Source organism: Talpa europaea (assembly GCF_964194135.1).
Source record: "Talpa europaea genome assembly, chromosome: 8".
NCBI classification, from domain to species: domain Eukaryota; kingdom Metazoa; phylum Chordata; class Mammalia; order Eulipotyphla; family Talpidae; genus Talpa; species Talpa europaea.
Genome location: NC_140075.1, coordinates 68,463,098 through 68,607,276, shown reverse-complemented (window position 1 = coordinate 68,607,276; position 144,179 = coordinate 68,463,098). Strand labels below are relative to the sequence as shown.

Here is a 144,179-nt window from a genome sequence, read left to right as displayed (position 1 = left end):
TTTCCCCACTCGCAAACACTGTCTGGTATGCAATAGAGACCTGATAAATGTTTCCTGAATTGCACTGCTCAGAGATCTGTTCCAGTCCACTGGGCTTGCTAGTGTTCTCTGTTACAACATACATAATATTAATATTAGCTGTTATTTACTTAATACTTATCATGTGTCAGGTACTATGCTAAGCTCTTACCAGTAATACTACATTCAATCCTCAAAAGAATATTTTAAGAGAATTTTTCAATTCTTTACATTTGCAAATCAGGAAACTGAGACTTGAAGAGGTTAAATATATACTTATACATATATATTGTACACACACATACACACACATACATGTGGTAAGTAGCAGAGTTGAGAGATATATATGTACACATATAAATATTTCTAGGATTTTGTTTTCTATTCTGCTCTGTCTCATACATCAGTATTTTCGGTGTACATTATTTCTACCCCAAGTCTATTATTAGCTAATAACAGACTCTAGAACAAGTTCTCAAATATCTCTAAGTCCTAGTCTCTTTACATACAGAATTAGAAATTAGATCAGATCAACTCTTTCATCTCCTCCAGGTCTAAGAACTGTATGCATCAATGAATTCCCTAAACTTTCTGGTATTTGATTCAGCAACACCATCTGCTTCTGCATTTCTACATATTTCATTCTGCATTTGCATCAAAACATTAAACAGTTTCAGTCTCCCTTAGCCTTTTTCTTGAAATCACCTGACTTGACTTGAAATATGAAAAGTGAAGTGAATAGAGTCACTTCATAAAAGCCACAGAAGAGAAATTGCTTCCTCAAACATGTCTGTATACTTCCCTACAGAGTTAATAATATTGGTTTAAGTACTATTTAGGAGAAAAGAGTCCCTAATGAGAGCATTTTTGAGGAGTTATGGAAGAATTCAAGTATGGGCTGTTTAATATTGATAGCAGCCCTTGTACATATTTAGGGAGGATTAAAAATTGATCCCTAACATTGTTGTTATTTATGAATTTTAATAATGGTAGACTTTGGAAATATAGAGTATAATGGAAGGAGGAAAAAGAACTTGGTTCAGAACATTTTTTTTATTAATGAAATAGCATAGGGCAGTACAAGGAATCATTAAACTCTCTGTGTCTCTTAAACTCTCTTAAACTGTCTCTGTCTCAGTTTGCCGATCTTCTGAAGTAGTGGGTTTGGACCAAATAATGTCTCAGGTTGCTTCCAGATCAAACCCAAAGGGCATGAAAACCAGGCAAGAAATTGCTTGTAAAATGAAGCAACAATTTGAAAATCTATCCTTATCCTGAAGCAAGGAAAATAGTTTTTGTACCTTGAAGGTCACAGATCCAAATGAATTAATGCAGATTTAAGCTTATTTTTAATAAGTTACAGTAGCAGTGAGAGCTTTAAGATTTGAAATCTTAACTGAGAGTTTTAAGATTCTAAATCTAAGCAGGCAGCTGATTCTCAAGCTTCACTACTGAAGAAGCCACAAAGAGGTTTTGATATATTTTCTCCACTGGCAATGCAAAGATGAAGCAGAAAGCCAGCAGGGAAGAAATCAGGATACTAAGGTGAGCACAGCAGCTGATTCTAAAGAATTCCAGAGATTAGAGAGAGGAAAATACAAAATGTAGGATTCACTCAGTTCATAAATATATTACCTGTGTTGTAGGATTTTCTTAAAATGAGATCATCATCGAAAATATAGGAACCAACTCTATGTTCTTTTCAACTATTCTCAACAATAGTACTATTGCAGATCATTCTGCCTCTCAGGTTTCATCTCCCAAACTAAATACGCTCCATTTTAATATTAAACGCAGTGTCTAAGTTCTTCTTTCTGGCCATTTTCTCACCGAGATTAGGTAGCTGATTTCCAGATTTTGTTTTTCCCAAGCTTGATATTTACCACCTCCCTGTGTAACCCAACACCAAGCATCCATATGCTAATGAAGATCCTAGATTGAGGCAGGGTGGGTGCCTGGTGGGATAACCACATATGAGAAAGTAATTATTAATCAGTGTTTTTACACCTGAAACAAGCTTAATAACCTTAAAAATAGAAGAACTTATTCTATGAAATGTCTAAAATGTCCTCTTAAAATGGAGAAACGATTTGAAGAAGTATTCATCTCTTCCTCCATGTCTGGAGCAATATATTACACAGAAAAACGAACCAGAATAGTGCGAGACCTCACTGAATATTTAAATAGCAGGTTCTGGGTTAGGAAGTAGCTTAGCAAGAAGAAAGGTAGGTGTAATGAAGGCATAGTGTCACTGGATTTTGCCTCTCTCCCCAGAGAGAAGACTGCTCACACAGAGTCCCTTTGGCCTGCCCAGGACCAAGGAGCATGAGGATGAAAATCCAAGATAAGATTCCCTGGGTCAGGAGATTTATCCAAAAACTATTATCTGAACAGATGAGCTACTGAAACTCCAGATAATCAGCTTCCTAAAGTTCTAGGGACAGGATTCCCCATAGTAATTTGGAGTCCCCAAAAAGAGATGGGGTCTTCCTGAAAGCAGCTTGTGCCAAAGATATCACTAAACAAAAAGAAAATAAAACTGAGAACTTCTGGGCCTCCCCAGGGGTGCAGCGGGTTGAGCGCAGCACTGTGAAGCTGTCTGCAGCCTCCGCAGCGCCAGTTCGATTCTCAGGTGGCCAGGGAGAATCCCACACGGGGAGGCAGACCTCTATGATCTCGCCTGCTGCTCCCTTCAGCAATTCTTTCGGTCTGTCTGCCTGTTCTGCTCCTCTGTCTCTGGTGAATCCTCTCACCCTCCCGCAACTCCGGCCTGTACCCCAGCTCTTGTATAAATAAAAAATAAATCTTAAAAAAAACCTGAGAGGGCCTCTCCTGGTAGCGCAGCGGTTGAGCGCTGGGCTGCGAAGCTGCCCGCAGCCTCTGCAGTGCCGGTTGAATACCCAGCTGCCGGGCGAGGGACCCACATGGTACGACAGACCTCTCCTGCCGCCTGCTGCTCCCCTCAGCAGTGTATTTTGGTCCATCTGCCTTTTCTGCTCCCCGCTCTGGCTCTGGTGAATTCTCTCACCCTCCCGCGCTTCTGACTGTACCCAGTGCTTGTATAAATAAATAAATAAATCTTTTAAAAAAAAAACAAACTGAGAACTTCTGTCCCAGTAGGCTGATATTTTGACTTTTTCACTTAATTCTAGAGTGGAAACTCTAGGGAGGCTTTGAGGAGAAAAGAAATCTGACCTGTCTCATTAAAAGAGCAAAATGAGGGCCTCCCTGGTGGCGCAGCGATTGAGCGCTGGGTTGCGAAGCTGCCTGCAGCCTCTGCAGCACCAGTTCGATCCCCGGCTGCTCCCCGGCCACCGGAGGAGGGTCCCACATGGCGCACAGACTTCTCCTGCCGCCCGCTGCTCCCCTCAGCAGTGTACTTCGGTCCTTCTGCCTGCTCTGCTCCCCGCTCTGGCTCTGGTGAATTCTCTCACCCTCCCGCGCTTCTGAGTGTACCCAGGGCTTGTATAAATAATTTTGCACCCAACACTAATGATAAAGGACTGATCACAAAAATCTGCAAAGAGCTGATGAGACTCAACAACAACAAAGAAAATAATCCAGTCAAAAAATGGGCAGAAGAGCTAAAAAGAAACTTCTCTGAAGAGGAAATACAAATGGCCAACAGGCATATGAAAAAATGTTCAACATCACTTGTCATCAGGGAAATGCAAATCAAAACTACCATGAGATACCATCTTACACCAGTGAGAATGGCACATATTAAAAAAGCTAGCAACAACAAATGTTGGCGAGGGTGTGGAGAAAAAGGAACTCTTCTGCACTGTTGGTGGGAGTGCAAACTGGTCCAACCACTGTGGAAAGCTGTATGGAGATTTCTGGACCTACTAAACATAGAGCTTCCATATGATCCAGCAATTCCACTCCTAGGTATTTACCCAAAGGACACAGAAACATCAATTCCAAAGAACACCTGCACCCCTATGTTTATAGCAGCACTGTTTACAATAGCTAAGCTTTGGAAACAACCCAAATGCCCAAAAATAGATGACTGGATCAAGAAGATGTGGTACATATATACCATGGAATATTACTCAGCATTCAAAAAAGATAAACACATGCAATTTGCAGCAACATGGATGGCGCTGGAAGGGATCATGCTCAGCGAAATAAGCCAAAAAGAAAAAGAAAAATACCGGATGGTCTCACTCATAGCAGGAATCTAGAAAACTTAAATAAGGGACCAGGAAAATGAATAACTATAAGAAAGTGAAAATCAAAATCAACAAAAAACTATGAACCAGAGACACTTTTAGGGGGGCGGGGGTGGGAGGGGAGGGATTGGGGTCAGAATGGGGGGGCTGCAATTGTATGGGGAATATAACAATAAAATTTATAAAAAAAAAAAAAAAAAAAAAAAAAAGATGGGCCTCTCCGGTGGCGCAGCGGTTGAGCGCTGGGTTGCGAAGCTGCGCGCGGCCTCGGCGGCGCCGGTTCGATCCCCGGCTGCTCCCCGGCCACCGGAAGAGGGTCCCACATGGCGCACAGACCTCTCCTGCCGCCCGCTGCTCCCCTCAGCAGTGTGCCTCGGTCCTTCTGCCTGCTCTGCTCCCCGCTCTGGCTCTGGTGAATTCTCTCACCCTCCCCACGCTTCTGACTGTACCCAGTGCATGTATAAACAAAAAAACCAAACAAACCAGCAAACAAATAAATAAAGCATGCCTCTATAAAAAAAAAAAATAAGTTCTTAAAAAAAAAAAAAGAGCAAAATGAGACTATTACTGGTTTACTATAATAAGTTGAGCAAAATAATAGGTAAAAAATTATTGAGCACTTAATATGTGATGTTAAGGAAACAGTAATTTATATACATAAACTCATTTAGTTTTCATAGCAACTAATTGGGCTTTAGAAGATGAAAAAGACTCAGGAGTCCAAACTCAGGGTTAAAACGTGGTAGAATTAAAACCCGTTTCTACAGAATTCCAGAACCTGAACTCTGCCCCACTAATACATATTCAATAAATTTATATTATTTATGTGCAATAAACCAAGGTTCCTAGAAAACTATATAATATTCAGAATCATTACCAATGTTCATTTTGCTCAAGTGCTACATTATTTTCAGTTTCCTTCTAGAGCTCAGTCACACATTTTTTAAAAACTCTTCCCTATATAATTCAGGTATTAAGTGTTTCATTGCACATACACAAAGAAACCATACGTACTTACACACAAACACGTGCACATGGCACAGACATACTAACACTATACATATATACACTACATAAATAAACAAATCCAGACCACAGATACCAAACACCTTATATAGAGACCACCCACAAAGACACACAGAAGTACACTACAAGGATACGTAACTCACACACACACATGCAGAGCTCCACACATACCCCATTGATACAAACACACACCACAGAGATCATATAACCACTTAAGTACACCACAGTTATACAGAACATTTACTCTCTCTTTCTTACACACACGTTTACTCTCTCTCTCACATACACACACAAATAGACAAACTCAGTCCATATACACACAGTCTCAGAAATTCTTAAAGGATTTTGTTTCTCCTTGGCTATTCATGCCCCAATATCTATCCAATTTCTACTATATTCATCATCTCATTTACATCTCACATCCTTGCTGCTGGGTTCTGCTTTCTACCCCAAATAGGAAACACAAGCTTTTTTCCTTTGATTCCCCAGAGCAACCAACCACACAAGACATTTGTGATTAATGAGAAGAGACTTTATACCATGTCAAAGCGTAGCAAATGGATTAAAACAGAATATTAGACATTCCTTATTTTAAAACCCCTGTGTCATTTCTGCTCTCTTCAAACCTCCTAATCTCCTGCTATGTGTTTCCTATTCCTGGTCCTTACCCCTCCTCCCTTCTCTCAGGGTTCCAGGACCTTCACACAGTACCTTTTTCAGGATCCCACTGTCCTACTCATTATTGCCTTTCCATTCCATGTCCTTGGACTTCACTTTTTCTTTCCAAAACAGATTACTAAGATATTTTCCTGAAGAGAGAACCACTTTCTACTTCAGAGAAAAAATTTGCAACTCCCTTAGAAGGCAAAAGTAACTTGCAACAGTTGTCTTCATACTTATTATTTTTGTCTTGTCTATGTTCTCAAAATGTTTACTCAGTGAAAAAAAAATACATCATTCATAATTTTCACTGCTTTGTCCAATTTATCAAAAACCAATTTGTTGTTATGATTCTGTTACAATAACTATTTTCCAAAACATTTGGAGGTTTATATTTTCAATATTATAGGAACCATTTTTCAAGAAATGGGATATTTTGGATAATCGAATATTCTTATTCATGGAGCTTCAACAAAACATTACAGATGAATTACCACTCTTCAAAGCGGTAACATAAAACACCAGTAGGTTTCACCACCTGCCATAATGCAGACATTGTGGAGATGTTAATGAGTCAGAAATTTAAAACTCATGAGCATCATTTTCTCTGTTTAAATGTTTGCCTTTGTGAGGGCAGAAGGACATGATATTGATGATAAGCTTCTGGCATATAACAAATATTGGATAAACATCAGTTCCCTGACTTCTTTACCTCTTTGCCTTCTCCAATTAAAAAAAAAAAAAAAAAAACAAAACTACTGCTCTATACAATACAGTTTCCTCTTTTATTGATAATTCTAAAGGTATTTAACAATCTACTGTGCCCTAGGCCTTCCATAGGAATATCAGTTCTTACTGTGTTCTTGAGTGCTACAATACTAGATAATAGCATTTACTGTATATAACTAGTTCATGGGAGAAATATAATTATAATACCCCATGATTACTTCACTAATTTGTATCAGTTGTTATTTTTGTTATTCAATTTCACTAACAACCATTAAGACCAAGTCTTATACAAGTAAATTGATCTGACACTGCCTTTTTTTTTTTTTTTTTTTAACATTAAAAAGGGCAAAATTTTATTTATGCTTCTAGAAAACAAAAAATATTTTTATTTATTTATTTATTTATTTATTTATTTTTTTATAAATTTTATTGTTATATTCCCCATACAATTGCAGCCCCCCATTCTGACCCCAATCCCTCCCCTCCCGCCCCCGCCCCCCTAAAAGTGTCTCTGGTTCATAGTTTTTGTTGATTTTGATTTTCACTTTCTTATAGTTATTCATTTTCCTGGTCCCTTATTTAAGTTTTCTAGATTCCTGCTATGAGTGAGACCATCCGGTATTTTTCTTTTTCTTTTTGGCTTATTTCGCTGAGCATGATCCCTTCCAGCGCCATCCATGTTGCAGCAAATTGCATGTGTTTATCTTTTTTGAATGCTGAGTAATATTCCATGGTATATATGTACCACATCTTCTTGATCCAGTCATCTATTTTTGGGCATTTGGGTTGTTTCCAAAGCTTAGCTATTGTAAACAGTGCTGCTATAAACATAGGGGTGCAGGTGTTCTTTGGAATTGATGTTTCTGTGTCCTTTGGGTAAATACCTAGGAGTGGAATTGCTGGGTCATATGGAAGCTCTATGTTTAGTAGGTCCAGAAATCTCCACACAGCTTTCCACAGTGGTTGGACCAGTTTGCACTCCCACCAACAGTGCAGAAGAGTTCCTTTTTCTCCACACCCTCGCCAACATTTGTTGTTGCTAGTTTTTTTAATATGTGCCATTCTCACTGGTGTAAGATGGTATCTCATGGTAGTTTTGATTTGCATTTCCCTGATGACAAGTGATGTTGAACATTTTTTCATATGCCTGTTGGCCATTTGCATTTCCTCTTCAGAGAAGTTTCTTTTAAGCTCTTCTGCCCATTTTTTGACTGGATTATTTTCTTTGTTGTTGTTGAGACTCATCAGCTCTTTGCAGATTTTTGTGATCAGTCCTTTATCATTAGTGTTGGGTGCAAAAATGTTCTCCCAGTTGGTGGGGTTTCTCTTTGTTTTTGTTATTGTCTCTTTTGCTGTGCAAAAGCTCTTTAATTTGATATAGTCCCAGCTGTTTATCTTTGCCTTCACTATCACAGCTTTGGGTGATGTGACACTGCCTTTTTTTATGGTGAAAAATAATATATTCAGAATTAGCCGGCTGTACTTAGTTTATATCTCAATTTGTTGGTAACACCCAAAGCACCATAGTCAGGAGTCAGTGGAGCATATGCCTGCTTCTCCATCAGGTCTGGTCAGGATGTTGACCTTGGCCACATAAGTGCCACAGAGCTTCCTCACAGCCTGTGTGGTCTGGTACTCATTGGCCTTGAGATCCACCATGAAAACACGTGCGTTGTTGTTTTCTTTCTTCTTCGCGGCTGACTCGGCGGTCAGGGAGAACTTCAAGACGGCGTTCTGGTCAAGCTTGCTTCTGCTGGAAGCGCTCTTCTGAGGATATTTGGGTTCCCTTCAAAGTTGCAGTGTCTGGAGCCCCTGGAAGGTGGGTAATGTGAGGTTTCTTCTTTTCTTTCCCCGATGGCTATGGATGCCTTCAGCACTGCTTTCTTGGCCTCCAATGTTTTTGCTTTGGCTTCAGCTTAAGGAGGGGCAAGGGCTTCCTTCTTTACTTTCTACGTTAGCTTCCCAAAAGGGGTTTCCCCTACATTACTTTTTTCAGAAAGTTGTACACATCAAGAAGGGTCAGACTTCCCCTTGATATCTAAAGAAAAGCTCTTAAGCTACCTAAATTAACAAAATCAAAATATCCCAAACTTTATTTCTATTTAGTATTAATATTATTTTATATATAATCTTTCTATTTTTGATGCTCAAATTAATCTGATTTAATTCCTCGTACAAAACAGAAGTGAGACTGGGGGGGGGGGGAATACGCTTTGTGTGATTATATAAATATTGTTTGCCATTTAAAAATATTGTCATTTTAAACAACAAATACAAAATATATATAGATATAAAAGCTACATATTAATACAGATATATATAGCTAATAAAATTACAGGGGTGTTACCTGTATGTTCTTTTGTTTATATATTTGCAATCTATTTTTAAAAATGTATGTATAGAGCCTCCCTGGTGGTACAAGGGGTTAAGTCAGCACCGTGAAGCTATCGCCAGCCACTGCAGCAAGAGGTCCATCCCAGCCAGGTAGCTGACCCACAAGATACAGCAGATCTCTCCTGCCTCGCCCACTGCTCCTGTCAGCAGTGCATTTCAATCAGCCTGCTAGTCTGCTCCCCACTCTTGTCTCTGGTGAATCCTCTCACCCCGTCTGCACCCCAGTTCTTGTATGCATAAATGAATAAAATAAATCTTAAAAATTAAAATATATGTATATATTTTATATATGTAAAGAGACTGTGAGATATTTAGCCATGCAGATTACATGACCAAACCAAAGCATTATGTAGGAACACTTCTTGGTAATGATTAACTCTACCCTGAAATGATGGGCAAAAGTTATAATGTGTATTAGCTAATATTAGCTAATTTTGCTAATTAGCTAATTAGCTAATATTTGCTAATATTAGCAAATCTCCAAAGGTTAGCCATATTGATTTTTCTTTTCTTTTTTTTTAATTTATTTATTTATGCATACAATAGCTGGGGTACAGGCCAGAGATGCGGGAGGTGAGAGGATTCACCAGAGACAGAGTGGGGAACAGAACAGGCAGACTGGCTGAAATAGACTGCTGAGGGGAGCAGCGGGCAAGACAGGAGAGGTCTGCTGCATCATGTGGGTTGCTCTCTGGCCGGCCGGGGATCGAACTCGTGCTGCAGAAGCTAAGGATTGCTTCATAGTGCAGTGCTTAACCCCTTGCGCCACCAGGGAGGCCCCTGATTTGTTTTTCTAATACATATTTTATTCACGATATTCCAGTGCTGTAATTATGTGGTCCTTTTAAAACAAAACATTAATTGCAAAACAAAGCGTATTTTTTTTAATATTTTGTAAATAAGACTTTAGGAAAAAAATTTTAATATTGTTATTTTGACTGTTACAATGCAAAAATTTCTATATTTAACGTTTTCTTTTTTGTTGTTGTTTTCAGTTTCTCACTCCACAGGAAATTATGGATCTGATCAATTCCACTGATAACTTGCTCCATGTCTCTACTTTACAAAGAAACAATACTCACTTTTCAATTCCTGCCTCAAAAATTATCACTGCCCTTTTTTGTTCATGTCATGTATACTGGGTGCTATCACCAATGGTCTCTACCTGTGGGTGCTAAAATTCAAAATGAAAAAGACAGTACGCTCTTATTTTTTCATCTCATTCTTTTGTATTTTATTTCCACATTGACTTTGCCATTTTTGGCCATCTTCTTTCTTAAAAACAATCACTGGATCTTTGGCATGCTCATGTGCAAGGTCATTAACAGCACTTTATCTATGGGGATGTTCTACTCTGTTTTCTTTCTCTCGACCATCAGTGTGGATCGGTATCTTCTCACCCTTCATCCCGTGTGGTCACAGTTGCATCGGACCCCACGCTGCGCTTCCAGCATTATCCTGGGAGTCTGGGTCTCTGCCATTGCCCTTAGCATGCCCTGTATGGTTTTCAGGGAGACACGTTATGATCTTAAAGGAACAGTGACCTGCCAGAATAACTATGCTGTGTCTAGTAACTGGGAAAGCAAAAAGATGCAAATATTAAGCAAACAAATTCATGTAGCCTGTTTTATCTGCCGCTTCTTGCTAAGCTTCCTTCTGCCTTTCCTCATCATCACCTTTTGTTACAAAAGGGTAGCCAACAAGATGAAAGAGAAGGGCCTGTTTAAATCCAACAAGCCCTTCAGAGTCATGATGACTGCCATTATCTCTTTCTTTGTGTGTTGGATGCCCTACCATGTGTACCAGAGTTTAATTATCACTGAGAACCAATCGATACTTTTAGAGTTGCTTATGATACTTACAGTAATAACCACTTTTTTCAATACTATTTTTTCTCCCACACTCTATCTGTTTACTGGGGAGAAGTTCAAAATGGTCTTCAAGAAGCCCATTCTTACACCGTTTGAATCTACATTCAATGAAGAGTCCTCTAAAGAAAGGACAAAAAACCTGAATTCAAAATCCTAAATTTAGATTCTGGATTGCAGAGCAAACATGAACTCTTGGTCAATTAACATCTCCAAAGATTTATCGTCTGCTTTTGTATACTATATTCCCAACTTAGATATCTAGGCTTACTATAGTAAGCTCCATTAATATTAAAAGGACTGTAATCAATAGGTGATACTGCAGATATAATTTTTTCCTCTTTTTCATTGCAATAAAACACAATATAACATAACGTTTGCCATTTTCACCATTGTAAATTTCAGTGGCATTAACTACATTCACAAGGTTGTGTGACAGTCACCACCTCATAGTTCATCCCAAGGGGAAACCCTGTAGCCATGAAGCAATAATTCCTCATTTTCACCTTCCCTATCTCCTTATGCCCTCCAATACCTGTCTCTATGAATTTGTTTATTGGAGGTATTCCCTATAAACAGAATGATAAAATATTTCTACTTTTGTATTTGGTTTGTTTTACTTAGCATAATGTTTTTGATGTTGATCTATGTTGCAGCATGCATCATAATTCAATTTTCAGAGCTAAATAATACTTCATTGTATATATATGTCCAACATTTTGCTTATTCTCTCTTCTGCTGAAGAAAATTTGGCTTGTTTCCTCCTTTTGACTACTGTGAATAAAACTATAATGAACACAGTGTGCAGTATCTAAGCTGTGGTTTTCAATTATTTTGAATTACTGTCATATGGTAGTTCTGTGTTTAACTTTTGGAGAAACTAGCAAACTTTTCCACAGTGACTAGAACATGTCACATACCCACCAGCGCTGTATAAAAGTTCCAGTTTCTCCACACACATATCCTCACAAACATTTATTACTTTTGGCCTTTAAGTATGAATGGGAAATGTGTGCAAATGTGATTTACAAGTTTTGACTTTTTTAAAAGATTTATTTATTAATGCATACAAGAACTGGGATACAGGCCAGAGGTGCAGAGGGTGAGTGGATTCACCAGAGACAGAGTGGAAAACAGAACAGGTGGATTGGCTGAAATACACTGCTGAGGGGAGCAGTGATCAAGACAGGAGATGTCTGCTGTGCCATGTGGGTCAGCTCCCTGGCTGGGGATTGAACTCATGCTGCAGTGGCTGTGGATAGCTTCACAGTGCTACAACTTAACCCCTTGTGCCACCAGGGAAGCCGACCCCCTACAACCTTTGATTTTTGAGGCTATCAGAATTTCAATCCATTGATCTGAATTTTCTGTCACAGAATCTTCTAGAAAACTTAGGTGCTATTAACTTAATTTATATGGACAAAATTTAACATGGAGATGACAAGGCACTCATCTTGTCATCTCCATGGTAAGGTATTGCTTTAGTGTTAAATATAAAGATATCATAAATGTCTCTATTCAATATCTAGAGATTAAATTTTCTCAGAAATATGGGATAAAGACAGTTATAAATATTTAAGAATAGGTCTAGGTGATGTGCTACTATATTTAACTTTAAAATAGCAATAACAATGTCAATTTGTCTTCAACTTTTCAAGTTTTATTTCAGGTGTTTGCAATATATTACAGCACCTAAGTTAGTAAAACCCACATAGTATCACTGATCTATCACCTTTTATTTAGTTAGTTAGTTCTACCAGTAAATAGGTAGCGATCAGTAGTGTTCTGCCTATAGAGTTTAATTGATACAGAATGAAGAGATTTAGGTCACAGTGCACACAATCCTTAAATACTCCAGTTAACTTTGCATAAAGCTTTCCAGTCACAGGCATTTATTCTACTCAGAAAGTCCCAAATTGGATATTAATTACAAGCAGTTACAGAAAGGAAGGGAAATTAACTTTCATTACTAACTTTTGGGGGAAGAAAAGTATTAGTAGCTCTATGACCTAGAAATTCTAATTGACTTGGCCTCCATGCTTTTCTAAGCAATGGAAACTTGGTCTCTTACTGCTAATATGAAGGACAAAAATCTTCAGGTAGATGAAAGCTTTCATAGTTGGCCCCTATTTCAAGCTTTTGGAGCCTGAACAGATCTCCTAGAGAGGAAGAAGACATATTGAAGACCAAGCTGTGACTCTGAGTTTTGCTGCAACACAAGGGCTAGGTGCTTCTTCCTAGTCACATCTCAGGCCCTGACAAGTCCATTGAGGTTTATGATACAGGACTTAAGAACATTATTGGATGGAATATATAACTCCTTGAAACAAGAATCCTATCTTGGAAACCTAGAAGCTGTAAAGACAGCCTTTTGTCTGCCTCCTCCTTGTTACAATAACAAACAAGGAGTTCTTAGGGGTTTTTTTATGTGGTTTCTTCCATCTTTCTGTAGATTGTAAACTCCCTAAGACAGAAGGAAGCCTTCAATCATGCTATTTCTTTTCTATATTATAAACAACTGCTATCCCATAAAAGATACTTAACAGAAACACAACATGGATAATCACAGTATGTGACTTGAAAAATGACTAGGTATAAAATGACTGAGTGTATACGTTGTGACCTAAATTTCTTCATGTGTATCAATTAAACTTTATAGATAGAATATCTATTGACTATTATCTATTCATTGGTAGAATTGACCATATTTTTATTTCACAAAGATTGACATCACGAAAAGGGCGGAGCAACATGGTGGCGAGGAGACGCTGCGAGTAAGATCTCCCATTAAAAAAGTTAATAGGGAGGAAAAGCGGCAGGTCCCAGTGAGAACTGGGACACGGAAGATAAACGGGTGACTCCAGCAAACTACCCGAAGAAGAAAGTTGCCATAAAAGAGGACTAGAAGGGAGGGAAGTGCAGAACCCTGTTCTCCTCCCCCACCCACAGAGTCGGCACTCTCCGACCGGCAGAGGAGGAAAAAAACAAACCAAAACGACCAACAAGAACAAATTACACAGCAAGCGGGACTGTGAGTGGAAAGGAACTATTGCAGCCACCACACCCTGTGAACGGGAGCAGCGGAGAACCCTGCAGGATACGTGCGGAGGTGAGCTCCGGGCTCCATTAAACAGAGACCCCGCCCCCCAGGAGAAGGCCAGGACCAGCACACAGCCCCGGGCCCCCCGGTAAGCTTGCCCAGAAAAGCAGTGCACTGGAAAACCAAACGCAGATAGGGATCGCACGGAAAAGCGGCGTGCTGGAAAAGCAAACGCGGATCGGGATCGGGATAGCGCGGAAAAGCAGCGCGGTTGAAAAGCAAACGCGGATTGGGATCGCGGCTGCCCAGGTCCCCGCGCCTGCGACCTAGGCATGCAGGGAGACACGCGCGAAGACCCTCACTGAGGTGAAAGTCCCTCACTGAATATCCAGGAACCAGGCACCCAGGCACGGGAGCGGGGTGCAAAAGACGCCATTCTGTGCACACTGAACTGGGCTACAGCCCGCGACCTGGACCTGAGGGCTTTGGAACTGAGATCCGGAGCACAAAATTTGGGGCATGGGTTCTCCACGACGGTGGGGCACAAGGCAGACACAGCACCCCAAATCCGTTGAGGTTTACCCTACCATTTCCGCTCTGTTTCCTGTCCCACGGGGTGAAAAAAAAAAAAAACAGCTCACCAAGGGCTCTAGGAGAGATCTCTGGCACCACCTAGCGACTTGAAACCAGCAGAGGTTCCTGGAGGAGCCAGTGGCCAGCTGGAAAGTTAGCCCACGCCGGGCCCTGCCGACCAGTAGTCTGAGCCCACAGGGGGAGCGAGTACCCAAAACCAGGGCAGACCAGGCACGCAGAAGAGTGTGCCTGAGACTGGACACGCAGGGAGTGTGTCCCGCATCGCCATTTTAGAACAGGGACATTTCTTCAGTAAAGACTGCCTGCAGAAGACTCCCTCAGGAGCCAGAGGTGAGCCGGGGAAGTTCGCCCACACCAGAACACCTCTGGCCTGCAGTCCAAGCCCAGAGGGGGAGAGGGAACCCACCGCCGGGGCAGACCAGGAGCACAGGGGAGTGTGTCCCCACATTGGCATTTTAGAACAGGGACCTTTCTTCAGTAAAGATTGCTTGAAACTGAAAGATGGCTCCTGGAGGAGCCAGAGGGGAGCAGAGAAGCTCACCCAAGATGCCGGCCAGTCCCAGCAACACAGTGTCCCAACGCATATGGCAAATTAGAAAACAGACAGTAGGGAGTAGAAGAACCACACGCAACATAGCAACTCCTCAGGGAAGAAGCACACCACAAAAAGAAAACCAGCCCCCAGATTGCAACGACAGTAACTTGGAAGAACTTCTGAGCCTTCCAGAAAGAGAATTGAAAATTGCCATGATTAAAAAAATGACAGAACTCAAAGGAAAACAATGATAAGGGAAAAATAATCAACGATCAGAAGAATGAAATTGAGTCCCTAAAGAGGGAAGTAAAAGAAATGCAGGAGATCAAAGAATTAATGGAAGAACTAAAGAATTCTGGGAAAAGCAATGAAAGCAGAATAGATGAAATGGAAGAACGAATAAGTTCTCTTGAAGACACAGAAATAAAAAGAACCAAAACAGAAAAGGAAAGAGAAGTACGAAGGAAAAATAATGAAGAAAGACTTCGGGAACTATCGGACACCATGAGGAAAGGAAATATAAGAGTTATAGGAATACCAGAAGGAGAGGAGAGAGATGTAGGAACAGAGAAAATATTCCAGGAGATAATTGAAGAGAACTTCCCAAATGTGAAGAAGGAGCTGAAAATTGATATACAAGAAGCAAGAAGAACACCAAACTTCCATGACGAAAGGAAAAATACAGCAAGCCATAATAGTGAAGCTCCCAAGAATCCAGGACAAGGAAAAAATAATGAAGCTGACAAGAGGGAAGAAACAAATAACATTCAAAGGAAAACCAATCAGGCTGACATCAGACTTCTCTGAAGAAACACTACGGGCAAGGAGAGAGTGGAAGGACATAGTCAACAGACTCCAAGAAAACAGATGTCAACCAAGAATACTCTATCCCGCAAAGCTTTCCTTCCTCTATGAAGAAAGAATAAGGACCTTCCCAGACAAACAAACTATGGAACTTCATTACCAATAAACCCCCACTCCAAAAAATACTACAAGGAATCCTAAAGCCAGAACCTCAGAGGGACGAATAACAACGAAAGAAGGCAAGGAAAAAAAAAAGATTAAAAGAATAAATAAAATCAAAGGAAAGACAAACACAATGGCAAATACAGATGCTAACATATCAATATTAACCCTAAATGTAAATGGACTAAACTCTTCAATAAAAAGACACAGAGATGCAGCCTGGATTAAGAAACAAAACCCAACCTTTTGCTGTCTCCAGGAAACACATTTAGCTACAAAAGATAAAAATAGACTCAAAGTTAAAGGATGGAAAACAATCCTACAAGCAAATAGACCAAAAAAGAAAGCAGGAACAGCTATACTTATATCAGATAAAACAGATTTCAAACTCAAAAAAATAAAAAGGGATCCCAACGGTCACTACATTATGATCAAAGGGACAATACTTCAAGAAGAAATAATACTCATTAACATATACTCACCAAACGAAAGAGCACCAAAATATATCAGGCAACTGTTGCATCTCTGAAAACAGACATCAGAGAAAACACATACGTAGTGGGAGACTTCAACACACCACTATCAACAATGGATAGATCACCAAGACAAAAAATAAGTAAAGAAACTAAAGCTCTAAATAAGGACCTAGAGCATTTGGGCTTAACAGACATCTATAGAACACTAAACCCCCAAAAAACGGAGTACACATTTTTCTCAAGCGCACACGGATCATTCTCCAGGATCGATCACATACTGGGGCACAAGACAAACATCAACAGATACACCAAGATTGAAATCATACCAACCATCTTTTCTGACCATGAAGGCATCAAGCTAGAAATAAACCATAAAAAGAAGGCAAGGTACTCTCCTACCTCATGGAGACTAAAAACCACACTACTGGAAGACCACTGGACTAATGAGGAGATCAAAAAGGAAATTAAAAAATTCTTTGAGAAATAGAAGAAGACACAAAGAAATGGAGAGACATCCCCTGCTCATGGATTGGAAGAATAAACATTATTAAAATGGCCATCCTTCCAAAAGCAATATACAGATTCAATGCTATTCCAATCAAAATTTCAATGTCATTCTTCAAAGCAATAGAACAATTATTGATGAAATTCATATGGAATCACAAAAAACCCCGAATAGCCAAAGCTCTCCTGAAAAAAAAAGAAGGGAATGGAGGCATCAGACTCCCAGACTTCAAACTATACTACAAAGCCATAATCATCAAAACTGCATGGTATTGGAACAAGAACAGACATACAGACCAATGGAATCGAATAGAAAATCCAGAAATAAACCCACAGATTTATGGTCAACTAATCTTTGACAAAGGAGCAAAGAATATGCATTGGAGCAAAGAAAGTTTGTTCAATAAATGGTGCTGGGAAAACTGGGTCGCTACATGCAAAAGAATGAAGCTTGACCACCACCTCACACCATACACAAAAATCAACTCAAAATGGATTAAAGAACTAGACATAAGACCTGAAACCATAAAATATATAGAAGGAAATATAGGCGAAACACTACGTGATTTGCACATCAAAGACATCTTTACAGACACATCACCCAAAGCAGTGATAGTGAAGGCAAAGATAAACAGCTGGGACTACATCAAATTAAAGAGCTTTTGCACAGCAAAAGAGACAATAACAAAAACAAAGAGAAACCCCACTGACTGGGAGAACATTTTTGCACCCAACACTAATGATAAAGGACTGATCACAAAAATCTGCAAAGAGCTGATGAGACTCAACAACAACAAAGAAAATAACCCAGTCAAAAAATGGGCAGAAGAGCTAAAAAGAAACTTTTCTGAAGAGGAAATGCAAATGGCCAACAGGCATATGAAAAAATGTTCAACATCACTTGTAATCAGGGAAATGCAAATCAAAACTACCATGAGATACCATCTTACATCAGTGAGAATGGCACATATTAAAAAAAGTAGCAACAACAAATGTTGGCGAGGTTGTGGAGAAAAAGGAACTCTCCTGCACTGTTGGTGGGAGTGCAAACTGGTCCAACCACTGTGGAGAGCTGTGTGGAGATTTCTGGACCTACTAAACATAGAGCTTCCATATGATCCAGCAATTCCACTCCTAGGTATTTACCCAAAGGACACAGAAACATCAATTCCAAAGAGCACCTGCACCCCTATGTTTATAGCAGCACTGTTTACAATAGCTAAGCTTTGGAAACAGCCCAAATGCCCAAAAATAGATGACAGGATCAAGAAGATGTGGTACATATATACCATGGAATATTACTCAGCATTCAAAAAAGATAAACCCATGCAATTTGCAGCAACATGGATGGCGCTGGAAGGGATCATGCTCAGTGAAATAAGCCAAAAAGAAAAAGAAAAATAGGGCCTCCCCGGTGGCGCAGCGGTTGAGCGCTGGGTTGCGAAGCTGCCCGCGGCGTCTGCCGCGCCAGTTCGATCCCCGGCTGCTCCCCGGCCACTGGAGGAGCATCCCACATGGTGCGCAGACCTCTCCTGCCGCCCGCTGCTTCCCTCAGCAGTGTACTTCGGTCCTTCTGCCTGCTCTGCTCCCCGCTCTGGCTCTGGTGAGATCTCTCACCCTCCCGCGCTTCTGACTGTACCCAGTGCTTGTATAAATAAATAAATAAATCTTTAAAAAAAAAAAAAAAAGAAAAGAAAAATACCGGATGGTCTCACTCATAGCAGGAATCTAGAAAACTTAAATAAGGGACCAGGAAAATGAATAACTATAAGAAAGTGAAAATCAAAATCAACAAAAAACTATGAACCAGAGACACTTTTTGGGGGGTGGGGGGCGGGAGGGGAGGGATTGGGGTCAGAATGGGGGGGTTGCAATTGTATGGGGAATATAAAAATAAAATTTATTATAAAAAAATAAAATTAAATTAATAAAAGATTAAAAAAAAAAAAGTGGCCGGTGTTCGAGGAGGAAAAGGTTACTTCTGTAGTCCCAAAGAATCTTCCACAAATTACTTATAAATTGAAAATGGTAACTTTTAATAGTAGAGATGTCTTCACCAGTGACCAGAGTCAACACCAAAAATGTCAGGACAGACTGATATCACTCAATGAGGAATTGGGAACTACACTACATCACTTCTTGCTGCTCTTGCCAAAAATGAACACGGTAAATCTAATCAGATGGAAACATCAGACAAAGCCATATTGCAGGGCATTCTACAAAGTGTCCCCTACTCTTCAAAAATGCCAAGGTCAAGGCACAGACAGGCAGAGAAAGTGTTTCAGATTAAGGAGACTAAAGATATGACAACTAATTGCAACATGAATTACAATCTGGACTAGGACAGGCTGGCTATAGATTGGAACAACTGACAAAATTCAAAGTTCCTGATTTTGATTACTGTATTCTAAGTACATAGGAGAATTTCCTTAGATATTCTAGAGTATTTCTAAACATTGAAGTACTTGGGGGCAAAGGGACACAAATATTTCAAGTTTCAAATAATGACGGGAAAATGTGGGGTGCGGTGGGGAGAGAATGAGGATGCAATGCAAATGGGCCATGAGCATTTCTTGTATTATTCTGGCAATTTTTCTATAAGTTTAGAAATAAATCAAAATTTTAAATTAAAAAAAAAAAAGATTGACATCACACCTATGCCCAGAACATAATTCTAACTTCCTCACTTAATCCTACAGCAATTCTGTGACTATACCACACTATGATCCTTATTTACAGACTATGAAATTGAAACACATGCCCAAGACCATATAATAAGCAGTTGGAAGAGCCATATTATAAGACCAGGCAGTCTGGTGCTATAACTCAGGCTCTTCACCACTATCGTCACTGTCGGAGATCACTGTCAGGAGTAGCCCAGACCTACACAATCTTAGAGAAACTAGAAGTCACCTTTTTGGCTGCAAAATCAAACAGAAGTGCCAACAAAATGTCAGCATCCACATATAAAGTGAAAAAAATGACTTTTAATTTGTAATTAGGAGATTTAAGTAACTTTGTCTTTAATTTAGTGTTATATTCGGGACCCATTATCCAAATTTTCTGGGCTTCAATAAAACATTTCATAAGTGTAAGGTATCATTATGAAAACACTAATTCAAAAAATATGTACACCTTTATGTTTATTATAGCACTATTATAAACATATTTTATATAGTACTATGTTTATTATAGCACTGTGTATACACACACACACACACACACACACGCACAACTACTACCCAGCCATAAAAAAGAGATGGAGTCTTGCCATATGTTTTTGTTTTGTTTTGTTTTAAAGATTTATTTATGCATACAGAACTGGGGTGTAAGCCAGAGGTGTGGGGGGTGAGAGGACTCACCAGAGAGAGTGGGAAGCAGAACAGGGAGGTCCTCTGAAATACACTGCTGAGGGGAGCAGCAGCGGGTGACACAGGAGAGGTCTGCTCTGCCATGGGGGTTAGCTCCCTGGATAGCCAGAGATCAAACTGCTGCTGTAGTGGCTGGTGATAGCTTGATAGCACTGTCTTTAACCCCTGTACCACCAGGGAGGCCCAAGTGTTGCCATTTGTGACAACACAGATGGATCTTGAGGTAATTATACTCTGTAGGAGAAAGACAAATGCTTTATGATTTCACCCATTTGTGGAATGTGAAAAACAAAGCAAATGAATCAATAAAACAAAAATAAACCTTTAGGCTCTGGTGTTTACCAGAAAGGAATTGGGGCTGAAGGGTTGAGGGGATACTGGAAAAGAGGGCTTACTGGTTGGTGGCGCATGATGACCAAGCAATTTGGTAGTGCAGGTGGTGTGAAAAATTCAGTTGCTGAGATGAAAAACTGCACACCTGAAACCTGTAGTGCTGTAAACAATACCACTTCAATAAAAAGTAAATTTAAGATATTATTAAGGGGGTTTTTTAAAGAAGATGCTTTAAATTTTAAAATAGGTTATAAACATAAGAAAAGTCTCCCAAAATGTTATTTTTAACTTCCCATAGCTAAATTTTATAAAAGCTACTTGTTATAGCTGTATTGATTTTTATCAGCCTCCCCATTACTGAAATATCCAGGACCCAAGAGTTACATATACAAAGAATTAGTGAATTTGCTATTTGGAATCGGTATGTGGAGACAGCATTTCCAAACTCTTAGCATTCAATTATGTAATCATGTTTCATTACATCAAATTCAAATGGTCTCAAGAACAGAGTACAGAGTGATTACAGTCATGTTCCAAACACCAGCTCAAGTTCTTTTCTCCAGAAATGGCTTTTTGTTTTAATGCTGAGATGCTAACATATGTAAAATGGAAATGATATAAAATAGTGAATAAGTCACAATCCCTGTCCCTAAGGAACTTATGTCTAGTATAGTTGTTCTGAATTTGGCTCCAAATTATAATCATCTAGGACATTTTTTTTATACCAGTCTCTTGGCACTTACCAAAGTCAGTTATACGCAAAATCTTTTGGAGCAGGAACCAGGAATTTGTATATTTTAAAGTTTTCAGATTGACTCTAAAATCCAACAAGATAAGAAAGCCCCTGTTTAGCAGAAACGAAAAAGGAGTAAAAAGGTAATTATTGTGGGCTTCCCTGGTGGTGCAAGGGTTTAAGATGCTACCTATGAAGCTGGCTACAGCCACTGTAGCATGAGTTAGGTCCTCGGCCAGCCAGGGAGCTACCTACATGGCACAGCAGACCTCTCCTGACTCACCCACTGCTACCCTCAGCAGAGTATTTCAGTCAATCTGCCTGTTCTGTTCCCCACTCTGTCTCTGGTGAATCCTTTCAACCCCCACAACTTTGGCCTGTACCCCAATTCTTGTATGTATAAATAAATAAATCTTTTTTTAAAAAAACAAAGTAGGGCCTCCCTGGTGGCGCAGCGGTTGAGCGCTGGGTTGAGAAGCTGCTCGCGGCCTCTGCGGCGCCGGTTCGATCCCCGGCTGCTACGGCCACCAGAGAAGGGTCCCACATGGTGCGCAGACTTCTCCTGCCGCCCGTTGCTCCCCTCAGCAGTGTGCTTCGGTCCTTCTGCCTGCTCTGCATCCCGCTCTGGCTCTGGTGAATTCTCTCACCCTCCCACGCTTCTGACTATACCCAGTACATGTATAAACAAACAAACAAACAAACAAATAAATAAATAAAGCATGCCTCTATTAAAAAAAAAAAAAAACAAAGTAGTCATTATAGTGCAAGAGAGTAAGTGCTATGTTTAGGGTAACATGGAAAAACCCACAAACCAGTCTCCAACAGTCAGAGAAGATTTTCCAGATGAACCCTGCTGAATAGTATTAAACATATAAAGAAGAAAGACAATACAACAAAAGGAAAGATACCATAAAAGTCTGAGAAGGGAAAAGAGCACAGAGCTACACAGCAGCACTATCTAAACTTAAATATGTGTATAAATCACCCAGTAATCATGCTAAAATCCTGCTTCTAATTCAGTCAGTCTAGAGTAGGCCTGAGATTCCATATTTCTAATAGGATCCCAGGGGATCTATTGCTGATGGGCCAGAGTAAGAAAAGAGTATGATTGGAGCAGAGGTGTGAGAAGTAGGCAAAGTCAAAATGATCTAGAAAGGTCAGCCAGAACTAGATATCCCAAAGGCCCATATTAAGGCGTTTGGACTCCATCCTAGACCTTATCCTGAGAGTTTTAGGGAGTCACTGAAGGGTCTTAAGTCAAAAAGTAATAGAATTAGACTTGTATTTTTAAAAGATGACTCTGGCTGCCATGGTGGAGAGATCCAAATTTGAGGTGAGTGATCAAATGGACAGTGTTGCAGGAATCCAGGTAACATATGATGTGTCCTGAACTAAGAAAGTGGCAGTGGGGATAGGGAAAACTAAAGATCTTGTCTAGTATATTCTTCTGGTTGAGGTGTCAAGGAAGAGAGGAAAGTTGAGGATGACTCCTGTATCGATTAGCACTTTTGATTACCAACAATAGACTTCATCTGGCCAGTTTAACTAAGAGTTGATTTATTAAAGGATTTTAAGGAGCTCACAGAATTACAGGAATGACTAGAGAAACATTCACAGCTAAACTCCCAGGACTAGTACAAACCACAAAACTATCCATTTCAGGATCCATCATTGATGTTCTCTATTTCAGTATATAATACCAACTATTACTACTGCTGCCACTGAGCCCAAATTTCCAACAACTTGATTTTACTGCAACTGCTACTCCACCAATACCACTTCTGTATCTTGAACTCTCCTGTGCCTGAAAGCTCTGCCAATACCAACATCAAGAAAATGGAGGTCTTATGTGGAGCCTGCTTATTCACATGGCTCACCTCCAAATTCCATCTTAACATGAGGGTATCTAATTGGCATGCCTGCATCCTAGCCGAGAAGGAGGCAGGGAAGCTAAGTTCTGATTTTTTCATGGGCAGAAAAGGAATCATCATAATGTAGGAATTTTCCGAAGTAAAATGTGGATGATGGATAGAATGTGACATTTCTGTCTTGGGAGACAGATGGTGATGCCATCTACAGAAATAGGGAACACTAGAAAAAGAAAAAAAGGTCAGCTGAAGATAATGAGTTGTCTTGGACATAATAACTTTCAGGTGCCTGAATAACAGCCAGGTAGGATATTGGTGTTTGGATAAAGGAGCTCTGAAGCTCAAGATGTTAGAAACTTACAGACATGTACATAAATTCCTACTTCATACAGACTCTGCTAAAGTGTCATATGTCCATGAGGCCTCCCAACCATCCTATCCAGTTCTGTTTTAAATTAGTAATTGTTTCTCTTCATACCCCTTACCCCACCTGATGTTAGATTACATTTATTTGTGCATTATTTGCCTTTTTCCATTCTCTATGAGTGTGGTTTTGTTTACTGCTATATCCACATTGCTTAGAAAAGTATTTGGCACAACATAGTCACCCAATACCTAAATATTGAATGGATGAATGAATGAATGGTAACTGAAAAGAGCGGAGAGATAGCCTCAGGCAAGTGTGCACAGTGAGAAAACTGAGGACCAAAGCTGAGCCTTAGGGAAAACACCTTCAGAGGTAAGCAGAGGAGGTGGTCCCACGTAGAAAACTTTAGAAGAGAGAGAAGGAAAACCATGTCGCCTGTCAGGGAAGGCAACTTTTCAAGACGTAGGGCATGTGGAATGGCTAAAGAAGAGGAATGAAATATGCCCATTGAATTTAACCTCAAAAGCTTGTCAGAAGAGTGATTACCTTCAGGAAGAGAAGTATAATTGTATTGTGCTGAGAAATGACTGGAAGGTGAGAATCCAGAAGCTCTGAGAGTAGCAACTCTTTTAAACTTAGAAATTGAAGGAATAATTTCCCCTCCTTCTTTTTCCATAAAAAGTAACTCACACATTGTACCAATTAGAGATTAATTTGTGTTAAGGGACTGCTATTAAAATGCAAATATACCTTTTAAAAAGGTTAAGTTTCATTCACAAGTTAATGGAAATTAATCAGCTCCATGCCAGCAGAGTGCAGCTAAACACAGGACTCAGGAGTTTTAGACTTGATTGCAACCTAGTGGAAGGAAACGTAGTATTGAAAGTCAAACCAGGAGCAAATTTTGGAAACCCCTTAGGCATAACATGTATGGGAAATGCTATAAAGAGAAAAGAAACTGAGAGGTATTCTGAAGAATCAGTGGTTTCTAAGAATAAAATCTCCTAGATGTGGTATGGCTCTGAAAATCTGGTTTATGCCAAATTGTTTGAGCCACACTCCCCTCCAGCTGAGGCCAGTCACCCCAGCTTGGTTTAGTTTAGGCTTTCTAGGCATGGCTCCCCTTATAAGTCCTCTTCCCTATTGGGAGGGAAAGATCACATTGGTGGTAAAGTTGCCTGAATAAGACCACCTTAAGATTCTTAGAACTGTTCTCAACATACAATTCTGTGGCATTGTAAAGGCAGGACAGGACACAGTGCAGGTTTTCTGATCCCATGCAGACCGGGTAAAGGAGGAGTCAGAGTCCTCAGTAGTTTTGCAGGTCTTTTATTGGGGTTCACCAGGCATATGGCAGGCAGGGGTGCTGGCTGGGGGGCTGGGAGGCTGGCGGGCCTCCCAGCCCCCAGCAAGTCTTCACTCTATCTGGGCTCTCTGGCGTTTGTTCTGCTGCTTCTCGGCTTCTCTTTCGGCTTCTGCTTGGGCTTCTACTGCTGCTCCTGCTGCTGCTAGCGTCCCCGGTGTGACGCCGCCCTTAAAAGCACAGTCTTAGTTCAGCTGAATCCCATCTACCTATGCCCACACCCTACTCCAGGTGCCCGCCATCAGGCATGCATTCAGGACAAGGATCCATCATCTATCCTGATGGCAGAAGGGCAGAAAAGCCTGATATTTTCTTTACCCTACAGGCATGCTGAGTATTTTGAGTTAAGAGCTTTGAAATCCCTTGAGGCTGAGAAGCTTCTGTTCTTGCTAAATCCTTAACCTTTCTCTAATCAAGGAAGAGATGGTCCAGTCCTAAGCTTCTGCCATTTTCCAAATCAGAGACTCAATCATTGTTCCCCCTTTTATGACCTAGAAAAATGTCATTTAGGGGCACCTTTTCTAGTTGTAGGTTATTAACAAGCATGTTGTAAACCCCAAATGAAGAGTGTTCAATTGCTTGCACAAGGGAACCAGCCCTAAGGACAAGACTCTGAAGAGAGTCTGAGACCAGATTTTAAGCAATCTTTGAAGATCTTATTGAAAGGTTGTAGGGTAAGGTAAAAAATCAGGCTTTTCAGGGCCTCCCTGGTGGCGCGGCGGTTGAGCGCTGGGTTGCGAAGCTGCCCGCAGCCTCTGCGGTGCTGGTTCGATCCCCGGCTGCTCCCCAGCCACCTGAGGAGGGTCCCACATGGTGCGCAGACCTCTCCTGCCGCCTGCTGCTCCCCTCAGCAGTGTACTTCGGTCCTTCTCCCCGCTCTGGCTCTGGTGAATTCTCTCACCCTCCTGCGTTTCTGACTGTACCCAGTGCTTGTATAAATAAAAAATATAAATAAATAAATAAATCTTTAAAAAAAAAAAAAATCAGGCTTTTCTGCCCTCCCGCCATCAGGATAGATGAGGGAACCCTGTGATCCTGAATGCATGCCTGATGGCGGGCACCTGCTTTTTCAGGTTCTATTCCAGAAAACACAAGGAGTGACTGCTTGGTGGCTAACAAGAAATGACTCCTTTTGCTTAAAAGTTAACTGTTGCTTTTATTCTTTCAGTTGCTGTACAAAATACCCCAGGATTGACTTCTAATAAAAAGTCTTCAACACTGAAAACCCTAAGGTGATAAACAAGGTCATGTAACTCTTGTAATTAATAAAACTTTTCCTTCCTATTTCCAAAGTCTTAGGCTTGCAGGATGACAACTGGAAATTTTTCTGCCAGCAACACTCCACATTTTTTTGGACTTTGACATTTTTTTTCTGAGCCTATGGAGTAAAACTGCAGTTACATAACATATTCTACGAGGCATAACTAAAAAAACTGTCTTTGTCTATATGTTGTATGTCTGTATGTCCTTGTGTCTGTCTTGGCCTAGAGAGGTTGAAAAATTGGTATACGTGGTGCCCATAGACGTTGAACAAAAAAAAAGAGTCTCCAGTTATGAAAAAAACAAAAAATTATTGTTTGTCAACATTGTGCTACTGAACTAAGCCGGTGCCTTCATACAGATTAAATATTGTTGTTTCTGTTAATTTTCTGATATTTATGGCAAAGCTTCCCAAAAATCTAAATTCAAGTACAAATTTGGTAACCTGTCATTTGACTGATGCAAGGAAATTTTGTGGAACCTCAGTAGAGCTCCTGAGACACTCCACGAAGTTTCTCCTTTTCCTCCTGGGAAGGCATTACATGAATTTGTTCTATTTGGCTTTTACCTAATGAAGTAAAACTGAAAGGGAAGCATTGTCACTTGGGAAAATGGTAAAACTTTGGTATGTACAAAATGTTAACAGTAGTTTTCTAAAATGTGTATGAAAAAAAAAAAAAACCTCTCAGTATCTGGTATGTATGTAAATTGTCAATGGTGCTTGTCACCTTGTAATATTGTATAATTCAATTGTTTCACACCTACAGAAATTGTTTCCGGAAATATAGGGAGAAAAGGTCTCAACAGATTCCTATTGATGGAACTGTTGAGTGTAAAAAACTTTCCTACAAAGGACTGAATAGACCTGGAAATACACCTGACATTTACTAAGGTTTCTTTGACATAATACTGGAAATTTTTTTATGCATTCTGTCCTGAATCCACGAAGTTTTTGTTTTGTTTTGTTTTGTTTTGTTTTGAGTAACCAGGATCTGCAGAAAGGTTGCAATTTTTTTTTTCCAGCAAAGCTAACTTGTCACATTTTCTCTCCCCTTGATACCAATACGGCATACAAATAGTGGTAGTAATTTTGCTACTTATCTTAGAGTCTGTTTTTGCATAACTTACATAGGGATTTTTGCCTGTTTTAACAAAAAATTGGACGTGAGTTTGATTGTGTGGCTTTGTGTGGAGTTCTTCCAAAAAGTTAAAAAAGAGCTGAACCAAAAAGAGGAAAACCTGTTTGCCTTGTTTGTAGGGTTCCAGAGACCTCCAAAGAAGGTGAGGAAGCTTGCCTCCATTGGCAGGACTGGACAACCCGGCCAACGAAAAAGCCCTGGTACCCTCGAGAAGAGGAAGCCCAGGTGGAGTCTGATGAGACCAACTTTGTACCTGAAGCCTACATCGACCGGATGCCAATGGTTCGCTCTGATCCTGTATGGAGTATTCCAACGAAGCCAGCTAAAAATTGCTGCTTAGTTATTCTGCCCTGTGATTTTATGCAAAAAATAAAAAAAAAAGGTTTAAAAGTAGATTTAATTTGCAAACTTTTGCTATGCTGTTAAAGTTTGGGATCAAGGTTGAGAGAATTCATTTTTGCATAACTTGAACCATTTTAACATTTTTTCCCTGTGATTTTGATATATTTGCTGTCTTGTTTTAGCCAATGCTCCAATTTTTTTTCTTTTGGCTTGGATAATGGACTATTTTTAAGTAATGAAACTGTCATACTGGACATTCATGGACAATGCTGCTGACTAATTGTTGCTTCTCTTACATTGTAACCCTGAAAAAAAGACTGTCTCCTAAGATTACACCATGAGATCTGTGCCACCATAGATATGGTGGAATAAAAATTAAAAGGGGGGATTGTAACAGGGTGGTCCCCAGGAAAGGAGGAGGTTCCCTGCCCCACCCAAGGGAGGGTGGAGCTGAGCAGGAAGAGGAGAAGCTGCAGAAGAGACTGAGGAAGGAAGCAGGATGGAGCCAGAAGGAGACCTGGAGGAGGCGCATGGAGCCTAGAGACACGTGAAGAAACTGCGCTTGTCTTTTGGTCGTGGACTAGGTGACACAGATGTCGGTGAGACCTGTGGGGAGGCTTTTATCTTGATGTTGATTTTGCTCTTTTCCTTCCGGGCTTGTCTGGGTGTTTGTGACCCTTTTCTGTGGGTCCCCACTGGAAGATGCTTTAGACTTGTAGCAGGCTTTGGGGCCTTGTTCTGGGCCAATCCCATTTGGATGGACTTTTACCCACGAGGGGACGGGTAACTCTGGATGCTTCATTTAGAAACTAGACTCTTTGCCTTTCCTGTATTGTTTCCTAGTTTTATTAAAGTTCCTTCCCATTAAAGTCTCCTATGTTTTGTGTTGATGCGGTGGATGGCAGAACCCATGTAGAATAGGCAGGTTTGTGGGGTTTGGGCTGCCCCTCTCCCTGTCCTATAACAGGTACACCTGTGCTAAGACTGTGCTTTTAAGGGTGGTGTCAAGGGGACGCCAGTAGAAGCCGAAGCAGAAAGAGAAGCCGAGATCACCAGAGAGCCCAGATAGAGTGAGGATTAGCTGGGGGCTGGGAGGCCTGCCAACCTCCTGGCCCCCTGGCACCCCTGCCTGCCATGTGCCTGGTGAACCCCAATAAAAGACCTGCAAAAAACTCACTGCGGACTCTGACTCCTCCTTTACCCGGTCTGCATGGGATCAGAAAACCTGAACTGGTCCAGTCCTGTCTTTACAAAGGTCCATGCAGGAGGCCGAAATGCAAAAACCCACCAGGAAGCCCACCTGGGAACAGGAATGCGGAAGCCTGCCTAGAGGTATCAGACAATGAATCTCCCCAAGCCTACAAATCTTTTCTTAGACAAAGAAACTCCCCCGCGCCCCTACAAACTTTTTCCCACCATACGAGCCCAGTCTCCCACCTGACCTCTCCTCACCCTATAAAAGCCTGCCTCCCCCTGACAACGTGCGAGGCTTCACTGACCCCCATCTTGGGTCCGTGAGGTATGCCTGGGGCGCAATAAATTTTCCCTGCCTTTGAGAAATTTAGCCTGGCTCTCCTTTTCTTTACCGCGCCGAACCTTTCACTTATCTCTTCTCCAGAGGAGAGAGTACATGTGTCTGATATTTCATAATTCCAGAGGTTACATAATGATCTGGGCTGCTCGTAAACCCATGCTGTGTCCCCCAATGCTAATGGGCACACAGCATGAGCAGAACAATTTATAAGTAACAACAAAATGGGCATAAACAGAATAATCATAGAAAAATGCAGTCTCCCCAGTATCCATAAAGTCTTCCTGATCCCAGAGTCTTATGGCAGCCAGGTGAGTGGTGACTGGTTTGACTAGTTCCTACTCCCATCATTCCACATCCCAAATTGCAAATGCCCTTTCCATCTAAGATCCTCTTCTTCTCAGGGTAAGGATGAGGTAACCTCTTCTTGTCTGTCATGTAAAGTCTGCCTCCTCTCCTTGATGCCTCAGTTCCCTACACACAGGATAAATATCCTTCATCTGATCCATCACTTTTTAGAATTTATCCAACCACAGAGAACACAGATGGGGCTGGGGAAATTTCCCCTAGGCCCGACAGTGGAAAGAGAAGGCCAAACCCCACTGTACAGAGGAATGTAACCTGTCTGCACATGCCCAGTTGTAGCCCAACCCAGAACAAGCTACGATATTGTTCTCCTCCCCACCTCATGGACTTACCCTTAAATATCTCCTCTTAATTCTCCTGGAGGAGCCAAGCTAAATTCCCCTTCCTAGCACTGCTTCCCTCATGTGCAAGCCTTGCCTGGTTCAACTACACCTAGTGCTCTCCATTGAGCTCTTTCTTTAGAGGGGAAAGGACACACTCTTTGAGGTCAGTAACATCCTGGGTTATTATTCTACCCCCCACGTGACTCCCCTACACCCAGCCTTTTTTTTTTTAAGATTTATTTATTTATGCATACAAGGGCTGGGGTGTAGGCCAGAGGTGGTGGGGGGGGTGGTGAGAGGATTCATGAGAGACAGAGTGGGGAGCAGAACAGGCAGATTGACTGAAATATACTGCTGAGGAGAGCAGGGGGAGAGACAGGAGAGGTCTGCTGTGCCATGTGGGTCAGCTCTCTGGCCAGGGATTGAACTCGTGCTGCAGTGGCTGCTGATAGTTTCACAGTGCTGAGATTTAATACCTTGCACCACCAGGGAGGCCCTACACCCAGCCTTTTTTAAAGAGTGTTTTTGTAAATGAAGTTTCTCAAGTTGCCCTATATTGTGTGTGTTATTTGATTGCTGATGAAACCCTGACTGGTGTTGTCAGTGTGACAAAAATAATTTATATTTTTCTCTTTGACTATAAATAATATTCAATATCTTTTCAAGATAACGTATTTGTTTATGGCACTTATTCATGGATTTCAAAAAACTATACAAGAAATAATTCCCATGACATTTCTTGGTATAAATGTAAGACAGGATAATTTTTAAAAGAGAATAAAATCACAAGTCTCACACAAATATAAAATCCACATGTGTCAAAGATTTTTCATTAATATTTAACTCAATAAGGAAGGAACCAGTAATATATCACAAGCAGTTCAAAAGAAAGTTCAAATCCCCTGTACTGAAGAGCTCCAAATACCTTGCAGATTTTCCCCACCCCTTGAGAATGGGCTGTGTTTATTGATTTGCTTCCAAAGAGTAAATTAGGGAAGAAGAAGGGAGGTCTAACTTTACAATGGAGAAACTTTGCAAACACTACTTAGCAAGGTGATCAAGGTTAAATCATCAGTAAATAAGACATGTTGACAGCATATACCTTTGATATGCTATAATAAGAAAGACTCTTCACTTCTGTGATCTTCCTCCAAAAACCTATATCCCCTACCTAATCATGAGAAAAAATATAACATCAAATTCCAATAGAACAAGTGCCTCAATTTACATGACTGAAAACTGTTATGTCATCATAAACAAGGAAAGTCAGAGGGTGTGACAATTTAAGGAAACCTAATGACTAAATGTAGCATGACATTCTGGATGGGATACAGGGGAAAAGGATCTAGAGAAAAACTAATAAAATATTAAGTATGGAGTTTAATGAATGAGGTTATATACATACTGGAATACTACTCAGCTATGAAAAATGAGTAATTGCCATTTTAGAAATTATGAATGGGATTGGAGTAGATAATGCTAAGCAAAACAAGTCAGAAAGAAGATGACAAATAACATTGATTTCAGTTACATGTGGAAGAGAGAGAAACGTAACAAAGGATCAGACAAAAAGCAAACCAATAACTTAACCTAGAAATCTGACTATAGAATTGAAGCTAGCAAAGTGGGAGAGGAGAAGGTGGAGAGCAAAGTTTGGAGTTGCCCAAAGGACTATGATGGAGGACTATGGTTGTTTTGGTGAGTATGCTATAGTAATAGATTCTGAAGGAGTGTTATCCTACACCTCTGAATCATATACAATGTTGTAAACCAATGTTACTGCCAAAAAAAAAAAATTTAAAAAGTGCCAGAGCTGCTTCCTTAGCTGTGACAAATATACCATAGTAATTTGAGATGTCAACATTAGGGGAATTGGGTGAAAGGTAAATGAGAAAACTGCACTATTTTTGTAACTTTTCTAAAAATCTAAATCTATTCTAAATTTTAAAAGTTGATTTTTTCCAAAAAGAAAGAACTCAAGGGGCTACACATTTATGGTCTATTAGGAATGTTGGAGTGAATTTACAAATGGATGCAAAACTGGGGGTGGGGAAGGAATGTTTAGTATCCACAGAATAATGATCATTTGCATTCCATTGGACACAATTTTACATTTTATGAACAGGAATGATTTGCTTACTACCAATGTTCAAAAAGTTAACCTTTCGCTACAGAGTTGTAATTTAGTCAAAGTCAAATGCTATAGAGTTCTATAGGCCCAGGTAATCCCCAGAGCCTCCAGCTATCCATTAAAAGACATCTAGAAATCTCTTTTACCCACTTCAAAATCTTTCACATTTTTTCCTACAAAAGAAGCATATGTCAAAATTATATATGTATTTCCCCCTTACAGCAGGCTGGGCTGACTTGACAAAACTGCTAACAGACGTGTACAAAGATTCAAAAGGTTAAGCAATGCTTAGCTATCACAACACTATGAACTGAGAAATAACCCAAAGATCAAGATAATTATCAGCCCACTCTAGGGATTTTATAGACTGCCCCCCCAAAAAAAAAATTGCCTAGAGTTAAAAGCACTTGTTCTATTGTTACCTAGGCAACACAGCAGCAAATGATAGAGTAATAAGATAAGAATTTAAAAAAGCAAATTGAACAAAAGATCGATATCAACTTCTAAACTCTATCCCACCCCTACCTGGTTGTACAAACTATGTGTTTTGAAGTTAGACTAAACTCTAAGGTGGATACTATCATTTTCCCAGGCTCTGTATGTCTGTATAGAGGGCCTTCAACTTGATCACCTCTCTAAGCTTGAAAAAAGTAAATCTCTGAGTTTGAAGTAGAGGGCTAGATTTCTTCCAGATTTCCCTAAATGACATCTACATCTTCTGACTCTACTTCTACGGACTAACACACCCCTGCATACAACCTACAGAAAGAGCCTTATTTTAGAGCTGAATCTTAGGAAATGCTCTGTTTATTTCAAGAACTATGAAATAGATTACAGTGCTCTTTTGTACCCCTTTTTCTTTACTAAGGAAAGGAAGCTCAGTATTAACTATAAGGGATCTTTAGAAGTAGTTTGCAGAGTTTTCATGTTTATGAAACACTTCTGCATGTTAGTTTGGGCAGTCAATTTGAATGAATTAAGTAACTTAAAACACCCCTAAATAAATTATTGTGCCATCTCATAGGGTGTAGAATAGATTCACAATTAACCCGCTAACTATACGGTCCCCTTTCAGCTATGTAGCTGTGTAAGAACTATTCCTGTCCAGAAAATTATTTCTCATATACTCACAAGGCGAAGTTGTCTTATGTTCCAGTGAACTACCACCGTGTTCTGGAGCCAATATAATTCTGTGTTTTACCTTTTACCTCTCATTTAAAGCAAATTATACAACCTGGTCCATCTCAGCATTACATACCATGGATATAGTTGTTTTATAACAAAATTTAAAGTTATATATTTGTGAAAACTTTTTTTTTTAAAGATTTATTTATTTATACAAGCACTGGGTACAGTCAGAAGCGCGGGAGGGTAAGAGAATTCACCAGAGCCAGAGCGGGGAGCAGAGCAGGCAGAGGGACCGAAGTACACTGCTGAGGGGAGGTCTGCGCGCCATGTGGCACCCTCCTCCGGTGGCCGGGGAGCAGCCCGGGATTGAACTGGCACTGCAGAGGCTGCGGGCAGCTTCGCAACCCAGCGCTCAACCGCTGCGCCACCGGGGAGGCCCTATATTTGTGAAAACTTTGCTACATACTGCATCATCTCAGCAGTCCAGTCAAAAATCATCATCCTATTTCCTTGTTTATTTCCCTCATTGCAACTTATTGACACAATTCTATTTTCTTTACTCCTAAAGCCTTATTTTCATTCACATTTTGTAATTGCACTACATGTGTGTCTTGCATGTGTGTTTTGCTTCTTAAATTCTGCGTGGAAAGAGACTAGATGACCAAAAAAGTAAAATAGGAAACACTTTCTCTTTACTGCTTACTCTCTCCTGCCATCTGAAGGTAGAAAGCAAGGTTAAATGAGTGGCAACCTATTACTATTCACATTGATGTCCAGAAGATCCTCATTTAACAGAAACGCCAAAGTAATTGGTGAGTTTTGAAAGGCTAACCATTACCAACCAGATTCCATCTATTCACAGAAGTGTTTCCCAATTTTAAAATTAGAGATCTGTGGGAACCATACACCCTACTTTCAAGAGACTTTCCTGCCTCCTGGACCCATGTACAAATAGACATCACAGTCCTTTCTTATTCTGGGTCAAAACTGAGGGCCTCTATGCTAAAATTCCTCCTAGTCCTGTAAAACTTGAGTCTTGGGGTTAAAGAGAAAAGAGACTCAATAGTTATAATAGCACAAAGGTGCAGACATTAAGCAATGCTACTCAGCTGTGCTTTGCAGACAGTATCAACAAATGTAGGAAACTCTGCAATGCAGGAATCAAACATAATGTGAAATTTTGGGTTTTTTTGTTATTGTTGTTTAACAAAAATGTGTAAGGCAGGCTGCAAAATAACCAGCGAACAAACTGCTTCAATTTTGTGTAGAAAGGAAGCTGATTACGCATGGATTATTTTCTTCAACCACACTACTTTGTATGGATAGCAACACTATCAGTGATGTCATCTTCTAAAACAACAGACACGAATGTTTAGGCATATTGTACCAACTGAGCCCAAATCAATGACCTGGGTAATGCAATCAGGGTAACACTATTATTCCTCTTCTAAACCTTCCAAGCCCATAGAAAAATAATGCTAATCGGATGCAAGTTCAAGGAATACATTATGTGGGAAAGAAAATCAATCCCTTGTTTAATTTTATTTACATTCTAATACAGTATGCCCTACAGGAAACTTCACATCACAGAATTTGATATCATGTGCATCAGAATGTCATTTCAATTCTGTGTTAGTAGCTCGTTAAAAAAAAATATTAACAATCACACACTTTCTCAGGTAAGAATATGCCTAGCGAGAGTGTTTTGTAAAGGACTGATTTCCAAAAGCGTGTTTCACATGGCATACCAACACATTTCCCTAACTGCTAAATCCAAATAATTTATAATGGTCCTGGGTAGAAGAGGCACGGTTGTTTCATTAATTGGGGTTAAAAAAAATGCTGGATGATTTATAGCTTTTCCATCTCCATTTGTGTTGTGATTCAATCTTTACCTATCTTGTTCATTCTTTACCTATCTTGACAATGGGCATAACATGAACTTAAAGTGTTCTCAAAGTCTGGATACAAGAGCCACGTAGGGAAGAGATCCAAAGCGTTGGGGATTTTTGTTTTGTTTTTGTTTTTGTTTTTCACTCGTTTAAAACTATGCACTAAAAACCTAAAGCATCGGGTAGCTTCTGCCTAAAGGCAGCTTGCAGATGACGTTACATCCGGGACATCAGAGAGCCAATCAGAGGCCCCGCCCCTTAGGGGCGGGACCACAGGCGGTCTTGGCGACCGGACGCCGCGTCCAGCTTGTCTTCCCAGCGCGCCGGGGGCGGGGCCTGCGCAGTCGGATCCCGCGCTGGCTCCAGCTATGGCTGAAAGCGGCCGGACACTTCAGGCGCGGGCGCTCCTGCAGCAGTGCCTGCACGCCCGGCTGCAAGTACGCCCCGCCGAGCGGGACGCAGAGGCACAGTGGGTGGAGGTAACGTCGGTCCCGCAGCTCCTGTTATCCTGGGAGGTGCACGGTTATTATTTCCGAGTTGTCTCGATAAGGTGTACCCCCGCGTGCCCCGAGTGGATGGCGTGGTGTCTGGCAAGTGTGTGCAGCGAGGGACCGAGGCCCCGTTCACACTTGATTTTCAGGAGCTTCTACATTGTCTCAAACTTCTCGGTTCCACAGAGGAAAGGCCTTGCCACGCCCTTCCCTTTGCTGGGGCGACTGGGGTCCTGGCCTGGTCTGATTGGATCTTGTAGGGTACATTTGTTGCCAGTGTTCAAGGTCTGTTTTGACTTGTGCACCGGATCCCTTCTGATTCCCTCTTAATGTTGACTGAGAGGCTAGGTCTTAGCAGTGAAATGAGATTTCCCAAGATACCATTCTTTTTTCAAGAGACTTTAAGAACTTTGTTTCCCACTAGAAAAAAAAAGACTCCAGCTTGTATAATAACGTTTCATTGTTAGCGAATACATTTCCTCCAATTTAAAACACACCAATGATTTCTTTTTACTTGTGTATTTTGAAGACAGCCTGCCCCCAGGCTGTGCGAAAATAAATATTAATAAAATGTCCTTTAAGGCCCCTGGCTTATTTTTGAAGTAAGTTGAATTTTTTTTTTTTAATTAGTTCAAAATTAAGACTTGAGGTAACGTGGGAGAGTCTCATTCACTTATCTTATTTGTCAAAATCGGTCCCAATATAGCATCCTTTAATATAATCCTAATCATTATTTTCAGTACCACCTCGAAATTAAGATATGTGCATGAGTGTTCTTAAATCAGAATCAGTTAACTTCTGCTAATTTGGAAATATTTATAAACATAAAAATTCCTATTTTTCCTCTCCCATTTTCTTTCTCAGAATTTCATGTTCTTTTATAATCTTTCTGGGGTCTTGGTTTTTCTTCCATTTTTAAAAATTTTATTTTTTATATATTTACCATCCTATCTAAAGAATTGCCAATTTTTATGGTTGCCTTATGAAACTATAAATCATAAACTATTAATCATTTAGAGTTCTTGCTTGCTGCTTTATCTTTTTATATTCTTCATGCCATATTTCCTTCTGCAAAATTGCAGATATTTTATTGCAGCCTTCCCAAAACTATCATCTTGTGTTTATAAACTTTAAAAGCTATTTTAAAGCTTTCTCTTCCACTCCCACACATGACTTAATTAATATATGGAGCTGACAAGTAATTAGATGGTGAAAAAGTAAGTTCTTTCCTAAGCATACTATTCCCTATCATTAAAAGTTCTAAGATTTTTTAAAAAATTGTTTCAATTGTCAGAAGATTTGAAAACTACTTTGTGTGTTCTTAGTTTCATTCATCTAGATCTTTGCTGTCACAAACGTTTTTCTTTGTGGGAAGGGAACTTTTTAAAGCTACAGTGAGAATATTTAAAATGTTTTATACCAAAAGAAGCTACTAGGGAAGTGATTCTGACTTGAAGAGGGGAATTTGTAGCTCACAACTTAAAATTTATTATTGGAATAAGCCGAAAGAAAATACCTTAATGAGGAGGTAGTCTGCTTATTGGAAAGAATAGGTATCTGTTTCTGCAAATAATTAGATATTTAATTCTGACACATTGGGAGTGTCCACATAGGAGTATGCTTGAGATACTGGCTCACGCCGAAACAACCCCAGTGGAGAGATCTGTGACCATGGTACAGCTCTCTGTATCATTCAGCCTGCTAACTTACTATGGTTGTACATTAGAGTCCCTTACTTGTCCCAGAAGCACAATTGTACTTTTAAAAAATTAATTCTTTTCCAGGTAAATCAGGTATGAGTGAAGAGTTGCATTTATACTGACTTAGAATACTATTAATGTTACACATGTTGTCTGTTATATACAGTTGAATATGAAAGCAACAGATTAGTTGAGTCCCTGTCATGTGCAAAACTGTATGTAAAGTGCTTTGGGAGTTTTACATGCTCATTTAATAAACATTTATATAGCTTTTACTATGAGCCAGGCACTGTTTTAAACACTTTACAAGTATTAACTCATATAACCTTCATAATAACCCATGGACTTAACAAGATTAATATCCAAAATCAAAAATTTAATGATTCAAAAAGTTATTCACAAAATCAGAACTCTAATGATCACTTAGCAAAATCAAATTTATCAAATGTCCCTTTTCCACGGTGTATCTATCCGACAAGTACTAATAAACATCTAAGTCATAGAAAATAAATAAGCTTTCATTCCTGATAATGAATGTAGAACTTAGTATCATAAATGCAATTTCTAAGGCCTAGTCACTATATTTATTTAAAGCATTAACAACTAACAAAAAAATAATTGAACAGTTTCCTGGAGTTTATTGACAGTCTTACTTTCATTATCTACAAGTAAATGAATTAGGAGAAATAGTGATGACATCATGATGTATTAATCACACTGTTGTTGATAATGTCAGCCATATGTAGTAAATGTGAATTCATTTGGAGTCGAATAAATGTGGCCTCACAAACTGTTTCTAAGTCTGTTAGCCGTATAGGGAAGGAAGCTAGTTCATCGTTTTAATGATTATGATTAGAAGTAAATGTTTAAAGGTACAACTTGTGGTCTTCACTGCTGTTAGCTATATATTAAACTTCATTTTTTATAGAAATTATATCTGAGGTAATTGAAAAAGATTTTATTTTCTCACATAATCAATTAAGAAATCAAATCTGTTGTAAGAAACTAAGTTTTCTTCCTTTGCTTTTAAACCTCTGTGACAGTTGTGAAATAGTATTTATTTAGCTCTGTATCTATATAGAAGTTCTGAGTTTACTGTGGTGATTTATTACAGATTCAGAGAGGATTAGTGATCTACGTGTGCTTTTTCAAGGGAGCTGACAAAGAACTTCTTCCCAAAATGGGTAGGTGTTTGATGCTGTTTCTTTGTAAGAGTAAGACTGAGTAACAATAGATTGATGAACCAAAAGGGCAAAAAACACAATTTTAACTACACTGGTATGTCAGTTCTAAATTACTTTATACTATTGTTAGTTTTAGCTATTTACCTATTCCAGAGTTTAAGGTAAGCAAGTATGATGTACATTCATTCACACACGCATACGCACAAACACATTCTACACTGAGTTTTCGTCAAGGATACACAAACTTGTTGGAAGTAAGGTAGCCACATAGGGAGAAACAGATGCTACATTTCTTAATATAGTCTCTCTTATCTCCTGGAGTCCCTAAGAGGGGCATATAGGTGACACTGTAGTTATAGATATGGAATCAACTCTGGACAACTCAGACTTATGTAATTATTATTATGAAAGAATTTACATTTACCATTTATGCACTGGTTTGTAGGAAATGTATATAAACATAATCAGATTCTGCTGATTCTTGAACCAAGCTCAATATCATCATAATCATACCTCCTCCAGGGGCAAAGAAAGCAGAGTTAATGTGTGTCTCTGAACAGTAACATACCTGCCTGCAACTTCCAAGGATCCTAAATAGTTCATACCCCTATGTATTCCTTGTGATAATTACATGGGTTCAGACATACCAAATCAAGTAATACATTGTCTCCAGACAGTATTTGATAAAATAATTATCCCCCACACCTCCAAAGCCTTAAATAAAAGGATCAGCTTAGACAAAAAAAAAAAAAAAAAAAGAACTGAAGTTCCTAGAGGGAATTTTATATTGAGATATCCAACATGATTGGCAACTTTGTCAGAGAATGAAAACTAGATTTTTGAAGGGATTGTAATAAGGTAAGGGTAGAAAGCCAGTAACTAATAATTTGAAATCTAAATCCAGATGATAATAGGGATCTTTGAAGGGTTTAAGGTGAAAATGAAATGAGGACTTCTTTTAATGAGTATGATTTGCCAGGTCCTGATGCTTGAATATTGGACATCCTGTCCATTTTCCTGAGTTCATATTATTCCTTGAATTAAATCATTATTGACTATAAAATTTATGGTAGACAATGATGTAAAAAATATATAAATAAATATTTTAAAGTATGGTAAACATCTTTAAAAACAGGAGGAGAATTTTTGTCATTGTGACTTAAAATTGATTTTCTAAAGTTAATTTATGTCTTTTTAAATAAATGTTTATTATAATAAGATCAAATGAACCAACCAAATCCAAGCTGCATTTTGCTTTACAGTGATTAAATTCTATGTGGTCCATATATGTGTAAATGAGTTCACTTTAAATACATGCATAAGATTGTGGTGAAATGAAAACATCAAGAAGGTCCTTTTAGTAGTCTAACAAAAAAACTTTATATATCATGTATCTCAATGAAGAATTGTGACTCTAAAAACCACATTCTGCTGGTGTGAAGTATAAGCAAAATAAGTTCATCAGTTATTGACAGTGTTAGCTTATACTTCCCTCTATTCCAGATGGCAAAGTAAGCCAGAGTGATGAGATTCTCTTAAATCCCAGCTGATAATAAATACATAGATTGAAATTTCCCAATCAAATCATTGTACATAACCTTGGGAGTATGAAAACCAGTTATGTTCATTAAAGCCTAAAATAGCATGGCTGACATAGAAATGTGCAGAATTTTTCTCAATTCAGTTTAATTGAACTGAATTCCAGGGACCTGTCAAAGCTTCACTTCCCATATAGATCATTAGAGATACTTGATTGATAATCTGTCTTAGGATCTTTGAGTTTCCAACATGCCATTAATTCATTGTCTCATTTTAATTCTACTTACTGATATTTGTATTTGTATTCATGTCCTTCTATATACTTATATTTATATTCCAACAGCATTAATTGAATTCTCAGTTATAACCAGTAGAGGGTGGTGTGTGGAAGTATAATAAATTGTACTTACTTCTCTGGCTTGTTACTCCAAAATTGCCTCTTCATTCTGTCATTAACCAGAAGCCCATATAGCTGGATAGTGATTTCCTTTAGATAGATGTGCTCTAGAAAGTTAGTTTCCTTAGATGCAAGCAATAAGTACCACTGGCTTTATAGCAGAGTTCTGTTTGTAATAAAGAAGATTAGAGGTATTTTAAAATAGATGTTAGTTAAGTGAAAATTGATAGTGCTAATGTATAGCTTAGGAATTGAGTGTTCACCTTGGCTGGTTTTTACCAGGTTAATTCCCTGAATCCTTTTTAATATTTATAGTAGACCCTCTAATATTGAAACCATTGACTATCCCACCAGAAAGCATGCCTTTTCAAGTCTAATTATTGGACAGGAGAGAGGTATATAAGTTTCTTTTATAATTTGTTCTCTTAGGACCTTTCTTTGTAAGCCGCAGTTACTTATACCCTCAGTGTAGGAAGTGAGACCCTAAGGCTATTTATATTAAGCACATTTTTTTTGGTTTATTGTTTTGAAAATGGTTAATGTTATGAGTTTTCTAAGTTTAGATTTTTATCATAGATTTTATGGTGATTTTGACACTTACTAGCAATAAATATAATTTCATAAATGCCATAAAAATAATAATACCATATTTTCTTGTATTTTATGAAGAACATGCCACCAGCTATATTTTTTTGGTTGGTTTTTTTTTTTTTCAGTTGTAACAATGTCTGGCGATTCTTGTTTTCATTTCTACCTTTCTCCTATGCATTATATTTGAAAAATAATTATTCTTTGTTAATAGTGCCTTTGAGGTTATGAAACTGCAAAATTACTTGGTTTGTAATGGTATTGAACTTAGAACCTTTGTCTTAACTTAGAACTCTAGGCAACAAAGTTTAAAATCCAATAAGATTTTTATTTATTGTTCTTATGAAGCAGAATTTGGTGTGAAGAGGATTTATTATGGTCTTTCTCCAGTGGGATTTACTTATGAAATATAATGAGGAACAAGAGATTAAAATTTCATTTCTCTCTTTGGGGCAATAATATTTCGAGGCTTCAGTATTCAGTTAATTCTTCAGTCCCTTCTAGATAAACTGTTAGTTGATTTTAACTGCCAAGTCAGATTTAAAGTATCATGCCATTTCCTGCATGAAATTTACCTTGTTTTTCATGCTTATGTTATTTAACTTAATAAATCAGTTATAAAAATTTAAATAGAGTCTTTGGGTTAGAAGCATGAGCCAACAAACTGAGTTTTAAACATCAGATTTTAGATCAACTATAAATTGCTGGTATTTTTTGTTTTCACTTCAAATTGTTTTCTCTTTCTTCCCCACCCAGTTAATACCCTGTTAAATGTGAAACTAAGTGAGACAGAAAATGGCAAGAACGTCTCTATATTGGATCTACCTGGCAGCATTCTTATCATCCCTCAAGCCACCCTCGGGGGGAGAGTTAAAGGAAGAAACATGCAGTATCACTCTAACTCTGGAAAAGAAGAAGGGTTAGAACTTTATTCCCAATTTGTGACTCTATGTAAAAAAGAATTAGCTTCTAACAGCAAGTGTGCTGAAGCTGGTGTTGTGGTAGAACATGGCACTTATGGAAACAGGCAGGTGTTAAAGCTGGATACCAATGGACCATACACACACTTAATTGAGTTTTGAAAAATTAAAGTTAGTTTCCACAGTTGTTTTCTAGTATAAAATGATCTGGGCTATAATTACATTTTCTTTTCCTTCACCCTGAAAATATAAACCTACAGCATTTTTAGACAAGAAAACCATGGGTTCCATTTATAACTGTAACCTGCTAATTGGATGGCCTCACTAGCTCACCTAAACTGGATCTGTCACCTTTCATTCTATCTTCTCCTAAACATCTGCTCAAAAATTTGAAAACTGTTTCTGTTCACTTAATGGTCACTTTGGAAATGTTCTCAGAGAGCTGTTTTTAAGTATTTCAAATGAAGAGTTTTGTTCAACCAAGAAAAATAAATATCTTAAACTCTCAAACATATGCAGTATATAATAAAAAATACTACTTGTATTAAAATTAGATAAAACTCAGCACAAACCAATTATAATTTTGTCAGTTTTGTTTTACTATTTTCAGTTTTCCATTTTTTAAATGAAAAATAATGTGATTTATTATTTTAGTAATACCATGAAAATCTAATATAGAAATGGTATTGTGTATTATATTTCCAATGACAAACAAGTGCTTTAAATTATTTTGGAATCTTTAGTTCATATAAGAACAAGGTATAGTATTAAAAGTTTTTATTTAATAAACTGATGAGTTAATATTCTTTTTCTCATTCTTTTTAACCATATCAATTTTATCTCACTTTCTATCATTGTCTTTTAAAAGTTACTGCTTCATGAAATTCGTGTTAGTTCTTAATTTTTTAGGGCGTTCTTTTCCTGTTGAATTAGATTGTTGTGAAAAGAAGAGAAAAGGAAGATTTCTACTGGAATTGTTTGAAAACAAATAGGCTTGTTCATTTCCATATTATCTACATAATGATTTGGAGTCAGTATCATATTTTCTTATTAGTGAATGCCTGAACTGAATGTGTGCTCCTGAAATTAATCTGTTAGAGGGTTAATCCATCATTTAATGTTATTTGGAAATGAGGCTTTTGAGAGGTAATTTGGGTTAGATGAGGTTATGAAAGTGAGACTATCAGAATGGAATTGGTCTTTAAAAGAAGAGACACCAGACAGCTTGCTGTTTCCTCACCAGGACACAGTTAGAAGTGTGTCATTTCCCTGTTGGCCACAAGCCAGGAAAAAGACCATCACCAGAAACCATTCAGACTGGCAACTGGATATCGAACCTCTAGTCTGTAGAACTACACAAAAGTAAATTTCTGAGTTTAAGTCAAGCAGTCTTTGGTATTTTGTTAGGACAGCCTGAACTGACTGATGCAGTGATAAAAGATAGACATCTAATAAGATAGACTTTTCAAAGACAAGAGAAGAAAATATATAGGAAGTCAAAAGAGTAAATGAATCAGTGAAAGGTAATAATTAGTTTTTGCAAAGTCCTCTGACTTGATCTGCAAAGCTATTTTAGGGAGGAAAAACAAAATATATTTCTAATTACCATAAAAATGAAATTAGTTTGGGCCTCCCTGGTGGCGCAGGTGGTTGAGCGCAGTGCTGTGAAGCTGTCCGCAGCCTCTGCAGTGCCGGTTCGATCCCCACCAGCCATGGAGATACCCACATAGCGGGGCGGACCTCTCCTGTCTCGCTTGCTGCTCCCCTTAGCAGAGTATTTCAGTCAGTCTGCCTGTTCTGTTCCCCACTCTGTCTCTGGTGAATCCTCTTACCCTCCCGTACATCTGGCCTGTACCCTGGTTCTTGTATGAATAAATCTTAAAAAAAAAAAAAGAAATTAGTTGGAACAAACATCTTAAGTAACTGCTAAAAATTCCTTTTTGTCTAGTAATTTCTTTAGGTGTGTCTATGTTCCTAAGATACTTGTTTTTTTATCATCACAAAAAATTCTATTTTCTCTATATCCTTCCTGTACTATTCTATTTTGGAACTTAAGAATCAATAACTGCCATGGCAATGAGCCCACTGTCCTTAACTTTTGCTTTATTGATTCACAATATACTTATTGAAATGTAATAAACTATTCATAAACTTGCAAATTCCAGTTTCTTTAAGCTTCTCCAAGGAAGTGTACATGTCTTTCAGAAAGATTATGTTTTACCTATTTAAATCATTTTGATTTTCTGTTCAGGTGAAATGCTGACTCACAGCCCTAGACTGGTGTTTTATAATACAGACAATTTTCAAAATATTTTGCTTGAGACACTTGTGGAGAATAATAATTTCAAGTACATGAAACATTATTAAGCAGAAGGTGACTACCAACTTTGTTTCATTTCCAAGGAAATGAAATAAGAGGGAAAAGACAAAAGAAATAGTAGATAGTTAAATAACTATGCCATGGCTTTCTGAGCTCTTCTGGCCCAATGTGCTCAAAGAACTAAAGAACTTTCAACGAATATATCATTTAATCTTCACAATATGTGAGAATAGTGTGAAAGTAATAATGTGTAGGTAATTTTCCCAAGGTCATACAATAGGGAGGAATAATTTCTATTATCATGACTACTTATAGTGAGAGTTGTTAAAATTGAAACTGATTTTTTTTTAGGATTTATTTATGCATACAAGAACTGGGGTACAGGACAGAGTGTGGGGTGGTGGGGGTGAGAGGGGGTGAGAGGATTCAACAGAGACAGAATAGGGAACAGATTAGGCAGACTGAAATACACTGCAGAGGAGAGCAGCTGGTGAGACAGGAGAGGTCTGCTGTGCCACGTGGGTAGTTCCCTGGCAGGCCAGGGATCAAACTCATGCTGCAGAGGCTTTGAATAGCTTCATGGTGCAGTGCTTATTAACACCTTGAGCCACTGGGGAGGTCCAAATTGCAATTGATCTTGATAAAGGCATAGCATCTCCCAATGTGAATCACTTGAGAAAGAAGAGCCAAAAATTGGTTTTCTTTTTCTTTTTTTTTTAAAGATTTATCCATCCATGCTCACAAGAACTAGGGTACAGGCCAGAGGTTGGGGGGAGGGATGAGAGAACCCACCAGAGACAGAGCGGGGAACAGAACAGGCAGATCCATTAATATACACTGCTGAGGGGAGCAGCGGGCAAGCCAGGAGAGGTCTGCTGCACCATGTGGGCAGCTCCCCAGCCGGGGATTGAACCTGTTGGGTCTCTACCCCCTTGCGCCACCGGGAAGGCCCTTTTTTTTTTCTTACTGAATCAGGTGGGAGTAGGGTTGTACCTAATTTAGGTGATTTCTGCTTCTATTTTTGTAAGGTTCTAGATTGTTTCATTAGGATATTTCTAAATACTATGTTATCTATACATTTAGAATTTTAAAGCATTCAATTATAGAAAATACTATGTTTGAGGGCCTCCCTGTTGGCACAAGGAGTTAAGCACAGCACTGTGAAACTGTCTGCAGCCTCTGCAGCACAAGTTCAATCCCTGGCCAGCCAGGGAGCTACCCACATGGTGCAGCAGACCTTTCCTGACTCACCGTTGTTCCCCTCAGCACTGTATTTCAGTCAGTCTGCCTATGCTTTTCCCCCGCTCTGTCTCTGGTGAATCCTCTCACCTCCCACACCTCTGGCCTGTACCCCAGTTCTTGTATGCATAAATAAATAAATATTTAAAAAAAAAAAGAAAATACTATGTATGAGACATGTACTATCAGTGAATGTGGCTTTAAGTATCTTGAATATATTCAGGTGAAGTAAAAAACTTTTACCATTCCTTCATTAGCTGAAATCAAAGGCAGTTCTGCCTTTTATGAATAATATCTGTATTGATGATTTATTATCTATATAATGAAAGAAGTAAACATCAAATATAAGGACCAAATATAGAGTTCAATGCCACTTATTTTTGGAGAATAAGAACTCACAATGGTGTATAAGAATGAAGCAATGTCCAATTTTTATTATATACAATTATTACTTGAGAGCTGATTTGCTATAGTTAAATTTATGTTTGGGGAAAAACCCTATGTAATTGAAACTAGTGTTTCAAGGCAAGAAGTGCCTTGCCTCCTGATTTATTGGAATAAGACCAGTTTTTGATAGGGAAGAAGTACTAGAAAACAAAAGTAACATTCATTCTGAAGCCACCATTGGTGATGACTTTAAATACATTTATTTTGATGGTCTCCTGATTATTCTCTACAATTGTTTTTGCAGAACATTTCCTAGGTAATGTTCCTACAACATTACTTTCTCTGTGATATTCCACTGGTCAGAAACTTATAACTTTTTTTATCTAGAGAACAAAGTCTAAACTTGAAAAGTTGGCATGGAGGTCCTCCATACTCCTAGAAGTGAATGAAATCATTCAGAAAGAATAGTAGAGGACGAAAGTCAAAATGTTGAGAAAATGTGTAAAGAAAGGGCAATGTATGTGAAGCCAGAGGACACTATAGAGGGCCTGAAATTGTTAATTGAAGATAGTTTTCAAGACATAAGCAGTGACAAAGCCAGTGCCAAATACTGGGGGAAAAAACTTTTCAAAGACTGTAAAGAAGCCTCTGGGCCTACCAGTTAGGCCTTTTTGTGCTTATGTGACACTGGGGTAGAATTTGCAAAAATTAGCAGAAGAGTGGGGGAGGGGCAAGACCTAAGTGAGGTGGAAGCACAACGGACTATGGTGGTGGATTACGGGTGCTTTAGTGGCGGGTACACTGTGTAATGGCACATAAAGGTGGGGAGGACCCTCTACTCCCAAAATACAAACAATGATAAACCAATATTACTTCAATTTAAAAATAATATAAAACTTCAAAAATTGAGATTCTTAATCTTTTGTTTTAGCACAGAGTGTCTCAAAGTGTGCCAATGGATCACCTATACCAGAATCACCTGGGGAGTGTAACATTTTAATAAATGCATTTCTGGGACCATCTCATACTTAATTAAAATGTCAAGAGATTTTGCTTAATGGATTTGTTTTCCTTTAAGTTGTAAAATATTAAACACCCTGAAGGTTTAAAAAAAAAAATCTCTGGAGTTAAAATCTATCTAGTGACCAACCTCCCCCCAGGGGATTCTTGTGTACAAAGGAATCTCAGGACCAGCTACTCAGAATTAAGTTCAGATTTGTATAAAGTTTTAAAAATCTCTCTCCTGACCCTATCTCTGACTACTAGAGCGTTCTGTATTTTTCTTAGATCATGCCCATACCTAAATTGCCTTCCACTCTGCTCTAAATCTGTCATCATTCCTTACCTAGCTCATGTCAATCTCTTCTACCCCCGAGTAACTTCTTTTTTTTTAAATATTTTTTTTAATTATTTATTAAAAAATTGTTCATTTTTAAACAATATTTGCTTCCCCTGCCCCAGGCGTAGTCCCCAAGTAACTTCTTTTACCTGTATCTTCCTAGGCATTGTGGTTGTCCCTAATCTTGACACTTATGTATCTTACGAGATAGAGTACTTGGCTTTTAATCTTTTTACATTTATAGGTTTTAACTGCAAGAATATAAATAATATTGAACAGAGACAATGTAATAGTGGGCATTCCTAGCACAGCTTATTTTATCTCCTACAGTGCCTCCATAGCACTGTGTATGTTATCTATGCTCAATAATTCTCAGTATTGAATTGAAATGTTGCTATGTTAGCAGACAGAATACACTTGATTTATATCAAGAGCTATATCAGTACTTTACATGTAGATTTCTTTGCTTTTAAGAAATAGAGATCAGAATGCAGGAAGCAAGTTTTGTAGTCACCCCATGCTTTAATACAGTAGATAACACCAAAAACTAAGAATTTTGGAGTTGCAATACAAATGTAGGCATCGCTACTTATATTTTTATTACTTTATTATATCAGAGTGGTCACATTATATTTTCTTAAGTTTCATTCTACATTAACTATATTCTCATATGACTTCATTCTAATATAACTGTATAGAAAATAGCTCCAAATCTAAAAGAAAGTACACAAAAAAGCAAGTTATTCTTAAAATAACAGAAGAAACATTCATTTAAGCAAACTTGTACTTGAATCCTTTGTAAAACAAACTTATTTTGAACCAAATAAAAATGTCAATTTGTTTTCCTTATAAATATGAATTTTGATACACTAAGCTTTATTAAGGCCCTTCTATATATAATTACAAAGTAAAGCAGTTCTATATATATAATTATAACATAAAGCAAATTAACCAATTTGTGATAAATATGACCCTACTTTTATTGTACTTTCCAATGAATGCATTCTCCGCACTGAGTTAGCAAGCATTTTTCTTTTAAGAAGTTTAATAAAATTTGAATTATTACATCCACTTTTTCCTCAATGTGAGAAAAAGAATTTGTGTAGAGAATGCACCACATCCTATGTAACAGTGTCTGAGAACAGATACTTTTATAAACACCTAGAGTTGGGAAAGTAATTGTGGACTTGTTTTTCTGAACAGAAGGGATGGAATATCTTTAGGGAATGTCTGACCATACTAGAAAAATCCATCCTTGGCGCCAACTTTAAGATATTGTTTACTTAGCTTTGTACTAACATAGATAAACTAAGGCACACTTTCTATTTCAGACATTCTTTTAATGTACTTCGCAGGTCTAAGGTAGGTCTCTTTATGAAGAGAGATGAACATCTTCAGTTTGCTTAATACCTGGATTATCTTATCTCCTGCATTCAGATAGTCCTCATGGCTTATATATCTTTGCATTCTATACATTCTTCTCTTTTATCCCAGATTTTGAAAATGTTCTTTCAATATCTGCATGATACTGCACCACAGAGAGTTGCTCTCTACTTAACGGTTGTGGTCTTTAGAATCTTTTCCGGTCCGTAGAAGAACTGGGAGCCGTGGAAAGCAAGTTATTCGAAGTATGATCCTTAACCCTAACGAGCTTATCTAATAGGGGACATGATAGGTGGAGATATGTACTAGCAATATGTGATCAGTGATAACGGAATGATGCTATGAGCTATAGAGTAACAGCAGAGGAAGAAGTTACTTCTGGCTGGAATGTTGAATCCTTGTGTTAAAACAGGCACGGTGGGGCCTCCCTGCTGGCACAAGGGGTTAAGACGCAAGGAGTGAAGCAATCCGCAGCCACTGCAGCACGAGTTCGATCCACAGCCAGGAAGCAACCCACATGGCGCAGCAGACCTCTCTTGACTTGCCCGCTGCTCCCCTCAGCAGTGTATTTCAGTCAATTTGCCTGTTTTGTTCCCCACTCCGTCTCTGGTGAATCCTCTCACACATACCCCATGTCTCTGGCCTGTACCCCAGTTCTTGCATGCATAAATAAATAAATCTTAAAAAAAAAAAAACAGATATGGCAACTTGAGCCAGTGCTTGAAGAATGGGTAGAAAATCTATAGGTAGAAAAAAAAAAAGAAAAGAAAAGAAAATCTATAGGTAGAAAGGATTGGGGAGACAATTTCAAACTTTAGACTAATACATAGTAAGGTGCTATTGAAGACTTTTAAAGTAAACAGTGACATAATTAAAACAGTTCGTAGGCAGATAGACCTGGCAGTGATACATAAGAATCACAAACAGAAGAAAATCTGGTATCAGGATTTTTTTTTTTTTGAGTAGTGTAGATATAGGATATTATGGGTCACTTAAAACATGATAGTGGCTATGAGCATGGAAATAAACTTAACTGGAATAGTGAAAGGTGTTTTGAAGAAAAACAGTCTTCAGGGCAACTGATGATTGGTTGTGAAGGGGCTATTTATAACCAAAATCACTATAAATTGTTACATGTGGTTATTAGAGGGTGAATTTGGATTTTAATATATTGAGTTGAAGCACCTGAAGATTTATCCAAGTAGACATGTCAAGATGTGTTACTCAGAGCAGAGTGAGTATAGATTTGAGAGTTATAAAAATGGTAGTTGAAGTCCTAGAAATAGACAAGATTTAATCGGTATTTACTGAGTGCTATTCTTGTAAGTATAAAAGGCACATTAAAAAAGAAGCTGTTTCTATCCTCATGGAACATATTGCCTAATTGGGATGTTCAGATAGTTAACTGGAACACAGAAAACTAGAGTTTCCAAAAGAGGGGTAAAAACAGTACTGGGGAGATTTGGAGATGGAAGAGATTTCATCTGGTCAGGAGAGCACTGACACCTCAGTATAACTTCGAATATTAAGATCTATGTGACAGGGGATGTAGAGAGTAACAAAGGATTTGAATTCCAGCCAAATTAAGAGTAACAGAAGAGAGAAAGTTGACAAAGTTTAGAAAATCAGACCAACAGGTAGATGGAGAAAGTGGGAGAAGTAAATGGAAACACCAATGTGCTGGGGCTCAGGAATTGGGGAAACAGGTACAAACATTCAGAAAAGATGAAAATGTTACATAGGTAACACCCATGTACCCACTAGCTAGATACTACAGGTAGCATCTTTTATATTTGCCTTACTATCTATCTATCCACTCCAAGAATGTGGTTATTTCGTTTGCCAAGTATTTTTGATTAATTTTTGTTCTTCCCCTTGTGCTTTTACAGATTAGTTTCTCCTCTCAGAGACCTAGATGAAATGGTGCTGTGGCATTTCATCAAATGCCTCAATTCTGTTATACTTCTAGAAAAGCCTCTCTACTCCCTGTGCCTTTCTTTTTTTTTTTTTTTTTCTTTTTTTTTCTTTTTTTTTCTTTTTTTTTTCTTTTTTTTTTTCTTTTTTTTTCTTTTTTTTTTCTTTTTTTTTTCTTTTTTTTTCTTTTTTTTTTTAATGGAGGCATGGTTTTTTTTTTAATTTATTTATTTGTTTGTTTGTTTGTTTTTTGTTTATACATGCACTGGGTACAGTCAGAAGCACGGGAGGGTGAGAGAATTCACCAGAGCCAGAGCGGGGAGCAGAACAGGCAGATGGACCGAAGTACACTGCTGAGGGGAGCAGCGGGCGGCAGGAGAGGTCTGCGCGCCATGTGGGACCCTCCTCTGGTGGCCGGGGAGCAGCCAGGGATCGAACCAGCGCCGCAGAGGCCGCAGGCAGCTTCGCAACCCAGCGCTCAACAGCTGCGCCACCGGGGGAGGCCCTGTGCCTTTCTTCTTCAAAGAAAGATCCCAAATAATGGTAAATGGGAGAAATAAATTGTCTACTTTTCTAGTTAGGTTAGTGGAGTACCCCCTGGCAGTCTGCACCTGAGATTAGAAGAGTCTAGTGACCCCATTATTTGTCTAGCTCTCTAGAAGTTTATCAAAGTGTGGTTTGAGAAGCACCTTAAGTAGAAATTAGTAGGAAAATTTCTTTAAAAAGCAAATTCCTGCATCTCAACCTGGGATCTACTAAATCACATTTCTGAAATGAGGCCTAGGGCTATACACTTTTTATTGAGATAACACTGGTTTACAGCATCATATGTGATTCAGAGGCAAAGGATCACACCTCCTCAGATGTATGTCACCACACCACACTCACAGCCAAGGCACACATAAGTCCCCCACTATAATCTTCTGTGGTCTCCTCACTTTGCTCTCCCTTCCTCCTCCTCTGGTAGCCTCAGTTCTACAATCAAATTTCTAGGGTTTGGGGGGCCTCCCTGGTGGCGCGAGGGGTTAAGCACAGCACTATGAAGCAATCCGCAGCCTCTGCAGCACGAGTTCAATCCCCAGCCAGCCAGGGAGCAACCCACATGGTGCAACAGACATCTCCTGACTCGCCCGCTGCTCCCCTCAGCAGTGTTTTTCAGTCTGCCTGCCTGTTCTGTTCCCCACTCTGACTCTGGTGAATCCTCTCACCCCCCGCACCTCTGGCCTGTATCCCAGCTCTTGTATGCATAAATAAATAAATCTTTAAAAAAAATAAATCTAGGGTTTGTGACTGGTTGGTTTTTGTCTGATCCTTATGTTTTATTTCTGTGTAAGGAACATGCATGTTAACAGTCACTTTTTCCCACCTGTGACTCTTAGACTGACTAGCATCTGGCAACTGAGTGTTCAGTGGTAATAGCTCTGAACCAGGAGTCATGAGGTCTCTGTTGGATAGTCTCAGCTTTTCCATGCACTGTAGGTGTTACATTACTCCAAGGTAACTCAATCCTTCCAGGACTCATGCTAAAAGGGAGGGACTCAAACCTGACAGATATTAAGATCACTTTCAGCTCTACCTTTTGGTGGAACTATGACGCTAGATCTTGCAAATTATAAGGGTTGATTAAACTTAAGTCACATGAGCTGGAAAATGTTTAGGTTTGTGTTCTTTTGAATTATAGTTGTTTCTTTTCATTCAAATGGTATACAAATTACTCATCAAAAAAACTAAATTCCCTTTGGTGACCACACCTGAGAGGGAAAGTCAGATAATGTCCAAAAAATAAAAGTAAATAAATAGTACTACTAATAAATTAATGTTAAAAAACGCTCAGTAATATAGGTAGACAGCATACAATCCTGGAAGACTTGCCAAGAGCTGAAATAAAATAAGTCAAATCCAGTTTCCCCAAACTCATAATAGGTTACTTTAACTGAGACTGAACTAATTCTTCAAATTAAAACAAAGTACTTTATCTGAAAAACAGCTAAATTCTTGATTTATCTCATTAGTTTTCAGCTGATTTTTAAAAGCTGAACCATAGAATGAGCTTCAGGCATTTGCTCAGCCCTTGCTGCTACATAGTTCTGTGTTTCCTTGGTGATATCAGTGTTCAGAGTCTGCCAGGTCCACTTTGAGTCATTGCCACTCTGCATTCCTTTTCGTTGTTGTTTCTTCCTCTTATAAAGAAAGTGACTATTTTCTCAGGGTTCTGAGTTGGCAGAAGTTACTGTAAGTCTCACATGCGTATTTACTAATGAAAGAGAAAACTGATTGTCTCTTAAGCAATGATTAAATTGTGTGCCCTCAATCACCTTGGTGTTGGGTGGTGTTTTTTTCCACTATAAATCTGAGTGTAATTTTAGTTTCACATGATTTCAGAATATTATTTAAAATGTTACTCAGTGTTCTTGCTATTGTCTCATAAATAACAACTGCTGAGTATCTGTATCCTTCCCCCCATTTTTTTAAACCCTTTCTTTTTTCTGTGGTGGTATAAATTTGTCATTTGCTAAACTTTCCAAAATTTTTATTGGCAGGTTCTTATTTATTGTGGCCATAGGGTCAGAATATAGTTCATCCAATATATAGCCCATGTATTTGTGTTTATCCTAAAATATGTCTAGGAGTATAGTAATGAGATATTAATTCTCTATTTTTCTCTCCTTTTCGCCCCTGATATTTTCATTTACAAAGAAGAAAAAGCAATTATGCAAGCATTTCAATATGGGTTATGTCACTGCTACTCTCAAAATGATTAATACTTGAGATCATTAACCAGATAATACCTAGTATGTGCAATGCATTGGTAGATATTAGAAGCAAACAGATATTATGCTGTAAAGCACCAACCATTAAACTTATAACAGTGATTCATCCTAAATTACACAATAATCAGTAGGAAAAATATTTGGACTTTAGGTCTTCCAGGTATCCAAAAGGTATAGCATTTTTTTTTTTTAAGATTTATCTATCCATACATACAAGAACCAGGGTATAGGCCAGAGATGCGGGGGGTGAGAGGATTCACCAGAGACAGAGTGGGGAACAGAACAGGCATATCGACTGAAATACACTGCTGAGGGGAGCAGTGGGCAAGTTAGGAGAGGTCTGCTGCACCATGTGGGTCACCTCCCTGGCCAGAGATCGATCTTATGCTTTAGGGGCTGGGGTGAGCCTCATAGGTTACATCCCAACCCCTTGCACCACCAGGGAGGCCCCAGGTATAGCATTTTTAATGAAAATTTATATGCAATCTACTGCATATACTCAGAAGAAACACAGGGGATAAAATGATAAAATGAATTCCCTACCTTTATCAGTTCATTTCTTTATTCCAGAAGGCAGAGAGATTAGGGCACAGAATATAGATCTGGAAGTTAGTTGCACATATGTGATAAGGTCACCAAAGTTAATAGTATCATATTTTCTCAAAAATTAACAGAACTTCCATGATCCAGCAATCCCACTTCTGGGTATATATCCAGAAGAATTCAAAGCAGGAATCTGAAGAAATTTTTGCATACCCATACTGATAGCAGCAGTATTCACAATAGCCACGGGTGGAAGCAACCCAAATGTTCATCAAAGGATGAATAGATAAACAAAATATGTTAAATACATACAGTGGCATGTTATTCTGCCTTGAAAAGAAAGGAAATCCTGTTAAGCTACAGCATGAATAATCTTTGGATCATTGTGCTAAGTGAAATGAGTCAGTCACTAAAAAAAAAAAAAAAAAAAAAATTTGGATGATTCCATTCATATGAGGTATCTAAAGATCTAAAGTAGCCAAATTCATAGAAACAGAGAGTAGAATGGTGGTTACCAGAGGCTGAGAGAGGGGGTGGGAAAAAGGTTGTTTAATAGGTATAGAGTTTCACTCAAGATGAAAAAGTGGGACTGTGTTTCACAACAATGTGAATATACTTAAACTCCTGAACTACAGACACTTTTTAAAAAGTTACCAAAGTAGATGCCAAGTGGTCTAGGAGAGTACGTAGAAACGATGTCAAGATGCAGTAGACAGCTGAATGCTTAAGAAACTGTCAGGACAGTGAGAGATGCCTTCAAGAGACTGGCAAAGGGAAGGAAAGAGGTGGTAGAAAAATTAGAAGAAAATTATGTCATGAGATTCAAGAGAAGGGAGAATTCTGTTCAAGTAGGTTCTGATAGATGATACCCAATCCACTGGAATGGTCAAATAGGAAATAACTTTGGAAAAGTCATTTAAAAAAGAAAAATACATTGAGGATTGACAATTAGAAAGTTACGATGAACATTATTCAGCACAAGTTTTTTGGGATTATGTAAACTAAATATTTTGAGGATTAAATGGGATCTAAGAAAATATAGAATAAAGATGCTATATTATATACTCTTTCAGGAAGTTAAAGATGAAGGAAATGAAAGATCAGTAGTTTTGCAGGAAAACAGCATTCAAGGAATTATTTTTAGATGCAGAAAATATGAGGATGTTCTTAAAGGAAATAGAGAAATGAAAGCGAGAAGAGAAGCAGTACTGTATGGACCAAAATCCCATATCAAAAGCCTAAGTCGAGCGATGCATTTAGAACACTTTGGGTATCCTCTGAGATAGAAGGAAAAGGCTGCAGAGGGTAGAAAGGAGAAATCTAATGGAATTCAGAAATCATGCCCTCTACTTTTGCTATAAACACTTAAGACCTGACCATCTGGAAGAGAGGAAGATGGCATGGAGTTGTAGTGGAGGACAGTAGTGAATGTTTGATTTAGCCACTTTTGGAAATAATTAAGTGAGCCAACTACCTGAGGCTAGAAATTACAAATAATGCATTAAATTAGAAAGCACAGTTACACAATTTTCTTGGCAGTTCAAGAAAAGGCAGATGGTTGGGTTGATCCACAATCAGGGATTGGCAGAGGAATTGTAGTCTGTTAAGGTTATAGAAAGGAAAGAATTATGAACGTTAGTAAAAGTGTTCAAAGCAAATGACCTCATAAAACAAACTGAACAAAGAAAAGATAAAAATAATAAAATCAGCAAGGAGCTAAAAGACTAGATTAGGAAAGAGGTAAAAATGACTAGTACTTTTATGAAGGTAGAAGGGGAAGCCCAAAGAGTAGGAGATGTGAAAAAAGAATTATAGACAGGTCACAGAATGAAATCACTGCAGTAGAGCCATGATGAGTGAGAACAAGATCTAGGATGAGGCCAGGGGAAAGTGTAGCTGCAATGGATGGTGTCAAGGAATTTAAAAGCTAATGTTAGCTAACTACCCCATTCAGACAATTAAGGTAACACAGATTGATTGATACGACTCAAAATAGAGAGAAATATCCATAACCCTGTGTCCAAATCTTTGATCACTGTGAGAGTGTGAAACGAATGTCAGCAAAAGGCAGAGATGAGGATAGGGGTGATGTTTCAAGAGGATGTGAACTTTAGAGCAGAAGCAAAGGAAAACCACAGTCGAAAACCTTCAGAGAGCCTGGGAATGTCAACTCCATTTCCTGGTTTTGAAATAGAAATCACATTTACTTAAAGGGACCTGTGTGGTCAGAAGAAAGTCAGGTGTCTGTGCAGCAACAAGATTGCTAGGGGGAGTATGGGAAAGTTTATCAGCAAAAGGATGATATTTTGGAAAACAAAGTGATTAGTCAGTGAATCTGAATTGTAAGAAATAGAGCATAAGTAGAAAAAGTTACCATAGAGACTTACATAATGAGGGAGATAGGACATTGAGAAGTGTTCAAGAGTGCCAAGGGGTGAGAGAAGAAAAGTGATTGAAATTATAATTCTAATTTTTGGCTGAATATGTTTTATCAGCGATCAAACAAAAGGAATTGAGAGAAGGGATGATAATTACAACCAAAACATTAATGATTACTGAGTATTGTTTAGGAGAGATAAACGAGGATGATATAAATAAAATAAAAATATGAAATTTTGGCATCTTATTGTTCGAAAGAGATGAAACAAAATGGAGAAGACCTGGGAGCATTATACAGTATTAGTATAGCCTTTCTTTTAAAGTTTTAGATTTCAGGTTTAAACATTTTGTCCTGGAGAAAAACATGTAGGCATCTTTTGTTTATTTATAATTCACACAAACAAAAGTTTGCCACTTTAAAATGTCTATTTCAAAGGTTTTTAGTGTGTTCACAAGGTTGTGTGATTTTGGTATATTGTTTAATATAACCATAAATACTGTGTATCATCACCGTCTAATCCATGTTATCGTTCTAAAAAGCTTTGTGCCCATTAAAGACACTGCCCATTTCCATTCTTCCCTCTTTTCCTGGCACCCACTAATCTATTTTGGTCTTCATGATTTTGCTTTTTTCTGGACATTTTGTATAAATGAATCATACAAAATTGACATTTTGTGTCTGACTTCTTTCACTTTGCATAATGTTTTCATGGTTCATTCATGTTGTATCATGTACCATTACTTCAGTGACTAAATAATGTTCATTTTATGGCTATACCACATTTTATTTATTCATTTGATAGATTTTAACATTGTTTCCTCTTTTCCCTACTATTAACAGTGCTACTATAAACATTCAAGTACACTTTCAGTTTTTAATTCTCTTCAGTATATGCCTATGAGTGTAACTGACAGGTCATATACTAACCGTGTTTAACTTTTTGAGAAGCTGCCAAATTTTTCCAAAGCAGCTGCACCATTTTACATTCCTACTAGCAGGGGTGAGTGTTCTGATTTCTCTACTTCCTCCCCAATACCATTTTTTCCTTTTTTTTTTTTTTTTTTGTCTAAACTTCCTCATGTCTATGAAGTGATATGTCACTTTTTCTGCGCTCATTCCTGTTTTGTATATCTTACTTGGAGATACAGCCATTCAAATTCTTTGTCCATTTTTTAATTGGGTTATTTATATTTCATTGTTGTTTGTAAGAGGTCTTTTTATATTTTGGATATTAGACCCTTATCACTAAATATTTCTTCCCATTTTTTGGTCTATCTTTTCAGTTCTTAAATAATATCTTATGAATAACAGTTTTTAATTTAGATAAATTCCAATTTATGTTATTCTCCATTTGCTTGTGTTTTAGGTATTATAGTTAAGAATACAGCATATTTAAAAATAGCTCCCCATTTCACTCTCAAAATTGTGCTAATAGTCAACAAATTATACAAACACTCTCCTAACAATCTCAGATAATTAGAAGCCCGTGATCAGGTATATGAGTAAATACTGATTTATTTTATCCTTATTGAACCACAGCCAGTGCCATCATTTATTATAGCTTCTCTCTAATGGAAATCTGCCAGCAGTTGTAGTTGACATTTTGCATACTTATTCAACAAATTTTTTTTTCAATATCTACTCTGTGTCCTGTACCTTACAAGTGGGGGCAAATTACGCCAGGAAACTGCAGAGAAAACATTTTAAAATTGTTTCCTTTTTTCTTTTTGTGACAGCAGCATAAAAATAATTACAACTACTGAAAAGATAAAAATCACCAGTCTCTGTTTAAAACAATTATTTCATTTTTACTCATTATCTTAAAATTTTTATTCACAATCAGCATGCATATTTTGACAGTTCAGTTAGTACAAAGATTTTATATTTTGCTTTCTTAAAACTTAATATTTATCATAAATTTTTGAGAAAAATTTTTAAAAAACTGTCCTCTCATGAAGTGTAATAGAGATGAAGCAGACAAAAGGAGAAAATGTGGAAGTCAATAAAATATTATTAAGATGAGCAAGTATGGTCTATAAATGGATTTGTGCTCTGGTCTGTGAGTGCCTGTAGGTTGGCAAATTGAGTTCATGAGTATATAATTCTATTCCATATTATTAGCATTTTTCTTTTTCTTTCTGATCTATGACTCCTACTCCACTGATTACCTTAACCATATTACATGGTTAATTTAATATCTAGCTATTTTTCATACTGGTCTGCTAAATATTTGCATCCAGATACAATTCCTGTCTCTAAATTTGTAGCAAAACAAGAAGTTTAACATATAAATGAATTTTTTGTTAGAATTTGCTTCAAGAATAATATGACCCAAAAAAGTTAGTAGTGGATACATATATATAAAAAGATAGTAACATAAGAATTTCCCTAAGTTATTTTATAATATCCTGTATAATTTTTCTTCATATATGAAATTTCAGAAAGAATACTATTTATTGATCATCTAGAGTTTTACCCTTTTACTGGTTAAGTTCAAAATCTTGAACTAAACAGTCTTGGATTGTGAATTTTAAAACACATTATGTGGGTTTTAATATAGCTATGTTATCTTGTGTGTTTAGTCTTTCAGTATATTTGATTTTTAAGTGGATGTTCATACATCATCTGTTTTCACATTCTAATGTGTCTCCAACTAGTAAGGTTTTGGTGGGATACCTTATCTGCTACTTGTGAAGAATGAAACATCCCTAAATGAAGGCATTAAATTATTTTGTAAGTTACCTGTCTGCAGTTAACAGTTGACTTGCCTGAAGAGTTTGAAGCAAAAGTTGAGGGTTGGTGTAATATTTAAAAGATAGCCCTTCTCTTCAGCCCTGGCTCTGACTCGATCTAGCTCATTTTTTTGGTTTTTGCTCTTGTTTAGAACTGAGCTGCTTATGTTATTAAATTTTGCTCCTTCACCTTGATAGATTACCTTTGTGATTAATTTGGCTTATGATGATGTTTCCTGTGGTTTCCATCAGGAACTTTCTGGCAGGGAAAAACTGACAAGCTGACCAAGGACTCTTCTCATTCCTCTCAGTGCTGCTTTTATTGATTCCCCACAGACACCTCATTTCCCTCTCCGGATCTGCTCTGAATCCCATTTCCAGAGCCCTTTCTCCTTGGCCATGATAGGGTTGTTGCTGCCCAATACTCCCCTGTTCTAAGGAAAACTTCCGGAAACTCCCCGTCCTATAGCTTCATCCTTCAGGATCATATCCTCCCTGTCTCCCAAGGTGAAAACTGGATTAAAGGGATACGCCAGAAGAGATCTCCAGGATTTTCTCTCCCACTCCAGGTTAGAGCATCTTAACATTGACTTCCTGAAGTCTCTTTCTCTGTCTTGTGAAAATCAGAGGAATGATTCTAATCATGAGATTTAAAGCCAGATATGAGGGAAATGGGGGGATCATAGCCAACTACACAATCATTTTAGGTCCTCTTTATTCCTCGCCAAATACACCTATTATAGTTAGGTGATAGCAGTTTTTTCCCTACCCCTTGGGTCCATGTAATTGAGTGTTATACCAGGAATTTATGTTTATATGAAATTAATATGAATATAAATTTGATGTGCCACATACATGAAACTTGCTTAAACAAGTGAATAACAGTTCAAAAAAAATGAAAACAATTGTCATATGGAGGTAGTTTAGGATTATGTTTATTTCCTTGAGTTTAAAAACAACTGTATTTTCGGGCCTCCCCTGGTGGCGCAGGCGGGTGAGCACAGCGCTGTGAAGCTGTTCCAAGCCTCTGTAGTGCTGGTTCGATCCTGGCAGGCCCGGGAGAATCCCACATGGCATGGCAGACCTCTCCTGTCTTGCCCACTGCTCCCCTCAGCAGTGTATTTCATTCAGTCTGCCTGTTCTGTTCCCCACTCTGTTTCTGGTGAATTCTCTCACCCTCCCACACATCTGGCCTGTACCCCAGCTCTTGTATGCATGAATAAATAAATCTTTAAAAAAAAAACAACAACTGTATTTTCAAGTTAGTGTTAATGAAAATATTTTAAAATAAATATGCAACTACATACTTATAAAAGAAAGAATTTGGAAAGTGCTGTTAGTTTAATGTATTTTATACAGTTTTGAAAATATGGGGTGCCCTGATAATATGGTAAATATAATCAGGTAAGTATTCAGAGGGTCTGATTTTACAATATTATTTCTGGAATGTTGTTTGAAACATGAACAAATCACTTAGTTGTTTCTGGATTTTAGTTTTTATTTCTTTGAAATAATAGCTACTCTGGAGAGATTTTCTGTAAAAGTGACAATAGGATATTTGAATTTTAAAACTGAAGGAGATCTTACCTACCCTCTAACATGACCTATTCATCTTCCAGAGGAAGAAACTGAGGCATAGAAAGGTTAAGTGGCTTGTTTTTAAATAGATGGCAGCAAATTTAGAAAAAATCATAATATAAATATTTATACATGTAAATGACTGCATTCTTTTTTTATTTTATATATTTTTACATCATTTTTCATTTTTGTACAATGTATGTATTTTCAACTTGGTTATAGTCCTCATACAATTCCCACCCCCCTTGTTTTGATCCTTCTCTCCCTCCTCTCCCCTCCCAGTGTGTCTATGGTTTATAGCTGCTTGTTGATTTTGATTTTTACTTTATTATAATTAGTCTTTTTCCTGGTCCCTTATTTAGGTTTTCTAAATTCCTGCAATGAGTGAGACCATCTGGTATTTTTCTTTTTCTTTCTGTCTGGATTTTCTGTCTTTTTTTTTTTTTTAAAGATTTATTTATTTATGCATATAAGAGCTGGGGTACAGGCCAGAGATACAGGGGGTTGAGAGGATTCACCAGAGACAGAGTGGGGAACAGAACAGGCAGACTGAATCAATACACTGCTGAGGGGAGCAGCAGGTGAGACAGGAGAGGTCTGCTACACCATGTGGGTTGCTCTCTGGTCAGCCGGGGATCAAACTCGTGCTGCAGAGGTTACGGATTGCTTCATAGTGCAGTGCTTAACCCCTTGCGCCACCAGGGAGGCCCCTATTTCTGGATTTTCTATTCGATTCCATTGGTCCATGTGTTTGTTCTTGTTCCAATACCATGTAGTTTTGATTATTATGGCTTTGTAGTATAGGTTGAAGTCTGGAAGTGTGAAACCTCCATTCCCTTCTTCTTTTTTTCAGGAGAGCTTTGGCTAATAGGGGTTTTTGGTGGCTCCATATGAATTTCATCAATATGTGTTCTATTTCTTTGAAGAATGTCATAAATGACTGCATTCTTAACCAGATTAGATAATAAGTGATTATATAGGACTTCACATCTTCTAGTCAGGTATGAACATAATTGCAGTCAATTGTTGTGTAAAGTATTATCAAATGCATAGCTGTAGATCTACCTGTACTCAGTATTCCTACTTTGAAGCACCAGCTCTGAGTTTAACTGCTTGCTTCCAGGTTAGGTATTTTAATTAACTTGCCACCATAGATTAAAATCTATGCAGTTTTAAGTACTTCTTTTTTAAAGATCTATTTTGATTTACGTGCACAAGAACTAGAGTGTAGGGCAGGGGTGCAGGGGGTGAGAGTACTCACCAGAGAGAGAGTGGGAAGCAGAACAGGCAGATCTACTGAGATACACTCCTGAGGGGAGCAGCAGACAAGACAGGAGAAATCTGCCGCACCATGTGGGTTAGTTCCCTGGCCAGGGACCAAACTCGAACTCATGCAGCAGTGGTTGACCATAGCTTGATAGCCCTGAGACTTTAACCCCTGTAGCACCAGGGAGACCCTCAAAGTCCATTTTAATGTCATCTCTTTCTTTAAACAGTTCACGAGCTTCCCAACTGGATTTTGTAGTAATTGGTCTCTCCTTCAGAATCCATAATATTTTTGTATCTTTCTCAGGGTACTTTATAGCATGTACATACACACATGTGTATAAAGATAGAAATGCCTACATCTATAGAGCTCTCTATGTATCTGCATCTATATAGATATAAGGTATAGATGGTTATATAGAGAGTCTATAGATATCAAGTGGAGTAAGGAGGATGCTTAAGGGAATGCTTGTAAGGGATACTGGTGCCTGAGCGGCCTGGAGAGGGCATTAGAGTGGACATGGGCACAGAGTTTGGAGCTGGGGTAAGGAAGAGAATGGAGGGTTCTTGCAGTGGCTAATTTAGGGGTTTCAGAATCTCAGTAGGGTAAGGACAGCATAATGCAAAGGAAGAGTTGGCAGTTTTGATCACTTAAATATAGGGAGGTATTCAAATAAGTAATTATCTCAAGGATAATAAGATCCAGGTTCTTTCAGTGGGAGGAGTTATGAATGTGAAAGGGAGAAAACCAGAATGAACAGTGTGATACTGGATTGGTGGTATTATTGTGAACATATGTTTTTTTTTAATATATATTGTTAAAAAAACATAGCTGTAAATGTGTGTTAGTGTGTGAGTATATATAAACAGATGCATAAGTGTATGAATGCATGTCATTTCCTAGTTGCATCCACTGAGATAGCCTGAACAATGATATCCCAACAGAGATGGGCATGCCTAGTGCTTCTAAATGCCATCCCTTAGGCCTCCCTGGTGGCACAAGGGGTTAAGCACCACATTATAAAGCAATCTGCAGCCTCTGTAGCATGAGTTCCATCCCTGGCTGGCCAGGGAGCAATCCACATGGCACAGCAGACCTCCCCTGACTCGCCTGCTGTTCCCCTCAGCAGTGTACTTTGGTCAATCTGCCTGTTCTGTTCCCCACTCTGTCTCTAGTGAATCCTCTCACATCCCGCATCTCTGGCCCATACCCCAGTTCTTGTATGCATAAATAAATAATTTTTTTAAATTTTTTTTATAGAGGCATGTTTTATTTATTTGTTTGTTTGTTTGTTTATACATGCACTGAGTACAGTCAGAAGCGCAGGAGGGTGAGAGAATTCACCAGAGCCAGAGCGAGAAGCAGAGCAGGCAGAAGGACAGAAGTACACTGCTGAGGGGAGCAGCGGGCGGCAGGAGAGGTCTGCGCGCCATGTGGGACCCTCCTCCAGTGGCCGGGGAGCAGCCAGGGATCGAACCGGCGCCGCAGAGGCCGCGGGCAGCTTCGCAACCCAGCGCTCAACCGCTGCACCACCAGGGAGGTCCATAAATAAATAATTTTTTTAAAAAAAATAAATGCCATCCCTTCTCCCATAAGAACAAGGGCTCAGGAATAAATGGCTGCATCCAAGCTGGGGATAAATGAAATTGGAGCATCTTACTGTGCCAGAAAGCAAAGGAGTGCTCAAAAAATGATACAGATGTGTCAAAAGGGCGGAGAATAGTAATATGTTAGGTAAATGAATTGTCTGTATTTTAGAAATATTCTAAAATAAAATTGCAAAGAAATTTCAACACATGAAAAGACACAGAAGCCAGCATGAATGGGGCTCCAATTGCCAAACTTAGGACAACTTGAGCATTAAAATAAATAATGATGAAATTTAAAAAATAGGTAACTGAATTCACGCTGATTTAAGTATATTTGAAAGTTTGATCAGTAACAAGATATTTGAATAATTTCAGAGAAACTCTCCCACAAAGTACTTAATACAAAAGACAAAAGGGAAACTTTAGAGTGAAGGAGACTGGCAAAAACTTATTAAAATAAACATCAAAGAGACAAATTAAAATCGTGAGCCACCTTGGGCCTCCCTGGTGGCGCAGGTGGTTGAGCACAACTCTGTGAAGCTGTCTGCAGCCTCTGCAGCACCGGTTCAATCCCTGTCCGGGAGGGTCCCACATGGCACAGCAAACCTCTCCTGCCGTGCCCGCTGCTCCCCTCAGCAGTGTATTTCTTCAGTCTGGCTGTTCTGTTACCCACTCTGTCTCTGGTGAATCCTCTCACCCTCCCGCACATCTGGCCTGTACCCTGGCTCTTGTATATGTAAAAATAAATGAATAAATAAATATTTAAAAAAAAATCGTGAGCCACCTGATAGGATGCAATGAAAGAACACAGCATCACTTCTGTGAAAGTTCTGTCAAAGATACCTGCCCTGAATCTGATCCTGAGGAAATACAAGACATGCAAAATGAAGACCATACTATAAAATATCTGATCTAGATTCTTCAAAAGAGTCAAGGATATGAAAATCAAGGAAAGACTGAGGAAGTGTTCCAGATTGAAGGCAACTAAAGATACACGACACGTAATTACACTGCTTGATTCTGAACTGAAATTCTTTGGCCGTAAAGAACCTCCTAGGGACAATTAACAAAATGTAATGTATGACATGTTTGATTGTTGTTGTTAATTAGTAGGACATTCACACTAGAACACAATGTGATATCGCATAGTCAATTAAATCTCAAATGGTTCGGGAAAAATGTTCTTGGTACTACACTCGCAACCTATTTGTGAGTTTGAGATTGCTTCAAAATAAAAATTGAAAAATTACATTAAAAACTCTGAGTATAGTGGAAAAAGATTCTTGACTTGGAAGCAAGAAGTTGTAAATCCAAATTCTGCCTTTGACTTACAGTGTAACCTTGAACAAGTCAAGCCCTAGAATGTCAGGCAGAAAAAAGAAGAGGTAAGATTACAAGGCTCTCGGAAGGAAGTTCCCTTGCACGATTAACATTCCACCATGCACACCCACAACACTCCCTACCGCACTCTCTCCAGGCTCCAGTAATGTCTTGGACTTTAGGTGCTCCATTGCCACCCCCCTCGAAATCTGGCTGCCCATAAAAAACACTTGTGCCCTAAATCTCCAGACTGCAAAACCGCTACCCTGGTCTGCACTCGGGACAGAAGCCTCCCCCATCGCTCTTTCGGCGCTGGAGCAGCCACGCCTGCCAGAGTGGGCGCTCGATGACTCGGTAGGCAGCTGGCTGGGCCTTGGATTCGCGGTGCGGCGCCCGGCGCGCTCCGTCTCGTCGGCCCCCCGCGCGCCGGCGGCTCCAGCTTTCCGGCTCCGCCCCGAGCGCGCCCCTCCCGCCCCACAGCCTCTCCGTCGCCGCCGCTGGCAAATCCCGGCGCTGCCCTGCTGCGGTGTGGAGCGGGTAACGCGACGGGGCTGGGACGGGAGCTGAGCCGAGGGGGACCCCAGCGAGCGAGCCGGCGGGAACCCGGAGAGTGGACGCGCACCCGGCGGGAGGGGGCGGTGTCCGGACTCGCCGCCGGCGGGAGGGACGGCGCGCGGGGCCCGCACGGTGAGTTGCGAGACTTGGGGGGCGGGGGCCGGTGTTCGTGGCAGTGAAGTGGGTGAGAAAGCTGGGGCTCCGGTCAGGTGCGGGTTGGGGCGGGGGCGGCCGGGGGTAGGTGTCTCAGCCCGCGGAGAAGGGGCTGAAGCGCGGCGCGGGGCCGGTGGACTGGCCAGTGCGGTCGTGGCTTTCCGCCGGGCTCCGGGAAGGTCCCGTTCCACCCGGGTACAACAGGTAGGCGTGGACTCCGCCCGCGGGCGCCCGGGGCCGCGGGCGTGCGGGGAAGGTCGCGAGGTCGGAGCCCGCCTCGCCAACTCGCCGCTTCCCGGACCCGCCCCGGCGGCGCCCGCCGCGCCCGGTTTCAGCTGCGAGCGGGGCGCCGGCCCCTGCCTCGCCCCGACACCCGCGCGCTGACTTCCAGGCGTTCCCTGGAGGGAGCAGAGGAAAGTTGATTTTGTGCCTGAGCTTGAGTTTCAGTCCTTCTTGGAAGGAGAGAAAAGCTTTTGGTTTGTACGAGGCAATATTTCTTATCCTACTCTAGGCCAGCCCGCTGTCATTCCTCAGAAGTGGTGGTTATAAAGTCTTGAGAAACTTTGTGAAGCGCTTTGTGGTCCTTAACTAATTCCAGTAATGTGTACTTCAGGCAAGTTTAAGATAATTTTTGTAACTGTCAAGGCAGGTTAACAGCCAAATGATTTGAGCGCCTTCATTAACGGCCATCGTTATAATAGCTTTTATGTGCATTTATTGATTCAACATATATTTCACCTTTTGTGTGTGGCGCCTAAAGGAACGTGTAGATCAGAGAAAATGATAAAAGGGGGGAAAGAAAGGAAGCCCAAAAATAAGGCGAGATTTATTTAAGGAGTAAGGAAGTAGAAAGGCATTTGAGCTCAGCAAGAAATGAACGGGAAGAGAATTGTCCTGAACCATTTTTTCCAGATGTCTTAGAAAGTTTGTCTTTGAGAAAGTGATTTTAGATCAGCTTTGAAGCAGAGATTTGTTTTACATTTTAATGTCATTTTTAAATTTTCTTTAATGGGTAAGCAGAATAGTGACAAAGGAATCAGAATAAAAGAATAGTGACGGTTGGAAAAAGTACTGATGGGTGAATGTGCCTCAAAATAGTTATTTTTTTATATAGGTTGCTACAATATAGGAAAAGATTCCTGATTGAACTGTCAGGAGACATGAATTTTGGCTGAAGCTCCTACACTATTTATAGATCTTATGTTACTTTTCCTTTTTTCAATTTATCATTATACATGACTTTAGTGACAGAAAATCTTAATGCAGATTACCTTTAAAATTCTTTTTATTACACAAGTAATGAATACGTTGCCCAAGAAAAAAACTGAAGTGCTTTTTGTCTTTAACCAATGCACCTATCTTCTTTCCATTCAACTTTACTTCAAAAAGAAGATTGAGGCAATTTTTAATCTTTCTGAACCTTTCTTAGCTACATTATGAATAAAATAAAGGATTAAAGTCTGTATTTGTTTATGCCTCTTCGAATTCTAAATTATTGTAAGTCCTGGTTAACCAGTGACATCTGCAGGAAGACTTGCCTATGTCATTTAGTTGAATTCCTTGTCTAATTCTAGTGTTAAATTCTTTGGATTAGAATAGGGGTGGGCCATATGTAGGAGTAAAAATGTAAACCCAAACTATAATAAAAAAGAATAGGGGTAGGCAAATAGGCAGTTGACAGCCTGCAGATCAAATTCATCCTGCTGCTGGTTTTTGTGAAAAAGTTTTATTAAATCACATTTGTTTATCTATTGGTTATAACTGTTCATGCATTGTTTCTGAATAGCTGTGATTGTATATAACACAAACTGAATTTAGTCTGACCCTTGGATTAGAACTCTGAACTCTTAGTCACTGCATCTTTGTAAGAGGAAGTAGGTTAAGTTCAGTTTTAATTTTTAATTTTGTTTTTTCAGTATTATGTCAGGTAAACTGTAAGTCCTAGATGTGTAATGATGAAAGAGAGGCATGGTTTTTCTGCTACATTTACCTAGTATAAAGTTTTCATTTACAATAATTCCAGTCTTTTGAAAGGCTAGATAAAGAGAAGGATTTTAATGTGTCTCTAACTACTATCTAATTTTTAGTCTAAATATAGATATGTGAGAAAATTTTCATGTAGTAGATTTCTTTTTAATTTATCATTCATGATGTTTGTCATGAGGAACAGTAAATTACTTTTTAATTATGTCTTTATCTAGTGACTTAGCAATTTATCAAAATATCAGATGGGATATTATTGGAAGTGTAACTATATACATGAAATCAAACATATATTTACAGTAAAGCCCAAATGGGAAATTGGAACTGTCTAAATGGATAACTGACAAGAGTATAACTGAAACATATATTCTGAATCATGTTTGGACTTTTTTATTAGGTAATAACCACTTAAAAGATATTTTGAGAAAAGAAGCATAATATAATTATACTGAAACAATATATTAATGTTATCTGCCTAAGAAATTGGAGTGAGTGATGTGACAGGTAAGGAGGAAAACTTGTAGGAGGTGATAATTCTAAATATTTAAAGCTGTACTTTGGTTAAACTGAAAAAAACATTGTATGGCTCTAATACCACTAAAAATGTTTTTTATATGTACCTTTTCAGGAACTTAATAGTACTTATTACCCAGATAATCCTCATATATCCTTTTCTGTTGCATCTGTATGTTTCTGTGTGTTGAATATATTCCTGTTTTGTGTATCATGCAAAAACACCCTCACTCAATACAAGAAATACATTCGTTATGTAAACAAAATCAGAAAGTTGAAATTACCCATTGAAATACCAATACTTAAAAAAAGTATTTTGGAGGGAAATAATGATCTTTGAAACATCTAACTACTGTGTGTTGTTTTTTAAACAGCTTTTAAAATTTTACCTCATCGTTTCATACACCAAACTAGTCCATCTCCCCTTCCCCTTGGGAAGGCAGATTTCACTTTGATCATTTAAGAGTGACAAAAGGCAGATACTAAGATGAGAAATTTTACTCTTCTATCTTCCACCTTATTCATCTGAAAGTCACTACCTAAGCAGTCTCATTACTTGGTACCTATTTGAGCAGTCAATTGAAGAGTTACTAAAAAATGTCAAGAATAGCCAAAGATTAAAATGACCCTTTCAGTACTTACTGCTTTATTATCTAGCTGGAACGGGCCCTCTGGAAGCTGATGCCTTTAGAAGGCCTCACACTTTTAACAAAAAGACTCAAAGTACTGAGAAGTAAGAGGAGAGTGAAGTGATAAGAAAGTTACAAAGATTAGATTGTTCTAACATTATGGCAATAACTCTCAGTAAAGACTGTTAGAGATTATATGAAGAGACTGTATGAAGTGGTTAAAGGAAAATGGACATTCAGACGAGACAGATGACCTAAAAGCATCTGGACCTTGGACATATTTCTTATTGTTGTCATCTGTAAAATGAGGATAATAATATCTAACTTTCACGGTTGTGTGTTGTGAGAATTAAGAGAGATAGGAAATTAAAGATTCTAGTAAGTTGATCCCTCAAAAAATTAAGTGTCTTTTCTTGTTACTATTACTGCCTTTTTAAAGTTGGCTGCTACTGAACTGTGTAACCTTAGCCTTCACTCGCCCCCACTTCCTTTTAACCTTCAGGGTTCGCTTTGTAATCTGGATGAGAAATGCTAGAAAAACTTACATGTACTTCAACTGCGACCCTCCGCCTGCTTTGACAAGTCCACTGAATCCAGGTTCTGCCATTCTTTTCATCCCTTGAGTGTAATCTGCAGTGCTTTGGAAAAACAAAAGAGGGCAGAGTCAATTGCATTCTACTTCTGGTCCTTTTTTACCCAACTTCTTATAAATTTGCATGTCCTGTAATCCCTTTCTTTTCTGTTCCATCCTAACTTCCCTGTATAGGATGTGCCCCCCATTAGTTCTTAGAGCTGTGAATATTGAGCTGTTGGCTTTTATTATGCTGTGGTGGGAAGCAGCATTCTCTCCATTCCTAGCAAGTTTGCAGGAAATATTCTTGGAATCTTGGTACTGTATTCTTGTATTTCAAGAATGTATATATCTGAATATATATTTGAATGTATTTTTATTATATATTAAAGTATTAGTGCTGTGCCTTCAGCACCTTGAAGTTAGACTTTTATGATATGACTTAAGAAGTATGAATTAAGTTGATTTTATAGGAATTTGTATTCAAATTCCAGAAGTCAAAGTGAAAAATTTATGGTTCAACAAAACTAAAAAATTGATTTGGAAAAGTCAAAATTTGTGGTGTCAAAATTTAAAGTATTATTAATACAAGGTTATTATTAATACAAATATTTATGTGAACTTATAAATAAGTATAAACTAGGTTAATTAAAACAATCCTTTCTTTATTCATATTCCAGGAGTAGCTAAGATTCCACCTGTTTACATTTAGAATTGAGAATATTAGATAATTTGATTTAAAAATATTAATCAGAAATGGACACTTTTACGTAGAAGTATATTGACTTTTTATATATCCTTTTAATAAAAATTCTATCATAGTATGAAGAAAATGGAATTTTTTTGGTTTATATTAACTCTTTAATAATTACTATTTCAAAGATTGTATACTATAGAATACCAGTTTCATAAGATTCATATGGGGGGGAGGCGAGAAAGAAAAAGGTAGAGAAGTTTGTAGTTAAAATTTGTTGAGAAACATCAAGCATACACAGCCTCCTGGCAATACATAGTGAATATAACCATATTACCTGTATGGAGATGCTCTTTTGGAAAGAAAACTGCTCACCTGGCATTTCCCAGAAGCATTTGGACTGAGGTTACCCCACATACTAGTTATCTTCTTTCTTGGACACTATTCTACAGAACACTTTTTAGGGAACCCTTTTTCACAGGTGTGGCTCTCCTAACAGTTATGTAAAATTTTTTGCACTTGTTGTTTTTGTAATTCAAACTTTTAATGAGAACCTATTTTTTTGTAATCAAACTTTATTTAACCATTTTTTCTAGTTTCAGACTTAAAAGTTACCAGTTTTTATTTTTATAGTGCTGTAATCTACACTTAGGCTTCTAATATTTCCTTTTTCTTTAGCATGAATTTTCAAAAATTGGATGTTCTTGCCAAATGGTTTTGATACTTTTATGAACTCTGATGTATTCTGTTTTCCAGAAGACAGACTTGTTTGTACTGTCACTATGAAACTACCAGCTTTTCTAAAATCTCAGCATTAGCTATAAATATTTTTGTATTTATCCTATTTAGATTTAATGTACATGTAATTTTTAACCATTCAGCATAATCAAATTCTTATCAAGCTTAAATCAGTAGTGTACAATTAACATTTTAAAGTATTAACTACTAGTTTATTATTACGATTGTTATGAGAATTAGAAAGACTAAGATATCATAGGTTTGAATTTCAATGTCATGATCCTGCTATTTTTTTTTACTTTTATTTTTATTTTAACATTTATCATTTTGATCATGCTTTTTTTTTTTTTTTTTTGGTGGGACCCTCGCCGGTGGCCAGGGAATGAACCAGTGCTGCAGAGGTGGCAGGCAGCCTTGTGGCCCGGCGCTCAACTGCTGCGCCACCAGGGGAGGCCCACTGCTATTTTTTTTTTCTTTAAAGCATTTCCAATTGCTGTAGGTTTATCTAAAAATGATATCAGGATAAATCTTTCTTACCCAATTTAATACATGGATTTTATGAGAGTAGTAGATTCTACTCAGTGATTAAAATTGTCTGTATTACCTAGTCTTGGCATTCTTATTTATAAATAATGTGCCATTAGATTAATAATATCATTAAATGAAATAATCCATTTATCACAGCACCCCCCTCTGTAGATTCTGATTGAGTCAAGTTAGGCTTGACTTTGGTGTTTTTTTAAGCAGCCAAAGTTGAGAACCACTAATCTACATTGTTATTAACATGCTTCGCTTTCCTTAATTTTAAAAGTTCACATATCTCATTTGTGTTTTTACCTTTGCTCTTTTCCCGGCATTTGCTTTTGTTTTATCCTTATCCTTGGGTGGAGCTGGGAGAAAAACCAATTTTGTGATTTATTGAAAAATGTAGGGGGAAATGGGTGGGAAAGAGCCCAAATATAAAGCACTACTCAGTTTTCTCCCCTCAATACCTTGTTTGTTTCACACATTTTTGTTCCTTGTCTTATCTTAATGTTAAAAAAAAAACCCTATCATGTCCTCTCTCTCCCTGACCCCCACATCCCATGGAATTCTTCCCACCAGTGAGGAATGAGAATGAACTTTGTTGTCAGAGACCTAGGTTTGTTCTCAGCTCAGTTTCCTAGCATCTTAATAGTTTCTTTATCCATAAAATGGAAACCACTGATATCTTCCTTGTGGTGATTAGAGATAATGTATATTAAGTCCCTGAAAAGTTTCTGGCTCAGGGAATAATAGCTGCCGTTTTGATTTTGTGGTTTGGGAGACCATTGGTAAAGTGAAAGGGGTAGTCAGGAACTACAGTAGGCTATATGTGTATCCCTCCCATTTGTGATTTTACCAGAATAATCCTGACAAATGGTACTGCAAATTTTAAAAGGTTGGAATCTTAACAGAAGTTCAATTTGTTTATTGGTTTTTAAGGGTTTAATTTTAAAGTTTAAACCACTAAAAAATTAGGACACTAAAGAAAAGACATTAGCCGTAATGCTGCTACTCTCAGAATCATCTTTAAAATTTTTGAATCATGATTTGGAAAAATACCAGGACAATCTCACAATCTAAATTATGAGAAGCCAGACATTATTTCAAGAAGTATAATAATGGAAAAAGAGCTACACTAAGTAGAAACTATGTAAGAATAGGAGAATTCTTGAAGGCTTCTTGAAGGAAGTGATTTTGTAAATGAATTTTTAAATATTGAAATATTTTAAAATATTCCTTCCAAAGATGGAAGGAATACAGGCAAGATTTAAAAGTGAAGATAAAACATTACTAACAACACAAAAATTAGAAATAATTTGCTTCAATATTCATTTTACCCTAAAACCAGTAAAGTGTAGTGGATAAGTGTGTCAGCAAGCCATATGGATATTTAAACTACAGTTTAAAAAGATGACCTCATTTTTTCTCTAACCTTTCTTAGACAACAGCTTAAGCATGACCTAATGCTCTGTATAACTTGTGAGTTTTTATTCTGTAACCTATAATTTTGCACAGCCTCAACCACAAAAAGAAGTCTTAGGTTAAGATAGAATGATTCAGTTTTTTCCTAGATTAAAGCTAATTGCTGTTATTGTCTTATTTTTTTTTTTAGGTTTTGCATTTTAAGATTTATGTCTGTGTCCTGAAATTTGAGAGATTCTTGAGAGACTTTTTTTCGTTTACATTAAGCTTTTTGTACAAAACTGAGAAACTAAAGACTGAAGGCTGGATTGAAGCTGTTGTGATGTGTTTTAGAGAAGTGACAATCAAAGAAAAGTACAGTAAGTCCTCACCATTGTTGATGGGTTCTTGGAAACTGATTTTACATGAAATGACATAACGATACTAACTTTACTGTAGGCTGATTAATATAAATAAAAGCTAAGTTCTTTTGGCATATTTCTGGTCACAATAACGTTAGCAAATTCTACATAAAGATCCAAAGCACCTTTACCAATTAAACAATGATTTATATTCATTCACTCATTCATTTTCTAATCCATTTATTCTAGTTCAAGATCTTGTGTGAACAGAGCCTATCCTGGCAGCTCAGGGTGCAAGGCAAGGCATACTCACACACATACATCCAGTCACTCAGACTAGGACAGTTTGGACAAACCATTGAACCTTCTGTGTTCATCTTTGGTATGTAGGAGGAACTGGAGTACCTGAAGAAAGCTCTCACAAAGACATGGGAAGGATGTGCAGACTCCATAGTGACAGGGACTGGGACTGGGAACTGAGTTTTTTTCCCTTACCATTGTTACTATAAAATAATGATGGAAAAAAGGACAGTATTTGAAGATCCTCTATAATTGAAGTTTAAGTATGAGGTTTATTTCAAAAATTGAGGCCCTTGATATTTGTTCCAGAATTGACTGCATTAGTGGCACATACATTTTGTGTATTTGTCTCTCTGTGCTGTGGAAAGAAAAAACTAACAAACCTGTGTTACTTTTGTGTCTGATGTTCTCTGATTATTTGTGATTTTCCTCTTGACTTATAATGATATGATAAATCATGTTAAGAAACTAAAGAAGGACCTCCCTAGTGGTGCAAATGTTAAAGTCTTAGCACCATCAAGCTATAGCCAGCCACTGTGGCATGAGTTCCATCCCCAGCCAGGGAGCTGACATGGTGCAGCAGACCTCTCCTGTCTTGCCCGCTGCTCCCCTCAGCAGTGTATTTCAGTAGATGTGCCATTTCTGTTCCCCACTCTGTCTCTGGTGAATCCTCTTACCCCCCACACACACACCTCTGGCCTACACCCCACTTCTTGTATGCATAAATAAAAATCTTTTAAAAAAAAAGGAAACTAAAATGATAAAAAAAAGTTTAGGAAGACTTACCCCCAGAAATTTTAACATGTTCCCATCTCTAGCAAAATAAATCTCTAAACCTTAGAGAAAATTATGTCAACAAATTTATCTGGATTGATATAATTAATACCCTGTTTTTTGTTTTGTGTTTTTTAAATTGAAATTGCCTTCAGTTCCTTGTCTCTATAAATTTGACTTAACGCTGTTAATAATACAACTTTTGGAGATGACTCTGGAGTAAGTTACTGTAGCAAACTTTGAGCCTAGAAAATTGGCCCCTTGTTGGTTCCTCTTTCAGTCAGAAGTCAACCAAATGTATACATATGAATTACTCTAGACTAATAAAGTCACTGGGTTTAGAGTACTATGTAAAGTACAGACATTATTATCCTTTTATACACTGTGAAGAAAGCTGAACATAATATTTAGGTTGAATTGCATGAAATTGCCTATATTCAGCCAATTTTTACTTAAAAATTGGCAGTTCATGTAGTTCAGCTTATTAGTATACCTTAGTGGTTCTTAAACTTTTCTACCTAACTAGTATTCTTACTGGTAGAGGGGAGTGATTTTGTTAAAGAAATATAGAAAGGTATGGTCATGCTCAGAATTTCTTTAAAGTTTCATGTTTTATCTTGAAATGCAATTTTTCCTTTTATTGAATATTGAATGTGTTTTTTTTTTAATGTAAGAACAATTTTAATTTAGTATTAGAGGGGTGAGAATGGGGAACATAGGGACTCCAGTGGATCACGGTAGAGGATTGTTAAGGCACTGGGAGTGGGTATGGGGTAAAAGCATACATTTGTATAGGCTTATAACCCCAAAGTAGCTACACCTATGTAAATCATTTTTACCTCAATAAACATAATTGGGAAGAAATTTTAAATATTTTTAAAATGAAAGTCAATTATGAGAAAAAAATTATTACATGCCCCTCAAAAAAATAAATAAGCAAAAAAATAATCATTCCTGGGTATAGTTAGAGGATTGTGGTTATATTAAAGCATGTAGTAGATTGACTGTATTTGTATTTATCTTCCTAAAATTTGAAATTTTAGGTGAAAGTAGGAGCATCTGCTACTTGCAAGATGCATTTGCTTACCTCACTGATAGTGCATATCTGTAGATACAGGTGCATTTTAGACTTGGGGTTTTAAATGTGGGATTACCAATATGAATTGTCTACTTCCTTTTGGGGTAATTTATATGAGAAATATACTGAGGGCATTGGAGATAATTTTATGCCTTTCTTATGATCTCAAGCTTTTTACTGAATTATTTATTATTGCATTGTGTTAGCTATTTTGTTTCTTGATAGATCATTTTACACCACAATATTGCTGCTGCCTAAGGAAAAAATGTCTCTTCAGCAGTTCTAATGACCTTCTATAAAGGGTAATTTGAGTTTTAAGATAGGATTTTGAGTCAACCCTGGTGGTTACAAGACATTTTTTTCTGTTATATTGAGGTTGTATTTTTGCCCCTTACACATAAATGTTGAGTGCAAACTTGCTTTTCACCGTCTTTATATCTAGGCTTCATCCAGAAATTATTTCTCAAACATTTGTTAATAATTCTGTATATTTTGATCAATTCACTTTTATAATTTAAGAGCGTTTTTTAAAAAAGTATCTAAAATTCATCTTGTCTCTGTCAATTCTGTTGTCTCTTCTTACAATTATTCTTGTTCCTTAAAATTGGCATTCTGACAATATATAGAGATGTATATAATAGATATATAGATAAAATAATATAGATATATATGTGTTTCTTCTTTTTTTCTTTGAGAACTTTAAATGCTTGATTATGGGTGGTATTGGGAAGGCAGGCAGGACTGACTGGGAGGGGGCAATTTAGATGGGTAAAAGAGCAGAGAGGCTTGAGAAGATTATGGTGGGTGGGTAGAAAGGTGTCTTTGGCTTCTTAGATTCAGCTATTTGTTGCTATAAGGTGATCCCGACCCAGATTTTCATGTAAAATCTTGTGTTTAAAAATTAATAACTAATTATTTCATCAGTGCAGTGCATGCCAAATTTGGCCAACAGTTTGTGAGTAGTATGTTTTAAGCAGACTTTTATCCATCATCTAATAATCATGATGCTCTGATATTCTAGGTAAATTTTTTTTTGCCAGTAAACACTAGGGGAGAGAAAAAAATGAAAGAAAGAAAAATTCTTCCTCATTTCTCATCTGATTTTCTATTATGTCTACTTATTGACTTCATAATATGTACTACATATTTTAAATGTTTTAGTTTAATCACCTTTAGCATTCTATCTATATTTCTATGCAATTCCTATTACCTGTTTTTATTTAACTTGGAGTTTTACTCAAATTTGGTTTTGATACATTAGTGAATAGGAGTACCCATCTTTTATGTATAAGGTGACTTCTTTGTTTAATATTCTTAATGATGGCGGTCATTCCTTTAAGTAGTAGTAATGATTTTTTTCAAAGCCAGTTTGTATGTATTTCTTTTCTTAAATAGCTTCCCCAATGTTTTGTTGTGATCTTTTAAAAAATACAGAAAAATTTAAGAATAGTAAAATGATGACTCACATACCCACTACCTGCTAAAACTTAATAATTAGCCATATTTTGTAACTGGTTGATTGATTTACTTAGCTATTTGAAAATGAGTTACAGATATCATGCTGCTTTATTCCTGTATGTTTGAGTATGTATTTCTTAAAAAATCCATAATCACAATAGCATCTTATAAATGTGTGTGGTTGTGTATAGACACCACGGTGTGCCCAGGTGATGCTCATGAGTGTAAAAAACCAGTATCTCCTCTGTCTTTTGTTGATTATTTGCTACAACAAAAGTGAAGGCAAAGGCTACATTGGATCTGGGTCAGAGTAGATATGCTCTTAATTGCTACATTCCCTGGACAGTACCTGTCATAATGCCTTCAAAAACAGGAGTGTGCTTTCACAAGACTCACAGAGATAAAGACTATACTGTTTGAGATGGGATTATTTCTTCAAGCTCAGAAAGCACTCTACAAGCAGTGTCTTTATTATGGTAGAAGAACAGATACTAATGGGTATGAGTCTTTGCTTCTGGTTAGAATCTCCAGGTAAAGGACAATATTATGTAATAGGCAATGATTCAGGTAGATGTCAAGTTTTACTATAGAATTTTAGTAGTAGGTCTAAACAGCTTGTCATTTTATTATGTACACATGATCTGTTTTTGTTGAAAGGTATTTATACTATGAATAAAACTGAAAATCTAACACTTGAGTAATGTAACCTTAAAATTTTTGGAATTTTGATTGTGTCCTCAGTTTAGCATGTTTTACATTTGAATGTCAATAATGCTACTATGTTTTGCCTATCTGAACTCTTAAAAAGGAATACAAAATACAAAGGTGGATTTTGTGCCAATGTTAACTAGAATTCAGTATTGGGATTTTCCTAGTTTTACTTTAGTGCCATTATAAAAGGTATATACATTTAATTATGCTTTGTGTTCATCTGTGGAAGATTTTCCAGTATTGTAATTGCCTGCCTTTTTACTGTCCATTTGAAATATGTCATTTTCCTGTATTACAGATTTGTATTCTTAGGTGTATTGACTAAAGTTTAATGAGAAGAATCGTGAACATCTAGGAAAGTTTTCTGCAAGGAATGGAATTAGCTCATAGTTTATTGCTGAATGAAGAAGTGTACAATCAACTGGGGGAAGTTCAGAAGGCAGAGTTTATTTTTGATTGGTTGAGATATTTGGAGAAGCTCTTGCTAGCAACCAGCAGGGTAGGTACAATTGCAAAAACTTGGTTTTTTCTTAGGTGCCAGATAATGCCTGGTTCCTTTGGTTTTTTTTTTTTATAGTTCTGTCCAGAATAACCAAAAATAACTTTCAAATGCTAGACCTTGTTAAGACTTTTTAATGAAATGTTAAAAGAAGGTTGTCGTGTTCAGAAAAGCAGGAAGAAATTAGCCAGTATTTTGGATCTTACATTAAAATATATCAAACATTAATTACTACAAACCACATTGTGTTAGATGTCATTTCTGTTATCTTCGATACCTTGTGTATCCCCACATGCATGAATCCCAGGTGTGGTAAAGTGCTAAGTAATGTTTGGGAGTTTCACCTTTAAAAAGGTGTGAACTCTTTAAAGGAAATATGAACTGAAGACTCTTTGGGTAAATGTATTTACCTTTTAAAAATTAATTGAATGGGGCCTCCCCGGTGGCTCAGCAGTTGAGCGCTGGGTTGCAAAGCTGCTGGCAGCTTCTGCAGTGCCGGTTCAAAACCAGGCTACTCCTCGGCCACTGGAGGAGGGTCCCACATGGCGCACAGACCTCTCCTGCCGCCCACTGCTCCCCTCAGCAGTGTACTTCAGTCCTTCTGCCTGGCTCCCCGCTCTGGCTCTGGTGAATTCTCTCACCCTCCCGCACTTCTGACTGTACACAGTGCTTGTATAAATAAATAAATAAATCTTTAAAAAAAAAGTTAATTGAATGGGTTTAGGAGAGAAAACAATTATTCATACCCTTTACCTATATTCAGCAGTTAACATTTTGTCATATTTGATTGAATAACTTACTGAACCCTGTGAAGTAGTACTTTACTTCTCAGTGTATGCACATAGATCTCCTAACAATAAAGGTATCCTCCTTCACAATAACAATACCATATATAATGCAAAATTAGAATAAAACACTACTCATTGAAACATTTAGAATTTAACAAAAGACAGAAATCTGTATACTAAATTAATAAATAGGGGCCTCCCCGGTGGCACAGTGGTTGAGTGCTGGGTTGCGCAGCTACCCACAGCCTCAGTAGCACCAGTTCGATCTCTGGCTGCCAGACGAGGGTCCCACATGGCGCGCAGACCTCTCCTGCCACCTGCTGCTCCCCTCAGCAGTGTACTTCGTCGATCTGCCTGTTCTGTTCCCCGCGCTGGCTCTGGTCAATTCTGTAACCCTCCTGCACTTCTGACTATATCCAGTGCTTGTATAAATAAATAAATAAATAAATCTTTTAATAAAAAATTAATAAATATTTAGTTGCAGTAATTTGTGCCTCATTGAGCACCTTTGCCTTTGTAGTGATAATATTCTGCCCTCCTTTTGCACTGAACAGGCAGGTAAAATGGCATTTACTGGCATTTACATGCATAAACTTGCAAAAATAAAATTGAATTATCACTAGAAAGAGATTTGAATAAAAGAGGTAACCATTATAAGCTCAGCTTGTACATTAAATCGGTTTGCTGCTTGTTTATGCCAATATGTGGAGAAGCTTAATAACTAAAAAATTCAAGGTAAAATATAAATTTGCCCTCCCTTTCAAATACAATAAGGAGAATTTAAGCACAATAGAACCCAGTATATTGTGATCCACAAATTATTTTGAAGTATTAACAGCAACAAACTACCTGTTAGGTGCCATGGCTGCACCTCCAACTTATTTGTAATTTTAGTCAAAATAATTTTGTGTATTTCTAAAATCTTTTAGTCTTTGAATATATGAAAGACATATCATACCTAGAGGAATACATGTAACTTTGTTGTCTTTGAATTGTCCTTTTGTTACTTCTTTTCCAGAGTGATGTAAGGGAGAAGCAAAAGACCCTTGTTGAACAGCTCCTGTCTTTGTTGAACAGCTCCCCAGGGCCTCCGACCCGCAAACTCCTTGCAAAGAATCTGGGCATTCTTTATAGTATTGGAGACACATTCTCTGTTTATGAGACAATCGATAAATGTAATGATCTTATTCGTAGTAAAGATGATTCTCCAAGTTATCTCCCTACTAAACTGTAAGTTAAATACTAACACTGAACAGAAAACAAAGCAATGCTTCCTTGTGTCATTTTAAAAAAGAATCCACATTGCTTGGTAATAATTTTGAAACAATACAAATTCAGCTTAACTCATTTTTAAATCTATTTTTTTTTTCTTTTTTGCAAAAGTCTACTATTTTCCTTTTGATTTAGAAGCATTCCTTAGGGAAAAAAGAAGCATTCTTTAAGAAAATTTTACACATGTGAAGTCTAGATTTGGGAATTAAAACTTTCTCACCAAAATTTTAGCAGTTGAATGTTTAAGAAAATGGTATTTTAAATTCTTCACATTCTTGAATGTTCTGGTAGTGTTTTAGTTCTGCATAGTAAAAATTAATGGCAAATATCTAATAGAAGAGGATTATTCTAACATCCTAAGCATAACATTTAGTTTCTTTTTCCACAGAATTTAGTTCACTTTATCATCTGTTATTTTAGAGAAGCTATGAACCATGTATGTATGGTTGCACTGTACTAATTTTATAGAAATTTTTGTTCTAACTGGAGATTATGACAATGTTTTTCCATAAAGTTTTCAAATTTAATGAAAACTTTATTTCTTGTTCTTATATTTTATCTTTAAGTCTATTTTTGATTATTCAATAGATGAAGGTACAGTCTAGATAGTTTGAGAAAAATTTTCTTAAAAAAATTTCAAAGATGAGATCTTTGGGCTGAGATTAAGATTAATTGAAGATTGATCTATCTTTTTAAAATTCCTGTTATTGAAAGTGTAATTATTTAATACTTAAGTGTCATGCCGTAGGATTTAACAGTAGAATCTGGGAAATTTTCTCCTTTAAAAGTAAAATCAGATAGTCTGCTTTACATATTTTAAGACTTTTTTTTTAATTTCTATGTTTTCAGTCAGACTAATTTCTAATTTAACTTGTTTCAGTGCTGCTGTGGTATGTCTGGGTTCCTTGTACAAGAAGTTGGGTAGAATACTGGGTAACACCTTTACTGATACAGTGGGGAACATTCTTAAAGCTATGAAGAGTGCCGAGGTAAGTAGCTCCAAGTTTGACTAAACGATAAAAAGAGATTTTTTAGTAGGTGTTAATAGCTTCTTGAACCAATAAGAGAACTTTATGACAAACATACCCATGTATATAAATATTAATGCCCATAAGTGAAATGGGTGTATATGTGTGTATGTAAATATATATGTAAATATGTATACAATCTATGTATATTAATATACCCATGTATGTGTGTGTGTATATAAATATATCCATATGTGGAATATTTCTGTGTGATACATATATAACTTTATATATTCAATCTTTTTATTTATTCATTTTTTACTTCTATTTCCATTTATTTTATGCTGAGCTTATTCTCAGGCCATAAGTTTTTGTTTCTTTAGTTTTCTTCTGGGATATCTTTTTATTCTGTGCATCCTCTTCTCCTTTAGGAACAATCTGCTCTTTTTTAGTAAGGATCATTTAATTTGGCAGAGGTGGCTCATGTCTGGGTTAATCTAACTATGAGTTCTATAAATGCTGCAGCACACCTTTGGAGCTTTGTTTTCCTATATGTGCTCAATTATCAGAGAATCTATATCTAAACCCTTAAGTTTGACATTACTCTGCATTTTTTTAAGTACATGTAGTAAAAATTCAGCACTCCACTTTGACCATCAACCCTGAGTGCTGCTCCCCTATTTGGCCTGGGCACACCTACCAGCTTCATCATTGTAAGAATGGAATGCAAGCACTGTTTCTGTAGAATGATTGCTGTCCTTCAGATATCTTGTGGCTTTTTGAATATGGATACCTTTGGGCAGTTTCACACAAGCATTCTTAAGATGAATATGAAGTTTGAACCCCTTGATTTGTATGACTTCGTAGGGTTATCTGAGTCAAGTGAGAAGTGAACCATTTTCAGAGATCACCTAGGATGATCACCAAGGATCCAGATACATGTTGGTAACTACTGTGTACTTGATGGAATAATTAGTATTGTACCAGCATGAAAAAGGAGTAAGGAATATAATCAGATGGGAAAGAGTGTGAGAAGTGTGAAGGACATAGTCTGGCCAGAGTCTAGATGATTTTTTAATTGCCAGGGAAATATATTCTCAGCCTTAATGTCATCATTGATTTGTGATATCACTTGTCACTGTGGAATATCCTTTTTTTTTTTTTAAAGATTTATTTGTTTATTTATTTATACAAGCACTGGGTACAGTCAGAAGCGCGGGATGGTGAGAGAATCTAACAGAGCCAGAGCGGGGAGCAGAGCAGGCAGAAGGACCGAAGTACACTGCTGAGGGGAGCAGCGGGAGGCAGGAGAGGTCTGCGCACCATGCGGGACCCTCCTCCAGTGGCCGGGGAGCAGCCGGGGATCGAACTGGTGCTGCAGAGGCTGCAGGCAGCTTCGTAACCCAGCGCTCAACTGCTGCGCCACCGGGGAGGCCCTATCCTTTGTTTTTATAGCTGTCTCTTCATTTGACTTCAAAGATACTCTGATCTCTTACCTACTGTAATTTTACCAATCAATTTAAGATTTTACCAATCAATTTTGTTCGTACATCAAAAATTAAGGTTCTTAATACTTAAGGGTAATTCAGCACCTTTAAAGTATTAAAATATCACAAAAATGAAGAGAGAAGTTATCAGAATCTATAGGATACAGCAAAAGCAATACAAAAAGGGAAATTGATTGCAGTTCAGGCTTACATTAAGAAACTAGAAAAATCTCAAGTTTAAAAATCTCAAGGTTGGGCCTCCCTGGTGGCACAAGGGGTTAAGCACCACATTATGAAGCAGTCCGCAGCCTCTGCAGCAGTAGTTTGACCCCCAGCCGGCCAGGGAGCAACCCACTTGGCGCAGCAGACCTCTCCTGTCTCACCCACTGCTCCCCTCAGCAGTGTATTTCAGACAGTCTGCCTTTCCTGTTCCCTGCTCTGTCTGGTGAATCCTCTCACCCCCTGCATCTCTGCCTGTACCCCAGCTATTGTATGCATAAATAAATAAATCTTAAAAAAAAATAAAAATCTCAAGGTTAAAATAATTTAACCTATTCTTAAAGCAGCTTGGAGAAGAACAAGAAAACCAAGGTATTAGAAAGAAGCAAATAATTAAAGTTAGAGCAGAAATAAATGAAATGGAAATCAAAAAGGCCATTCAATAGATGAGTGAAACCAAGTGTTGATGCTCTGAGAAGATCAAATGAAACTGATGAACCTTTACCTAAGCTCATAAATAATAGAAAACTTAAATAGAAAAGAGAGGAGAAATTACAACGGATACCTTAGAAATTCAAAGTCTCACAAGAGACTACTAAGAACAACTATGTGGAAATAATTAGATCAATCTTTGTAACAGTAAAGTTTACCAAGGCAGAATCAGCAAACTACAGAAAATTTGAATAGATCACAATTATAGAAACTGAAACAAAAATCAAAAATCCCTCAAAAAGCTAAAGCCCAAAACCAGATGGTTTTATAAGTGAATTCTATCAAACCTTCCAAGAAGTGATGCCTCTTCTACTTAAACTCTTCTTAAAAGCTAAGACAGAATACTTCCTGACACATTCTTTGAAGCCAACATTACCTAAACCTGACAAGCAAATTTAAAAAAAAAGAAGGAAAATTATAGAACAGCATCTTTGGGTGAATATAGATAAGAAAATTTCTCACCAAGATACTGGTAAATATCAGATACATTAAAAGGACCATATACCATCATGTAGGAATTATTCCAGTGATGCAAGGATGATGGTTTACCATACATAAATTAACGTAATATATTACATCAGTAAAAATAGGAATAAAAGTCATGATATATCAGCAGATGCAGAGAAAGCATTTGATAATATACAGTACCCATTTTTAGTAAAATCTCTTAAAATGGATATAGAAGGAATATACGTCAGTACAATAAAAGTCATATACTACAAACCTACTGCCAATATCGTCCTTAATGGTAAGTATAAAAACAACATACTAGTTGCACACTTTTTTTTTAAGTACCAAGGTAAAACAAAGGAAAATTCAAGAAGAATGTAACTGATTCAAGAACTTTAAGAAATGAAGTTCATAATATAAAACTGGTCAGAATCTACACAGCAGATCACCTCTCTGCAGTAGTTTCCTGAAAGATTATGATTCAGAAGAGACTGTTAACATCTGTAAATCTAGTTTTATGTAAAAGCCAACACCTTTAAGAACTTGTATTTACTGAAAAACAGCCACTTTTTTCCTCTTAGCTCCATTGCTTAATAATTTTTAGGCCCCATAGTTAACAGGATTGCCCTCAAGTATCAGAAATTATGAAGTTATTGCTTAATATTTTTTTAAGCAATAAATGAAATTTTTTTCTTTACCTTTATAATTTAGTTGATCAGTTACTACAGCTTTTTGGTGATAGCAAAAGGGATCTCCACCTTTGATACACAAGCCTACCAGTAATAGAGAACATTTGAAACTGGGATAATAAGAAAGTTTAGAAGTTTCTCATTAGCACCCATTTTTTAATGTCCACTTATAATTACTTATTGAGCTTCTTTTAACAAAGATAAAATAACAACATTACCATGAAAGTGGTATTTGATGTTCTTTATTTCCTTCACTTTGGTTACCTTCAGTGGCCTGGACTATAGAAATTATTTGGGGCATTTTTTAGAACAAGTTGTCTCCTCAGCTACAACTTCTTGAGTGTTTATGCCAGCCACTCTACTCAGTGTTTTACCACACTTATTTATTTCCTTCTACCACCTGCCCTTTGAGGTTTGTCTCATTCTCATTTTAAAGTTGAAGAAATAAGTAAGAACATTTTCAAGTCACACAGCTACTAAGGGTCAGAATCAGGATTCAGACCCAGGTCTTAAGTCTAAAGCTTACAGTCTTAACCATTAAACTACTTGGACCAATAAATGATAAAATATTAATAGCTATAAATCTTTTAACCGTTTACTGATGTCAGGTATGGTTCTAAGCACTCTTTTGATCCTTATAAGGTAGCTACTACTTATAAGGTAGCTACTATTATTTGCATTTAACAGAGGAATACAGATTTGTCCAATAGCATATAGGTGGAAGGGGGACACATCCGGTGCTCTTACCATGTTACCTCATCTTATGGCCTACAGCCATTTTTAAATGCCTGCTAATATGCAAACTTTGTCCTAGGCACTTCCTGTACAGTTTCATTTAATCTCCACATAAGCCCTGTATTGTATGTTTATATTATATGAAAATGTAATGAAACAAATACTTTTTGAAATAGTAAACACTTCATAAAATAGCAACCAATAATGTTAATGTCAAAATGGGTTGGTTAGTGTTTACAAAAATCTGAATATTTCTCTAATAGATGAGAAATTTCAGTGCTTACTACTGTTCTTTACAGTGAACTTTTTTCCTTATTTAAATTTTTTTCTTTTCTCTTTGGTAGTCTCAAGGTCGATATGAGATTATGCTGAGTCTACAAAACATATTGAATGGGCTAGGAGCTGGTGCAACACCTTGCCACAGGGATGTTTATAAAGCTGCTAGATCCTGCTTAACAGATAGGTCCATGGCTGTTCGTTGTGCTGCTGCAAAGGTAAAATAGTCCAATAAAGTAGACTTTAAAAAATTAGTGTAAAGAAAGTTTAGCCAGTTTATTCCTGTAAAAACACTAGGAATATCTACATGATCTAGAGCTGTAACCTTGATAGTCAGCCAGGGCTAACTATCTCATTTTTAAAAGTTGAGGAAACTGAGGCCCAGAAATTTATATGAATTTCCCTACTATCTTTCAAGTCGTTAGAAATTCATTATTGGAAGGTGACAGGTTCCGGTTTCCAGTATTCATCCCACTCTGTTGCTTCCTCTCTCTAATGGTTTTAACTAAAGTTTACATGTAACTTTCATGTTGTTTGAAAGTTTATTTTTTGTCTTTGTTTTTATGATGCTTTTAAAAATGTAGTCTGTTAGATAATGCAGTAAAGTTGTTTATGTTAGAATTATTCTCATAACTGTTCATAGCCAACATAGTGATTCTGAAGACATTTTTTATAACTGCTGAGTTAGAAATGGGTCCTCCCCACCCCATTGTGGACACATATACATTTAGTATAGTTTTTATGATTTAATAAGTATTCATTTGTTGTCTCTGCAATCATAATTTAGATACTTTGAATTCGTGTTTTATTTTTGTTATCTTGGTAGTTTCTACAACTTATATGCTCTGACCTAACAATTTGCTGTTTATTAAATTTTGTTTTTCCAATTCAATAGTGTCTCCTTGAACTTCAGAATGAGGCCATCTTTATGTGGAGTACAGACTTGGATAGTGTGGCCACATTATGCTTTAAGTCCTTTGAAGGTTCCAATTATGATGTGCGGATTTCAGTTTCAAAGCTGCTAGGCACAATATTAGCTAAAGCTTTAATTTCTAAACATTCAGGAGCAGGTAAGTTCATATACTTATTTTCAGAATGTCTTTTGTGATTTTTTTTCCCCCAGTTGATTTAAGCAAGAATAGGTTATTGTTTCCCATTCCTTGTAAAAGAGGCAGAATGTAAATCAATTTTAATTTGAAACATTGGTGTGGGTTCCAAGTTTTCATTTTCAAACAACTCAGTTAAAATTTGAGGCCTTTTTTTAAAAAAGTAATTGTGAAGTATTGTTCAATAAAAGATGTCATCTAAAATTCTGGCTGTTTTTTGAAGAGGCATGTATCTGATTACATACTTGGAATTTTCTAGCTGGTACAATGGAACTATGGTGTAAAGAATTCCACACAACAGAGACTTACAGTTTACCGTATTTGGACAATTTGCTTTATGTTCTTATTCCTATTTATACACTCTAGGCAGTAATCAAGGGTGGGGTGCATTTGAAACGAAAATGTGCATGGGTTTATTCTGTAGTGTTCATAAAACCCACCCAATTTAGTGGATCAAATTCTCATTTTAACAAGATTCCCCAGATAATTTGTATGGGAAATCATTGCTTTAGAAATTGTTCATTGTTAATAAAGGAGGATTCTGTTTTTTTCTAAAAGCTAGTGTTTTTCAGCCACAGATGACAGAACAGAGAGTATAACATATCAGACTAATCTGGGAAACACTAACAAGTTATATAATCCCCTCATTCTCTAATTAAGATTCAAACGTTTAAAATTTATAGTAAGAACTTTAAATTTTATTGGGGTTCTTCTAATCTCAAAAGACTCTTTCGAAAGACTCATTTAAGGGGTGGAGGTGGATTGGAAAAGGAAAATGCCATCAAAAAAACCCTCAAACTGGGCCTCCCATGGTGGCGCAGTGGTTGAGTGCTGGGCTGCGAGGCTGGCCGCAGCCTCTGCAGTGCTGGTTCTATCCCCAGCCACCGGGTGAGGGTCCCGCATGGCGCGCAGACCTCTCCTGATGCCCACTGCTCCCCTCAGCAATGTACTTCGGTCCTTCTGCCTGTTCTGCTCCCTTCTCTGGCTCTGGTGAATTCTCTCACCCTCCCGCGCTTCTGACTGTGCCCAGTGCTTGTATAAATGAATAAATAAATCTTTAAAAAAAAAACCTCAAACTAGGAAAAAAAATTCTTTAAGTTATTTAAGAATTAAATCTTAAGTCATATAAGAATTTGAAATTAGAAGACTTATTTAAATCCTTTTGAAAATGTGAATTATTTGTAAATATATATAATTTATAGCTATATCATTAGTACTAATACACAAAGAAAAATAAAAATGTAGACTTGTCTGGCAAATGTGAATAACATTTAAATACATACATTCCTATAGTAGCACCAATTCTAATACCAGCATTTTCTAATCTGAACAGCTTCACCCACGCTAAAAACACTTTTGCATAATGGGGGCTCCCCAGTAGCCTAAAGGTGAAGTCCCAGCGCTATCACCCCTAGGGTCTCAGTTCTATACCTAGCCAGGGAGCTATCCCACATGTGGAGCAGCAGACCTCTCCTGTTTTGCCCACTGCTCCCCTTGGCAGTGTATTTCAGTAAATCTGCATGTTCTGGTGAGTCCTCTCACCCCCCACACCCCAGTTCTTCTACACACACAAAAAAAAAAAAACAATTTTTTGCCTCATCTTTTTTTAGAAATTATATCATCTTGCATCTGTATGTTCTAGCTTACAATGTAATTGAGTTATTTTTGTGCAAGTGTAGTGATCTCGATGACTTTTTTTAAGACTAATAGTTAGCAGCATACTGCTTAATCATTTGGAAAACTAACACAGTGGGCATTTGTGCACTCAACCACAATATGCAAAGGTTATGAGGTAAAAATTAAAATGATTTCCCTAGTAAAACTCTCAGACTTCAAATTGATGGTGTGTTACATCAATGGTCTTAAAAAGCAGAGATGACATTTTCCTAGCATTGGTATATGTTGTCAGGGATTTACATAATCTTGTAAAATTACTTCTTGCCACTAACATCAGATAGGTTCTTAATGGTGACTGCAGTCATACCGTATTTTCCTAGTCCATCGACTCCCACTTTCTGGTGGACTATATACCTCCTGCCTTAAAACCTCTTTCCCCATCTTATTTTTGCTTGATGATTTAAATTCTTTTAAGTTCCCCTGCCACATTTACCCTCCCTATGAGCATCTATACCAATATGCTTAACTTGTGCGTGGTGGCTAAAGATCACTTGTACCATCTTCTGGTAACGCCATCCTCTCCATGTATATTAGAGCACCTGCTTGAGGGTGTTGCTCTGTGATGCTCTCTCATGCCACATTTCCCCTCTTGGTTGGATTGTTCCCTGCACAAACCTGCTTCGTTTCTCCCACCTTAAATAAGAGCCCAGTAGCCACCTGGAGCCACATTTCTCTTTTTGCGAGCACCGTTTCTCAGCAGTGTTAACTGATGGTCCCTGCCTTTAGTCCCTCTTCTACCACACCTTGCAACCCACTTCACTTTGTTCTTTGCCCTAGTCACTCCACCAAAACTGTCTCTATTAAGGTTACCAGTGCCCTCCTTGTGCGTTCATTCATTCAGTAAATAAATATTCATTGAGTGCTTCTAGGGGGATATATTGTTGAGGAAAACGGATGAGAGACCCAGCCTTTTTGGAATTTATCTTAGGATAGCCTCACTAAAGCCATTGGGTAGTTCTCAGTTATCTTACTTTACCTTTCAGCAATACTGAACTCAGCTGCTCCTTCTTATCCTTTTGTCAGATGCTTTTAAAGATCTCATGCGCAATTGGTTTTCCTTTCTCCTCGCAAGAAATTTCTGTTCAGCCTTCAATGATTCTCATTCAAGAAGTCCAAAGCCTAATACTTGGTTTCCTGATCTTTATGTATGCTCACTCTCTTAGGCAGCTTTTCCAACTGCATGGCTTAAATACCATCTTTATATCAGAGATTCATAGATTTATATCTTCAGCCCGGATTTCACTTTCAGATATCCAGCTGCCCGTGTGATCTCTCTATTTGGATGTCTCTTGATGTTTCCAATTAACTTGTCTCCCACACATACACATACCTTCTCTGCTTGCAGTCTTGCTAAACTAAGTTGATGACAATTCTGTCCTTCCAGGTATTCAGACCAAAATTCATGATGTCGTCTGTGACTCCTCTTTTTATTCTCAGTATCAATTCTACTTGACAATTTAAAAACATTCCAAAAATTGGGACTCCTTGGAGAAATGACTGATTCTTAATTTGAGGCAGGAACAGTCTAAAGATGAACCTAGAAAATCTTGTGCCAAAAATAAGGAGCTTCCACTGGCCAACTTTCCAAGGAAACTACCACTTGTCAAATCCAAGACAGTATTAGAATCAAAATTAAAAATGACCGAAATGGATTATAACCTATTAAACAAAAAAGGAAAAGGAGAGTACATACTGAAAATAAGTAAATAAAGAAGGGAAAGCTCTTGTTTATGGTGTAATATCGACAGATATAGAAGGAATGCTCATTAGATAGTGGCCTTTTTGTAATCAATATAGTGCTCCTTTTTGCTGTTTTTAGGCAGGAATCCTCAGTACATTCTGGTATGAAAGTTTGATGAGTTACAGGATATTATGCCCTCTTAAAGTATCACAACACAGGTTACAAAGAGGAAATTACAAAGTGGATAATGATAATTTTACAGTGGACAAAGTTGGCAGGCTCACTTTATTCAAGTGATCAAAGATACTGTCACCAATGTAGGGACAAACTGGCACCATGCCTGACAGTGGTTATTGATACTATGCATTGAGAAAGGATATTATACATTTTATCTTTGTGTAGTTTTCCTGCCAAAAATTCTAAGGGAATGTTATGTAAACTCAAACATAGGGCCATTCTATGGCCAATGGCCGTACGTATATTCTTTAAAAATGAATAAGGAAAATAGGAGTCTGGATGAAGGGTATATGGGAATTGTACAATTCCTGATGGTTTCTTTCTGAGTATCACAACACAGGTTACAAAGGGGAAATGATAATCTTACAGTGGACAAACATGACAAGCTCACTTTATTTTTTTGAGATTTTTATAAAATTTTTAATATTTTAACAAAATTTTGAGATTTTTTAATAAAAAAATCATCTGTGCATCTGTATATTCCATTGTCATCACCTTCATCTATCACCTCTTGTTTAATTTACTAAATTGCTCTTAATGGGTTTCACTATATCGCTTTGCCTCTCTCCCTCACGGCACAGAATAGCAGCAAAGTGACAGTTTATATCACTTCTCAGCACAAGGTGTCCACATAGCTCTCTTGAACTCACTAGAGATCATATCCCTTAAGATCCTTTTTGCCCTAGCTATTTCCTCTGCCTAGAAACTTTTTTCAGATATGTATGTACCTAATTCCCTCACTGCCCTCAAGCTGTGTTCAGATGTTACCCTTTCAATGAATCCTATCCTTTATTTTAAAATCACAAGCACCATTTCTCCCCATCCCCATATTCGTCACCTCATTTGCCCTACTCTATTTTTTGCTTAACTTTTAATAACTCTAACATGTATATTTAGTCATTTCCTATGTTTATGTTTGTCTCTCCTTCCTAGAATTAATGAACCATAAAGGCATGAATTTTGTATTATTCACTAATGTTTTTCTTCTAAATGCCAACAGAGGCTTTCTTTTGTTTCACATGATTATTTCCATCTTACTTTGATAAGCAAAGTAACTTGCATAAATAACAAGTGTGACTTGCATAAATAACAAGGGTCACTTGTGACCATTTTTTAGAAGAATCAAAGGAAAGAAAATGTTTTTTTTTAATGTAATATTCCCTAGGTAATCACAAGGAGAAACTCAACGTGTTAAACTGAAGACAGACATTCTGCCCTCACTATAGCTGAAAGCCCAACTGAGTAGTTTTTGTTATTTATAGTTTTGATTTCTTCAAACTTATTTGAGAATTTTAAAAAATAGAACATACTGGTTACTTTATATGTTTCATTAAGAGTTATAGAGGGGCCTCCCTGCAGGCGGCTGAGCGCAGGACTGTGAAGCTGTGTAGCCTCTGCCGTGCAGGTTCGATCCCAGCGGCTGGGGAAATGCCCACATGGCACGGCAGACCTCTCCTGTCTCTCCTCCTGCTCCCCCTCAGCAGTGTACTTTGGTCCTTCTGCCTGTTCGGTTCCCCGCTGTCTTTGATGAATCCTTTCACCCTCCTGCACATTTGGTCTGTACCCCAGTTCTTGTATGCATAAATAAAATAAATCTTTTTTAAAAAGAGTTATAGAGCATTTAGAAAAATAAAATTATGATTTTGGCATTTTTAATATTTCAAAAAAAATTTCAAAGTACTGTATAGCATTTTCATTCATGAAGAACTAGGGCAGTTATGTTTTCTCTTGTTTTTGAAGAACATTAGCCTTTTTAAAAAAAAAATTTTAAAGGGTGTTTTGTGTTTTTTTTTTTTTTAAGATTTATTTATTTATACAAGCACTGGGGTACAGGCCAGAGGCACAGGAAAGTGAGAGAATTCACCAGAGACAGAGCAGGGAGCAGAACAGGCAGAAGGACCAAAGTACACCGCTGAGGGGAGCAGCGGGCGAGACAAGAGAGGTCTGCCTCGCCATGTGAGTTTCTCCCTGGCCTGCTGGGAATCAAATCGGTGTTGCAAAGGCTGAGGACAGCTTCACAGCACTGTGCTCAACACGCGCCACTGGTGAGAGGCCCAAGAACATTAGTCTTTTAACTTCTTTGAGGAAAGGCGTGCACTAAGGGAGGGCATAATCTCAAAATGGCATAGACTTTTGTGTAAGATACTTCAGAATTGATTATGACTTGACATCTGAATCCTAGTGTGACATTTTGTCTATTTTTTTTTAGATATTTATTTATGCATATAAGAACTGGGGTATAGGCCAGAGGTGTGGGGGAAGAGAGGGTTCACCAGAGCCAGTGGGGAGCAGAACAGGCAGATCTGAAATATACTGCTGAGGGGAGCGGCAGACTAGACAGGAAAGGTCTGCTGTGCCATGTGGGTTAGCTTCCTGGCCAGGTATCAAACTCATGTTGCAGTGGCTGGCAATAATAGCTTGATAGTGCTGAGCCTTAACCCCTTGCACCACCAATGATGCCTAACATTTTGTGTATTAATATGTATAATGTCCTGTAAATTTTTCATTTTGTTTGGAATTATAGTTTGTTTCTACTAGTGTACTGATCAAAATCATGCAAATCAAGATCATAAGTTAAAATTTAGTCTGTAAAAATGCAAATCACATTTTTCTTTGTTACAGCAGCCTCACGTCAAAGTATTCGCAGAGTATCTTTGGAGGAAGTTCTGGAATTACTAGGAACAGGGTTTCTACGTGGGAGTTCAGGATTCCTTCGAGCCAGTGGAGATATGCTGAAAGGAACCAGTTCAGTCAGTAGGGATGTTCGAGTTGGAGTTACTCAGGTTAGAATTATAACTCAGTATAATTGTGTTATAACTCAGAATTATAACTCAGAATGTGATTCTCACTGGCATATAATGAAAGTTTTAGTATCTGACTCCAGGCAGAAGTGATACTAGGTAAGGTGATCACTTGTGCTCTCATATTTATAAATAGATATGGTGAGGCCAAAACTAGATTACAAGTAAGAGAACTTTATTTACCTCAAACAGAATCCACTAGACTACTATCCACAATGTGTTTTTAGTTCCTAATAATGGGAGGTTTTTGTTTATTTACTTTGAAACACAAACAGCAATTTTTGATTATTTCTAGGGTTTTGTATGTCTTGTGTTATGTGCTTGTACAGTGCAAATTTAAGCTTTTAAGTTTCTATTATTCAGTACAGGCTATATTGTATTTCCATTTTATATGCTTTTTTTCTCCTAATTAAAGATTATAGCATATAATGCACTTAAATGCTTAATTTCAGACCCAAACAAAATTCAAAAGCTAAATCCTGGGGAAAGTATTTTAGAACATAACAAAATAGAGGTCTCTGTATTTTCACTTGAATTATCTTGTTTTCTAAATGTCATTATAGATTAAAGCAAACCTGTATTTTTCTAAATTCACATGTGTCCTTATTGTTTTATACTGTTTATTAGATTTCATGAAAATGTGATATCCCTGTATAATTGTAAAATATGTGTTTCTGAAAAACATACTACATAGAAAACAACTATCTGTGTATCTGCAGTAAGACATACCATTAATATTCATGAAAATAAAGAACAGTGATTCATCACTATAAATGTTCCATTCAAGTTTCTAGAACTAAAATTCCCTTAGAGTTAAGTTGCTGGAACATAGGTAATAGTTACAATGTGTTCATGTTTGATTTTGGTTTTCTTGTTCAGAATGTTAAAGAATCTGACACCTTTGTTTAAAAAAAAAATAGACACATTTTAAATGTTAGCTAATTTGACTATCCTGAAACTTTGCACAGTCTGACCAAAATAAAATGAGCAACATGAATGACGTCTCAGTTCAAAATCTTCCAGCTTCCATCTTGGTTTAATAAACAAACAAAACAGTACTATATTTATATAGCAAAAGTGACTATAAATGAGGTAAGCATAGAAAGAAATGTGAATAAGTTCTTCCTACTATATTAAAGAGAAAATATTAATGTAGACTTGAAATAATTTCACTTTGAAGATAAAACTCCTTTTCCTTTTCAGGCCTATGTGGTGTTTGTTTCAACACTAGGAGGAACATGGTTAGAGAAAAATTTTGCTGCATTTCTTTCTCATATCCTAAGCCTTGTGTCACAGTCACACCCTAAAGCCACCCAAACTCAGATTGATGCTGTCTGTGGTCGCCGATGCGTTTCTTTTATCCTTCGAGCTACTATAGGAGGCCTTCTTGGAGAAAAAGCTCAGATTGCTGCTGCCAAGGATATTTGCCAGGCTATCTGGAAGTTCAAGAAAGTCGTGGGTATGGATGTACTAAGAAAGTTGTTTTAGCAATGCCTCAAGGAATTATCCCTTTAGAAAAGCAAAACTGGTATATTAGTATATTAATACAAAACTTTTTAATAGGCATCAGTTGTTTCAGGGTAAGGTAATTAATACATAGATAAGATAAATTGTCTGAGTTGGTAAAAGCTATCAAATGAAATTATTTTAAGTCTCAAAGACTGGTAATAATAGTTCCTCAGAATTTGTATCTTCCCTATAGAAGTTGACACATGATCAGCTTTTGAAATAGTTCCCCCTAATTCCTGTGCTGTCTTAAGTCCTTTATGCTTATCTAGAAAATGTTCCTTAGTTTTCCACAAGTTCTCCTTTCCTTTTCTTTTCTTTCTTTCTTTTTTTTTTTTTTTTTTTTTTTTTTTTGGTGGGACCCTCGCTGGAGGCCAGGGAACGAACCAGTGCTGCAGAGGCTGCGGGCAGCCTCGCAGCCCAGCGCTCAATTGCTGTGCCACCAGGGGAGGCCCACAAGTTCTCCTTTTCAATGCTGTTGTTAAGGGAGAATAAGGGATCTATGATCAGGTTGCTTGAACTGGATTAAGTTATGTTAGTTCAATTCTTTATTGATGCAAGTCCCTATTTTAGTATTTCAGTTACTGCCTGAAGATTTTCATATCTTCACCACATCAAGTGGCGGTGTTTATCTTTGCCTTTATACTTTGCTGCTTCTAACACCCACTTCCTAGAATATATTTCAATAAAACAGTGACACACAGTTAATTCTTACATTTCTATCAGATGCCGCAATGAGTGATGGTAACATGGAAACCCGGCTTGGCTCCACTGATGTCACAGCCAGCCAGCATATGCTGGTGTGCGCTTTACAAGAGCTTGGAAACCTTATTCACAGTCTTGGCACCACAGCTGCCCCTTTACTACAGGATTCAAGTGCAGGTATCTAATGTTTGTGACTTGTCTGAATACCTTGTCTTTGCTGTTATGCTAGTTACCTCTTTCTCAAGCAAAGAGATCTCCCTCATCTAATTCAGTTATGATAGAGTCTGTGGATTTTTTGGAGATGTTTTATGAAATATATACAATCAAGTTTATTAAAAATAAACTCCACCATAGACAGAGCAGGGAACAGAACAGGCAGACTGACTGAAATACACTGCTGAGGGGAGCAGTGGGTGAGACAGGAGAGGTCTGCCACGCCATGTGGATTTCTCCCTGGCGGGCCAGAAATCAAGCCCGCACTGCAGAGGCTGCAGACAGCTTCACAGTGTGGTGTTCAACCCACTAGGGAGGCCCCATTTTTTGCTTTTTTAATTAAAGGTTGTTCTCTAAGCCTTCCCTGCCCCCATACCTCCCACCCCCAAAACCCCTTCCTGGAGATATTTACCGTAGCCTGGAAAAGCAGACATCAGCCCTCGCTCATAACTCTTAATCTGCAGTGAAAATAGTTTCTGTATGGCACAAGCAGTTACTACCTTAAAGTTACTTTCCAGATGTCTCTCTTTTCGTTCTTTCTCTGAAATTTATTTAGTTGCTTTGAGAAATAATTCACATACCCAGAAGTTCATACTTTTAAAATATACAATTCGGAAATTTTAGTATATTGCAGTCACCACCACTGTCTATTTCCTCGATGTTTTCATTACCCCTAGAAATCCTGTAACCATTAACAATCACTCCCCATTTTTTCTTTCTCTAGCTCCTGATAGCCACTGATTACTTTCTGTCTATGGTTTGCCTATTGTAGACATTTCTTAACACAGTATTGTGATCTTTTGTGACTGGTTTCTTTTATTTAATTGACTTTTAATATCATTTTTAATGGCTTTTGTCCTTTGTCATAGATATGTCTTACTGACTGAAACTTTACATTGTATTTAATTTGCAAGGTATTTATTCTAGACAACATAATATTTAATTAGCAGTCAACTACATGTTTTGATGAATTTTTATGTTGAATTAAAGCAAGTATAAACATTCCTCTTAATGGTAGTGGTACTCCACTGTCTTCATAGTTGGTGACCCACTGAGTACCCACTGAAGCCTTGATGTCATTAAATATTTTATTTCAGATAAGAACAGAATGGTAGATAAGAAGTATACTAATTATGTAGGTAAAAGTGCCACAGAGATTTTTAAAAATAGAGGATAAAGGACGTTAGAGCTCTTCTTAAGGTGTTTTTGTTGTTTATTGACAATTTTTATTTTTTATTTATTTATTTTTTTTTAAGAGAGGCATGTTTATTTATTTAGTTATTTGTTTTGTTTGTTTTGATTATACATGCACTGGGTACAGTCAGAAGCGCAGGGGAGGGTGAGAGAATTCACCAGAGCCAGAGCAGGGAGCAGAGCAGGCAGAAGGACCGAAGTACACTGCTGAGGGGAGCAGCGGGCGGCAGGGGAGGTCTGCGCGCCATGTGGGACCCTCCTCCGGTGGCCGGGGTGCAGCCAGGGATCGAACCGGCGCCGCAGAGGCTGCGGGCAGTTTCGCAACCCAGCGCTCAACCGCTGCGCCACCGGGGAGGCCCAACAATTTTTATTTTTTATCCCCAAATTAATAATGATCTCAAGATAAAGTAAACAGAACAATGGCTTATTTAGGAAACTAAAAATTTTCTTTTATGTACTGATTTCATTTAAGCCAGTTTTCATGAGCTGTATTAGTAGAAGTAATTCTTGGGTATACAAAATTATTATTATGTATCAATATTTTAAAGTCTGATTTCACCTTTGATAAAGATAATTTATTTTATATCTGTGTGAATACTTATTATTTTATCTGTTTTATCAGTGAGTTTTATCTCTGAAGCTAAGTCATCATTTGTTTATTCTGTCCTTCTAGGCATTCTAGACAGTGTCATTTCAGTTATTCTTCATCCTAGCATTTCTGTTCGACTAGCAGCAGCTTGGTGTTTACACTGCATTGCTGTGGCATCACCTTCCTACCTAACACCTCTCTTAGATCGTTGCCTTGAACGGCTTACTATACTTAAATCTTCACCAGAAGCAGTGACTGGCTTTAGTTTTGCTGTGGCAGCTTTGTTGGGAGCAGTAAAACATTGTCCTTTAGGAATTCCTCATGGAAAGGGCAAGGTAATGATTTCATTTTCCACATCCAATTACTGCATTTCAAGTTTTCTCTAAAAGCATTATTTTGACTTGTGTATCACTCAGTCACATCCATGCAAGGACAAATTTCTAAGCTATCAGCTGTACTACTACTTAAGTATTAAATAATATCAACATAATGGCTATAAAAAAGAATGGATGTTTTAAAAATATGTTAAACACATTAAACAGGAGTGTTTTCTGTACTTTTGGTTAGAAGTATATCCATTTAGTAACAGAATTTATTTCTGAAGGTTTTGTTTTGCTATCTATTTAGTACTGCCATAAAAGTGCATATAAATGTGTACTGTGAAGGACAAACAGAGCTGCAAAAGAAATCTTAAATTTTATTTAATAATTTTATACTTAGTGGTATTATGATGCTATTGTTTTTTTCCTAAAAATTTATTTATGCATACAAGAACTGGGGTACAGGCCAGAGGTGTGTAGTGGGGTGGTGAGAAGATTCACCAGAGACAGTGGGGAACAGAACAGGCAGGCAGACTGAAATATACTGCTGAGGGGAGCAGCGGGAGAGACAGGAGAGGTCTGTCACACCATGTGGGTATCTCCCTGGCCGGCTGGGGGATCGAACTCGTGCTGCTAAGCTGTGGATAGCTTCATAGTGCTGTGCTTAACCCCTTGTGCCACCAGGGAGGCCCCGATGGTGCTATTGTTCTGAAGTTAGTTTACATATAGTAAGTTAAAGTAGGTAATTCATGTTTTTAGGCATCAGGATTTTCCTTATTAAAAAAAGCTATAGCTATAGGATCAAGAAAGTTAAGTTAAAATTCCATATGTTAAATTTGAATTTAAAATATTGGAATGATCTTATAATTTCTATTTTTCAAAAATACTTATGTCCTCTCTCTGTCCAGTGAAAAAACTAAAAACAGTGGCATCCCAGTAGTAGGAGAAACTCCTAGTTTCCTGATTATGATTCCAAATACCATTTCCAACTATAAAGCAATCAAGGTTCCTTGAAAGATTGGTGATGCTAGGTCTGGGACAGGAAATGTACAATATAAACCTGGATTATTTGCCATGCCAGTAAACAAGGAAGTCATCCAAATTTTAAAAAGGGAGAGATTCCTTTAATGAAACTTTCTTTGGTAACTACAGATCTAAGATCTTAAAACTAAAATCAAATTCAAATTTTATACAACCCAACTTAAACAGTCATATAGTATTGTCCTATGTACTCTTCAAAGAATTGTAGGGTTGCTGTGTACAATATACCACTCTTGAAAACTTAATTATTTTATAGTTCTGCATGACATTGACCTATAGTAGATTCTATATGAAAATCCTTTATCACTTATATTTTTATATGAAAAAAAATGAGTTTATTTTTAAAGATATTATTTCTGTCATTTTTTGCCCAGTAGTCAATAAAGCAATGTGTTTTATTTAACCTTGTTTTTCTATACGTGAATAGATAATTATGACTTTAGCAGAGGATTTGCTGTGTTCTGCTACTCAAAATAGTCGTCTTTCAACCCAGCGCACGCAAGCTGGATGGTTGTTGATTACTGCCCTGATGACATTAGGTAAGTCTTGTGGAAGGTTTCATATAGCCACACTACTGTATGTTTTTTTAAGATGGACTAATGTATGAGTTGATGAGACTAACTTATAATATGTATCAGAATTTAAATATCCACACAAGCCTTTTTCTTTTGGTAGTGACCTTAGGAAGCCATATACTTCCTCCATTGCTTAAAACATTTTAGATCTCCCATTTGAAATTCTCTTTGAGACCAGTGATCCTAAAATAGGATAAGCTAATTTGATCATCCTGCAGGCTTAACTCTGAATGACTGTGACTTTTCCAAAATTCACTCACATCCGTTTTCAGAAAAAAATTTCTTTACAATGTAAGGGTAAGTAAGAAAATATACCATAGTCTTTGAATTCAGTTCTGAAATTGTCCTGTGAATTGGCAGTACCAATAAGATAGTTACATTGACGGGGATAGGACTCATAGTTATTAAAAGATCAGTAATTATTTTACTGTCATGACTATTTAAATCCTGTAACTTTGAAACTCATTTTATTATAGATGTATTTTAATTGTTTTTTATTAGTCATCTCTTTACTGCTAGAATATAAAACTCGCTGAATTTGATCAGTAATTTTGATACCTAGGAAGTAATTTGATCTAGTAGGAGTTAAAAATAAACATTCATAAATGAATGAAAAATCACCTCAAGCAATATTCTTTAAATGATTACAAAGATTTGTTGGGCTAGAGCAAGGTTTAGCGTAGGGACCAAATCTGGCTTGCTGCCTGATTTATGCAGCCTGAATATTAAGAATGGTTTTTATATTTCTTTTTTTTTTTTTAAAGATTTATTTTTATTTATTTATTTATATAAGCACTGGGTACAGTCAGAAGCGCGGGAGGGTGAGAGAATTCACCAGAGCCAGAGCGGGCAGCAGAGCAGGCAGAAGGACCCAAGAACACTGCTGAGGGGAGCAGCGGGCGGCAGGAGAGGTCTGCGCGCCATGTGGGACCCTCCTCTGGTGGCCGGGGAGCAGCCGGGGATCGAACCGGCACTGCAGAGGCTGCGGGCAGCTTCGCAACCCAGTGCTCAACTGCTGCGCCACCGGGGAGGCCCTGGTTTTTATATTTCTAATGGTTGAGGAAAAAAAGTATTTTGTGACACATGAGAATTACATAAAAGTCAGTTTTCAGTGTTCACATAGTTTTAGTCAAGTACATCCACACTCATTTGTTTACGTGTTATCTATGGCTTTTAAGCAATGCAGTGGTAGAGTTGAATAATTACTCCAGAGACTGTATGACCTTCACAGCAAAAAATGGGTACTCTGGCTCCTTTACTGGAAATATTTGTTGACCCCTGGTATAGATCATCATTTCACAGTGGGATGAAAATAATGTAGTCAGCTTTATTTTCTTTTGACTGGGTGTTTCACATCTGCTATAACAGTTCTTGGCAAGTTAAAGGGGGAAATAAACTACTTAATAAATGCAATAGTTAAATGAACAAAAACTTTTGAAGGAAGGTAATTCCTTTAAAAGAATACTGCAAACCATCCATTCTCTGCAAAAAAAAAAAAAAGTGATATTTTATTGCATATACATAATCAACTTACCAAAAAAGTTTGACTTGCAGTTGTCCTTTCATTTCGACTATAGGCTCACCTCTTCATATGCAAGTAAGGAAATTTTTGAATGATAATTGCATGTCAAACATTACATAGATGTTTATCATGAGTCAAGCATTGTTCTGTACATAAACCTATATAAACCTCATAAACTGCCGAGTGAGGTTAAATACTGTTATTCCCTTTCATAGATGAGGAAACTGAGGCACAAAAAAAGTTAAGTGATTTATTCAAGTTTATGTAGCAACTAAGTGGATGGAACCAAGATGTCAGTCTAGGTGATCTCCTTCCAGAACCCAGTGCTGTGCTGCCGTACTACCGAAAGAAAATAAATAAAACAGCAGAAAATGTTTCTCCTATAAGTAAGGAGTACTTATAGGAGAATTTTAAAGAGAATTACTTGAGTAGTAAAGCTGTGGGGTTTTGGGTTTTAAGCTTGTTTTTCTTTTTTCTTAATTGATTATGTCATCAAATAAAATAGTATTATACATTGCCTTTTCTGGCTTTGTGTATTCATGAACCCCCAGTTCATAAATGTTTTTGTCCTGAAGTCTTTTAAAAAGAATTCCATTCAGCTCTATCAATCTGATTTTTGGGCTGGAACAAGTTGCTATCAAAAGTTATTCTCGGGATGTAGTTATTTATTACTAGAATAGTAGTGCCTTACTTATATGTGGTACATTGCAGTTTTTGAGAGTACTTTAAAGTGCACTCTGTCATTTAGATCTGACAAACCCTTGGAGACATGCAGTGCCAGGTGGTACGAGCTTTACTTCACAGATAAAAGAAACTGTGTCTTAAATCACAACTCTAGTGAAAGAGCTGACCCTTAGGACCCAGACCCTATTGTTATTTCTTTGTTTTACCTCTGTATACTCCAGTGCCTTCACAGAGTAATTCATTTAGTGGTATGGTATATATTTTGATACCAGAAGGAGAGAAAAGAAACAGTATTAGACTAGGGAGTGAAAATATTTAAAGATAGGAAGTTCCTGCTTAATAATAAGATTTTAAAGACTAACCACTTTGGGTTCTTTTACAAGTGACAAGTTGAATAAATTCCAGGTCCTGCAGTGGTTAGTCACCACCTTGCTCGAATTCTGCTATTGTGGAAATGCGTCTTTCCAGTATCTCCTAAAGATCTAGAAACAGAAAAGAGTCGAGGAGATTCATTTACATGGCAGGTAACCTTGGAAGGAAGAGCCGGTGCACTCTGTGGTAGGTTGAATTTAGTCCTCTTTCTTTCCTCTGACTTACTGTATTCTTCATCTGTATGTATACTTAACTTGTTTTACTTAATGTAAGAGGAAAAAAATCTGTCTCCAGTGACTTTTGTAATTGAACATAATTGATTAGTTGTTGATAATAATGGAGTATGATTTTTTTTTTTAAGATTTATTTATGTATGCATACAAGAACTGGGTGTGGGAGGTAAGAGGATTCACCAGAGAGAGTGAGGAACAAAACAGGCAGATCTACTGAAATATACTGCTGAGGGGAGCAGCGGGCAAGACAGGAGAGGTCTACTGGCCATGTGGCTATCTCCCTGGACAGCCGGAGATTGAACTCATGCTACAGTGGCTACCAATAGCTTGATAGCGCTGTCTTTAACCCCTGTACTACAAAGGAGGCCCTGGAGTATGATTTAATAAACCAAATGTAAGAGTTCTAATTATTAGGATAATACTTGTTTAACTATTGATAGATACAGTTTAGTTGAGGTTTATCAAAACAGCTTTGTCCTAATTAGGCATTCATTCCTCTTTTTAGAAATTCTAGGCATGGGTTTAATTAGCACTGATTAAGCATGGTTTCCATTTAGTTTTTTATGTATGAAAGTTATATCCTTTTATAATCTATGGACCATTAAGAATGGTGTCCATCATGAAAATTTGAACTAAGGAAGAAGGGTAGAATTCCTGAAAGTACATGGAAGCATTGATTTTGGTTTGTTTGTTTATTCATGACATTTTTATTGTTTAAAAAGAAAAGCAATTTTGAATATAATCTTGAAAATCAGGTTAACTTTAAAATATTTTATTCTACATCTACATATGAAATAATTACCTTTTTTTAAACAAAAGATATATTCATTTATACAAGGACTGGGGTACAGGCCAGATGTGCGGGAGGATGAGAGGATTCACCAAAGACAAGAGCGGGGAACCAAACAGGCAGAAGGACCAAAGTACACTGCTGGGGGGGAGCAGCAGGAGAGACAGGAGAGGTCTGCCGCGCCATGTGGGCCTCTCCCCGGCCGTCTGGGATCGAACCTGCACTGCAGAGGCCGCACAGCTTCACAGCGCTGCGCTCAACCCACTGCACCACCGGGAAGGCCCTGAAATAATTACTTTTAAAAGATTCTGTGTTTTAGGTAATGTCTATAAAACTAATATGCTGATTGAAAAGTCAGCATGTTCTGCAAAACTAGTGTAGAGCTAGAACTTGAGGGCTAATTTCTTCTACTGAGCTCAAGGACTGAATAAAACTTCAGGGCATTTTATTAACTTAGTTTTTGGTCTCTTAATCTGGGAAGTTTTAGTTTGAGTAGAGTTTCAAAAATTTTCCTGTTTTCAGTATATTTCTTTATTCCTCAAAAAAAATTTATTATGCAAATACTGTACCTTCATTGAATGCTTTTTCATTGGTTCATTACTCTTCTTAGTAAAATCTGTTTTTTTCCTAGCTATCAAGAGCTTTGTTTCCCACTGTGGTGATCTCCTTACTGAGGAAGTAATTCAGCATCTTCTTCCACCACTTCCTTGTGCTGTGGATTTGCTTACCCAGTAAGGATCCACTATTTAGATTTTATAAAATTTTGTAATAGCAATCAGTTATCCTCTGATCATGTAATATATTTTAAATTGTATTAACAATAGGCTGCATTTCTGTGGTTGGTGAATAATTTTCCTTTTGTAGAGGAAGGGAAACAGTTTTGTGACTTCTTTTGTTCGCTGGGATCTTGAAAAAATATATATATTAAAAGGGGAAAAAGTTACTTCCATACAGTCAGATTTAACCAAGAAATTAAATATTAAGCCTGTGAACCTTTTCAGTTACGCTTTTCATTGGTCTATCGGTACTATTCTGTGTTTGTAAGAACCAGATGCTTGTTAACAATTTCAGTTTTTGTTTATAGTTTTCATGTATTTTATTTATACCTACATAAGAAGACATAAGAAAAGCCAGTATATGTCATGAGCGCTTATAATTTCAAAATTAATAAAACATAACTATTTAGAGAAAATTTTTTTTAAATATTTAATGAAATCATTTTATATATACAGAAAAATACACTTAGGACTTGGCTTATAAAATATTATAAACACTTGTTGATCAAACAAACTAGAACAGAGATTAGCAAATACTTGCAGTAAAGGAGCAGATAGTAAATATTTTAGTAAATATTTATGGCCATACAATCCCTGCTGCACATACTCCTGTAAGTTGCTGTAGCTCATAGCAATCATAGAGAATCTGTAAATGAATGAATGTGGCTGTGTTCCACATTTTCCTTTTATATTTATAAAATAATATACAAAATATGTAAATATATTTAAAAACCAAGAAATGGTCCAAATTTAGCTACTTCTGAACTAAAATATTAATATTGTTGAAGTTATCTGTGTGTCCCTCTTCAGGAATATTCTTTCTTCCTTCCTTTAATCTCTGCCCTGAATTTATATCCTGAATTTAATTGTTACTCCCTTACATTTTTTAAATAGGGTGTCGCATATACTTGTTTCCCTAAATCTGACATTGTTTAGTTTTGATTGATCAGCATTGTTTCTAAACTTTATCTATGTGTGTTTTTTCCTTTGATTTCAGTATATTTAGTTGTGTGAAAATACAAAAGTGTATTCATCCTCCTATCAATGAATTATTGTGTTATTTTCCAAAATTCTTTCATATTTCTACAAAGAGTATGTGTGAATACCCTTTGATCCACTTCCTTTAATTTTCTTGAACTGTCCTTGCCAAAATTTCATCAAAATGTTACTAGCCTTGAAGAATGAGACAGGTGAATGTTTCATCAAGTTCTGTGGAGAAGTATGTAAAAGTAGAAAACTGTCCTATGAAATTTTGTTAGCAACTATTTTTCTATCTGACCTCGTATTTTCTTTCTGGAAATATTTTTTTCTTAACTACATATTCCATTTCTTTGTTTTTGAGTATTTGAGGTGTCTAGTTTTGCTTCTTTAAGTCAAATGTAGCAAGTGTTTGTCAAGAATTTTTCCCCAGCTCACCTTCAAATGGTTTGGCATAAATTTATTGTTACTCTTTTTTTTTTTTTTTAAATCTATTTTATCTGTAAGCCCCTACTCCATCTCTGATGAGTTTTCATTGTGCTCTCTTTTGTTTTTCCTGTTTCATTTCATTAGAGATGTATCTATTTTATTAATCTGCAAAGAATAATTTTGCTTATGTTGGATTTGTTTTCTATATCATTATTCTAATACCTCCTTTCTGCTTTCTTGCATTCTTGTTCTTTTTCTAAACCCTTAATTTGAACAGTTTGTTGAATTTCTTTGTTCTCTTCTAATATGAGCTAAGACCATGCATTTCCCTCCAAGTTCCAGATGTTGAAAGTATTAATATGTTCTGTTCATATTTCCTCAGTTCTAAGTATTTTGAAATATAGTTATAATTTCTTTATAATTTCATTATAATTTCTTGGAGTTGCTTTAGTAATCATTATTTAGTGTGCATATATATTAATATGTGATACTTTGTGTTAACCCCTTAGTCAATACTAATGTTGATCCCTGTCCTTTTTTATTTCATCTGATATAAGTATAGCTACACCTATCTTTTTCATTTAATTATCATTTGCTTGTAGAATATCTTCCAACTTTTTATTTTAAGCCTGTTTTTATCTGTAGAGCTAAAAGATGAGTTTCCTGTAGACAGCAATAAGTTAGTTTTCTGACCTAATCAGCCACTCTCTTTTAGTGAATTGTAACTATTTACATTTTAGATAATTATCAAGATATTTCTAGCCATTTTGTTTTGGGGTTTTTTTTTTTAGTGGTTTTACAGTTTTTCTTTTGTTTTTCTCTTACTGTCTTATGCTTTGATATCTTCTGTTTGTGTTATGTTTGAGTTCCCTTTCATTTTCTTATGTGTTTCTTTAGTGGCCTTTTTTTAATTTTGTTTTCTTGAGGTTTATGTGTACTATTTTATACTTTTGACCTTTAAATAGTACATGAAAGTAAAGAAAGCTTATCAAAAAAAAAAGATAAGCGCTCTTGTGAATGGAACTTGTGCTTTATTAAAAGAGAATTAGTTTTGATTTTGCATGTTTTGTTGATAACATTACAAATCAAGTTTCTAACAGACTTGGATTTTTCTTTATGTATTTTTGTTTCTTGTTAAGTGTTTTGGCTTATTTTCTACATACTAGACTTTTGAGCTTATAAATGTCAACCTGTGAATTTTGGAAATTTAGTCAAAGTTTCCATTTCTAGTCAAAATACTTACGATCTTTGAAATGAAAGCTGAATTTATAGTTGTGTTTTACCAAGTATGATAGGAAAGATAGCAGAATGACTTCCATGTGTGACATGTGTAATCCTTATCACTTTTAATCACAACTTATTAAATAATTAAAGCAGCACTAATGTTCATTAATAATATATGTGGCTAATTTTATATATTAATAATCTATGTGGCTAATATCAACTGGTTTGATATTTTTAGATTGTTATATAACGTGCACATTTAAAATATACTTTTCCTTTTGTTTGAAGGCTTTCTTCAATAGTAAAAACATATGGAAGTCCTTTGAAAATGCCATCAGTAGTTTATAAACAAAGGCTTTATGAACTATTGATTTTATTACCTCCTGAAACCTATGAAGGTATGTACCTTAGACCGTAATGTTGGGCTATTTATAGTTAATGCTAATACAAATTTTTTCAGTCTGCTTTTATAATGATGATAGTATTTACTCAGTATCATAAGGTACACACCCCCACACACATACTTTGTGAGTGTTCTTTTCAGTTTGTATTCTTAGTCTTCTCACTGGCAGCACAGAGTTAAGTCACTCATTTAGGGCATTTCTCAAGGAGAATATATATAATCTTTACTCATGATAGATTGTAGTTTTTCAATGTGTAGATGAAGGCTCAACATGGACTCTTCTAACCTCATACTCTACCAGTTCACTGCTACTAATGTACTATTATTCTCTGACTCAACAGGAAACCTGTGCACTATCCTCAAAGAATTGGCTGCTGACTTGACTGCTCCTGATACACAGGTGGCAGCGTCCACATTTCTGCTTCCATCCCTCTGTCATCAGGACGATCTTATGATACTAAGTCCTTTGTTACAAGAGACTGACCATAGATTTATTGAAGAACAGGTATGGTCACTTTGCAGTAACTCTGCTTTAATCTTGAAAAAAATGGTTTTAAAACCTTACATATCATTTTTTTTTTTCCATTTAAGCTCCTGCTTGGTAATGGTGTTACTTGTGGAAGTCTCGAGTATGACCCTTACTCTATTTTTGAGAGGGATGTAGAGGGAAATTCAGTGCCTAAGCCCCTACCCTCAACGCTATCAGTTATTAGCTCTGCAGTCAAGCTCTTTGGAATTGTATGTGCTCATGTGGCAGAAACTCAGAGGTAAATCATCTTCAATAGTTGACTTATCTTGGATTAGTAATTGGTTTGATGAATGCATAACAGAGACTGTGGCTAAGAAGAATGTCATCAGGGGGGGTCTCATTAATATAAGAGTTTTCTTATAGGTGACAGGTTAAGGCAAGATAAAGACTTATAGTTCAGGGTTCTGTGCTGCTTCTCAAAAGTTATAGGCAGCAAAAGTTGATGCTACCTTTAAAATGAAGTAGTATATCCAGTAAGTAGTGAATCTTATTGGATTCACTAGTGCCTTCTAGTAGTAAGAACAAAAAGTTGATGCAAATAACTTTTAGATATGTTGTGTTTAAAATATCATTGAGAATTTGCCCACATAAGTCTTCATTAAGTATATGTTGGTTGTTATTTTTTTCCACAAAATAGCGCTTCTTCCCCATATAATCAAAAATATTTTTGTGTTGGTTATGATATATTTTTCTAAGATACTTCTGTGTGTTCAACAATTATTTATCTCATGTTAGTAATTCCAACAAAATAATGCAACCAAACAAATTAGCAGATGCTCAGTACTGCCCTTTGACTGACTTTAATAACAAATCCACTAACTTGTCTATTTACTTTAAAATCTTGTTTCTGATGTTAGGCTTCTTACATTGGAACAGCTTCTGGACAGCATAAAGCATGCAAAAGGAACTCGTCAGCAAGTAATTCAGTTATATGTTGTTTCTTCAGTATCTAGTTTCTTGAAGGTAATTTCTGTTTGGTTTTTTATTTTCCAAAATGCATATGTTTGCTTTTTTAATTTTGTGATAGATGCTCAACTCAATAGGTTGGGGAAAGGTATTTTTAAAGGGCTCTTGCTTTTTTATTTTTTAATGTCTTCATGAAACTGTTTCAGAATTTGGATTTCCCCTTTTCTTCATATAAAATTTCCTATTCAGAAATCAAACCTACAATTTTTGTTTAGAGCTGTGCTTTAACTCACTGAGCCCTCATCCAAGATAAGGGCTTAGCACACTAAGGCCTATGGAACAAATCTGACTTATTGCATTTATGGCTTATTATGCTTCATTGGTCATTTATTTATGGACATCCCTATTAATGCTCTGCTAAACCCTTGTATGCTGTCACGTTAATAATAGATAATCACATGATTTCTAAGTATGTTAAAATTCTGAATTATTTTGTGGAAAAAAGTATGTTTACGGTGAATTTTTGTCTTCTGATATTTAAGTAGTAATCCAAGCATGAACACATTTGCTTAACCAGAATATACATTCCAAATTGGATTTTAAAAAATTACTATTATAAAATTGGATTTTTTTTTTGACATATTTCAGTATGTGGCTGGTTCCAAGAGAAATTTAGGTCCAGAAGAAATGAGAAGACCTACTCTAGCATTAGTGTTGGGAGCTTTAGAAAGTCCCAACCCCCTCTTGAGATGTGCAGCTGCAGAGGCATGGGCTAGATTAGCCCAAGTGGTTGATGATGGAACTTTTACTGCTTCATTAGCTCAAGTTAGTTTTGACAAGTAAGTGAATTTCTTACTTAATACTGATGGCTGTGTCAAAACTTGTTGCTTTGTTGGAACTAGTGAGACTTTATTCTGAAATGAACTAAAAAAAGAAAGGCAAATGTGGTTATTTTAAAATAAAGGCGATTTCCCCTTTGACCTGCTTGTATTAGAGCATAAAACTATTACTACTCTGGCTTTAGTTTTTATCTAATAGAAGATCATTAAATGATTGGAATGGGACTCATATGGAGACATGAAAGGAGCATCATCATGTAAAACAGATGGGAGGGAGTAACAATTCATTGGAAAAGAGAAAACACTCTGTAGACTGCAGATTAGGAAACATAAACTGTATTTTCATTTCAACCAGTTCTGTGACCTTGAGAAGGTTTTTTAGTTTTCAACTGGTCTTTCTCTCTTTCAAATAAGAGGTTGTTAATACTGCCCTACCTCCTTAAGAATATTAAGTTAGAAGTCATAAATATGAAAATAATATGAAAAAATAAAACAATATACACAAGTTCACGGTCATATTAGTTACATATAAAGTTACGTTCATGGTGGTAGTAATGCAGGTAACACTTTGACCTTCTAGTCAATGTGTCTGATTTGGTTAATCAGACCAAATCTGAAGTCTGGAATTAAATTTCTAACTTGGTTCAAATCCCAACTCTTCCATTTAATAGGCGCTTTATTAAAGTTATTTTGGGTATTTTTGTTTTTTAATCTGCAAAGAAGGAACTGAGAGCATGAATCTCAAAGTTGTTGAGCTTAAATTAGCCCAACACATAAAAATATTATTGCTAAATATTTGGGGTTTTTTTTATATTTTAATTTAAAAATCAAAGTTAATGAATTAAAACCCTATTTTGGACCTCCTGTTGGCGCAGGTGGTTGAGCACAGCACTGTGAAGCTGTCCACAGCCTCTACAGCACAGGCTTGATACCCACATGGCACGGCAGACCTCTCTTATCTCTCTTGCTGCTCCCTTCAGCAGTGTATTTCATTCAGTCTGCTTGTTCTGTTCTCCATTCTGTCTCTGGTGAATCCTCTCACCCTCCTGCACACCTGACTGTACCCTGTTTCTTGTATATATAATTAAATCTTTAAAAAAAAATACCTGGTGGGGCTACCCTAATATTTAAAAAAAAAAAACTATTTATATGGAATTAAGTATTTCAGCAATATGAATTTTTAAAATGTAACTTAATGATAAAATGATAATGTCTGCCATATAAATTCAGTATGTATATCTCTGAAAGACATCAAATTGTTCATATTGAAATAATAATTGATAATGTGAAGACATTTAAAGTGTTTTTTCCTTTCAAGATACCTTTAAGGTTATTCCAGTTAACAGTAAGTTTATTTGTAAATTTTGCAACTCTTCATAGAAAAATTTTGCCTGTACACAGTGTACATGCATTTGTTTTGTTTCAGTGATTATCATTTATTTTTATTTCCATAATTACAGACTGAAAACAGCAAGGGATGTGGTTACCAGAACAGGACACTCATTAGCTTTAGGATCCCTACATAGGTATTTAGGAGGAATAAGTTCTTCTCAACATTTGAGTTCTTGTGTTGGAATTCTGAATACTTTGTCTCAGGACAGCACTTCTCCAGATGTGCAGGTAAGTCCCCAATGGTAGATGTTCCTTGAAATTCATAATTTGTAAATCATGAAGATTGTGTTTCTATTGACTACTAATAATTTATAAATAATTTCCCCCTCCATAATAAATGTCAGAGCTATCGTTAATGTTGATAGTTTTTTTTTTTTTAAGATTTATTTATTTATGCATACAAGAACTGGGGTACAGGCCAGAAGTACGGGGCGGAGGGGGAGGATTAAGAGGATTCACCAGAGACAAAGTGGGGAACAGAACAGGCATATTTACTGAAATACACAGCGGGCGAGACAGGAGAGGTCTGCTGCACCATGTGGGTAGCACCCTGGCCAGGGATTGAATTCATTCTACAGTGGCTGCCAATAGCTTCATAGGTTGCGTCTTAACCCCTTACGCCACCAGGGAGGCCCTAGATTTTTTTTTTTTTTTTAAAGAGGCATTTATTTATTTGTTTGTTTGTTTTTGTTTATACAAGCACTGGGTACAGTCAGAAGCGCGGGAGGGTGAGAGAATTCACCAGAGCCAGAGCGGGGAGCAGAGCAGGCAGAAGGACCGAAGTACACTGCTGAGGGGAGCAGCGGGCGGCAGGAGAGGTCTGCACGGGCCCTAGATTTTTTAAAGTACAAGATTTCACTGTCTTTACTTCACACTCAGTGTCTGAGGTAAAGTCTAATTTTTTTTTTTGAAAATGGATCTTCTTTGGAGAGTTTAATAGGTAGCAGACATAAACATATTAACATGTTCAGTACTTACAGTAATTAGGATGTGTATTCCCATTATGCAGAGGCTTAAAAACCCAAAACTTACAGGGCCCTCCCTGGTGGTCCAAGGGGTTAAGAGGCAGCACTATGAAGCTACCTACAGCCACTGCAGTATGAGTTCAATTTCCAGCCAGGGAGGTGACCCACATAGCACAGCAGACCTCTTCTGACTTGCCCCGCTGCTCCCCTTAGCAGTGCATTTCAGTCAGTCTGCCTGTTCTGTTCCCCATTCTGCCTGTGGTGAATCCTCTCACCCCCCACACACACACACCTCTGGCCTATACCCCAGTTCTTGTATGAATAAATAAATAAATCTTTAAAAAAAAAACAAAACTCATAATCATCATTCACCTGACATCTGTCTGCTTCTAAGTATGTCTACTGTCTCCAGATATGACGCCTAATTTGTTTTCCTGAAAGACTTCCGTCTTGTCACTTTCCCTCTGAAAAGCTGGGCAGACCTCTTAATGCTTCTTCAGATAGCTGTTTATTCAAGTCCCATTAACTGACCCAGAAACCATTTTTGTTATTACCCCAAAGTACAGGCTGCCTTCTACAAATGATGTACCGACTTTGTTTCCATGCATATCATTCTCATGTCTCCATTTATATTTTTCCTATTGTTTTTCTCCTTTTCTATTCCTGCTTGATAATCCAATTTTTTTAGTATTTCGAGATCCAATTTTAACCATCTCGTAAGTTTCACGATTCCTAATCAATAGTTAACTTTTTTCCATTGAATTGCTAGTAGTTGCCGCACATCATCTAATACTTGATTGAATTGACTTGGGAGGTCTTCAGTTCTTTCATTTTTAAATGCTGTAATTTTTGTGTTATGTTCCTCTTTCTCCCCTTTAAGAACTCTATTCTGAATGCAAATGCTTTCATATTGAATACCTTTTTTGTTGATTGTGCTGTTTTCATGGCTTCCAATGCCATTCAATCTTATTTTTCTTAATTGCTGTTATCTCTTACCTAACAGGTAGGATTTTATTTTTGTAGCTTTTAAAGTACAATAAGACTTCTTACAGATCTGTTGATAAGAGGGATAAAACTTTCTCAGTTGATTTCCTAAAGGGAGAATTTTTGTATACTTCTTGTTACAGAAACTTCACACATACATAAAAGTAGACAGTATACTACTAGGAACGTATTACACTTATTATCCAACCACTGAGGTGATCATGTTCTGATAAAACTTTATTTAGAAAAAAACAGGTGGCAGGCCAGATTTAGCTCAAAGCTGCTTTTATTTGTCTTTGTTTGGTATAAAATATATAATTATATTAAAAAACTGTATTTATTTTAGAAATAAATTATAAAAGTGTACCTGTCTTAAGTTTGCATCTCTGAATAAAAGTATACAAAGTGAATACACATATAGTCAGCACCTAGTTAAAAAAGCAGAACGTTATTAAATATTCTGAATATACTCCTCATTCTAGTTTCTGTTTGTCCCACTGAGCATAACTGTTCTAATTTGCAACAGCACAAATTTGTTTTGCATGTTTTTATACTTTATATCAATGAGTTCATATTATATGCACTCTTATGTCTAATTTTCTTCAGCATTGTTTGAGATTTGTCTGTATTATTATATGTAAGTGTGGATTTTGTTGAATCTTTTAAAAACTTGAGTTTTCATTCTCTGTAGATTACACAATAAACAGTTTTCAACAAACTAAATTAAGTTCAAGCTGTTAACTAAAGAACCAAACATCTCAGAATTCTTGGTGTCAAGATGTCTCTACATATCCCATCCTAAATTGGTTTTTCAGTAGGTATTTAAAGAGAAAAATTTTCCTAAACTACAAAAGTTCTCCATTTCTCTTTCCAAATTAGTAATGGCAGATACATATCTTATCACTTCCTTCAAGAAAAGAATTTAATGTGTATATATATATATTTTTTAAGATTTATTTATTTATTTATACAAGCACTGGGTACAGTCAGAAGCGTGGGAGGGTGAGAGAATTCACCAGAGCCAGAGCGGGGAGCAGAGCAAGCAGACTGACAAATACACTGCTGAGGGGAGCAGCGGGCGGCAGGAGAGGTCTGCACGCCATGTGGGACCCTCTCCAGCAGCCAGCGACCGAACCAGTGCTGCAGAGGCTGCAGGCAGCTTCGTAGCCCAGCGCTCAACCGCTGCGCCACCGGGGAGGCCCTAATGTATATATTCTTTATGTCAGTGTGACATTCAAAAAAATTTTTTTATGTCTTCACAGACCTGGGCACTACATTCTCTATCACTGATTATTGATTCTGCTGGCCCACTTTATTATACACATGTGGAACTTACCCTTTCTCTTATTATAAAGTTGTTGTTAAATGTACCTCCTACTCATGCTGAAGTTCACCAAAGTCTTGGTCGCTGTTTGAATGCCCTCATTACTACCTTGGGTCCAGAGCTACAAGGTATGCATAGCTGCTTTTGTGATGTTTCACATTAGTAATATACAGATAAAGACAAATGCAGTTCCTATTACTGACTGAAATAATTGTCAGTGAGGTGAAGTTTAGCAAAATATTCTGTATAAATACATGGGCAATATATTGAGAGTAGTCTTAGGGAGATTTTGACTTCTGGATGATGACAATAGAAAAAAAAGAAACTAAGAAATTTAGTGTAAGCTTCAGCACCACTGAATTAGGTGACCTTGGGAAAATGTTTAAGTTCCTGACCTTTGGTTTCCTCCTCTGTCAAATGAGAAAAAAGTTAAAAGCTGCTCGCTATTTTGTTAAATGCCACTTAGTCTAATTCATTTTATCTTGAAAAGATGAGTACCATATTGAGAAAGGTAATTCCAAAAAATACTTCCCTGTAAATGATAGACATGAAGTGGAATTTTTTTTTTAAGATTTGTTTATGCACACAAGAACTGGGGTACAGGCTAGATATGTAGGGGGGGGTGTTTAGAGGATTCACAAGAGACAGAGTGGGGAACAGAACAGGCAGATTGACCGAAGTACACTGCTGAGGGGAGCAGCAGGCGAGTCAGGAGAGGTCTGCTATGCCATGTGTGTTGCTCCCTGGCCAGCCAGGGATAGAACTTGTACTGCAGAGGCTGCAGATAGCTTCATAGGTTGCATCTTAACCTCTTGCACCACCAGGCAGGCCCCTGAAGTGGAATATTTTAAAGACCTCTTGACCCTTTTAAGAAATAAATGATTGACTCTAAAAGCATAAATATTCTGGTCTGTTGAAATGCAAAATATATGATTTTGACATATGAAAGTAGCTCTCAACTAATACTGTTTATTAGGTATTTCTTTTTTTTTGTAATTAAGTAAATTTTATTGGCGATATTTTATAATAGGTATTTCTAACTCTACTTTTTATGAAAATTTAATATAGCACATTGAGAATCTTAGGTTCTTTTTTCCCTAATGATTTGTGTTGCCTTAAATCTTCAGATTAAAAATAATATAATCTAAAAGTCTGTCACCTAGATTATTCCTGCTTTTGTGGAAGAAATTTACTGATTTTTTTTTTTTAAGATTTATTTATGCATATAAGAACGGGTATAGGCGAGAGGTACAGGGGGTGAGAGGATTTACCAGTGACAGAGTGGAGAGCAGCACAGGCAGATCTACTGAAAGGGACTGCTGAGGGGAACAGCGGGCAAGACAGGAGAGGTCTGCAGCACCATATGGGTTAGCTCCCTGGCCGGGGATCGAACTCAGGCTTTAGTGCCTGGCCATAACTTGATAGCACTGAGACTTTAACCCCTGCACCAACAGGGAAGCCCCAGAAATTTACTGATTCTTAAGTTTAAAATTCAAAAAATATTTTAAATCCAATTCTATGTGTTTAACAAGTAACCATTTTTTAGAACAATTATGAAAAAGTTTTCTACTTTTATTTTAGGTAACAGTACTTCAATTTCTACCTTAAGGACATCTTGTCTATTGGGTTGCGCAGTAATGCAAGATAACTCAGACTGCCTTGTTCAAGCTCAGGCCATCTCTTGCCTTCAGCAGCTTCATATGTTTGCTCCAAGACATGTCAACTTGTCTAGCCTCGTCAGCTGCCTCTGTGTGAGTATAAAATTATAAATGAGTCTTTAGGTTTATTTTAATTTTCTGTAGGCTGTGTGCAATAACTATTTTCCCTCAGTTCTAATCTTTGTTTGGTAGTTGAAGAATAATTTTCGTATAAATCTTATATTTTTTTATTTTTCTCCCATTGATGTTGACCTTAATTTTTATTAATCAGTAAACATATATCGGATGCTTAAATGCACCATGTATTATATAAATACTATATAGAATATGGAAAAGTTACAGTTATTTTTTTTATTTCAAATAATCATTTGTAAGGTTCCTTCCATCCTAGATGAACAAGTAACATTTTTCCTTAATATTGTAGCAGTATATCCCTCAGTATCTGGTTGTCATAATGTGCCTAATGAATATAAAAAATGAAGGCAATGAACTAAAAGTTCTGATAAGGTAGTTCATAATCATCAGAAGTTTTAAGATTTACCTTGAACATCACTAATGTCTATTTGGACTTAACTCAAAAATTGAGTTGCATTTGAAATTAAAACTTGACATTATTGCATTTCAATGTTTTCTGTTCTGGTAATGGTCATAGCACATTCCCATTTAGTAACATGACAGTTGAGAATCATTACTTTAGACAGATTTTCATTTTTAAGGTTGAGGCAAAATAAGTATTTCAGGCCATGAAAGAATTTTGAAATTTATTTAATCCAGCACTCTCAATAAAAAAGATAAACTGAGGACTAGAAAGCCAAATAATTTGCCCAGGGTAACACATCTAGGTAATGGTGTTCTAATCTAGAGTCTAGGTTTCTGTACTCCACGTCCACCCTCTATTTCATACTGCCTTTGTATTTATAGATGGCTCTTACCTCTTCCACCTTGTAGCTTTGTGTAGGGAAGTCCATAAACTCTTCTTGCCTCAGTTACCTTGTCCATAAGACATGACTATACAAAGTGTGTGTAGGCACATGTCCTAGGTATTTAATAACTACTCAAGAACTAATCGTTTTTATTTTCTTAACATGTAATTTAAATTCTGGTGTTTGGTTTTTTTTTAAAGATTTATTTATTTGTTTATACAAGCACTGGGTACAGTCAGAAGCGTGAGAGGGTGAGAGAATTCACCAGAGCCAGAGCAGGGAGCAGAGCAGGCAGAAGGAACGAAGTACACTGCTGATGGGAGCAGCGGCAGCAGGAGAGGTCTGCTGCACCTTGTGGGACTCTCCTCCAGTGGCTGGGGAGCAGCCGGGGATCAAACCAGCGCTGCTGAGGCTGTGGGCAGCTTTGAAACCCAGCGCTCAACCACTGCGCCACCGGGAAGGCCCTAAATTCTGGTTATTTTAATCTTTATGTGGGTTTTGATAAGTCATGTAGTTCTCCTAAAAAGAGAATGTGGCTGATTTTTCTCATAGAAAGTTTGATTCCTGTCTTGTTTCAATACAGACTAAAAATGTATGAGGAAAAAATAGCACTACTGAAAAAGGATTTTACCTTTTTCACTCAACAACTTTTATTCAGGAATATTATTCTTTATATTTGAGGAACCATTGTCAAAACCAACTACTGAAAAGTACCCACTTTTCGCTCTCCATTTAAATGTAGTAATACTGGGCCTCCCCGGTGGCGCAGCGGTTGAGCACTGGGTTGTGAAGCTGCCAGCAGCCTCTGCAACGCCATTAGATCCCTGGCTGCTCCCCGGCCACCGGAGGAGGGTCCCACATGGTGCACAGACCTCTCCAGATCCCACATGGTGTGCAGACCTCTCCTAGTCCCACATGGCGCACACAGACCTCTCCTGGTCTCATATGGCGTGCAGACTTTTCCTGCTGCCCGCTGCTCCCCTCAGCAGTGTACTTCGGTCCTTCTGCCTGCTCTGCTCCCCGCTCTGGCTCTGGTGAATTCTCTCACCCTCCCGCGCTTCTGACTGTACCCAGTGCTTGTATAAATAAATAAATACATACATACATACATAAATAAATAAATAAATGTAGTAATACTGTGATTTTCTCTTCTTGAATTGTAATGGCCTTTTAAAATTTTGCCTTTAACTGATAAATGAATTCATTTATTAAGTAAAATTTACTAAGAAAAAAGGAAGACTACCAATTCATGATAAATTTTATTTGATCAAACTCATTACTCTTTAATTTTCCTATATTGAAAGATGTAACATAAAAAAGACTGGAGGCTATTACCACATTTTTCTTTTAGGTACATTCAGAGCAATTAAGACAATATTAGTAATGATTAAAAATCTTATTCATGTTACTCATAAATGTTTACACTGTAAAATGATCTTTCTTATACAAAAATCCTATTTAAAAATTGTTATCATAGTGTGTTTTCTTTTCTCCAAAGAATTTTATTATTTAGCATGAAGTGCTTTCATATTAATTGAAACTCCCTGAATATTTAGAATTCGTTTTATCATAAGGAAAGAATTTTACTAGAAAGAATTATCTTCTAATTGCATGCTTTTTAAATTCCATTCTGAACTTGGCCTTAGCTACACTAGCAATTCTGAGTTTTAAAACTTGGCTTCCAAGGGTGAAAATAATCTGTAACTGTGATGAGGTAAACCATTAACTATGTCCGTTGCTGGACACCTATTAATGCGAATACTATCCCAGTTACCTCTCTCACACCCATGTCTGTTTGATCTAGTTTTATTACTGGGCTTAATGGTAGAGTCCAAAAGAAAACCTAATTATACAGATGTACATTTTAAAATTATTGTATATTTTATATCCTAACATCGTGAGTTGAAGATTTTCAAGATCTCAGTTCAACTCTTTTTTTTTCCTTAAACATGCCAGTTTCAACTCATATTTTAAATTGGTAAATGAAGTGTTTATGGTATATTTTGAAAGCTGAAGCTAAGCCAATTTGGATGATAGTTCTATCAACATTCATATTTAATACCTAGCTGACTCTTGTCAGAGTCATCCTAGTATTTATCTTTTGGTTTTGTCATGACTGGTCTGTCATTTGTTTTTGTGCAGGAGATCTTGTTGGATAATTCTGTGTTGGTAGGTCCCTGTCCCTTGATTCCTAAATTTTTTGAGGTTTGCAGTGCTGTTTTTGTGTCATTTTTTTGGTTATAGATGTTTTTGTTTTCTTTTGCATCTTTTTGTCTAAGCTAACCATTCTTGCAAAGTCCAATATGTGAAGCATGCTACATGGTGTTTATTTCATACCAGTGCAAACAAATCCACGCTAACCTTCTCCAACTGGTGCATTTATTCCTTGCACTTAATTTTATATCATTTATATTTAACATATTTATTTCACAAAGGAACGTAACTACAGTTTGATTTAATTTTTGTGTTTTGCCTGCTTGGTTTGTTTGCCTTAAACCACTCTATTCTGCTACCCAATGTAAATGCTGGAGAATGACATAGGCATTAAGTGTCCCATTTTGCTTTGTGTGACAATCTTCAGTCTTTTTTCTATCAAGCATTTAAATAGTACTTTCAAGCATGCATTTTCTAAAAGATTGTTTGACCGGCTTGAATAAATGCTGCACCTGGCCTTATATTATCTGCTTGTAAGACTCTAGTTAAAATAACTAGCAGATGGATTAACTTTTATTTAAAATTGTCTTGTGGAATCCTTTTTTGTCATTGTTTTTAAAAACAGCCTTAATTTTGAAAATGAGTAAACTTAATCTTTATTTTTTAACTTCTGTGTTATCCTCTCTACTAGTTTCTAACAACAGAGTTCTTCAGCATGACAAGAATGACGTTACCTTTAGACTTGTCTGTGAATGGCATTCCTCTTTCCACGTTTGAATTCATGATATGGCTTGAGGGCATAATAGAACATGTTTATAAAGTAGCTCCCATTCATATGTTTCACTGATTATATATTAACAAACTTTTAGCTTGATAAAATTTCAGATTTAGCTCCCTTTGCATATCAAAACCCAGCTCCCTCTACCTACTCTTTTTCTCAGAATTCAGCCTCTGCTCTTTTCAACAAATTCACCTGCTTCGGTTCTGGTTTTCCTACATACGCCGGCTCTTAAGATCGCTATAGAATTTTGCCATTATTTTTCAAATTTGCTTTGAAAATCCCTATCTTAATACACATGTGCATTGTCATAGACTATACCAAACTGGTCTTTACTTTCTTAGTTAAAACAAAATAAATTTCGAAACTCTAGACTTCATTCTGCATATGAAATCACAAAATAGGAATTTGTATTCAGAAGCATTGAGTCATTTTGGGCATCTCTAACATGTGTGTATATATACACATATATCCATATGTTAGTAGCTATACATATATAATTTGCTATCTATATTATTTGTCTCTAGAAAACATTTTTGGTGAATATATTTTCTGAGTAAAACACTTAATAAAATGCATTTGTTTGAAAGTGCATTTACTTATTCTCTCTGGTATCTGAATACAATACTAATAATAGAGACTGTATTAATCATAACTAACATTTATTCTGCACTTACTGTTTGCCAGGTATTATACTATGCTAATAAGTGCTTTGCATGTTTCTTTATGTTACCTTTACAACTGCTCTGTAAGGTTGGGGGTATTGTTATCTCTGTTTTACACATGAGAGAACTAATGCACCAGACACGTTAAATAATTTGTTCAGTGTCACACAGTAAGTGGTGGATCTAGGACTCAAACTGAGACAGCTTGACTCCAGAGCCTCCATTTTAACCAGTATGCTATATTGTTTATATAACTTGCATAAATTTCCACTTAAGAAAATTCTAAAATATAATATAGCTGCATGAGCACATATGTATAAACTGCAAATAAATTCTTTCTCAACTGTATATTTTCAAACTATTTCACTCATAAATTTTGTGCCTTTAACACTGTCAAGAGGCTTTTGCTTGGATTTATTTATAAATATTGCATTATCTGGTATATGTATTACTCTTTACACTATTTCTAAGTTCTACAATCAAAATATGTACTAGAATAGTTTAATGAAGTTTCTGTGTATTTAATAAATTGTGACTAGCCCAATTAATGGGCTGGACAGAAGCAGGAAGGGTCCATTTAATGTCCATTTGAGTTATGGAATGCCACCAAGAATTTCAGCTCGTTCATTCCCTAAATGGTATTTTTCAGGTAAATCTCTGTAGTCCTTATTTGTTACTAAGAAGAGCAGTACTGGCTTGTTTGCGTCAGCTTGTGCAGAGAGAAGCAACTGAAGTTTCAGAACATGCTGTTATGCTTGCTAAGAATTACAGAGAAGACTTGACTCTAGGTAATTTTATCAAATTATATCCAGCTCAAATGGCTGTTTTAATCTTAAATCTTCCATGTAAACATGAGTGTCTAAAACTGAATATTAAAATATATGTCTCAAATCTATAAGAGACAATTCTTAACAATTTTTATTCCAAACAATTCCATTACTGGTTAAGAATAGTGGTTCTTAAACTTAGATCTCCATCCATCACACCTGGAAACTTGTTAGAAATACAAATTATTGGCCCATTCTCAAATCTGCTAAACCAGAAATCTAAGAGTGATCTTGGCAATATGTGTTGTGATTTTACTGAAGTTTCAGAACCATTGGTGTACAGTAAGTTTTTTCACACCAGTTGAAATTGGTTTTAGCCCATAAATAATTTATCATATATACTTATCTTTCCTTGAAATCTGGTTTAATAAAATATATCCCTTCATTTTAAAATTATGTGATAATGCACATGCTTGTAACTTAATCATATTTCCAAAATAGTAATGGTAATATCTTATATGGATATAGTGTCCAAAGTACTTTTAGCAGGTCTCGGACTTCACAAAACCTTCCAGTATTTAAAGAAAGCTCTGAGATCCATAATGTGTTTCATTGTCATGCTGAGCTCTTTAAATTACAAAATCAGACCTTCCTGGTGGCACTAGGGGTTAAGCACAGCACTGTGAAGCTGTCCACAGCCACTGAAGCAGAGTTAGATCCCCAGCTGGCTAGGGAGCTGCCCACATGGCGCAGCAGACCTTTCCTGCCTCACCCGCTGCTCTCTTCACAAGTATATTTCAGTCAGTCTGTCTGTTCTGTTCCCCACTCTGTCTCTTCACCTCTGGCCTCTACTCATGTTCTTTCATGCATAAATAAATAAATCTTTGAAATAAATAAATAAGTTATAAAATCTCAGTTTCGTTATATTAAAACTTTTGCTCTGGTGTGTTACTCGATCTCTAATGTAGTGATCATCAAACAGGTTGCAGAACTCATTTGAAAACTTTTCTGTGATTATTTACATTAACCAAAGAAATTTTTTTAAAGATTTATTTATTTATGCATACAAAAACTGAGGTACAGGCCAGAGGTGTGGGGGGTGAGAGGATTCACCAAAGACAGAGTGGGAAACAGAACAGGCAGACTGACTGAAATATACTGCTGAGGGGAGCAGCGGGCCAGACAGGAGAGGTCTGCTGCGCCATGTGGGTAGCTCCCTTGCTCAAACTCGTGCTACAGAGGCTGCGGATAGCTTCACAGTTCTGTCTTAACCCTTTGTGCCACCAGGGAGGCCCAACCAAAGAAATTTTAATCCCTAACAATGAATGTAAGATATCCTTCCCAAAGTGATGTTGAGTTTATTTTCATCATTGAAATTATATATGTTGCTCTGTGCTTTGTTTAAATATGTGTGTTCATGTTCTCGGAATAAGTGAGTTAGCTATGTGAGTAAATTACAGTAAAGAACTTGTATAATTCCTTCTTTAATTTTATAATTTTTCAAACCCATAATAAAGAGTGCTGTGAACACATAGATTCACCTACTTACTACCTTTGACACTCATTTTACAAATACACACATATATATATATACACTCCCATGTTAATAAATTTAAAGCTTTTATATCAGAATAAAGAAAGCTTGTGATTATTTATTCAAAATTAACTAGAGGACAAATAATCATACCAAAAGCATTGTATAAATTTTATAAACATTGACTGTTAACTAGATAAAAAATGTTTACCTAATTTAAGGAAAACAATAATTCTTTTTTTTAATTTTTTTTTTTTTTTTTTACATCATTGTTCATTTTTGTACAATATTTGATTTCTCCTCTTTGGTGTAGTCCCTGTAGTTCTCCCATCACCATAGCACCCATGATCCATTACCATAGTCCCTTGTGCTCTTCCCTCCCATTTTGACCCCCTCCCTGTCCCTCCTCTTCTGTATGCCTCAGATCTATGGTCAGCTTGAAAGGATTTTTTTTCCTGACCCTTTGTTCAGTTTCTCTTCCACATAAAAGTGAAACCACCCTCTATTTATATTTATCTTTTTCCTTGTAACTTACTTTACTTAGTGTAATCCATGTTGCCCAAATGGCATGTGTTTATCTTTTACTGATTGCTGAATAGTATTCCATTGTGTATATATACCTCATTTTTTTAATCCATTCTTCTGTTTGGGGTATTTGAGTTGTTTCCATACCTTAGCTATTGTAAATAGTGCTGCAATAAATATAGGAGTGCAGGTTTTCTTTCGAATTAGTGCTTTTCACATTACTAATTCTTTTTTTTTTTCACATTACTAATTCTTAATAAAGATTTATATTTCAGTGACATTGTAAGAAAAAATCACTGTGCAATATCATAAATAATCCTGAACTTTAATAGTCAACTAAAGTAGACCTCAATAGGGTAAGGCACAATATTTGGACTAGTTCTTTAAATGTATTTTGCACATAATGTTTTAACAACAGTGAAGGTGTGTGCTTCTCATGTGGCAGTTTTCTTTTCTGTACTGCTTAGATCATCGATTTTCTTCTTGTCAGATGGTAACATCAGAGAAGTGGGCCTTGAAGGGGCATTATTGACCTTACTAGACAAAGAGACAGATCAGAGATTATGCCATGATATCAAAGAGACTTTAAATCATATGCTCACATCTATGGCAGTGGATAAACTCTCCTTTTGGCTAAAGCTTTGTAAAGATGTACTTGCTGCATCTGCTGGTAAGTATCAGTGAGTACCATTTGAAATATAAAATTAAAAGTAAAACATTATATAAAATTGTTTACCAGTGAAATTCATGAATCTTGTTTGAATTTTGGGTTGTAGTTCCTTGTTGATTTCTTCAACTGAAAATTCTAGTATTTTAGAATACTTTTAAATTTGAGTAATATAAACCCAACACTTGCACCTGTTTTTTCCCCTTTTTTGATTGTCTTATATGGCTTTCCAGTATAAAATTAAAAAGTAGTTATTATTTATGCTAACTTACAGTAGCACCTTTTTTCCATATATATATTTACTATATATATATATGTGTGTGTGTGTGTGTGTGTGTGTGTGTGTATGTATGTATTAGAAAGATTTCCTCAAATCAACATAGTAGAAAATTCACCGGTTATGGCATTTTGAGCTAGCCAGTTTTTCCACACTTAAATTCAAGTAGTGTTAGGAAATAGTGTTATTTCCCATTGTCATTGCTAGTACAAGGTAATTATTACTAAAGAAGATATATTAGAGTCTTAAATTCTGTATCCTTGGAGTAAAAGAGAAAATAAATGAGAGAAAGAAAGAAACCAGTTCTATTCCAGGGAAAGAAACCAGTTCTATTCCAGGTACTGGACATGTTTTGTCTGATTTAATACTTTAACCATCCTTTGAATAGGCAGTATTATTCTGTTGTACACAGAGAAAACAAGACTTGGAAAGGTTAAGTAACTTGCCCAAACATATACACACAGATGGATTCAAACCTTAGCCTGCATGATTTTTAAAGTCTAACCTTCCACTATATTTCAGTACCTAAGTTGAAATATACATACATTTAAAATATATATGCAAATACATAGAGAAAAAATAGGTATGTGACATATTTAAGAAACATAGGTTAGTTTGTAAAGATTTATTTTATTTATGCATACAGGAGCTGGGGTGTAGGTCAGAGGTGCTGGGGTGGGTTAGAGGATTCACCAGAGACAGAGAGTTGGGAGCAGAACAGCCAGATCTACTGAAATACACTTCTGAGGGGAACAGCGGAGGAGACAAGAGAGGTCTGATGTGCCATGTAGGTTAGCTCCCTGGCTGGGGCTCGATCTCATATTGCAGTGGCTGCCAATAGCTTGATAGTGCTGAGATTTAACCCCTTGCACCACCAGGGCATCCCCAAAATAGGTTAATTTTAGAGCACCAGTTCTTTGGGTCAGGTTAAACTCTTAAAAGGTTGACATTTAATATGAAAAAGCAGTAATTCACTACTTTGTGACTCTGCCCATCAAGACAATTTTAGACTATAATGACAGCAGTGGGTCTATCCTAAGAAAAATATTTGCAGGCATTTTCAGTGGGTTCAAGAACCTTCTGAAATCCATATACAATCCCAGTGTTTAAAAAAATCTCCAGAATATTACATCATACTCCCACCAGAGAATTTTCATTTTTCTTAAGTACATTTATCTACATACATAGAAATTACAATTACCCCAGTATCTGTCACATTCAGCTTTTCACTTGAGTAGAATGTAAGAACTTTTGTTATTTTGTCATAGAATAACTCTAAAGCATTTCTTTAAGATGCCACTGTTATCTATAGTTAGTAGACATGATTATTTTATGTTGTTAAAAGATGTATGGTTAACACTAGTCTGAATTTGAAGTCATTTGTGTTCCTTTATAAACATATCTTCCGATTTATTGTAATTACATTTTTTCTCCCTTGATAAAAGACTTTACCACTGTAACTTGTGTGGATACAATGCAAGAAGAGGAAGGAGATAAAGGGGATGATGCTTCAGTTCTGACAGCCAGAAATGATGACAGATTCCATCCTTTTACCAATCCCCGATGGGCTACTAGAGTCTTTGCTGCTGAATGTGTCTGTAGGATAATTAACCAGTGTGAGAATGCAAACAGTGCACATTTTGATGTTGGTTTAGCACAAGAAATGAAAAAAAGAGATTCAAGAAGTAAGTAATATAATAATGAAAAGACCAAATGAAATGCATTGAAATGTTCTCTGCTTATATTTTTAAAAATTAATTTAAAAAAAAAATTTACTAAGGATAGCTTTAAAAGGGTAGCTTTTTTTCTTCCAAATCAGTTATGAAACTTGACCACAGTATTTATATAACATATAAGTTTAGTATATATTTTTTTAAAGATTTATGTATGTATACAAAAGCTGGGGTGTAGGCCACAGGTGCGGGGGTGGGTGAGAGGATTTACCAGAGACAGAGTGGGGAGCAGAACAGGCAGATCTACTGAAATACACTGCTGAGGGGAGCAGCGGGCTAGACAGGAGAGATCTGCTGTGCCATGTGGGTTAGCTCCTTGCGTAAGAATCGAATTCATGTTGCCATGGCTGGCAATAGATTGATAGTGCTGTGTCTTTAACCCTTGCGGCAACAGGGAGGCCCTAAGTTTAGTATTTTTTATGATTAATGAATATCAGTTCTTAAATTGACATTCACTTTTGTTTACTGGACATGTGTAGTGAGTTAAGTTTATAGAGAATAGTCATGTTTTTGAAAGTGCTGTATTAGCCAGTTTGTGAAAATTATTATTTTTTTTAATATTTTTTTTAATAGAGGCATGTTTTTTTATTTATTTATTTATTTGTTTGTTTTGTTTATACATGCACTGGGTACAGTCAGAAGCGCGGGAGGGTGAGAGAATTCACCAGAGCCAGAGCAGGGAGCAGAACAGGCAGAAGGACCGAAGTACACTGCTGAGGGGAGCAGCAGGCGGCAGGAGAGGTCTGCGCGCCATGTGGGACCCTCCTCGGGTGGCCGGGGAGCAGCTGGGGATTGAACCAGCGCCGCAGAGGCCGCGGGCAGCTTTGCAACCCAGCGCTCTACCGCTGCGCCACCGGGGAGGCCCCAGTTTGTGAAAATTATTTTCTGAATTATAATTTAGAGCAGTTTTGGTTTCTTGGCTATTACCTAACTATTTGAGGCTATCTCAGTGTAATGAGACCTGATTGTAAAATCATTTTTACTTCTTTTTTTTTTTTTAACCTAAATATGTGTTTTGTGGTTAAGTGTCTACGTTTTTTAACTCACTTAAGCACATATATTCAAACATACAGTGCAGATATCAAAATGCCTTGGAAATAGTCTTTACCATATTAAAAAGTTAGAGAGCATAATGTTGCTGTTGCCAGTCTAAGAGAATGTTAGCTGTCTCTATTTTAATGATTTTTCAAGCAAGCATTGTTGACTCTTATTTGTCATGAGGACTGTGCTAGATACTGATAAGTATAAAAATAGTATATTATACTGACTCATTCCTGTGCTCCCAAATAAAATTATAATTGGTACTTGCTAAGGTGATTTGGTTTCCTCAGTGTGAACTACATCTACTCTTCTTTTAAATTAGTCTTAAATAAAGGTAGAGGTTAGTTATAACTCTAAATACTTTATTAATGGGACTTTATTATTAACATGTCTTACATCTCTCCCCAGTAGAATTATTAGATCAAAGAATGTGCTATAGGCATGAAAGAAATTCTCATCTATAATTTTATAGCTATAAATTTTTATACTCTCATAATTTGTATGTGTGGTATAAAAGACTTGCAAAAGATAATCTGATCCATATAAAGAACTGTGACTCACTTTAAAAAAAAAGTAACATTAACTTTTAGCTTCAACTTGATATAAGAGAATAAACTGCTACCTAATTGATCAAAGCCTAATATCTCCTAGGCACTTTCTAATATATTTTTTTCAGAAAGCTTGAACAAAATTTTTATTGAATTTACTGTTAGCACTGGTTTAAAGAATGCTATTTCTGCCTTTGGTTTTATCACTTAACATATATAGTAGTTCTAGCATGTTCTTTTTCTTGATAAGCTGTGTTTTATTCTTGTAGATGACTTTTTGGTGCTACATCTTGCCGATTTAATTCGCATGGCTTTTATGGCAGCCACAGATCACAGTGACCAGCTTCGTCTTTCTGGCCTTGAAATGTTGTTAGTTGTTATCCGGAGATTTGCAGCTATTCCAGAACCAGAATTTCCAGGTCATGTAATTCTGGAACAGTATCAAGCCAATGTAAGCACTTCTCTATTAGACAATTTGATTACACTCCAGATAAAAAGTCTGAGAAACCAGTTGGCATGTCACCTCTTAATAAAGAAAGGGGTATATATCACTGCTAATATGTCATCAGTATGGTCAGTATATAGAAAAAGCATATGTTTGAAGAAATCTTCAAGTAAAAAAAATGGTACATAAAACAAGTCTTTTAGAACTTCAAGGGTTAATTTTCATAATTAAAACCTTGGTAATTTGATAATAAAATTCTTCAAAATATCTGAATTAACCTAACACTAAATCATTATTAAATATTCTATTTAGGCCCCACATGTTATGTTTTATCACCACTCCATTACTCCTATAATAAAATATTAAATGTAATATCCTTTGGGGTTTTTTGGTAGGGGTATCCTGAACTTAGAAAAGAATTCAGGATCCTGTTACTGGTTCTGTAATCCTTTTTAACTAATGGTGTTTTACTGGTGTGTTGAGTAATCTAGGAAGCAAAGGAAGATAACACATTACTTGTGTAGTCTTCCAGCAGCATTATTCAAGGTGACTACTCAAGATTCAGAGGCAACTTCTAATCACTAGCAATTAAGGGGACCCGAGCCACGCAGTTCACCAGTTGGTTAGCAGTCTCCATCACGTCTTCCCAGTGGGTTATGCCAGTGTAAGCTTAGAGAAAAAGCAAAATGAAGGGACTGAAGTTACATGAAACTAAGAATAAAATGCTATATAATTCAGCTTAATTAATGCAGTTGTATTTTTAACCTTCTTAAAATTGCAAATGATAGAAATACAATTACAACTCACTTCAGCAGAAAAGGAAAATTGTTTTCAGGAATCTTGGTGCCATTTTCTTCTATAGGCTCTAGTCTCAAGTTTGCTCTTGTCATGATGTCGCAAGATGGTTCTCTTAGCATCTAGAGTCTTATACAGAGATAATGTTTCTTTCCCAGGACTCCCAGCAATAATCTTACAGAGAACTTCCTTTATCCCCATGTGGGTAGCTGAAAGCCAGCAAGTGCTATTAACTCTGTCACAACAACATGGAGCTACAAGTTATGGAGAGAGAAGGTTCCCCAAAGGAAAATTAGGATGCTGTTTTCTAAAAACGGAGAAAAAAATGGGAAAATATGCAGGGCAGGCAAAAGCAATAGGTGTCCAAAACCTACTATAAATATATCTATTTTTTTTAAGATTTATTTAAGATTTATTTATCTATTTATACAAGAACCAGAGCACAGGCCAGATGCGCAGGAGGGTGAGAGGATTCACCAGAGACAGAGCAGGGAACAGAACAGGCAGACTGATGAAATACACTGCTGAGGGGAGCAGCGGGCACGACAGGAGAGGTCTGCCGCCATGTGGGACCCTCGCCGGCTGGCCGGGATCAAACCAGTGCTGCAGAGGCTGCGGATAGCCTCACAGCACTGCGTTCAACCGCCTGCGCCACCAGGGGAGACCCTATAAATACATTTTAAATAGCATTAATTTAAAAGGGAGTTTATGCTATCTTATTCATGTTTGATATGCCATATAATTTCTTGCCAGGTAGGAGCAGCACTTAGACCAGCCTTCACTTCAGAGACACCACCTAATGTCACTGCCAAAGCATGTCAGGTAAATGCTTTAAAAGGATTATAAAGTAGGTCTCACAAAACAATTCCTCAGGTTTGTTTTTTTATATCAACCTTCTACATTTTAATTGTTTAACCATTCTTCTCAGGTATTTCTTTTACTTTGCCTTTTTTTTTTTTTTTTTTAAGATTTATTTATTTAGTTATACAAGCTCTGGGTACAGTCATAAGCGTGGGAGGGTAAGAGAAGAGCCAGAGCCAGAGCCAGAGCGGGGAGCAGAGCAGGCAGAAGGACCGAAGTACACTGCTGAAGGGAGCAGCGGGTGGCAGGAGAGGTCTGCGCGCCATGTGGGACCCTCCTCCAGTGGCTGGGGAGTAGCCGGGGATCGAACTGGCGCTGCAGAGGCTGCGGGCAGCTTCACAACCCAGCGCTCACCGCTGCGCCACCAGGGAGGCCCCTCCTTTGCTTTTTAAATTTAGAGAATTTCTTTCTTCTTTCATTTAATTGCTTGGTAATACAATATATCACTACCATAATTTATTTAACCTGTGGTGGATAGATGGATTTTTTCATCTTTTGCTGTTACAAATTGTACTGCAGTGAGTGACCTTCTGCACAGGTGATTTCACTGAATCAAAGTGTATTTTGAGATAAACCCCCAAAATTGAATTGCTGTGTTTAAGAGCATTTTTATAAGGATTTACCAATCTAAATTCCTACAAGCAGCTTATGCAAGTTCCTATTGACCCTTAGTCTCAGCAGCATTGTGAACTGTCAAATTTTTCTCTGTGTCATGGAGACAAGGGGAAAAGGGTATTTCTGGATAGCTTTAAATTTGTATTTCAAGTGAGACTGAGCATTTTTCATAAGTGCTCAGTAAAATTCTAAATATCTTTAAAAGAATGAATCTTCATTGGGATTTTAAATGTTACATGCTTTATCTTTCAACAGTTATATTAATCATGCACTAAATCTTTGATATTAAGATAAGATGAAGATTCGAGATTTAATTCAAATGTTAATTCCAATACTTATGAAAGTGGTACCTTTCATGACTTCATTTCTCCATATTAATAACATCTAACTCCTTGTTTATATATTTCGTAGTATTGGTTTCCTTTCATCTTAGTCTTCATTCCTTTTGAAATGCTGGTGTTTGATTATCAGCAGCGTCTGTTGGGTCTTTTGATAGCAAACTGATTTCAGTGTCTGAATTCTCAAGATAGAGTTCAACTCTGCTGTACTCATAGAAAGGACGATATTTATAATTTTTAAATGTAAGTTTTGATTTTCTTAAAAACCAGGTTTGCAGTGCCTGGATAGCAAGTGGAGTTGTGAGTGACCTTAATGATCTCCGAAGAGTTCATCAGTTGCTTGTTTCATCACTAACAAAAATTCAGGCTGGAAAAGAAGCTTTAAGTCACATATATAATGAAAGTGCTTCTACCATGGAGATCTTAGCTGTGCTAAAAGCCTGGGCAGAGGTTAGTATTTATAATTGAAAGTTTGGAAGTTGTTAATAAACACCTTAGGAAATGTACTGAAGGTATTTAAAAGACAGTTAAGTCCATTTTTTAATAATATTTATGTATACAAGAACTAGGGTACAGGCCAGAGGTGTGGGGAATGTGAGGATTTACCAGAGACAGTGTAGGGAGTAGAACAGGCAGATGTACTGAAATACACTGCTGAGGGGAACATCGTGTGAGACAGGAGAGGTCAGCTGTGCCATATGGGTTGGCTCCCTACCTGCGGATCAAACTCATGTCACAGGTGCTGGCTATAGCTTGATAGCTCTATGTCTTTTACCCCTGCACCACCAGGGAAGCCCAAGTAAGTCCCTTTTTAAGATTAACAAAAGACAACATTCTGAAGTATTTTCTACTGTCTGTTATCTGCTACTTTCAGCCAGGGACAGTCATGATAAGCAGGGCCAGTTATGAGCCAGGGAGGTATTATCATAGTCTATGGAAATCAACTTTTATTAAAATCTGAATTATTGGAAATAAGGTTTGTTTGTGTTCTGTGAAGTTCATAACAGATACTGGTTTTTTATAACATTCTTTCATGAAATGACTTTGAATATTAAATACTCATTTTCTTTTCCAAAAATAAAGAAATCTTATGGGATAATGCTGCACTTTCCTTTCTTTCCTTTCCTAATCAGGAGGAAAGCTACATTGGTTAAAATTTGCAGTTTTGTTCAGGTACATATAAAAGTAGATAAACTGTCCAGAAAGTAGATAAAATGCAATATAATGAATGCACATATATCTATCATTCAGCTTCAGCAGTTACCAAACTTGGTTCATATATCTTTTTTTTTTAAAGATATATTTATTCATGCTTAATGAAAGTCCATGGTTTCAGATTGCATTTGAGAGAATTAACCAATATGTAAGAAAAGGTTTCCTCCTTAGAGCTATTTAAAACCTGAAAATTATAGACTCTCTTCTTTTGACAAACCTTAGTTAGAAAGTAATTCTGCCTAGATTTAATAAGGTAGGTCTGATGTTCTTTAACAGTCAGTTCTAAATGCTTTTAAGCATACTTAGGCAAAGCAAACAAATCCTGTAATCCAGAGATTACGGATCTCTGGATTACAGGATTTGTTTGCTGGTATAGTGTACTTTCTAATAAATTGAATGCATATTCTCTTGCTTAAGACCATTGCCTCTGCCTGTTTTCTTCTCAGTAAAGATAATGGCTGATCAACAGGTTCTGTGTGATTAAGGTCCATAATCTGCTATCTGAAATCCTTAGAACCAGCTATACTTGGAATTCAGAATTTCAGGGACTTTTGAAAAGTAATATGGAGCATATTCCATATATCCATGCAGGATGTCCCGGGCAATACCATAGAATCTATAATCAAACACATTAATATATCTGTAGTTATATGTTTGAATATACACATTGTGTTGAGTAGAGATTATAAATAACCTTGCATAAATTCAATTTTGCCACTCAGTTTCCTACAAACTTTTTTCAGAGGTTTTTTGCATTTTAGAGTTGTGGATAAAAGGATTGTGTTGTGTACAATGTTGAGAACTTAACATTTTATAGTCCTTTGAAAGATAATATTTTCAGTATTTCAGATTATTTTAATTCAGAGATGGCTACATGGAGCCATGTGTTCACGTGGATTGTAAGGCCATAACTAGGCTTACTGAAAGAGTGCTGTCATCATTTAGTTATAGTTGTCATAGTTGTAAAACTGCAAAGTGGCAGCAGTATTTGTCAATAATTTATTATCCCCAGGGAATCTTGCTGAAGCTAATACTTTTGGGTCTTTCTATCCCAGTAATGTGTATGTGGGTGTAAATGTATACCTTCTTGGTATCATAATGCATTTCAAGTCCATTGTGTTCAAAGTTAACTCTAGTTCTATAAAAGTATAGCATCTTTTCAGTGGGTACAAGATTTTTCTATTTACAATTTAACTTTTACAAGGTCTATGTAATTGCTGTGGAAAAGTATAAAAACCACAAACAACCTTTGAAGACTACTACCTGTTCAGAAGAAAGTGTCAGAAATGGGTCATATTCATCAGATGGACTGCTTGACTTAGTCCACACTGACCTGGGCACACTAAGTAGACTCTGGCTTGCTGCACTTCAGGATTTTGCTCTCCTGACTTTGCCTTCAGAATTTTCCTCCCAACTTCCTGTTGAAGGTGAGAGAATAAAATATTTTCATAATTCCTAGAATGACTTTCAGTAACTTGTGTTTTGAAAACTTCCCCTTCAGTAGGTAATGTTTATCTGAAGCATTTTCCTCAGAAAAATTCTCATTCATAGAATAAGTATGTGAGAGTTCCTTCAGTGTAGACACCCTCAAGTTGATTTGCTAGGTTGTAAAGTATGCACATGTAATCTTATAAGGTAGTGCCAAGTTATTCTCCAAAGTGATTATAACAATGTGTAATACCCACCAGCAGCATGTTTCTGTCTTTCTACATCTGCCATTATACATTTTAATAATTTATTTTTGCCAAACTGATGGATATGAAATTATGTATCATTGTTTTCTTTTGTTGTTTCCTTGACTGACAATCTTTTTTCACATGTTTATGAACTGTTTAAGTTTCTTCTTCCATAAATTGTGTAGTCATAATCTTTGCCCCATTTTCACTTGGTGTCTGTCATTTTCTTATTGATTTGTTAATCCTTTATATATATTTAATTTACTGTTCCTTTGTGACTATATGTCTTGCAGATATATTCTAGTCTATAGCCTGTTTTTTCTTTTACTTTTTTAAAATGGATGTAATCAGTTGTTTGTTGTTTGTGTTTTACTTAAGATCATAAAGACATATAAGCTTTCCAATTTAGTTTTTTACATTTTGGACTTTAGTCCAACTGGAATTTATTTTGTGAATATGGAGTAGGGATAGGGATCTAATTTCACAGTCTTATTAAAGACTTACAGATTGGATATTTGTAGCCTCTCAATCTTCATTTTACTTTAAAATGGATTTTTTTTATCCTTTGATACACATTTTAAAGTCAGCTTATCAACTTCTAGAATTTTATTGGAATTATACACAAAGATATATAGATATATGTATAAGTATATAGAGTTTATTGTATTTTTCAGTAGCAAAATAATGGAAACAAACAGATTTGTAGTCAATTTTTTAGCAAAAATAAATTACAAGAGGAAATCTCAAAAGCAATGGTAGATGAAAAAAAAGTTAAAAAGGATACATACAGTATGATGCCTTTTAAGTAAATAAATAGAGACATTATTTATAAATTTAAACATCTGTTGTCAAAGTGTAAGGCTATGCTTGGGATTGATTTACACTAACTTGAGGAAATAATTATAGGAAGGTCAAGAATATGTGGTGCCATAGAGTTGTAATAGATTAATAAAGGCAAAGGGTAATATAAATCTTGAAGTATGTAAATCTTGTAGGTAGATATTAATCTTGTTTTAAATATGAATGTATATATCATGCATTTGTTTTTAAATATGGTTAAAAATAAAAAGTGAAGACATAGCCTGGACATTTCTTAAAAAGTTGTAAAAATATATCAACCGGCTAACCCAGTTACTGTACTCCCAGGATAAATAAAAACATTTGATAACAAAATATTGATAACCTAGCAACATAGATGAATCCCCACAAGCATTGCTAAACAAAACTCACACACAACCTAGTGCAAACTATATGGTTTTCCATTTATAGGAAGTTTAAGAACAGGCAAAACTAATCTGTGGTAATAAAAGTCAGAAAGTAGTTGCTTTGAGCTGTAGGGTAAAAGCTGTGACTTTGTGGCGCGCACCTGTAATCCTATGCTACCTAGGAGGCTGAGGCAGGAGGATCGTTTGATCGGCAGTTCTGGGCCACAGTGCGCTGCACCCATGTGTCCGCACGTACACCTCTCTGATGTGGTGACCTCTCCGGGGTGGGGGTACCACACCAGGCAGCCTGCGTAAGCCGGCTGGCCAGGTCAGTACCATTCAGAGCACAGAGGATCCTCCGGCGTTCTGGAAATGAAAAGCTGTGACTTTGTGACTGGAAAAGGTCGCAAGGGAACTTTGGGAATGATGAAAATGATCCTAATCTCTGAACAAAGAAAAGAAAAATTGTAGGTTGACTTTAATCTCTTATTCCTCCTGAAACTGTTGGCGTCCCCCTTTTTGTAGGTGGTGCTTTCTACACAGCAGAGACAAGTGAAAATGCAAAATTGCATTATTATAACTCCTGGGCGTTTATCCTCCATGCTACAGCATTGTGGCTTACAAGCACAGACTTTGTTGTTGCTGACTCAGACGAAGGAGCATCTAATCTCTCAAGACCTGTAACACCAACTTCCATGTGTCAGGGGTCATCATCTGGGGCTACAGTCAAGTCCCCTGAGGATGTCTACACTGATAGGTTCCATCTTATTCTAGGTCAGTAAAAGACAAGCTTCTAACTGTAGCATTTTTCTTGAATTGTCTGTTACTGTCAGACTCTTGTCAGCTCTTGGTACTATTAGTCATCTCATTATTTGTTATTGGTAGCCTTGATATAATTGAGTATAATTGTATATATACATTTTGTAAAATTGAACATTTTATTGTATTGTATAACATCCCTAGTTACAAATTGGCTTCAGCATTATGTTGAATGAATTACAGAATTTTTTTTGAAGATTTGAATTATAGCAATTATAAGAGATTCCTTGTTCTTTCCACATGACTTTTTTTTTTTTAAGATTTATTTATTTATACAAGAACTAGGGTACAGGTCAGAGGTATGGGAGGGTCAGGGAATTCACCAGAGACAGAGCAGGGAGCAGAATAGGTAGACGGACCAAAGACACTGGTGAGGGGAGCAGCGGGTGGGACAGAAGAGGTCTGCCACACCATGTGGGTTTCTCCCTGGCTGGCCGGGAATCACACCTGCACTGCAGAGGCTGCAGACAGCTTCACAGTGCAGCGGCTCAACTCGCTGCACCACTCTGGAGGCCCCACATGATTTTTAAAAGATCCAGTGGCATTGACAGATGTTCTGAATTTCTCAGTATAAATATTTTTAAAAAATCAATATACTGATAGGTTTCTCCTCCTGTTCTCAAGGATCACAAGCTTCAAGAAATTATGCTTAAAGATACAGATTAAGGTCAAAAATGAAAGAGACTTTTTAGATTTATTAGGTTTAACCCATTTTTTGGTTTCCCTGAAACTTTAATTTTAAATTGATGTAGCTTTCTAAAGTTAATGGAATAAATGTTTTTTCATATTTAACATAGTTCTGGAGAAATAACTCATTAGATCATGACCTATAAAGAAATTATTGATTAAGGAAATGTGAGGGTTATTAATGTAAATGAGCAAGAAAGAATTATGGAACTTCTATTATTCCTTCCCAGGACAGACATGACTAGATTTCCTTTATATTTGGGCATAATAAAATTTTATTTCCATTTATCTTGAGGCAAGAGCCTTTTAAAAACAAACTTTCATGGAATCAAGGATGGCAGAGTTATTAGGAGCGTAACTTACCTAACTTCAAATCTTGATGTGTACACCATTGTAACAGGCCTTGAGCAAATTAAGTTGCATAAGCTCTGTGTGCTATTGTCCTACTTCAGAAAGAGTGGTATCTGCTTCATCAGGTATTGCGAGAATGAAATGAAATAATATATGTAAAGTAGCATGTCTATAAGTTTTAGTCAAAATATAGTTATGAAACTGCACATTATGTTCTCTAGTGCAATTTTATTGCAGTTTTGCATGTTTGAACTATTCAAACTGCTCAATAGTGCACATGCCTAATTGAGATTGTTTTTGTACATGTAGATGAAAGCAAATTATTAAAAGATTTGCCTTATCACTTAACTGTTTAGCCTCAAATTTGTTGTTTATTTCAGTTACCTTTTTACTAAGCTTATTTGTATATCATATCAAAATAGAAAATCAATTATTTAACTTCATAAACTTAGAATCTCATTAAAAAAAACCTCTTTTTCTGCTTTCTACAGGAATCAGTGTGGAATTTCTATGTTCCTTACGCTCAGATGCAACTATGGAAAGCATTGCTGCTTGTTTACATGCATTACAGGCCCTTCTAGATGTTCCTTGGCCCAGATCTAAAATTGGCAGTGATCAGGTGATTTCTTTTTTTTTTTGTTAGGCTTCTATAGAATTCAAGGAGCAGAGACAGAAACATGTCCAGATGACTACAGTGAACAGAGCATGAACACAGAGAAGTAAAAAGAAAAATAACCAGTGGCACCACTAGGACTTAGAACAGGAACACTAGGAGCAATCATGTGCTTACCCAGGAGCAATCATGCCTCTGACTACTACTTTGTCTTTCTGCTTCTGCTGCACTTACTTCTCTTGACACCAGCTCACTATTCTATAAACATACTCTTTAGTGAAACTGTGATGATGGAAGATTCTGGATAGCATAGCACTGTCCTCTATAGTAGTAGAGGACATTCTTTTCTTGTCTCTTTCTGTTACAGTGCACCCTGCTCTTGATACATACATCTGTATCTTATATTCCAGTTTCCAAGAGAAAAATCTAATTGGTTTGTGTAGTTACTATCTGTTCCTAATACCATCACATGTATTTCTGTTGACAGAATTCTCCCTCCAGGCTTTTTAAGAGCTAGCCTACCAATATCTGATCCAGTTGTGACCATGGTGAAAGGATCTCTGTACAAAGTATGACACTTCCTTTAACTGCTCTCCCAAGAACCCTTACCATCATGCATTATCAATGTATCAAGTTTTTATCATTGACTCCTAGATGCTAAGAAAAACAGATGGTGTAATTTTGAAAGATTAAAGAAAGTCACACGAGTAATGAAAGGACAAGGAGAAAATGAAATATTTTTTGTTAAGTTTTATTCTTTAGAAAGAGATCCATTACATACATACTTGTCATCTACTTTCAATGCTATACTTCTCCATAATTCTTTATTATACTGGAAAACCTTAATATAAGGTGGGAATCTACAAGGCAGATCTCATATTCTGTTAGCTAAATTTCTCTTCTTGTTTTGGGAATTTTCTTACTTTAGTTATAAGTGTTTACAGAAATTTTCTTTCCTGAACTGTTTTCCTAGTTCAGAACCTGTGTCATAGTGCCATCTCCTGTAAGATTTGGAAAAGGAAAAAAGAACAAAAGCCAGTCTGTAATTGGTTTAAAGTGGGAAAGTATTATATAACTTCATTGCACTAACACTGTTATTATTTGTGAGAAATTTCTTAAGTTCTCTTTTTTTCTAAATTTTGTCATGGCATTTAACACTGGTATTTAAAAATAAAAGAAACGATGTCTTTTTTTTAAAGATTAATTTATTCATACAAGAACTGGGATACAGACCAGAGGTGCTGAGGGGAGTAGCAGGCGAGTCAGGAGAGGTCTGCTGCGCCATGTGGGGTCAGCTCCCTGGCCGGGCATCAAATTCGTGCTGCATTGGCTGCGGACAGCTTCATAGGTTGCATCTTAACCCCTTGTGCCACCAGGGAGGCCCGAAACTATGCCTTTTTTGATAGAGTCTCCCCTAAATATTTTCTTTGATAGGACTTGGGTATCGAGTTATTGAATGTACTACATCGAGTAATTTTGACTAGAGAATCACCTTCCATTCAATTGGCTTCACTTGAAGTGGTAAGGCAGATCATCTGTGCAGCTCAAGAACATGTGAAGGAGAAAAGACGAAGTGCAGAAGGTGAATGTTAACCTGTAATGCCAGATTTATTGCATAACATCATTTTTTTTAGTATTGCTTATGAGTTCATGTTGTTATGATAATCGATTGTGTGCAGTACAAATGAAACATCTCTGGGTAACATCTTGGGTATTGTCAGTAGGCAAACTATTATTCCTTGGGAAAATGGGAGTCTTAACAACTCTAGAAGGAAAAAATAATTCCCCACACTTACTGAGTACTTAACTTTAGTTATAAGTGTTTACTGATGTACATGAGAAGAAGTACTGACAGTTTTTTATTGCCTAGGTTTGCAAAGTAATTAAATATCTTGCTTACAAGTGTAACACAGTATTGGAGAGTTTATCACTTATATTTGATTTCATATATCAGAAAATCCAATATTGTGCTGTAGATTTGAAACTTCAAGGGCATAGTCTCTCATCTAAAAGAAGTTTAGAGGTAGTCAGTCCTGGACTGGTATAGCAGTTTCTTCAAGACATAGGAACCTTGGTCCCTAATTTTTTACCCAGTTATTATCAATAGTGAAGTCAAAGTCAGTGCTCAAGCTCCATCAGATCACATATTCAATCTCAAGGAGTTAACCAGACAATATTTTAAGGAGTTAACCTGAGGAGGTTACCAAGGATTTCTTTTGATCCATTGCATTAGGAAATCATATTAAAGACAGCTGCCTTTACCTCCATAACTGCTTTCTCTTTCAGTCTTTAACACCCAAGACTTTAGCATTTAAATGTGTTATCTACAACAGAAATGAGCTAAATTGCCATTGGTCAGAAGCAAAGTAAACATTTATGAGGTATTTATCCAACATTATTTCTTTTGTCTTTTAGTTGATGACGGGGCTGCTGAAAAAGAAACCCTGCCAGAGTTTGGAGAGGGAAAGGACACAGGTGGACTTGTGCCTGGGAAGTCTTTGGTCTTTGCAACACTGGAATTGTGTGTATGCATTTTAGTTAGACAGCTCCCAGAACTAAATCCTAAATTGACAGGTAGCCCAGGAATAAAAGCTAAAAAACCACAGATGCTAACAGAAGATGGAAGCAGATTGGTTTCAGCTGCATTAGTTATCCTCTCTGAACTTCCTGCTGTCTGTTCTCCTGAAGGTATGCTGTGGAATGTGATTATTTACTTGATCTGGGAAAAGAGAAATGGTTTTATTTGGAGATAATGGTTGTTAATCCTTTTCTCATTAAATTTATGCTGACCCAAAGGTTTAGGTATTGTTTTTAATCCTTTATGATTAACATTGCATTCTAATAATTTGTTTTACTAAAAAGATGAAAGTATATATAGAGAGAGCATTACTATACATAGTTATGCTCTTGTATGAGTGTTTTAAACCACTCAGTAAAAGATACTAGTTCTTGCACATTTTGGGGATACAGTAGCTACTGAACTTTCCCTGCCTCAGTAATGACAGAAGTTTGTGGTTATATCCAGTTCTGTTTGGAATCAACTCCATACTTTCAATATAGCATTTAAGGCTCTCCTTAGCATTTAGGGCTCTGCTAATTCACTGCCTCCTCCTGGTTCCTTCAGTGTCAGTGTGCTCATCTTTGTTCTGTACTATTATCCATGGTGTTACTTGATCTGCAATGACCCCATACCTTCCCTCCTTTTAAAAATTTTGCCTTTCTTTGAAGTTCATCTTCAAACCTATGAAGACTTCCCCTAAAAGCTCTAGCTCATATTGAGTCGTGTGTGTGTGTGTGTGTGTGTGTGTGTGTAGCTTCTATATGTAGATATGTGCTTTTTAACATGTCATGTAGAGATACATGTAATTATTATTATATAAAGAAGACATATATATATATATAGAGAGAGAGAGAGAGAGAGACAGACATGTCTTGTTTCCAATGAAATTTTGTCTCCTCTAGAAAATCTTACCTAGCACATAGGTGGTACTCAGTACTTAATAGATACTTCTTAATTAGTAATCACTTTTCTGTTTACATGTGTCTCCACCATTTTATATGCTATCTTATTTTATAACTTTAAGTTTCCATTTAAATTAAAACCTATATTCCTTGTTCACACACACTGCGTTATACTAAGCGAGGTAGAAAAAGTGACTAGCAGGGTAAAGATAGACTATATGAGTTTGTTAAGTAGCTTCTGGGAAAGTTAAATTGACCAAATTAGCTTTAGTCTCTTCCCTTTCATTTTAAACATAACTAATTTTTCCACTCCTTACTGATCATGAAAACTTTAATATCATGTATTGAATGGATCACTACAGATTCTTTGAAAACAGTTTAAAATAATTTCAAATGAAGAGTGTGACAGTTGCACAACATCATGATTGTATATGCCACTGAATTACATGCTTTAAAATGGTAACTATGAGGGGCCTCCCCAGTGGTGCAGTGGTTTAGCGCTGGGTTGCAAGGCTGCCCGCAGCCTCTGCAGTGCCGGTTCCATCCCTGGCCGCCAGACGAGGGTCCCACATGGCGCGCAGACCTCTCCTGCTGCCTGCTGCTCCCCTCAGCAGTATACTTCGTCAGTCTGCCTACTCTGCTCTCCCCTCTGGCTCTGGTGAATTCTCTCACCCTCCTGTGCTTTTGACCGTGCCCAGTGCTTATATAAATAAATAAATCTTTTTTTAAAAGATGAAAATAAAAAAATAAAATGGTAAATATGTTGCATATATTTTACCACACTAAAATATTAAATTCATAATTTTTCAACTACCAAATAAAATAAGAAGTTAAAGTAATTTATTTCTTTTTCTGAAAAATAATCTTAAAAGCCAGAAATCTTTGACATGTCTTTTCATTGATGATTTCTTTTTAGGAATTATATAGAGACTTAAATAGACTGTTTTTAAAAATGTATCTTACAGGAAGTATCTCAGTTCTCCCTACTATATTGTACCTCACAATTGGGGTCCTCAGAGAAACTGCTATGAGGTTACCTGGGGGCCAGTTATCTTCAACGGTTGCAGCTTCCTTACAGGCTCTGAAAGGAATATTATCTTCTCCCATGGCCCGAGCAGAAAAGAGCCATAGTGCTTGGACTGATCTTCTCCGTAGTGCTTTAACAACAATTCTTGACTCTTGGGATTCAGGTAACTAAGACTCTTTGGAGACAGATACTCAGTTTGTTTTAAAAAGCAAAAGGAATAGTTTGTGAGAATAAGCTATTTACTTGATCATCTTTGCTACTTTCACCTGGAAGAGACCATATTCACTACATATATGTGTGTGAGTTAATAGAAAAATCTATATTCTCATTTTAGTATCTTTAACCTTTAAGACAATTAACTAACCACTGACAGTGAGAGACCTTAAAATGTAATGTGTTAATTTTATTTTTTTTTATTTTTTTTTAATGTGTTAATTTTAAAATAGAGTATGACCTATGACTAGTTGACAGAACTTTTTAATAATACAATATAATAAAAGTGCATAAGCATGACATAAGTATAAAATAAAACCTGGTTTATATCCTCACTCCAACACTTACTAGCTGACTACCCAAATTATCCAATGTCTTTGAACCTTGGTTTTCTCATTAACAAAATAAGGATATTATGCTGCAGGAAATTGTTAGAGCAGTAACATATGAAAAGTGTATTGCTTATTACCTGACACCAATATAATGTACAGAATCCATTAAACGTTGTTTTACTCTTATTAATGTGTAATTTTCATTTTCAATGTTACATTATAGTGATTGTATAAAGTCCTTAGACATATTGTAGGTTACCCTTACCTCCCTTGTTCTGTTTATAAATGTTGTAATTCATCATATTTGATTACATATAGTAAAAAGTTTTCATCTGAATACAGTACTTATTCACCATATGCTTTGTGTCCAAAACTGGGAGTTTAGTGGAGCCTAATGCCTATAAATTACCATAGGGTATGATTAGTTCCATAAGGAGATCCTTGAAGGCAATGGTAATATCTTAATTATCACTGCATTTCTTGTACAATAAAAAAGATTAACTGGTAAAAATGAGAGTAATCATCTGTTCAAATGAATCAGATAGTATCACAGGTAGGGTACTCTGGAAGCTCATAAAGAGATAGAATTTGGGGACCAAAAGCTTTACTGAGAAACATCTGTGAAACAAATAGAGGAAAGTAATATTGCACAGAGTTCAAACTCTATTGTGGGCCCACAACGAAACTCAATAAACTTATTAGGAGAGCTCTGGAGAGTACCCATTAGAGTATCTCACTTAGGACAGAAATGGCTTGCCTTTATACTCTGTCTCAGATGTGGGCTGTCCCAGGAAGGATGTGATCTCAGTCAAGGCAACTCCATAGCCAAGGCCAATCCTGAAGTTTCTGGCCTTGCCCACAAAGGGAATCTTGATATCTACCACAAAAGGCTTCTCAGAGGAGTCAATTTCTCAAAGGATTAGAAAGCATTCTCCATATGGACATGTTATAGAAATGGTTCTAGGCACCTTGCACATTTCAGGGTATACTTGGAAAGCTAAACAGTATAGTACATTTGGGGACAGCATACAGCAGTATGAGAATGTAGATTTGGGAGGAATGAATAGGATGGTGGTGAAAGGTGATAATAGAGATCATTCCTCTTTAATAGATGAAACACACCAGGAACTTGACGAAGTGAGTCTACTTACTGCTATCACAGTCTTTATATTGTCTGCCAGTCCAGAAGTTACCACCATCCCATGCCTTCAGAAGCGCTGTATAGAGAAATTTAAGGCTACTCTTGAGATAAAAGACCCTATGGTAAGTGACTTTGACAGAGAGATACTTGTAATCGGAATATTTGCATTACAGAGAGGTACATGAAGGGGGGAATGAGAACCTAAGAAATGAAAAATGAACCACTCATCTTCCCTATGACACCCACATGCCTCTCATTCCACTCTAAGTTATTTTTTTTTCTTCTCTTCAATGTTAAATTTGTCTACATGCTCAATTCAGGTCAGACATTTGCTCAACATCATTACAAACACTCTAAATTATTACAGTCAGTGTTAGCATTCAAGTTTGAATACTTGTTAGCACTTGGCTTCCAAAATTAAAGATAAATTAAAAACAAATTTAAATACTTTTTAAGGGTCTTTTATAAACTTAATTTTTTTTTTATTTACTCTTAAAATGCACATTAAAACTTACATTAAAGTATAAGTATAAATTTATATTTATAGTTTATACTGTTTGTTTCTTCTCTGATTTAGGTACAAATCAAGACCTATCAGCTCCTCCTTTCCATTTTTCAGTATCCAAATCCAGCTGTTTCCTACCCATACATTCACTCTTTAGTATCCTCTATTGTGGAAAAACTGCAGGAAATAGACAAGAGGAAACCTGAAGACACTACTGAGCTTCAGATATTTCAAGAAGGTATAAAAGTCTTGGAAGCACTGGTAGCCATTGCAGAAGAGCAGCATCGTAAGTGTCAGCACTAAATCTATACTAAATCAGAATCTGTCCCAAATCAGAAAGTTAATGTTATTTAAAATGTAAAACAATCAGTCACTTAACATTATGTTGTCACAGCCATTAAAAGGCGGTGTTACTTGAACCCCAAGTAATGATACTTAGTATTAATTTGGAAGAAGAAATTGGAAAAATTGTTTTCCCTTTAAGGGGGAAAATGTGTACAGATAAGATGCATTTACAGCTTCATTTAATGAACATTTACATCCTTAAGCCTAGAACTTAACATCATTTGTCTACTTTCCAGGTGCTCAGCTGGTGGCATGTCTTTTGCCCATCCTTATTTCCTTCCTTTTGGATGAGAACACTGTGGGATCAGCAACTTCCATTATGAGAAATTTACATGATTTTGCTTTGCAAAATCTTATGCAGATTGGGCCTCAGTATTCATCTGTTTTTAAAAGTGTAATGGCTTCTTCTCCAGCCCTGAAAGCCCGCCTTGAGGCTGCTATAAAGGGCAATCAAGAGAATGTCAAAGTAAAGATACCAACATCTAAACATGCTAAGAACCCTGGGAAGAATTCAACCATCCAATTAAAGACCAATTTCTTCTAATGTTATTTTTTTTTTTAAATAGCAAGCACCTTAATAAACTACTTGTTTATTTCTTTCTCTTTGGGAACAAAAGTGACATTTTAGACACAAGTGCACTTGGAGGTCTGGTTGACAGTTTTAAACTTAAATAGCTGTAACATTTCAAAGTAATATAAAACTTAATGTTTTTTGTGAGTTTTTTCCATTTAATAAAAACAGAGACCTGTCAGAATTCTTGCCAGAAATTTCAAGAAAGTGCTAAAAACTGAACTTACTAAACAATCCAATACTTCAAAAATGAAATGGATTTCTCACAGCCCATACACACAGAGTATTAATACTACAGCAGATAGAGATGACTCTAGTATAAATTATCCGCATTTATGTTGTACCTCAATTGTAATTTAAAATTCTGCTATATTCAGTAATTGTATTAAACTGTCTTGGCTAGCTCAGACAACATGATTGATTAGAAAGCTATTTAGGAAACTTGGTTTAGAATTATCCAGTACATAATAGAACAGGTCAGTTACAGCCCTTCAGTGTGTCATAAGCTTTGGTATCTCTTAATAGGACTTTTCACCATGATTTCATTTGTATTGGATTCAGAAATTGAAAAATTACTCATTTTATATAGAAAAGGGCATCTCTACTTCAGTTTCTCAAATGGATTTTCTGTTACTTCTGTTCCTAACAATTTTGTTCATTTTCCT

At 36.9% G+C, this 144,179-nt stretch overlaps 3 protein-coding genes and 1 pseudogene across 4 annotated transcripts; 3 read left to right on the top strand and 1 right to left on the bottom strand.

Annotated features, from left to right (window-relative positions):
• Positions 1–10,128: 10,128 nt before the first annotated feature.
• On the top strand, positions 10,129–11,030 carry GPR33 (G protein-coupled receptor 33; the record flags this gene model as incomplete). Its single annotated transcript, XM_084240258.1, is given in 2 exon segments — positions 10,129–10,201; positions 10,204–11,030. Coding segments are annotated over 2 exon segments (900 nt in total).
• A 24,470-nt stretch (positions 11,031–35,500) lies between these two features.
• DTD2 (D-aminoacyl-tRNA deacylase 2) lies at positions 35,501–42,113 on the top strand (the record flags this gene model as incomplete). Its single annotated transcript, XM_084241300.1, has 3 exons — positions 35,501–35,611; positions 38,438–38,507; positions 41,788–42,113. The coding sequence occupies 3 exons, from the start codon at positions 35,501–35,503 to the stop codon at positions 42,111–42,113; spliced, it is 507 nt and encodes a 168-aa protein (XP_084097426.1).
• A 35,418-nt stretch (positions 42,114–77,531) lies between these two features.
• Positions 77,532–143,487, top strand: HEATR5A (HEAT repeat containing 5A; the record flags this gene model as incomplete). The annotated part of the gene is made up of 36 exons (XM_084241294.1): positions 77,532–77,657; positions 79,464–79,675; positions 80,598–80,706; positions 85,102–85,251; positions 85,929–86,103; positions 92,360–92,517; positions 93,739–93,994; positions 94,768–94,923; positions 96,827–97,077; positions 98,531–98,651; positions 101,299–101,442; positions 102,911–103,010; positions 105,975–106,084; positions 106,431–106,594; positions 106,681–106,856; positions 107,476–107,581; positions 108,173–108,363; positions 109,824–109,983; positions 112,967–113,156; positions 114,610–114,779; positions 117,752–117,778; positions 119,856–119,994; positions 122,523–122,702; positions 124,422–124,661; positions 126,568–126,749; positions 128,292–128,360; positions 129,623–129,802; positions 131,772–131,994; positions 133,974–134,222; positions 135,797–135,924; positions 137,353–137,500; positions 138,334–138,606; positions 140,346–140,570; positions 142,064–142,215; positions 142,671–142,884; positions 143,180–143,487. The coding sequence occupies 36 exons, from the start codon at positions 77,532–77,534 to the stop codon at positions 143,485–143,487; spliced, it is 6,162 nt and encodes a 2,053-aa protein (XP_084097420.1).
• LOC311176012 (large ribosomal subunit protein uL22-like) lies at positions 80,970–81,583 on the bottom strand (annotated as a pseudogene). The gene has a single exon. The product of its transcript is annotated as a large ribosomal subunit protein uL22-like (transcript).
• Positions 143,488–144,179: the final 692 nt, after the last annotated feature.